This window comes from Halichoerus grypus, chromosome 6, assembly GCF_964656455.1.
Source record: "Halichoerus grypus chromosome 6, mHalGry1.hap1.1, whole genome shotgun sequence".
Lineage (NCBI taxonomy): Eukaryota > Metazoa > Chordata > Mammalia > Carnivora > Phocidae > Halichoerus > Halichoerus grypus.
Window position 1 is genome coordinate 90,643,417 of NC_135717.1, and position 109,562 is coordinate 90,752,978.

Genomic DNA, 109,562 nt, shown 5'->3' on the forward strand with positions numbered 1-109,562 from the left:
TACAGACCCAGCAGGCTTCTGCAAACAACACATCCCTTTAAGTTAATTGGTGTTATATAGAAGCTGAAATGCTCCGCTTATTTACAAAGCTACAGATTTATGTAAAGCAAAACCAATTACACTTAATGCCTAAACTATTCCAGGTGCTCAATGATAATGTTGCTAGGCTCTAGAGAAGAGACTGCGGTGTGAATGCATCCTGTTCCGAATGGAGGCATGTATAGTTATTGCAATTCAGCTAATCACAAGTGTCAAGCCCAATGTGAGAATTCTAAGCTCTTTTGGTGTTTGCTTTGGGTCAACTTTACAATTCTGTAGATCTCCTTTCATCTCTAAGGATGAGTGAAAGCATAATGAGCACTTTTTTTCTATTATGATGTAGAAATTAGGGAGATGAAGGCAAATAAAAAAAAAAAAAACTACACACACAACAAAATAAAACAGACCCTTATTCTAATGGTGAGAGAGACTGCCAGAGCTCCTCACTTGGACTAAGGTGACGTGTTTAAAGGTTTCTTGATATTTTGGATGTTCACAAAACCCAAACTGCAAACGTGGCGTTTGACCTTTTGCCGCAAAGAAAACCTCTAAGACATATCCAGAGGTTGGCCTCACTATTTCGCCAGAGAACAAATACAAAAAAAGAAAGATTTGGAAAAGTTACAGGGCAAGAATTCATGTGTGCACGAGCTAGTCATTTTATTTGTCTGCAAAACAAACAAGCAAACAAAAAATTGTTTGAGTAAGAGAAACACCTGGTGCTTTACAGCTGCTCTTTTGCAATTAAAAATGCATATCATATCTAATCAAGATGAATACATCTTTTATTCTACAGATCTAAAATATTTTAGGTATACACAAGGGAGGTGCTTAATTGCAGAACCATTTGCAATCAGCTGACAAACCCACCTATCCTATCCACTATGAACGGTCCTGGAAAGTAGCGGTGCTTATACTTTAGGGAGTACAAGAATGATTTGGCTGTGTTTGTTAAAACCACTGATTCCTGGAAAAAGAGTTGGTTAAAGCAGACTTTGGGAGGGGCCAGAAAATTTTCCTAAAGCAGGTGACTCTCAACCAAACGTTGACAAGCACTGCTGCAAAGGCATGGGGCATAAGTTTATTTTATATTAGTTTATTATTATTATTTATTTTTATTTTATTTTTTTAGAGAGGGAGAGACAGGGAGTTGGGGAGGGACCGAGGGAGAGAGAGAGAGAGAATCTTAAGCAGGCTCCACACCCAGTGTGGAGTCGGGCGTGGGGCTTGATCTCACGACCTTGAGACCATGACCTGAGCTGAGACCAAGAGTTGGACGCTTAACCGACTGAGCCACCCAGGCGCCCCAGTTCATTATATTTTATATGAGTTTCCACATTTCTTTGTTTATACAGAAAGAATTTCTTTTGGAAGATGATTTTGTGAATGGTTCTGAATTGGTAGCACTGAAGACCAAAAGATGTCAATTAGGTTAGGGAAATGCTTTAAGGGTCTCTATTTGATTTATCACTTACCCTTTCAACACTCATTTCCCCTTCTCCAATTTTCCTTTTTCCTTTAATCATTCCCTCATTTACCTTTATTTTATAACTTCTTCAGTGTGTGAATATTCTTTCTTTGTTAAGGACCTCTATTTTAGTTAACATTGCTTTTCAATTCAGAGAAAATTTCCTTAGTTCATATCCATAGTGTAACATCAAGATCAAATACAGTAAAATGACGTATAGACTTACTATTTAGTCAGACATAGACAGGATATGCTCACAAGGCCTGGCATGTAATAAGTGCTCAATAAATGTATAGAAAGGAAGAATGTTAACATATGATTATTTTGATTCTATTAGCACATTAGAACTAACAATTATAATTTATATTGCTCTTAGTGGCTGAACCAGTATTGTAAGAAGTTGTAAAATATTGTAAGGTATGCGAAATTGTCATTTTGTTGTCATGGAGTAATCACAGGCTTTGAAATTAACGGTAATGTATAATGTGTTAATGCAAAAGCATTAATAGGCACAATAGTTTACTAGAGGAGTCACAATTAGTCTTTATAAATAAAGTACACAGATAATACTTGTGAAGTCACTCCCATACATATTAGTTCTTAAACTAAAATGCGTAAGATGTTCAGCTGAAGAAAACAATGAATACTTTGCTCAGAAGACAGGTAGAGTCAAAGATAGTTTCATAGGGCTGTCTCCCAAAGATCAATACTTGAAGAAAATTCCTGCGTACTGCCATAAAATTTCAGAGACTTTTCATGGAGGAGAAGTGTTTCTTCAAGATTACTTCCACTGATGTTCTGGGCATTAAAATGATTTAGATTACAATACCTAAAAAAGAAAGAAAGAAAGCTTTTTTTAGGACCAGATGTAGATGACTTGATAAATCATTTGCTTTCTCCCTGTGCTTGTCTACCTTTTATTATGGGCCCATAGATACTCGCACAACAGTGATGATTATTTAAGAGCACTGCTCACCAGAACAGTCTTTATAAAACGACAAAAGGAGTTTTAGGACATGTTAAGGTGTCTCATAAGGACCTTTAGATGGCGCTCTTTTACAACCTGCAATGAGTGGGACAAAGAGACAGACTGGAAAGTCTGAAACCCTATCAACTTGACAGTGTTCATGGAGGCCGGGACTCATGAAATGCTTATCAGATGCACGAGGGATTTGTAAATTCAGTGTTGAACCTCTGTGGAAAACACCATGGTCAAAGAAGAAATCCATGAGTACGTTTCTAGAATGTGTACTCTTTACTCCTGACCTGAGGAGCACCTGGTTTTCCTGAGTGTCTTCTAAGGGCCAGCACCAGGCTGGGCACTAACCCCACCCTAACTTACTGAATTCTCACGCTAACCCTGGAAGGATGAAATTATCCCCATTTCATAGATAGGGAAACTAAAGTTCTAAGAGGTTAAATAACTCCCTTGGGGTTCATAAGAATAGTAGTCGGCAGAGCCTCGGTTTGGAATCAGAGCTCTTTATTCAGAATCCTGGCCTTTTGGCCCTAGGGAACATGACTCGAAAGAGGCATTATTGTCTTAAACACCTTTGAGTAAGCTCCTGGAGGATTTGAATTTCAGACTGCCTTATTCACTGCTGTGTTCCTAGTGCCTGGACCAGGGCCTCGTACGCAGCAGATGCTCAAAAATACTTGTTGAACAAATGAATATGGTCTACAAGTTCAATTTTATCAAATACATGTAAGCCTCTGGGGTCAGACATCTATTTCTGATGTGTAAAAGTTTCCAAAGTTCAGTTTACCTTCTTTTCCCTCTCAATATATTGCCTAAAGTATCTGTAAGAGAAGAACATGCTTGAATAACTGGTCTTTTGTCTCTGATTTATGTTGCTTTCAATAATTGTTACAGATTATGCACAAAAGATTACTGGTATCATTGACAAAATTAGTGCAATGATATCAACTTTAAGACGTGTTTTACAACATTGGGGGAACAGTGGTGTTGTTACAAAAACGAACACCCCTTTGCCTTCTCTCCCTAAAACATCTGTAATATCTTTTTATTTTAGCATCTAATGTGGGATACATATTTATATTCAGCACTATAGAGATGTTCATGTAATACTTTTCAGCTAGGGAAAGACATTTCATCTACCCACTTCCTTCACCCCCAACCTGGAAACCCTCAAGTATGACATGTTACCATTGCCCTATTTCAGATTTGATGGAGGAGGACTCTCATAAAGACAGAGGCAGAAGTCTGTTTCTTTGTTGTTGTTGTTATTGTTTGTTTGTTTTGTTTTGGGGTGTGTGTGTGTATGTGTACAAATGAAAAATAAGTCTGGCCTGACATTCATAGATAACTCCTAACCATACTCTGTTAGGTGATATCCCAGTGACCCTGACAAGATTTGTTTGGTTCTAGGACTCACACTAGGGTTGCATCACACTAATATAAAATTCACGGTGGAACTGCCCTCAGGTGCCAACACAGACCAAAGGCCGCCTGTATATTGGTGAGGATGCTGTTTCATAATTAATATGCTGTTCTCAAAATTTTAGGGACAAGAATGACTTGGGATTGTCCTGCTCTTGATAGATTTGCCACTGTTATGTGGCTCTGAACACCATTGGGTTTGGTCAAAATTGGATTGTGACTGGATGTTTATTGTAATCAAGTGCTATCTGACTCCTAAATATGTTTCAATAATACTGTCCCTAGAATACCTGTGTTTTCTCCTGTTTCTTTGACGACTTATTGTTTGTTAGTGTTTGACAATCACAATCAGAATAGAAATAAATCAGAGTCATTCACTCCTCACTACAGACACTGATGCCCTGCGACTGTAAGTTCCATATGATTTCTTGCCTGACTTCTGGCTTGGCCTGTCCCACCCCAATGACCAAGAGATACCCAAGGTAGTGTGTGTCTTTCTGTCAAATTTTTCAGACTCTCTTTTCTTCTGATATGTGACACCCGTTCTTTCCCTATAGAGTGGCTGATCAACAGGTGATGGTGGGTATGGTTACTTTAACTGAAGGGACTGGTTTCTTTCCTACCCACCAGAGTCAAGGGGTTGTCACAGAGCAGGTAGACGGCTCCTCTAAGGCACTTAGAAATAGCATGCTATACGAGAAAGTGTTTATAAACAAACACACATGGGTTTGAATCCTAGGTGTGTGAACCTAATCAACTTACTTACCTAGATTCTTACTTTGGTTTTCTTATTTATAAAGTAAAGTGATGAGATTTAGGTAGCAGGGAGGTGGTGGAGATTAAATGTCATTTGTGTGTCTTGCATGCTGCCCAAGATACAGAAGTGCTCAACACTTGGAAAATTAATTTTCTCCCTTCCTGCTTTGTTTTATCCTTTCTCTCTTTTTCCCCCCTTTCCTCAAAAAGTATACAGAAAAAGGGGGGAAGCATAGGGAACTAGAGAAGATATACTAAGAATCAGATTTATTTCTAAATAAATCTCCTATTATCACTTAGTGCCTTCTCATCTTTGGCTCCTCCAATATTTGGTGTTTTGTACAATTTTATTCTTGCCTCCTTCTCTGCACCCCACTCCACCATCTTTCACTTCTTTATAGTAATTCACATGTTTGACAATCACAGAGAAAGAATCACACTTAAATAATTTAACTTGAGCGCTAGATATTAGCTCCATGTAGACGGGTACTCTACCTTCTTTGGTTCTATTTTTTCAAGTGCCTAGAACAATGCTTAATATATTGGTTGAATGAATGAATGAATGAATGAGTAAATCCCTGAGCTCATAGATTCTGGGTCCAGTGCTAGTTCTTCCATGAATTCAGCCCATAATCCTGGGTCATCTTGGCCACACCTCTGCATGAATCTAGAAGAATTAAAAGGAGGAAGCAGGGGGGCATAAGGCAAAAAATGAGGCCATTGTTATTACTGCAGCTAAGATTTTTGAGCATTTTCTCATCCTCACAACAACTTTATGGCACAATTCCTATTCTTATTATTATTTCATTTTACAAATGAAGAAATGGGCTTAGCAAGGTTAAATACCTTGCTGACGTTTGTACAGCTAAATTGTAGAACTGGATTCACCTAGGCTAACTCGAAAGATTGCTTTTTAAACTACTTTGTGAAAAGACAAGGGTCCAATCTTACAGTGGGAGAAAAAGTAAAAGTTGAGAAACTGCAGGTTTATGAGAACTGGTAGATGGTCACCACTTATGTGTTTGGAGGCAATGGATGGAGGGGAAAGATGTTTTGCCTTTACCTTCAGTTTTCACTGATGACTCTATTTTGCTACAAAGCTGAGGACATTCCTGTTGGATTCTTCTGCAAGACTCTCTGATACTCTAATTTGGTTTTCAATCCAAGAATGAGATAGGTATTTTAGAGAAACTATACGTTGTGGGGAATTAATTCAATAACATACGCTTTGGAAGGTAAGAGATTTGAAAAGTCCAGGGAGCCATTAAGACTTTTGATTTTGGGGGCGCCTGGGTGGCTCAGTCGTTAAGCATCTGCCTTCGGCTCAGGTCATGATCCCAGCGTCCTGGGATCAAGCCCCGTATCGGGCTCCTTGCTCCGCGGGAAGCCTGCTTCTCCCTCTCCCACTCCCCCTGCTTGTGTTTCCTCTCTCGCTGTGTCTCTCTCTGTCAAATAAATAAATAATATCTTTAAAAAAAAACACTTTTGATTTTGTCATAATGGGATTTAAGTGCCTCTCTCCTACACTGGACCCAAAAGCTCCAAGAGAGCAAGAGCATAGTAGCACTAAACATTTACTGACTTACTGACTTCTGGTCCTTCTAGTTTACTGCAGTACCCATCACATGACTGGTGTTCCAGCAGAGATTTAGTCAATGAATAAAAGAATGATTTAGGCAAGGGAGAAGTGACAATGATGGGATAAAATGTGACTAAATAGATAAATGAATAGAGGAAAATGAGAAAAATAAAGATCTCTGTAGTTTCCACAATGTGGTAGACATCGTGCTCAGCCCTTTACCAAAATTCAGATCCCTAAAGCCCGCAGGATGTTGGTATTCTTGATTTTATTTTACAAGTATAAAAACAGAGGCTCAAAGAGGTTAGACAATTTGCTCAAAAGTACACAGCTATCCAAGAATATGTCAGTGAGAGAGAGAGGTGGGCTGGCGATGGATGGATGGTAGATGACACATATTAAGCCACGGAATGGTCTCAGGTGACTGACTAAATGATTTTGCAGTTTGTTATTGACCTTGAAATGGTCACTGCTAATTTAAAGGCCTGAATGGAATCCAAATCTTAAGCATCATTAGATTTCTAGCTATTTGTTTAATGGTATTTGCTTTTAATGATAATGACTCATTCATTCTTATTATCAATATGGTTATTTCTAATTCTAAAGTGGTACTATACAGTGGAGAAAAAATATCTTCCTTCAGAACATGTTTTAGAATCGAGTAAAGCACTATTTTATTATAAGGATCAATGGCAAAAGTGAAGTCTAAATTGAAATTTCTTGCTCTGAATAATCTGTTAAATTTCTCTAATATGCTAATTTGTCCAGTCATGGCATACAGGATTCCCGTTGGCTCAGTGATGGTTCCCAGATCAATATTTCATGGACTCAGAAATTGCTCATCTTACCACAACACTTACCTTTGTGAAACACTCCAGAATCCCAGGACGTTCAACAACGTTAATGACGCCAAAAAGAAGAAGAAGCTTTCTAAATTGCCTTTGTTTAATGTGTTTGGAAACCAATTGCCTGTTTGGAACAAATGTAATTGTTATTCAACTGCAGAGCTGTAAGTTTCTGTGAATGTTTTATCATTCCACTATTCATAGAGATTTATTCACTTCAATAATATCTACAAAGCAAAAAAGCTCATCTTAAACTCATTTTCAAAATTCGTTTAATTCTGTAATTAACAGTAAAATGACAAGCAAAGCACCCCAAATATTTTGAAGGTCACAAAACCTGAATTTGCATAACACAATATAGGTTCAGAGGAACTGAGCTATAAAAGTAACCCTGATTATGCTAATTTACCAGAACGATGTATATATATCTTATTCATCCTTATATATCTAGTATTTAGAACAGTGCCTGACATGTAGGAATTGCTCAGTAAATATACGTTGAATGAATGAATGAAAACTATTTACCACAGCCAGGTAGTCTGTTGCATATTCTAATTGTAAGGTTAGTGACATAATAAACGTAGATGCGAGATGTTACATTATTTTGACAACTTAGATAAATCCAGGATCACCTCATTATAATATCACAGACCCCACTGGTCAAATTACTCGCAATCTCTGGTTGACATGAACGTATTTTTTTGACCTGATAAGTAATGCCTTCAAATGAATACTTCTAAACAAGATACCCCCACTTTCTTATGATGTCAAACTGCTATATGCAAAACTATTACATGAGTATATATGAAACTATTTAGGATTCAAAGTAATTGCTTTTACTTTGCTGCTAAATTTTGACTTTTGCTTTGCATCTTTGCTATAATTCTCTCTTTCTTTCCATATCCAAATGCATATCTATATGTATCATCTCTATTTCTACACACACTCCATTTTCCTTCAGTGGGTTTGAGATATTATTATTTAATACATTATATGAGATAATATATTATATATGCAACACTTATTTTTATGCAGTACTTTTAAAACAACAATGGGATCTTAGTATTAACAAATACAGATATATAGTATCACAGAATGTTAAAAAGATTGTTCAAAAGGCAAAATCTATCTTAAAGTTCTCTTAAGAGAACTTAAATTCAATTGCAGTTCTGAGTGGGCAGAATATTTCCAAAAACAAGTTATGCATCATGAGAACAAGAATTAATCTTCTTTGAGTAGTCAGATGCCAAGGTTTTGGCATTTTCTTGCTTTTTGTAGGAGAAGATCCTACAGTGGGTTGTGAAGAGGGGTGTGAGACTACAGCAATCAGTCTACGTGCCAATAGACTTGATCTTCAGTGCTATCTTTGGTACAAGGGTTGTGAGTTGCTTCCTGAACTAGAAAATGGTTCTTGGCCTTTCCCTTGACAGTGCATACTTTTAAATGAGATTTGAATTAAATGCTCTGTTCAGGGTTGATCATCAGCAAGTACATAAGTATGACAGCTGTGATTCATTGTGCCACCTCCCATTTAAAGCTGCTTCTCTCCTGTCATTTAACAATGACTATTATTATGGACCAACCATGAAAATTAGCTTGTTTCTTGGACCTATAATTGAAATCTGGTATTGAGTTGAAAGCTATGTGGTAAGTTCTACTTCCCCATTTTATTAATATATGTTCCATTACAATAGAAATGTATGGTGTTATTGCTATATTGACATAATGCCCTCATTTGATAGGAGTAGTTTCACAGAATGTTTCCCTCTGTGTCTGTGTATTGGGTCTATGTAGGCTGCTGTGTGTGTGTGTGTGTAGAAACTACACATTTGATTGTACTTGAATGGGGGGAGTTGGGGGCACGTCAAGATAAGGTGAGATAACATCACACATATTTTAAGGAAGAACTAAACCACCTTGCTAAGCTTATTCAAACAGTCTTATTTCCTTATTTCTCTTGAATTAATATCACAATCATATTTCTGTCCTTTTCATTTCACGTCTGCACTTTGCATGTGATGCGATTAGACCATTTTATCACCATGTTTCTCTGGCTAGACTAAGAGGAGTTTTCACAGAGTATGCGAAGCCTCAGAATTAACATGACATTAATTTTTCTTGGAGCATGTATTTTGGTCCATAATAAGTAATTGAAAAGGCTATCTTTATATTATAACAAAGTCAGATGAGGGAGAAGAATATAAATTTTGTAAGATCTTTAAAGGTAAAACATAATATTTCTAAAAAAAAAAAGTGCAATTACAGCAAATAACAGCCTATCCGGATACGGCCCCCGCTCGCCCTGCACATGCCCGTGTGCTTGGAACTGTCACTGGGGGTATTGCGGCGGGCACAAATGAGAAGCGCCATGACTTGGAACTAGGGGCGTGTGGGGTGATGGGAGGATGTCATGCTGGAAAGGTTAAGGGAAGGCAGTGTGAATTTACAAGTAACACAAAACACTTTGCGAGTGGAGTTATTTAAAAAATAAAATGAAAGATTGCCATATCACCTATTCAAACTCCTGATAACATTTCTATAGTCTTTCTCATATATCATTTTTAGTGTTCATCTTCCTTCCTAATGCCAATCTTCATGCTAGCCCCATATTTTTGCCTTACTTAGCTATAATTTCACATTCCCTATGTAGCTAATGTACATGGTCAGTTCCAAGGTAAGGAGAACAATCACCTGAATTGAAAACATGGAATACACACTAGCATCAAGTTGGACAGAGAGATACTTCATGAAACCTAAAATTTGTTCTATTAATATAGAGATTATCAGTCTATGTAAAGAGATAGCTTTGGGTGTGAAGAGACATAGAAAGAGCATGGGCTTTGGAGACAGAGAGAATTTCAAAGTCAAATATTGTCTCTGTTATTTAACAGTTTTGTTTTTGGGCATTTGCCCAATCGGGCCACTTCAGCCTTGGTTTCTCCTCTCTAAAATGACAACACCACCTTTCTCACAGAGCTGTTATGAGAAGTAAAAGAGATAATAGATGTCAAGGGTTGGACACAGAGGAGGCACTCCATAAACTCTAGATTATCACCACCCCCATGCCTTAGAAGTGGCTCATGCAAAATCATGTAGCCTGAGCTTGATCTTGGAACCATTTCCTGTCAGATATTTCTTCATGTTCTTCATGTGCCATTTTTTTTTAATCATTATCCCGGGACTGGTTGTAAAATGTTCCATTTAACATTGTCAGTTGACTCAGCTCTTAGGTTCTATAACTTTATTTTAGTATCTTATAAACTTTTATTGTCATAATTCACATTTGTGCATTTTCATCTGACATTTCTAGTAGCTGATTGAAATCTGGGGCATCCTTGCAAAAGGAGACAAAGAGAAGACATTAGGTCTAGAATGGGATGAACTAAACTTCTCCAGATCTTAGCTTGGATGGGTAGGAAGGTTAACAACACAAGAGAAAGTGCACCACATAAACAGTGGGAGACAGTAAGTGCCATATGTTAATACTCACAGTGAACCCTAGTCAAGTACTTTAATTGTATAATCAGCCTAGTTAGTAATGAGTGTTGGACCACTGAGCAATAGAACATTCACAAAATATTTTGCATGGCTCAGAAGTTCTCCAAATATTTCTTGTTCAGTTAGATCTATTCATTTGAAAATCATTTGTTAAGAAGTTTTCATGTACCAGGAAATGGGCATTCCAAGTTGCTTAAGAAAAAGAGCTGATAGATTAGTAGGGGAGACATGCAAACAGATAATTTTGCTCTGGAGTATTAGACCTTCTAGATACTAAGTAAAACGTTTCTATTTATTTTAAATTATCACGGCCATCTTAGAGACAAAAGGACTATGGAATTATCTAGAGTAGTTCTTGTATTTTACAGATTAAAGAGAGAAGGCACAGAGAGGTAAATAGAGGCATTGCTCAGTAGAACCCTCATCTTCTTACAACTGTCTACTAAAGCCCCCACTGATGCTGATAGAACTATGTTACTATAAACAACACAATATTGCTAATATGAAAGAGGAATATACTTTATTCTTGTCCCATATTACGCCTTGCATTGTAAGGCCCCAAATTTCATGTGCTGCCCTCATGTCTTTGAGCTTCACAGGGCCCCAAAGTCCTAACCACATAGTTCTCTGCTCTTTCAGATACACTCCCCACCCAATGGGAAGTCCTCCCCACCTGGCTAGCTCCCCTCTTAGCCAGACCAGCTGCCTACTACTGGTCCTCACCCTAAATCTTTTGCCTCCCTATCAACCTTTAAGGTTATTCAAACAGGCAATCACATTCTCCTGCAGGACCCAGGAGTTGCCTCCCTGTTTTGCTCCTACCAAGCCTGCTCTCCACAGTCCCTTGTTTACTCTACTCCCAAGTGCAGCCCCCAGATGGCCCTGAATGGCATGTTCTTTTGCCCTGGGCTGTGAGTATATGTGACTAATAAACTGCTGTCAGTCCATCGTTTGTGTCGGGTGTCGTATTTTCAGCCATCTTTTCCTATTTAGGTTGAAGATCCCTTCCACATCAAACAGGTGAATAGGGGGTGATCAGAACATGCTCCCACACAGAAATCAAGGTCAGTTCTAAGCAGAATACTGGCAGCTGCTGTTCCTCTAATTCATAATTACTGCTTTGGGGAGGAGAAGTAGCAATTCCATATTCCATTCTAATCAGTACCCAACACCAAGTACCTCTGCTTCTAGTACCACCTTAAATCGTAAGACAGGAAGTAGGGGGAGCGTGACCATCAAGGCGCACTGCATTCAGGTAGCATAGCTCCCAAAGAAAAGCATCATGGGACACTACATTAAAAACTAATGATGTAATGTATGGTGATTAACATAACATAATAATTAAAAAAAAAGCATCATAGATGAATGTGATTTTTAGGGAGCACCCGATAGTCATGTATGCCTGAGATCAGGTTACAATCACATCATTTGATTAGATTGTTGGACAACCAGAAAATAGTGTAAAATTCTCACTCCAGCCCAGCAGTCTGCTCACCATAGTAACTTGGGGTTTTAATGGGTGCACTTTCACAGAAGACTTTATTAAAAGTAGGGAAAATGACAGAGGCTAAGGGAATCCACATACATTCTTCATTGGTAAATACTGCCTCTCAGTAAATCTCTTCTTTCAAAGACGACTAAATACAAAAACTACCCTGCAATTCAGTAATCACACTACTGGGTATTTACTCAAAAAATACAAAAGACACTAATTCAAAGGGATACATGTACCCCCATTTTATAGCAGCATTATTTGCAATAGCCAAACTATGGAAGCAGCCCAAGTGCCCACCAATAGATGAATGGATAGAGAAGATATTGTGTGTGTGTGTGTGTGTGTGTGTGTGTGTGTATGAACATTATTCAGCCTTAAAAAAGAATGAAATCTTGCCATTTGCAATGATATGGATGGAGTTAGAGAGTATAATGCTAAGTGAAATCAGTCAGTCAGAGAAAGACAAATACCATATGATTTCACTCATATGTGGAATTTAAGAAACAAAACAAATGAATAAGGAAAGAAACAAACTAAAAAACAGACTCTTAAAAAAAAAAACAAAAAAAACAAACAAAAAAACCAGACTCTTAACTCTAGAGAACAAACTGGTGGTTACCAGAGGGGAGCTGGGGGGATGGATGAGACAGGTAAAGGGGATTAAGAGTACACCGATAAAGAATATCCTTTGATATTATCTTTATAAACCTACAAATATGCTTAGTAAAAAATAAGAGAGATTCATATGAAGATTATGAACAAGATAAAATATGACTGTCTTCTGGTGTTAACATTGCTCTGAAGTTCTATGTCCTGGTAAGATGCAAAACATAGGAGTTCATATTGGAAAAAAGGATTTTAAAAAATTATATTTAAGATTAGATAATTTTGCTGTAAACTTAAAAAGATAAACTAAAATGCTCTCATAAATTTACTAAGAAAGTTTAAGAAGTTGAATACAAGGCACAGACATAAATATTAATAATCCCCCAATATAATAGTGATATGTCAATGAGTTGTAATGAGGGAAAAGGAGTCGGTTCATAACAGCAAAAAGAAAAAGAGCATAAAACACCTACAATAAGTCCAACAAGAAATGTTCAAGATATATACGAAGAAAAGAAAATCTTACTGAACCGAATTATTTAACATTGAATAAATAAAAAATTATGTTACATACTTGGGTGGAACACTAAAGATTATAAAAGTTTTATTTTTTAAATTAAGTAACAAGTTTTACTTATTTTATTAAAGTAAAAATGAGATTTGGGGAAAACTGATAAAATGATTCTAAAATTCATCTGGAAATATACACTCTAGGAAAGAAGATTTTTACAAATGAAGACTAACCATAAGGAGAAGTATGATTAGCAATAGTTGATATGTAATATATATCATAAAGTTGTAATAATTAAAAAGAGGGTGATGCCAAGCTAAAATCAAGAGGCAGCTGAAAGGTAGCCCTGAAACAGCCTGAGCATCTCCTAAGAACGAAGAATATATTAAAGTATATATTGCTGATTAGTTTCATTCCGCTTATCCTATGGCTGTGGAGTATTTATGGCTTAACTAACTTTTCACAACAAATATCAAGTTATGCTGTGAAATTTGGTTATTTGAAGGAAGTAAGTGTTTACCTAACACATAAATAAGTCCACATGGATGAGACTATTATATTCAAAATACGAAACTACTGAAATTTTCACAACCACAGATAAATGCAATGACATGAATCACAACGAAAAAGGTTGATAGATTTGATTACATGTATCAGCAAAACAAACTCATCTATGAAATTAAAATGCTAACTTAAAACCAGGAAAATATTAGCAATATATTTGACTAAATGATAATATCCCTAAAGTTAAAAAACCATTTAAAATCAAAAAGAAAAAAAGGCAAATAGACCAAAAGAAAAATGGGCAAAGAATATGATCAAGCATTTCATGAATGAGAAAAGATAAAAGTGTTCATAACTAGAGAAACTTCAATTTTCCATTTTGAAAAATACTAATTAAAGTAATAAGGCAATATAATTTTTGCCACTCATGTTAACAAAAATCAAAATATGATTATGCTCAGGGCTGCAAGTAACACCTTGAGACAAGTATTATTCTACTGCAGATTGATGCAGCCTTTTAGAAAACAATTTCTCTTTACTTCCCAATAGTCTTTAAAATGTTTATCCTTGTTGAACGAGTAATCCCATTTCCAGGATTCTAGAAAAAAAAAATCTCACTTTTCTTTTTTTTTTTTTAATTTGAAATGACATGGAAATATGCTCACAATACTTTTAAGGGGAAAAAAGTGGGAACTTGATATAATTTTTTTATTGAGCATTCAGCAGGGCTTATTCAGACCCCAATTTTGTTTACAATCTCTCTATAAATTTAATACCCATGCACACATGCACACAAATAAAAAAAATATTGGGAAAGAATTTATGCAAATAATAATTGCCATCATCTTGTTGGTCTTTTCCCCCCTTCCTTTAGAGTTTGGATTTATTTCATCATATATTACTGTTACAGCAAAAAATAATATTTTAAAAACATTTCATCAAGCACACTTTTGTAAAACTCTGACTTCTCCAAATCATTTCTGGTTTATGATAAAACAACGGAAAAGGGTGGTTTTCTATCACAACCTACTCTTCTTCAGCAATCGAAGTATTCAATAGCAGCCTCCATGCTGTAACTTGGAAGTTACGTGCTATTTATAAAACCGTCCGAAGATACTATTTTGGAAATCATAACATCCCAAGTAACAATAACCAGTCTATTCTGAAACCTAAGATTCACTCCCTTTAGTGATATGTCGCTATATTCCATACTGAAACCCTAGATTTACCAAATATCTCAAATATACATGCATTATTTTAAGTGCTACAGCATATTGCTTTCGATTAGAGGCAGGTTTCTGCTTTGTCTTTTCGGAGGAAGATTCAGTAGTTCCCCTTTTTACTAACACTGTTTTATTTTGAATGTAATGGAACTTCGAAAATATTAAAATGTGCCTTTTGGAATTTCTTCAAATGATAGTTGGGCACAGTGAGCCATTATTTCCCCTCGGACTTCGTTAGATCTATTTTTTTTTTAAAGTTATTTTTTGTACTGCTGGTGATCTCGCAAACGTCCAAAATTGTTGAGACAGAACTGAAATGGGTTTTATACCTTACTTTATCCCTCGCTTCACTATGTGCGAAGAAGTATGTAATTAAAAACGTGTAACAGCCATTGTCCAGGATGGACGTGCTTCTGTGCCACAGGAAATAAACTCTGGTGTAGCAAAAGGAGCTTGGGAATCAGGAATCCATCCCTTCTGTAAGATTTGGGCAACTACTATAACTTTCTCTGTTCATTTTCCTCTTACGAGTGACGGGGCTGCAAACATCTACCCCCGAAGAACTGTTGTGAAGATTTAATGAAATAATATCTTTGCGAAATACATATAGCAAGATCTGCATATAACTGACACTTAATAAATGTTAATTTCTTTCCTTCCTCCTTTCAGTAACCTGATTTAAATGCTTCATTTGAGATTCATAGCTCTCCTACCTGAGTTAATTTTTAAAACACATTAATTTTCATGATACCGGAAGGAAATAATATCTAACTATATGCTAACTTTGGCTTTTCTACCTCTTTTTCGTATTTGTCTAATAAGTACCAAATTACTATTACCCTCAATTTACAGACAAGGAAACAGAGGCACAGAGAGGCTGAACTGTTTGCCTAAAGTCATGCAAAGGAGACAGAATAATTATTTGTTGATTGAATGGGTGAACTGAGGTTGGGCCCCAAATCTGCACACGCTTGATACCTTGCTCTCACAACAATGTCTGCATCCAGACTTTAATTTGCATTTGTACTCCTGGGAATTGTGGACAAAGATGAAGTTAGGTTGCTGTTTCCAGGAAGGGACACTGTGTCTTTCAAAACTGTAGAGAAATCGCCATGCATTGTTCACCTGAACTGCAGAAGGAATGAGCATGGGTGATATTTGGGATAACAGGCTTTCTTGTAAGGGTGAGTTCATTCTCTTGAAGAGCTTTGGGAGGTAAAAACCCATCAAGATCGTGTGTTCTCATGATGATTTCAATGAATTATCATGGAAATGAGTTTTAGAAGAGAGGTAATGCTTTGTGATAATAGCCCGATAATGCCATTAGCTATGAACTGTAATTGTAATAGCATTAGTCAAATGAATATATCTGATATTAATTTGAGTGTCAAATATTTCTATAAGGTTCTTCTTGTTAATTAAACATCAGCCTTGGTATTATTAATTCACTATCTGGCCAGTGTTGGCACATAGTAGGAACCCAATACGTATTTGTGAACTGAATTTATAAATCAACCTCAAAGTGGAGCTATTTAAAATAGTAAAATACTGAGTTTAAATAATATCATGGATATAGCAGGAACTGATTTTGCCCAATATCTGCTTATTTGTACAGTCTGTTCTCTAATTTGTAACTTCAGCTAATGAGTAGACTTGTTTATTTCAGAATTTGAAAAGATATCCACCCCCCTCTCTCTCTTTTGCATATTTGGAGGGAAATCGCATATAAGATTTGCTTCATATTCTTTAATTCAAGAGCAGAGTTTATGCCTTTCTTCCTGTCTTGTGGTCTTTAAACCATTTAAAAATCTACCGGACAGCTTCATAACCTTATTGGACACCTGAATACCACTGGACAAAATCATGTTTTCAGTCATTTGGTGTCACTCTTCATGATTACTAATATCAGCTGGGCCTTAAACACTGCCAGCAATCTTTTATTTTTTTAAAAATTTTTTTATTAACATATAATGTATTATTTGTTTCAGGGGTACTGGTCTGTGATTCATCAGTCTTACACAATTCACAGTGCTTACCATAGCACATACCCTCCCCAGTGTCCATCGCCCAGCCACCCCATCCCTCCCACCCGCTCCACTCCAGCAACCCTCAGTTTGTTTCCTGAGATTAAGAGTCTCTTACGGTTTGTCTCCCTCTCTGGTTTCATCTTGTTTCATTTTTCCCTCCCTTCTCCTACGATCCTCTGTCTTGTTTCTCAAAATCCTCACATCAGTGAGATCATATGATACTTATCTTTCTCTGATTGACTTATTTCGCTTAGCATAATACCCTCTAGTTCCATCCATGAAATGAAATGGCAAGATTTCATTTTTTTGATGGCTGCATAATATTCCTGTGTGTGTGTGTGTGTGTGTGTGTGTGTGTGTGTGTGTGTGTGTGTGTGTATCACATCCTCTTTATCCATTCATCTGTTGATGGACATCTAAGCTCTTTCCATAGTTTGGCTATTGTGGACATTGCTAACACTGTCAGCAATCTTAATGACTTCTCTTCTAAATCATCTTTTCTTGCTCTTGCGATAACACTGCTCTTCCTATTCTTCATTTTCATCCGAACCCCCTTTTGCTCTCATGAATGGCTTGCTGCTTACTTCATAAAGAAAACTGAGTTTTGAAAGGTAGCTGCCAGCATCTTTCCAATACCAGAACCACACCTCTGTTTGCCTGGGTACCCATCCTTCCCATTCTCTCTTCTGTATGAGTGCAAGAAAGAAGCATCCACCCCCCAGTAAGAAGTCAATCTCCCTTCTTTCTCTTGCATTTTTACCTTCTCCATCTACACCAGATGTTTTCATCAGTTAAATATGCCCAAGTAGCTCTCAAAATAAAAATGTATCTCGAACTCACACCTAACCTCCCAGATAAAATATAGGACTCACCATTGAATTTGAATTTCAGAACAACAGTGAATTATTTTTTTAGGATAACCATGTCTTAAACATTGCACAAATCATTTTTTGGTGTAAAGTGTGTTCACAATATTGCCCGGGCTATGCTTGTACTAAAAAAAGTATTCATTGTTTACCTGAAATCCAAATGTAACTGGGTGTCCTGTACTTTTATTTGCTAAGTCTGTCAAATCGACCCAGATTCCCATCTAGCCCCCACTTTATCTCTTAAATCTTCTTCATTGCCAAGGTCCTTTAAAAAGCTGTTGGAATGTGATACCTTTATTTACTCACTTCCTAGATGTTCTTTACCTGGTTTTCATTCCCTTCTCACCACTGAAATGACTCTTGGTAAAGTTGTCAGTGATCATACTGTTGCTAAATCTACAGATATTTTCCATTCTTCATTTTACTTGCTCTCACAGTAGGATTTTACCTAGTTTATCGTTTCCTATTTGAAACAATCCTCTCTTTTATCTTTAGTAAATAGATGTATGCTTATCCTTGGCACAAAAATAGCATTGGAACCCATAGAAGTGAATTAAATTACCTAGTGTGAATATTGAGAATGAGGACAAAAAGGATCCCAGTACTTAGACTTGAAAAACCCCATGTTAGAGTTTAGATGGAGGAGGAACGTCCTGCCAAAGAAAGAAAGGTAGCAGCCAGACAAGTGGGGGAGACCACACACAGACACAGACACGCATGTGTGTGTGTCTGTGTGTATGCATATCTAATTCTATCTAGAATTGTATGTTTTCAATACAAAGGAAGCTCCACTAAAGACATGGGTCCATGAGGCCAAGAAGAATCTCAGAGTACTGCTTTATCTCATCTCATCCCAATCCAGACATGGAATTAAAGCTGAATAGAATATCTGATGTCCTCATTTATGGAACACATTCTTTTGTGAAGAATATTAAAGTGCTATACCAGATCATCATATCCATGATAATCCTAGCCCACTTGGAAAAAGTTGAGATCCCACTCAATTTACAGTAACAACACAAATCATTATTTCTGTGCACTTTAATTAACCTGATGCTTTATATCTATCTCCTCTAGTCCTTAGAGAAATCTTAGAAATTATTAGTGATACCATTTTAGAAAAGGAGAAATTGAGACTCAGAAAAGTTAAGTAATGTGCTCAAGATCTCACAGCTTGTTAAGGGCTGAGTTGAATTTGAATTCAGGTTTGTCTGACTCAAAAATCTGCTCTTTCTACATCTTGTGAGCCAACAGCAGTGGATAGCTGCTTTCCATAGTCTAAGGGGTATTTTGAATTCTGCTTTGCACTGTTATGAACCCTGAGGCCTCTGAGCAGCTCCAAGGGTCTGTGTGGGGCCAAAGTTGGGCCAAAGACATTTTGCTTTGGATCTTTCAATCACCTGTACATCCATAACTAAGATGTCACTTTCCACTGAATTCTGTTTTGTCATTTTCATCAAAAGGTAAGCTGTGGTAGAATAAATTATATCTGAGATTCATAACCTCATTGTACAAGGAAGATTCTGAATCTATTTCTGACTGAAGACCATGAGCAGGATTTGCCTTCGAGAGTTGGTGGGGGCCTATCAGGTAAACTCCAGAAACACTGGCATTAGACCAGTTGATAGGCAAATAGAGTATGGCCTGGCTAAAAGTAAATGATGGGGTAGCAGGCTACTTTCCCTGCTTAGGTCTAAAAAATCTCCTCTCAAAACCCAGATGAGGCTGAACCTGAGGCCCTGGTATGAATTTGAAGAAAATATCTCTGAGAAAATAGGCATGGACCCACGGAATCCGGTTAAATAGCTTTTCAGGTGCATAAATATTTTCTTCTAAGTTTACTGCAACTGTAAATTCCTCTTTCAAGAGCGACTCGGTGATTCATGCTGGCATGGTTGTCAGTGGTCTCAATAATCACAGATATTCAAATGAAGGATGTAAAAGATCACATTTTTAATTTAAAATGATCTTGATGGGAATCAAACAGCTAAATTCTTTGCTCCTTTCCTGAATTCTAGGAGGAAGGACTAACAGGGACAAGAAGATGTATTCCTTCAGTTCTTGATTCTGCCCAATTATCCTTTTTCCCTTAGACATTTTGCTTTGGATCTTTCAATCACCTGCACGTCCATTACTAAGATGTCACTTTCCACTGAATTCTGTTTTGTTATTTTTGTCAAAAGGTAAGCTGGAACCCATGAGTGTGAGAAAATTGATCTGGTTGCTAATGGGATATAGTGGAAATAAGCAGTTTGACTGACTTCTTCACTCCCTCATATTAGCATTGCTACTTTTAGAGAAACTGTTCCTGAAATGATTAGTGTAGGAGGATGGGTTTAGTCTTGTATCTTCTCCTTTAAAGCACTCGGAGTTAGAGATCCCAGAAGGATCAGTTTTCTCACTTGTACTGAAAATGTCACTCTAACAGTTATCTGTCTGCACAGTGAAGTTTTGAGAAATCTTTTGAATTTACCGCATTCACACCATTCTCCATCATGGTGCTAAAAATGACTAATGCGGCTTGGAGACTGGGAGACTGTGAGAGCCGATCGTCTATCCCAATCAGGCACCAACACTCACACACACTCACATACACACATGCTCAGCTGACATGAATCCTTAAAGTTTTAAAATATCTTATATGCTAAATGGAATGTGGAGGCGTGTGGGATGCTTAAGTACATAGTTACGGTATTGGTGTCACTCTGGTTGGTTCTGTCAAAAAAAAATTGGTCTGGTTGTTTGACTAAAAGACTGTTCTTGTTTTTAACCAAAGGGGCCACTATAATATGTGACTTAATTTTCTATTTAAAAGAATCTCTGGTATGAAAATGATCAAATGCATTACTTAATTTTATCCTCTCGTCATCTCTGAGAAAAGTGGATTCCCTTTTATTTTAAAAGATTTTTTATTTATTTACTTGACAGAGAGAGACACAGCGAGAGAGGGAACACAAGCAGGGGGAGTGGGAGAGGGAGAAGCAGATTCCCTGCTGAGCGGGGAGCCTGATGTGGGGCTCGATCCCAGGACCCTGGGATCATGACCTGAGCCGACGGCAGACGTTTACGACTGAGCCACCCAGGCACCCCTAGCATTCCCTTTTTCAAATAAGAGGAAACAGTCTTAGGGAAGATGGTGACCTACCGAATGTCATGTATACAAAGGATCACTCTTTCTTAGGGGCCCTAATTAGTCACATAAGCCAAGTTAGGGTCACAAGAACCAAATCCTCTAAATAAATGTCATTTCCTTTCTTGATGAATGCTATTCTGATGACTAAAGGGATTTTCACAAACGCAGATATATCCTTCTCCCAGAAAAACATATGACAAAGTGTCCTGTGACGTCATTCAGGGAGTGATGGAGAAGTGCATGGGCTGAATGATGGTAATTAGATGAAGTGGGAGCTGATTACATCCAAAAAGGGAAGATTAGTTGATAACTGGCAGTGAGTGAGTTCTCTAGGAACTTTCCACAAGGCTCTATTTTTGGTCCTGTCCAATTCACCAATTTTGTCAATTACCTGGAAGAAGTCTAGGAACTTGCTTACTAAGTTTGCAGATGACACAAAGCTAGTAAAGAAGTAAAGATTAGTAATTCACTGGGTGACAGAATCAAGTTTTAAAAATGTCTGTTATTTAAGATGATGAGTTGACATTTATCAAGGATAAAGATAAAGTCTTGCATTTAATTAGAAAAAAATTGTGATCGGATGAGTGAAACTGAACTGAGAGCAACTGTTAAAAATAAAATAATAAAAAAAAAGGTTCAGGTTTTAATTGACCATAAGCACAATGCAACTACTGAAAAAGTCAACACAATCTCTCAGAGAGAGAGAGAGAGAGAGAGACACCAGGTTGATAAAAGTAACATCTTGAGTATTGTGTTTAATCCTAGAAGCCATACTATTAGACCATAGCCATCTCTACTGAGCACTTACTGTGTGTCTTAATTACTTAATCCTGATAACAGCATGATGAACTATGTATTGTTGTTATTGGCATAGAAACTGAGAACACATACCTAGACTGTCTGGATTTGAACATTGTACTTCACTGTTTCTCTGAATATTTCTCACATGTTGGAAAGTTGGTATGTGGATAGAAAATTAGACTTATTCTATGGAACATAGTTATCAGCAGATGGGCAGACACAAGTTATGTTCAAAGCAGAGAATTTTTCTGGGTGTTAGGTGATGCTGGTACATCTAGTTTTGGGTACAGTGTTAGACTAGATGGCTTCTGTCATTAACATCCAATTGTAAGATTCTAATTTATTGGGTGTTTGCTTCGGCAGCACATATACTAAAATTGGAACGATCCAGAGAAGATTAGCATGGCCCCAGCTTAAGGATGACACGCAAATTTGTGAAGTGTTCCATATTTTTTGAGCACTGGGTGTTATAGGCAACTGATGAATTATTGAACTCTACATCTGAAACTAATGATGTACTACATGTTGGCTAATTGAATTTAAATTAAAAAAAAAGATTCTAATTTATTGGGAGAGGACTTAATGTAACACAGTATTATTATGAACAGCAGCAACAACAAAAACCTTTAAAAGAATAAGCGAATTGAAATAATTAGTGGTAATTTAAATGGTGTTCTCTTGAATACAAGGTTAGAGAGCACCCCACTCACATCCATGTGGCTAAGATGTCCTCGCCATTTGTCTTTGGTAAACTCTGCCAAAATCATATAGACTTTGGTTTATCCATCTTTTATTATATCTAGAATATTATCAATAATATCCAACATGCAGACCCCCATCTGAGGAGGTTGTTTTTCAGAACTAACAAGTGTCATTAAAAGGTCCTCACACTGGGTGACTCCTAATAGCTGTTTGGTGTATTAAAAGCAATGTTGATGTTGATTTCAAAACACCGCAAGGGTCAGATCTCTGTCAGATACTAGTTGTGATGACTCAACCACTTTGCTTTCTTTTTCCTGTTTTAATTATTACATTTCAAAAATAAGGATAACATTGCCTTTATATGATTGTTGCAATAAATGCAATAATGTAAGTAACAGTTCCTACCATATTATTCAGATTCTCAAGCAAAATGTAGGTTTTCAATGAAATGGATTGCAAGAATAATTGTGTGTAATAGAGAATTTTCCTGGCCTCTGTCCTGGGTCCTGTTTGGTAAACGCTAAACCCCTTGAGTTTCCTGAGTAATTGGAATGTCTTTGTTATTCATGTGGGCCTCTCCAGCCCCACCTGATGGTTTATACTAATGAGATGACTGCAGAAGGGGCTGGCCAGGCAGGAAGACCAAGCAAGTGATTAGAGGGTTGAGGCTTTGAGTCATATGATAGCCCAACCTCCGGAGGGAAGAGGCTGGAGACTGTGTTCAATCACATGGCCAAGGGTTCAATTAATCCTGCGTACATTATAAAATCTCATTGAAAATTCTGCACCCTGAAGTTCAAGTAAACTTCCCTAGTTGGCCATATTCTGCGTATTGTCACACATTGGTACGCCAGTTGGCCACTGCATCCCTGAGGATGAAAGAAGTTTACTTTTGGAACCCTCTTAGATCTTGTTCTGATTTGTAGTTTTTTGCTACCTTTAAGCTGTAATCATAAGTACTGCGCTTTCCTGAGTTCTGTGAGTCATTCTAGCAAATTGTCAAACCGAAGCGGGTCTGTGGGGACCTCCACATTTATAGCCAGCTTATCAAAGGTGACAGCAGTCCTGCGGAACCTCTGAACTTGTGGCTAATGACTAAAGTGAGCACAGTCTTGTGATGTTTGGCCTAACTGGATACGTTCCCCAAACATACATAGGGAAAATGTAGATTTATATAAAAGATAAACTGATAGTAATATTTGACTTCATAGTTCTTCTAGAATATGTCAAATGTGGTTTGATTATAGACATTTTTAAAAGCACATTTTCAGGACACCTGGGTGGCTCAGTCGGTTAAGCGTCTGCCTTCAGCTCAGGTCATGATCTCAGGGTTCTGGGATGGAGGCCCGGGAGGGAGGGAGTCTGCTTCTCCCTCTCCCTCCACTGCTCCCCCTGCTTGTGCTCTCTCTCTCTCTCTGACAAATAAATAAATAAAATCTTTCAAAAAAAAAAGCAGATTTTCAGAAACATCCTCATTGGGTAATGTTGAAGAAACTAAACATATGCTGAAAACATAAGATGTTTAAGTAGAGATATAGGTAAGACTTTTCCAGGTTACCTTATAAAACTCTAATACCAGTGCTTTGTTTCTTGTTTATACATAAAGAATCTAACCACCAGAGCAGTCAGCAACTTGCTGCCATTCACACGGTTGTTATGACGGTTTGAATTTTCGTCCTTTGAGAAATGGAACCATATCTCACAAATTCCATGTAGCACAGAGCCTGGCACACAGTAAGTATTCAATACACACTTATTTCGCTTTCTCAGTTAACTACGACAAGGGCAATAATTTATCTTATCAATCAAGGATTGTACATTTGTTCCCTAGAACTCTACTCCACCTATCATCAAATTTATCATTCTTAATTTTACTGCTTCCCTACACCCCTGGAAATTTTGTGAGGATTTGGGAGTGTTTATTTCCTTGTCATGGTATTCCCCAACGTCCAGTGTTGTGCCTGGAACAGAGTGGGTCATCCATAAATATTTTTTGAATGAAGATAGTGTTAAAAAGAGTTTCTCATTCATAGAAGTTAATTTTTCCATAGTTTGAAAGTAAGTAAATTAAATTTGTTACAGGAGAACACAAACCAACACTCTCTTTACATTATTTTAAGTGCACAACTGTAACTACCTTTGAAAGTAGAGAATAAGCTTGTAGTATTTTCATAAAATAAGCAAAAGTAAATTTAGAAAAAAAAAAGTTAAGCCCTGTTAACATCTTAGAACAAATAAAGGAAAAAGCCTGTAGATCTAAAGTACAGCCAAAGACATTTCACCATGACATCTAATCATTGTCATCTGCCAATTTTTCTGTCAGCACATGTATGAGTACTACTTTTTTGTTGCACGTGAATTTTTCAGATGGGGTGTTTCTCCTGATCAATTTCTATGGGAAAAATTTTCCAAGACGATTTGCTATTCAATTCACAGTCTCTTTTTGATTGCATAGACATGATTTCTGGAAAATCACAGGGAAAAAAGATCATCCAGATACCCCATTCTCCTACATTTCCACAGGACTTACCTTTTCTGAGGATTATCTATGCCAACTATGAGGCATTGTTGATATGACCTTACTGAAAGATCTAATAAGAATATAATGACCGATTTGTTTTAAAATACCCTAAAGAAAGACAGCAGACAGGGTCTCATGAGAAGTGACATTCTGTAATTACCTCCCCCTATCAAAAGAAAAACAATTCCCAGAAATTAATGAATACAGCAAGAGTCTATTTCCTATCTTAATTCTATCTTAATTGCAAAAGTGGATCAATTAAAAAAAGACTACACTGGCAAAGCCCTTCTTTTAAGATTTTGTCTCCCAATTCTCTAGTCATCAAATCAATATATATATACATATATATATACACACACATATATATATAAATATACCATGAACCTATTTTTACCTTCTGAGATGAGATATACCAACTCCACCAGCAATGCCCCCATGAAACAACCAAATCCATTGAACAGTGTCAAAAAATTCATAGAGGTTCCTCTGATGGTATTCGGAACAAATCTATGTATTCCAGAGACTGAAAGGAAAAGAGAAAGTCAAAATTTAGAACATTCCCTGTAAAATACATCCATAGATGTTATTCAAATTAGTGTTGATCATACCTCAAAGAAAGTTTACTGATAAAGGCAAAATTTGGGTTGGACTTCGTTAAAGTTACTATAATAAGACATACTATGATGTTACAATTTACATATGTCTAAAAGGAGTAAAATAGGGGCGCCTGGGTGGCTCAGTTGTTAAGCGTCTGCCTTCAGCTCAGGTCATGATCCCAGGGTCCTGGGATCAAGCCCCGCATCGGGCTCCCTGCTAACGGGAAGCCTGCTTCTCCCTCTCCCACTCCTCCTGCTTGTGTTCCCTCTCTCGCTGTGTCTCTCTCTGTCAAGTAAATAAATAAAATCTTTAAAAAAAATAAATAAAAGGAGTAAAATGTGGCAAAACATACTCTTGTATAGCTACAAGGAAAATTTAACCTACTTGGTGGTTTGTGTGTCCCAACATATTCATCCAAATTTCACCCCCATTTGAATATTTCTTATTAATTTTGGGTTAGGGTGAGGCTTGTAGTAGGTAATATGACAATCTAGTAATAAGGTCTATGATTCTGTGATTCTATGTAAATCATTAGTTTCCCCATAGAAAACTTGAATTTATCATATAAAATTAACATGGAGGTTAAGAGGATGGGTTCTGGAGTTAGACAAGATTTTGCTAAAATCTCAGGTCAACTATTTACTACCTCTGTAATTTTAAGTAAGTTACTTAAACTTTCCAAGCCTCAGTGTTCCTCTCTATAAAATGGGAACAATATCATCACTCACTTGCAGAGGTGCTGTGGCTCTTACTTGCTATAATGTATGTATAATACTATAATATATGTAAAATGCTGACTTGTAGGAACTGAATCAGGTTGGCTATTTTTTTTTTTTAAAGATTTTATTTATTTATTTGACAGTGAGAGACACAGTGAGAGCAGGAACACAAGCAGGGGAATTGGAGAGGGAGAAGCAGGCTTCCCATGGAGGAGGGAGCCCGATGTGGGGCTCGATCCTAGGACCCTGGGATCATGACCTGAGCTGAAGGCAGACGCTTAACGACTGACCCACCCAGGCGCCCCATGGTTGGCTATTTTTAACAGTATTAATCTTACCAAGTCAAACGGCTCCTACATGTGCAAAGTCCCTTACATGCATTTAAATTATCCTATTTATGGAGAGGTTACCTAAAGAGAGACTATAGTTTAAGCTTCGGGTCTCCAAAAGGGTTATCTTCCTTCCCCCAAGTCATTGTTGGGGTAATGGTGGCAAGAGGTTGAAAAAAAATCATGGAGGAAAAAGATTGTTTTTTAAAATTTCAATTACAAATAATTTTTTTGAACAGACTCTTGATTATAGAGAACAAACTGATGATTACCAGAGGGGAGGGGTTGGCGGGATGGGTGAAATAGGTGATGGGGATTAGGGGGCACACCTGTGATGAGCACCAGGTGATGTATGGACTTGCTGAACTGTACACCTGAAACTAATATAACACTGTGCGTTAACTAACTGAAATTCAAATAAAAACTTAAAAAGCGCCCCCCCCAAATTTTTCTGGTATCAGACATAGATGAAAATGAGTATATCTCATTTTGTACATATGATATTAACTATATTAAAATATGCATGGCAACCTTAGGAGTACATGCTAAAATATTTACAACATTTATCATGATATGATATCTGGGATTTGCTTCAAAATTATACAACGAGGAGAAAGAGAGTGTGCAAGTGAGGGTAGAGATGAGACAAGTTTGGCGGGCGTGAAAATTATTGAAGCTGGAATGTGAATACACTGGAGTTTATTGCACTAATCTCTTTTGTATTATGTGCGGTGAAAAATTGGAAGGAAATACATAAAATAACAGGAACAGTGTTAGCTTTGAGTGGTTGAATTATTGGATTTTTAAATTTCCTTCTCCTCTTTTGTACTTTGCAAATTTGTCTACAGTGAGAGATCATAAATAAACATTAAAGTTCATTTAAAAAAGAAAAGTGGTGATAGAAAACCAATATACCGGAGAGGCTAAACCTTTAGTTTCCTTTTCTTTTCTTTTTTTTAGATAAGGGGGGCCAGAGGGAGAGGGGGAGAGAGAGAGAATCTCAAGCAGGCTCCACACCCAGCACTGAGCCCAGCTCAGGGCTCGATCTCATGACCCTGAGATCATGAGGTGAGCCACAATCAAGAGTTGGATGCTTAAGTGACTGAGCCACCCACGTGTCCCTTAGTTTCCTTTTCTAGAAAGAAATCTTATTATCACCTCCCTTCTCTCTCAGGAAAACGTCACCCCTGGTTTACCTGCCCTTTACCCCAGAAAAACTCTGCATTTGTTCAGCCCTTTTAAATAAACTTACTAATACGTGCTGTAAATGTATTCATGTGCCTTCCTAGCGTTCATTTAACATTTCTATTTTGGTTTCTGCATGTCCTCCACGTGTTTTTATTTATCATCCAATAAACATTCAAAGGAGTCCCTATCTGTGCTCCAGGAAAGGGGCTGCGTGCTGAGGCTGAGGCTGAGGCCACCCTCCGCTCGGGTACTGGGGCATCTTTCCTAGATTTTCCACTCTGGGCAGGCGGAGAGCAGAGACATGCACGGAGCTAAGGGCAGTGCTAAACAGGCAGTTAATACCATTAATACCAGAAATACTTATTGGAGGTGAAGATAATGATGGAAATAAATAAAATACCATGGAGAAGGGCTTCAAATATCGGCGGCAAGGGGCCATGGGTACCACAGCTCTCTTGTGGAGTGCAAATCACCTGCAGGAGCCCGAGGCCAAGCTCACAAGTTTTTTTTTTTCAGGGAGATCTGGAGGACAATATGAGGGAAACGCTGACGATGTTTTGGGAAGAAATGATTCACTGTTATAAAAAGGATTTGGCTTATGAACTTTCCTTTCTATAAATATGAGGAGACAAACAATGGGCAGAAAGACTAAGTAGGCCGATTTCTTTCACTGAGAAAAAGCAGAACGTACAAGCCCATTATTACTCTGCTAGTTAATTATTAATCCTATGCTTTTCTCTTGCTAGAACTTCTGGTGCGGTATATAATTCATGAACACACTTTGCCAGCTCTCTGCCTGCTGGTTAATCTCTCTTTGGTGTCGTTTTAGTCGTTTTGAAAGCCTTTGGTTCCCTTTTAGAGGACTTAGCTTTTCAAGTCCTCGGATCTCCATTTTCAGGCACCGGCTTGCATGTTCTGATCTCTTTCAACTTTAGTGATCATCAACCTGATTTTTTAGGCTCTGTGGTACTTCTTTTTGCACATAATAGCATAGGTAATATCCACAAGTCTGCCACTATTCCAAAATTCTCATTTACCATGAAGACACAGTAAAAAATATTCAGTGTGTGTGAAAGCTGGTCTTGCCAAGGAGAGCTGAAATGTGCCTCCAGGTGGAGGCTGGTTAGTGCTTGCAAAGATGCCCCATCACAGCATCTGGGCAATCTACAGACCGTGGGGCTATAACCACCTTCCTGAGGCCCCTGGTACTGGGGACTCGTTGCTGAAATTTCTTTTTCTCCAACTGTTCTTAAACTGTTAGATGTGCTTATTATGTTTGGTGAGAAGTTATTTCAAACACGTGTAAGAGAAGTACCTCAGTCCCAGAAAATGGAACTTCATCCTATTAGCCATTTTCAGATCATCATTCCTTCCTCATCCCTAAAAAGCTTCGGCTTATTGTTTCTGATTATATCAATATTATTCGATGGTATCACCTAATACTTCTCTTTTGTGCAGGCATCTGTTAATCTCTAGGACATTTTCCTCTATTATTCAAAGTCATCAGCTCGTCTCTCCTCGTCACATTCTCCAGTTCTATTCCTGCCTCAGTTCCTGGCAATTTTATCATATATAGAGATCACCCTTTGAAACTTTCATTCTGCTAGATCTTGATTTCTCAGTTCCTTGAACTTCTTTCTAATGTCCTCATCCTCCACTCTACCTTAGACACTCATTACCATGCTCACACCCTGAACCTTGTCCCTCAGACCAGGAGTTGGTGAACTACCATCAGGTAAGTCTCGGCCTGTCACCTATTTATAAATAAAGTTTTATTGGAACACAGCCACACCCATTCATTAGATATGCCTATGACAGCTCATATACTACAATGACAGAGTTGAGTAGTTGTAACAGAGACTGGTGTGAAAAGCCTATTTACTATCTGACACTTTTCAGAAAAAGTTTGCCAACCCATGCCCTAGGCCAGTAATTGTAAGCACTCCATAATCTCAACTTTCATCCCCCTCTGACTACAACTTCCTGTCTTCCCAGTTTACTGCCTGCTACTCAACCACAAAAATGTTTTGACTCCTTCAGGACCTCCACTCTATCGCTCCTTTCATTATTCCTCTTTCATGAGGAACATAAAGGTATGCTCCTACTACTCTTTTTAGCCAAGTTAAGTCCCATAGTCAATTGTTATGATCATATTCTTTCACATACCCTCATTCCCTTGCCTTTCTCTTGCTTTCTGGAAATTGATTGGCCCAACAATTCCCTCTCTGCCATCTCTGCTCCTAGATCCATGCAGCCTAATGTTTCTGGAAGGAACACACATAACCATGTTGACCAACTCATTTTAAATTCCTGACCACACACCTCAAATGGTCTCCTAATGCACCCTGGCAATGTTCTATATCTCCCTAGTGCATTCACTCTCTCATTGTCTTAGACAACAATTTCATACCTCTCCCTCTCCTCAAACCCTCCAACTATACTCTCCCATCCTCACTCAGAGCTCATGGCCTGACATCCTACTTCACTGAAAAAAAATCAATCAGCCAGAAGAGAATTTCCACAGGAATCTTCTCGCCTATTTATGCACTCATGAGTTTCTGCATCTACACACTCGGCCCTCCAAACTGTTACCATTGATAAATCATCCTTGCTACTATCTAAAGCCACATTCTCAACTTGTAAATTAGATCTCAAACTCTCTTCTTGCAGTAATTTCCCCCTCCCTAATACCATCAACTGTCCTTCTCTCTTTTTGTTTAAATTTTCCCTCTCTTTTGAATCATTCCCACCAACATGCTGTATGATGCCATTATCTTTCCTTCCTCAAACACAAATAAAAACTTGTTCTTAACCCAATTCCTTTGTCGGCTACCGTCCCATTTCTTTGTTCTCTTTTGCAGCAAAATTCTTAAGATAAATTATCTGTAGTTCTTCTCTTTCCATTATCCCTTAAACTCATTCTAACAGGCTTTAGAGCATTCCGATATCCCACATAAGAAAGCTCTTTTCCAAACTGCCAATAACTGCCAAATTGCTCAATCTGATGGTCAATTCTCAGTCCTCATCTTGTTTGACGTATTAGGAACATTTGACGTGGATGAACACTCCTTCCTCCTTGATACCATTTCTTCATACGACTTCTAAGATATTGCTCTTTTGGTTTTGCTTTTTCTTGCTTGTCACTTCTTTTCTCTCGTCTTTGCAAATTTCTCGTCTTCTTTTAATGTCTTAATGATGACGTGCTTCTGGGTTGAGTTCCTGAATCCTCTTCTTTGTCTACACTGACTCCCAGTGTGCCCCAACTCCCTTGGTGATCTCAATTAGTCCTGTTGCTTTAAATACCATTGATATGGTTATGACTCTCAAATTTGCTATATTCCCTAGTTCAATATGAAAATACATACGTGGATATCCAATTCCCTATTTATCACTTCAATCTGACACATTATTTATGTCCAAAACTAAACGGGTGATTTTCTCTCCAAAGCTTGTTCCACCTGTAGCCTTTTGTCTCTCTGTAGGTGACGACTCCATCCTTACAGGTGCCCAGGTCGTAAACTTTGATGTCACCACTAATTCTCTTTTTCTCATATCCTGTTGTTCCTTCTTCAAAATATAACTAATCTTGGATTATTTCTCACTACCCACACTGCTACTATCCTGGTCTGAGGTACTCATTTCTTGCCTTAATTCATCAATCTTCTATCCTTTTCCTCACTGTAGTATATTCTTTTTTTTTTTTTTTTTAAAGATTTTATTTATTTATTTGAGAGAGAGAGAATGGGAGACAGAGAGCATGAGAGGGGGGAGGGTCAGAGGGAGAAGCAGACTCCCTGCTGAGCAGGGAGCCCGATGCGGGACTCGATCCCGGGACTCCAGGATCATGACCTGAGCTGAAGGCAGTCGCTTAACCAACTGAGCCACCCAGGCACCCCCTCACTGTAGTATATTCTTAATCTATCCTTTTCCTCAGGGTAGTATGTTCTCCACAGCAGAGAGATGGGTTCTTTAAAAGTGTAAGTAATATTGTGTCATTCCTTTTCGCACATCTCTCAGAGCCCAAGTCAGAGTCTTTACAATGGCCACTCTGACTCATCTCTTACTAGTTTCTCTCTTCCTCACTCTCCTCCAACTTCACGAGACCCCTTCCACTTCATTGCCAGATATACTCCCATCTTTGCATTTAAGGACTCCGTTGCTAACAGTAATGTGTGGCTGACTCCCTCAAGTGTTTCAAATCCTTGCATATTACCTCTCATTGAGGTCTATCCTGATCTATCTCTTAACGCTGCAACCTGCTACCTCCTATGCTTGGCACTCCTGAACCCCCTTATCCTGTTCTATCTTTTCTTTTTCTATGGTACTTATCACCCAACATGTTCTATAATTTAATTATTTATTACATTTGTTGTTTATTATCTTTCTCCCTTTGATAGAATGTGGGTTCTACAATGGCAGAAATTTTCATCTTTTTTTTTTTTAATTGATTTGCCTTAAGGTTCTAGAGTAGTGTTAAGCATATTGTAGATACCAACACAGTATTTTTTGAATAAATAAAACAAACACAAGTTATGAGATAGCTGGAGTATTACAATGCTATAATTAAGATATAATTTGAAAAGTTTTCTATGTGTGTGTTTTTTTTTTTTTTTCTTGTAGATCATCTCCAAAGTATAACATGACTTAGTATGGTCAACAATGTCCACTGAAATTTGGGGAGTAATCCACTGTGCTTCCTTGCTCAATGCCATCAATGTAGGACATTGCCATTAATTTGAGTGATATATTTTTATTGTATGCACATAGAAATAGCTATAGATTTTATTAATTTATTTGTTTATTCAGTATATTTATTAGTCATCTGCTCTGTACATGCACTTTTAAGGAAGGAAGTACATTAGAACATAAGGATGGACAATAAGGATAAGAATCTTGACTTAAAGATTGCACATTCTCACGGTAAGAAGCAGGCAGTAAATATACACATATAAATAAGATAATTGCAGGTCCTGACAAGTGCTATTAGAAAAAATGGAAGAGGGCAATGGAGTGAAAGTGATAGGATCACCTGGACAGCCTCTCTGAAGAGATAATCTTTGAGAAAATTTGATGCTGAGAAGAAGCCAGACACTTGAAATCAGAGGAAAGGGGATTCTAGGTAGAGAGAAGAGCAAACACAAAGGCCTTGGGATGAAAATAAGTTTGACACTTTAGAAACACAGAATGAAGATCATTAAATTTCTAGTGGAGTGGTCAGAGGGAATAATGTTATAAAATGTAGTTGGAGCAGTACGAGAGGCAAAACCATGTACAGTCTTATTCACCATTTAAGGAATTTATCTCCAAAATCCTATTGAGAAATCAGAAATTTCTTTTGGAAAGAGCATGATGGCTGCTTTGAAGAATGGACTCCTGGGGCAGGAGAATAAGCAGGGAGACAAGTTAGGAGGCTCTGATAGAATTGGTGTGATAATGGTGACCACGTAGACTGGCGGAGAGCAGAGAAGATAGTGAGACACGGCCAGATTAAGATTACATTTCAGAATAAAGTCTAAGTCTTGCTGTTGTATTGGAGGTGAGAAGTAAGGGGAACAAAGGGATTTAGGATGACTCATGTGAGAAAGACGCAATTTCCCTCACACTACCAGGTCCTTGGTGTTCAGCTTGTGGTAGGTGTGGTAGAAAGAGCTATGAGCGGGACATCTGTGCTTGAGTCCTGAGTCTTGCCCTATTCATTCAAGTGAAAGATTAGAATACTAATAGTAGCAGCACACATTATAGTTGCTAATTATTGAGTGATGTCTATATACTAGATACTCGGCTTTTTCCTCTACATAAAATATTTAACTTAGTCCTGACAACAAACATTCCCCATTTTATAGATGATGAGAAAGGCCCAGAAATGCAGAATAATTTATCTAGAGTCACACATTTAGTCAATGGCAGAACTGGGGTTAAAGCCCTGGGTTTAAACTCATATTTGTCTGATTTTAAGACCATAGATATTAACCACTATGCTGTACTGCCTCCCAGAAGAGTAATTCTTTTTTTTGTTTATTTGTTTGTTGGTTTAGTAATTCTTCAATTTACAGTTCAAAACACCCTTCACATATTGTCATTTAATTCTCAAAGAGTAGTCCCCATTCCGATTGATTCTTACACTGCTGCTGTGATATAAGGAAGAATTTTAATTATTTCCATTTTAAAAGATCAGAAAGGTGAAGCTTAGAGGTTACATGAATTCTCAAGGTCACAAATGTAGTAAGTGACAAAGCTGGGAATCAAAACAAAGTCTTCTGGTCCTTACCCTATGATAAATAGCAGATAAGACAATTGACTTAGTTGGATGTTGGTTTCCTGATGGGTAAATCAGGGAAGGGTAGACCAAATGGTTTATATTACATGATCTGCCTTTTTAATAGTCTATGGTTTTAAGTACCACCCTGGCTTTTGTATGTTGAACCACTATTGCTAAGCTGGCTGGGAATTTCCTGACTGCATTCATTCATCACCTGCATTCATTACCTTGCTTCACTTCTAGCCTACAGAATTTTGGCTACTTCCAACAATTTTCTGGAAACCACATCAGGGAAGTCACAAACATTTGTGTAGTGACATTCTTTGATAGTTCTTTTGTATTTCTTGTAGTGTCAAACATTGATAGCCACATCTTAGAATCTCATAAAACAATTTATTTATATAAAATGTATTGAGTAGAATGATTTAAAATTATAAAAAGAAGTCTAATACAGGGGCGCCTGGTTGGCTCAGACAGTTAAGCGTCCGACTCTTGATTTTGGCTCAGGTCATGATTGCAGGAGATCGAGCCCTGAGTCAGGCTCCTTGCTCAGTGGGAAGTCTGCTTGAGATTCTGTCTCTCTCCCTCTCCCTCTGTCCCTCAACCCCACTCTCTCTCTCTCTAAAAAAATAAATAAATTTTTTTAGTTTTTTTTTTTTTAAAGATTTTACTTATTTATTTCACAGAGAGAGAGAGAGAGAGAATACAAGCTGGGAGAGGAGCATATGGAGCAAGAGAAGCAGACTCCCCACCAAGCAGGGAGCCTGATGCGGGACTCCATCCCGGGACCGCAGGATCATGACCTGAGCCGAAGGCAGACGCTTAATCAACTGAGCCACCCAGGTGCCCCAAATAAATAAATCTTCTTAAAAAAGATGTCTAATAGACATATGATTATAGTTCCATAAACTTTCTTTTTCTTGTCTTTTTTTTTTTCATTTTTGAAAGGTGGACTGCCACATGCAGCACCTCATTTGGATGTGTCTGGAGTCTTGGAAACTTGGCTACCCTACATTCTCCTACAAATGGATGCTGAGAGCTTGTTTGGAGGTTCTAGCATGGGAATGCAGCTACTCATATACCCTTGACTGAAGAATGTTCCTCTTCTATGGGGTAAGTCATCTTTTTCCACCTAGTGTGCAGCTTTGGGAGGGATGCACGTTCGGTGGTGAGGGAAGAAGGGAACACCTGCCTAGCCAACCAGATCAGCCAAATCAACCCTGAAGATCAATGGGGTGACAGATGTCACAGTCAGATCGCCTTCACATCCTACACAGACTTTATTAATTGCTTTTATTTTTACCTTTTTCAATGAATTGCTTTGGTATCATATATGTATGTATATGTATGCATATATATGTATATCCTTATTAAATATGTATAGTTAAGGAATTTGGAAATAACTGAAGATAATAGAATAATTGAAGATTTTGGACAAGTGAAATTATCAGAACTGTCATTTAAGATGATTACTCTAAAGGTCATGTGCTGATAGATAGAGTGGGAGAGATAGCGGAGGTAGGAAGATAGGAAGTTAAAAAATAATCTTGGTAAAGTATAATGAGTTACAATCAGGGCTACCACTGCAGGGAAATATAAGGAAGGTAAAAAATAAGATGCAATAGATTACACTGATAAAAACACACACACGCGCTCACACACACACACACACACACACACTGCTGTATTGCAAGAAGTCACTAAACTATCTTGATGAATTTTACAGTGGCTAGTTTAATTAATATCAGCAATCTAGATAATCCAGAAAACGCTGGATATTTAATAAAGTTATTTTGAACCTGTCTTATGAAACACTAGTGATCACACTTAATTTAGTATAACTTAATTTAAAGACATCGAGTTATCTGGAAAATTGACTCAAATTTTCATTTCATTTGCATGTTTATACATTCTCAGAGTATATTATAAATGTCATTTTTGGAGGGTGTGTATATGTGAATTTATCTGTGAGTGAGAGGGTGGGAGGTGGGAAGAAGAAAGACAGAGAGGAGAGTTTTCATCTTAGTATATGGGACTTGTCTTCTAGGTTTTAGCAGTTTTTTCCTCCTGTTGTGTATTTGACCAAATAGTTACTGCCTTTAACTAAGTTTGTAAGTCTTTCCTTCCACCTACATTCAGGTAGAATTAATAATTGCTCTGTATCTGGCAGACGAATGAAGAGAAATTAAACATTTTTTTTTTAAAATGAGGTTGATAAATAGGCTTGTTTCGAAGCATTGTGGGAAATCTCCAGGGAGTGAATAGGTCACCAACGGCTTGAGGTGATGTGTTCTGTGTAAAGACTCAGTGTGTTCTTACATGCGGTGATGAAATCGTTTACTCACAGACTGGGTTGACCAGTGTTTCAGCCACTCCAAGTAAAACGTACTGAAGAACCAGGTGGAAACAGGGCATGGAAGAAACGGTGAGGACTTTGCCTGAAAGAGGCTGCTCCACTGGAGGGAAGTGTTTTCTGTGTATTTCAAAGAAGCCAGCTACCATCACAGACAATGCAGCAGAAAGATTTCCAGTGACTGCAGGAAAATAATGCAGACAAAAAAGAAAGAGAGAGAGAAAGAAAAAGCCTTAAATCAGTGTAATAGGCCATAGCATTTCTTACACATTGACACTCAGGGATGTTTCTTTGCCCTGGGAATATTCAGGTGCCAGCTAACTCTGTTATTTGACTATCCTGTGCTTTGACTCTGGTCTCTCAGAAACAGCTGTACTGATTCCCTATTTCCTGACTTACTGCATAGAGGGCCTCTGGAAAGTTAGTTAACCTCATGATCACTTTCCTCAGCTCGAAGATGGGGTTAATGATGCTTACCTTTGTAGGGTGACTATGAGACTTCAATAAGATACTCTCCTGGTATTATTATAATAGCTCCTGGTAGCAATAGGGAGCAATTATTGAAGATAAAGCAATAGTTTTGAATTTTTGTCCTCAGATAAGATATATTATTTTTGATAACTTTTTAAGATTTATATGACTCAAAAATAGTTTGGGGGAAATGTAAAGCAAAGTGATCTCTTCACAAGGTTTTAACCATTTTAAATGGTACCTCAATGAGATACCACCTCACACCAGTCAGAATGGCTAAAATTAACAAGTCAGGAAATGACAGATGTTGGCGGGGATGCGGAGAAAGGGGAACTCTCCTACACTGTTGGTGGGAATGCAAGCTGGTGCAACCACTCTGAAAAACAGTATGGAGGTTCCTCAAAAAGTTGAAAATAGAGCTACCATATGACCCAGCAATTGCACTGCTGGGTATTTACCCTGAAGATACAAATGTAGGGACCCGAAGGGGTAGGTGCAGCCCGATGTTTATAGCAGCAATGTCCACAATAGCCAAACTACGGAAAGGGCCAAGATGTCCATCAACAGATGAATGGATAAAGAAGATGTGGTATATATATATGCAATGGAATATTATGCAGCCATCAAAAGGAATGAAATCTTGCCATTTGCAATGACGTGGATGGAACCGGAGGGTATTATGCTGAACGAAATAAGTCAATCAGAGAAAGACATGTATCATATGACCTCACTGATATGAGGAATTCTTAATCTCAGGAAACAAACTGAGGGTTGCTGGAGTGGTGGGGGGTGGGAGGGATGGGGTGGCTGGGTGATAGATATTGGGGAGGGTATGTGCTATGGTGAGCGCTGTGAATTATGTAAGACTGGTGAATCACAGACCTGTACCTCTGAAACAAATAATACATTATATGTTAAAAAAAAAAAAAAAGAAGATAGCAGGAAGGGAAGAATGAAGGGGGGGAAACTGGAGGGGGAGACCAACCATGAGAGACTATGGACTCTGAGAAACAAACTGAGGGTTCTAGAGGGCAGGGGGGTGGGGGGATGGGTTAGCCTGGTGATGGGTATTAAAGAGGGCGCGTTCTGCATGGAGCACTGGGTGTTATATGTTATATGTTATATGCATATAACTGGGTGTTATATGCAAACAATGAATCATGGAACACCACATCAAAAACTAATGATGTAATGTATGGTGATTAACATAACATAACAATAAAAAAATGGTTTGAAATAATTCGTATTATCAGTCCTCAGTTTTCTGACATTTCTCTGATCTTTGCTGAGAAATATAAAGACTAGAAACTTCTGTTTAGAAAAAAAAATAGTAAAGGTGAATTAGTTGGATAAAGAATATAAATGGAAACAATTATTCAAAAAGTCGTCTCACTCTTCTTTTCTTTTTACTCTTGAGAAATTATCTAGAAAATTTTGGTTGAAAATGAGTAGGGATTTTGTTATGATTTTGTTACAGTTTATATCCACTGTAACATTCCATTTCTCAATTTATCATTCATATTATTGGACTTAATCCAATCGTTAGAGCAGAGGCCAACTTGAGCTTGATGGAATTTACTTGAAATTTAGAGATAGTCACATTTTGCTAACTTGCATAAAATTTCAGATAAGGCAAAGATTTCAATTGAAAAAATCAATCTAACGTTTAAACAGCTTACTGTTTGTTTTGGTTGATAGAGAAACTGGTAGGTAAATTTTTTGATTATATCTCAGTATTTAAATGTATCTGTAAAGTCTGCTCTTTACTGAGTCTCTAAGAAATAGAAGGTGTAAAGAAAAGAGTGGAAATCTGAATAACAGAAAATTTGAGGAATTATTTATTTATTTTTATTTGAAATTAGGTTCCATAAAGGCTCATTCAGAGTGGGGTTGAGATTTTGGTTCTTTAAACAGCTCATATAAAAAATTTGAGTTTCAATATTATCTACTTTTAAGATCATATTCATCACATAATTGCATTTATTTAGATTACTTGGCACATTATAGGCTCATCAGAAAAAGAGCTAATATGTCAATTCAATTTAGTATTTACTCTCTTCCTGCTCTATGCAAGGCAGTATGTTAGGCACAGTTGGAGATATAAGGTTAAAAAAATATCTGTTCTCAGTCATTGCAGACTCCTATTCTATTGGGGAATCTAAGAAGAAGAACTTTCTAGCTGGGAAAGGTGAGAGAAATAATTTTATGCTTTAGAGAAAGAAGGTTGTCCATATGAAGAGGTGAAGGCAACATCATTGGCATGAGCAAAAGCACAGACTTGTGAAAGATTCAGACAGATTTTCAGAATAGTGAGAAACAAGTTATTTGGGCATTGGGGGACAAGATAGATTGGGGTCAGATCATAAGAGCCATTTAATATATTTTTAAGGAATTTGGAAATTGCTCTGAAGATAATGGAATCACTGAAGATGTGAGACACAAGCGAAATGATTAGAACTGTCATTTGGGATGATTATTCTAAAGGCTATGTGCTGGTTGATAGAATGGGAGAGATAGTGGAGGTGGGAAGATAGTTAGGAAGTTAAAAAATAATCTTGAAAAAGTATAATGGGGGCCTAAGTTATAGTCATGGCTCCCAATTCCAGGAAACATAGAGAATAGAAACATAAGATGCAATAGATTCCACTGATAAAACCATAGCTAGAGCAAGGAGGAAGCAGATGTTAATGTTGAGTATAAGTCCAGGTGACTGGAAAGATGGTAGTGCCAATAATATAAATAAGACCCAATGAATCATGGAACACTACATCAAAAACTAATGATGTGATGTATGGTGATTAACATAACATTAAAAAAAAAGACCCATGATAGGGAGAAAATCAATTTGATTTTGAGTTGAGGTAGAGGCACAAAGAGATAATTTAAAGAGAAGTACTCAGAAAACAATTGAAAATGTGAATCATAGGTCAGAAGATGGGTTGAGTCAAGCGATAAAGGTTAATGAATCATCCATGGAATAGAAATTTAAGGTCAGGTGAAATTAAAAAATGATGGGGAGCAAGGGAAGAGAACATCTAAGCAACGCTTTTAAACATATTTGCATTTAGGGGCAAGAAAAAGAGCTAAAACCATGGAAAGAAAGGTCAGAAAGATAAGTAATCTCTAAGGGAGGTTTTCAAAGAGGTGGTTACACAAAACAGAACTTTTGATCCTTCCCCTACTTCTTCTTCACTCTTCCCCATCTCCTCCAGTACCTTCACATACTCAAGGCAGAAATCTGGGGTCCTCTGTCTTTCCCCCTATCTCCAAATATATTCTTAAGTTATCCAGATTCTATTTCAAAATATATTGTGAATTAACCTGCTTCACTTTATAGCCACTGCCATCATTCTAGTCCAAGTCATTATTATTTTTAACCCAGACAATGTGCAAGAACATATTTAATGGTCTTCTTGTTTTCACTCTTGCCCACCTATACCCTAGTAAGCACCTAACAGTCAGGGAGGTCTTGTATAAATGCAAATTCAATGTTACTCTTCTGCTTAAATTCCTTCTATAGGTTTGCATACAGTTAAGATGAAATCCCAAATCTTTACCATGACCTTTATGATCTAATCTGTGCTTATCATCTCACTCTAATTGCTTGCTACTTTCTCCTCTCTGACCATTTTTCAGCCACATTTTTTGTTTTTTCTTGACTATCTTAAATTCATTCCCACCTTAGAGCCTTTGCTTTGCTCTTCTGAAACCTTTTCCCCTACTCTTTATCCACCCACGCTTGCCATTGATATTCAACATATTACTGCAAGTCCTAGCCAGAACAATTAGGCAAGAAGAAGAAATAAAAGGTATCCAAACTCATCAAGTTGTGTACATTAAATATGTACTGCTTTTGTAGAATCATACCTCAATAGTGTTTTTTTCATTATTATTTTTTAAAGATTTTATTTATTTATTTGCCAGAGAGAAAGAGAGGGAGAGTACAAGCAAGGGGAGCGGCAGGCAGAGGGAGAAGCAGGCTCCCTGCTAGGCAAGGAGCCCGATGAGGGATTTGATCCCAGGACCCTGAGAATAGAATTTTTTTTTTAAAGAGACTTATTTTGGGGGCACCCGGGTGGCTTAGTTGGTTAAGTGACCAACTCTTGATTTCGGCTCAGGTCGTGATCTAAGGATCGTGGTATCGAACCCTGTGGCGGGCTCCATGCTGTGGGTGGAGCCTGCTTGGGATTCTGTTTCTCCCTCTCCCTCTGCCCCTCCACTCCAACTTGCTTGCATGCAAGTGTGCTCTCTCTCTGTCTCTCCCAAAAAAATTTTTTAAAAGAGACTTATTTGGATTATTTTAGGAAGGTCCAACCCCTATTGTAATCAATAGGAGTTGAAATACAGAGAAAATGGAGAGGAAGTTATATTTAAAAAATAAAGGAAAATTTCTCTGGTTGAGAGAACAGTGAGAATACCTGTGAATAGTGCAATGGTTGAAAAGATCCTTACCAGGGCACAATAAAATGGCGTCTTAGAATATCACTGATAGAGAGAATGCTCCAGTTGGGAAAAGACGTCATAAACAGGAAATAGCATCAGAAGGGCACTGGGCTTTTCAACAGTCTTTCAAGTCTGTGGATTTTATTTTATTTTTTTAAAGATTTTATTTATTTATTTGACAGAGAGGGACACAGCGAGAGAGGGAACATAAGCAGGGGGAGTAAGAGAGGGAGAAGCGGGCTTCCCACTGAGCAGGGAGCCCGATGCGGGGCTTGATCCCAGGACCCTGGGATCATGACCTGAGCTGAAGGCAGATGCTTAACGACTGAGCCACCCAGGCGCCCCAGTCTGTGGATTTTAATCAGAGCAATGGCTTCAAAATTATGAAGAAAAAATATTTTCAACCTAGAATTCTATGTACAATCAAATAATCACGTGTAAGGGTAAAAAGACTTTCAGTCATATAAATTCTTGGAAAATTTTACTTCCCATATACCCTTTCTTAGGAAGTTGCTAAAAAATAAATGATAATGAAAGAGGAAGTAAGTCAAGAAAGAAGAAGAGGTAATTAGAGATCTAACAAAAAAGAGCACCAGGCAGCCAATCTAGAGGACCATCATGAAGACAGAGATCAAGGGCATAGAAGTCTGCAAGAAGATCTCCAGAGGAAGAGGAGCTTCTAGTACATTACCTTATGTGTTTTAGCACTGGGACAAAACTAGGGATAGTATGGTGAGACTGGTAGAGCAGTTTGAAACTTAAAAAATAAACAATTTTTTTAATTAAATAATTGAGAAAAATCATATACTTTTTAAGTACAGAAAATAAATTTTTATATGAGAAAATTGAATCAAATTCTTTGGTTTTGCCATGAGTGTGTGTGTGTGTGTGTGAAACTGATTGCCAATTTAAATAAAAATATTTCTATAATCATATTATTATTATTTTTTTAAAGATTTTATTTATTTATTTGACAGAGAGAGACACAGTGAGAGAGGGAACACAAGCAGGGGGAGTGGGAGAGGGAGAAGCAGGCTTCCTGCTGAGCAGGGAGCCCGATGCGGGGCTGGGTCCCAGGACCCTGAGATCATGACCTGAGCCAAAGGCAGACGCTTAACAACTGAGCCACCCAGGTGCCCCTATAATCATATTATTTAACAGTATTAGACAAACAACACCTAAAATTCGAAAATGATTTGCCTCTGGGAACTATGACTGGATGGTGGAGAAAGCCAGAGCTGGACACCATTACTTACTATTGAAAGGCTTTCAGCATTATTTGTTTGCTAACCTGTTTCCTGAATCTAAGATGAATTCAACTATAAGAAGAAACATGTTTTTATGTATCACCGAGAAAGGAAAAAAGGGCTGCCAATCCATTATAACATGTAACCCAATTTCAGAGATGAATTTCTACATACATATAGGGTTGCTATGGACTGAGTTATGTTCCTTTAAAATAGTAGGTTGAAATCTTAACTCCCAATGTGACTATTTGAAGACAGGGGTTTTAGAGAGGTAATTAAGGTTAAATGAGGGCATAAGGGTGGGGCCCTAATCCAACTGGACTAATGTTCTTAGAAGAAGAGGAAAAGACACCATGTCTGTGCATGCACAGAGGAAAAGCCATGTGAGGACCTAGCAAGAAGATGGCCATCTGCAAGCCAAGAAGAAAAGCCTTAGGGAAAACCTAGTCTTCCTACACCTTGACCTTGGGCTTATACCATCCAGAACTGTGAGAAAACAATTTCTGTTGTTTAAGCCACCTAGTCTGTGGTATTTTGTTATGGCCGCCTGAGCAAACTGATGCAGGTATGTTCAGGCATTACATAAAAATTAAATTGTACAGGGGCACCTGGGTGGCTCAGTCAGTTGGGCGTCTGCCTTCGGTTCAGGTCGTGATCCCGGGGTCCTGGGATCAAGCCCCACGTCGGGCTCTCTGCTCGGTGGGAAGCCTGCTTCTCCCTCTCCCACTCCCCCTGCTTGTGTTCCCTCTCTCGCTGTCTCTCTCTCTGTCAAATAAATAAATTAAATCTTTAAAAAAAATTAAGTTGTACAAATCGCACAAACTATATTGTCCGTGATAATCATATGAAGTGTAAAGAAAGTGTTGAGGTAGGTAAGAATAAGTTTTCAAACTTTCTTGTTTTAGAATTTGAATTCTATGAGAGTGTTCTATGATGCCCTTCATCCTAACTAATTTAGGGTAATCTAGATAAAAAACATCAAGTCCACCCCCTCACTCCCCTTTTTTTGGTTATCACCTTGTACTATGTAAACAAGGTTATATTTTATTCAGAAAAGTTTATAGCATTAGAGGAAGTAGCTTAGACAAGATATCTGCAATTTCTTTTTCTGTAAAAGCCCAATAATAAACATTTTTGATTTTGTGGGACAAAAGGGCAAAATTTTGAAGATACGAAGATAATTCATGCAACAAGAGATAGAATATGTTTTTTATGGATGAAATTCAAAATAGTAATGCTTTTGGGGAGGTGATGGAATTTCACTTAACTGGTGTTTAAAGTTACTCCTTCTTATCATCAGATCAAGAGCAAATGTTCATCTGTGAAAATAATTCTTAGTTTGCCGGCCGTGTAAAAACAAATGGTGGGCCAGATTTGGCCCTGGCTTAGCCATCAGCTTTTATTGCCTACTCCTGAATTTTAGCTCTGAACAGATGAGAAATAGTGGCAGTTTTTCCTGGGCTCCTGCTACCTATACACCGCATGAAACATGACAGAGCAGTCTCAATGGCCTCTTTCTCTGTCCTTGATACTCAGACGGTAGTCCCTGACCAGCAGCATAGGTATCACCTGGGAGCTTGCTGGCCCTGCAGGATCTCAAGCTCCACCCTAGAGGCACTGACTCAGATCTGCATTTAAACAAGAAGCCTCGGAGATTCCTGTACACATTAAACTTTGAGAAGTACCACTCTGGCATAAAGCACTATGAGACCTAATCTAGCAAAGTCCAATGAAAGATGGTTCTCCAGACAAATTCAAGCGAAGCGCCAATATTTAACTCATTTACCCAGATCTTTTAGGGCAAAGCATATTTTTACCTGAAGGATCTAGATAACTACATTTGCTTTTTATTTGCTACTGCACTCTGATGCTAGTGAAAAATGACTTTCTTAAAATTCAAAACAAAGTTTGATTCCAACCTAAATTTAATCCGTTCCGTTTTTATTCTTAACTTCTACGAGATCATAACTCGTCCAAAGCAGAGTGCAGTTTATCAGAAGGTACACATTTTAAACTTCTAGCAGATCTGTATTTACAAGATAAAGCACATGGTTCCAAAGGAGATATTATATTCGGATAAATAATGTATGTTTTAATATTGGCTGTGCAGTTGTAGACAAGTCCATAAGAGTCTTGAAGCTCTTACAGTTTATTCTGTTACCCTGCCATGTAATAGTTTTCCAAATTAGACCACAATGAAATAAAGGAAAGTCAGAATTTATTCAAAAATTGCCATTTCATATTGAAGGAAAATCTAATACTAAAAAACAGGTATGTTAAGATTTTTCAGTTATTGGTTAAATTTACTGACTGAGAAAACTATGGGTTTTTTTATGGGTAGTCTGATGTATGAGTCTCTGGTATGTAACACAGCTGTGAGTATGAAATTCTGTTGAGCCATGATCCATGATTTTGGCCAATTCCCAGAAGAGGAAATTTGCTCATGTGAGAACATGCGGGTGTCCATAAACCACTTTCACAGAAACAGCTATGATTTTATTGTCATATGTATCTGCCGCCTTTGCAGACTATATTACTTACCCACTACTAGAATGGCATGTTTTTTACTTTTATTGTTCCTATTAGTGGTGTGTTCCTATATTTGAACTGAGCTATACATATTCTGTCTTTTGTTTCTCTTTAGACCATTGGAACTCATTTCAGGAGAGTCAACTTCAGTTGGTGTTTTAATTTCTAAATATGAAGCAGGTAACTCATTTACATAGAGATCAGATACACAAGTGTATCTATAAGATATCAATTATTGCTTCAGTTGGTGTACTAGCTGGTCTACTTTACCTCAAATTTAATCCATTGTTGATGTCCACTTTAAAAATAAGAACTTGAGAACACTAATGTGCTTTTATGAAACAAATGAACCATCAAATGAATGAATGGTTCAGTCTAGATATTTACACATTGCTTCTTTAATATTTACAGTTCCTTCGATCAGATATTTTCAATGGGTATGCACTGTGATTTTTTTTTGGAAAAAAATGTATCAGTTCTAAAACTGTAATAACCAAAGAAGCGGTTTTGCTAAAATAATCCTATTTTCTTTCTTTTTTAAAAATTTTATTTATTTATGTGACAGAGAGAGAGAGAGAGCACGAGCAGGGGAGGAGCAGAGGGAGAGGGAGAAGCAGACTCCCCACTGAGCAGGGAACCTGATGCAGGACTTGATCCCAGGACCCTGGGATCATGACCTGAGCTGAAGGCAGATGCTTAACCGACTGAGCCACCCAGGTGCCCTAAAATAATCCTATTTTCAATGAAGGTGATTGGACCCCTGACTCAATTTTTAATTTATCAAGCACTTTGGCTCCAATCAGAAAAGGAATCTTTTTTTTAAGATTTATTTATTTATTATATAGAGAGAGATAGAGAGAGAGCTTGTGCCAAAGGGGGGGTAGGGGCAGAGGGAGAGAATCTTCAAGCAGACTCCATGGTGAGGGGGAGCCCCAGGCGGGGCTCATTCTCATGTCCCATGATATCATGACCTGAGCCAAACCAAGAGTTGGCTGCTTAGCCGACTGAGCCACCCAGGCACCCTCAGAAAGGAAACTTTTATCACTGTCAGTTGTTAGAACAAGTATAGTTACTGGTTATGTAAAGTTACCAACACCTCGGTTGTCCCTTTATCATAAAGGACTTGGGGTTACAATTTGAATTTTCAAGTTTTTATTTTAAAGGGGAAGGCTTGGGAGATATTTGAATATACTTCATCCACGTTTCAATTTAAATGTTATTTAAAAACCAAGATAATTGCTACCTACTGTGTTATACACTTCTGCTTTATGCAAGACTTAATAACAATCTTAATTAGGCTAATTTTAGTCAGAATAATACTTGTGTATGTCAGCAGTAACTACTAAATACCACATACTGCAGGATTTTAATTAACATTAAGGAAAGGCAATACCCCTAGTATAAACATTTTTGAACTGAAAAAGGCTAAAATGAAGTATGTCCAATTATGACAGGATAAATCGCAATATCACTGATTTTACATTTTAGGTGAATTAAGGTTGACTTTTAAACAGATAAATCTGCTCACGTGTAATGTTAGGAAAATACAGTCTTGATACAACTCTGAGCATAGCAAGCCTTTGCCTTTCACAGTTCTAGAAGGTTTGGAGATTCTTTATAGGTGGTACGGTGTTATACTCTTTGATTTCTTTAGGCGATAAAGTCAAGACTGTCCTATCTTGAGTCAGAAACCCTTCTCTCGTTGCATTGTTTATGAGCTAGACAGAAAAAGTAAGTTTATTTTTTCCTTTATTAAATTTCTAGTTTGACCAACTGAGTGAGATTGCCCCATCCCTCACTCTTGGCCTGGGCTGTGATTATCCATGTCAACCACTGGGCATTGGCACTGTCTGCACCATCTGCCTCCTGAAACATGACAGTCCCTGGAAGGGGGATGGCGAATGTGGAAGAAAGTGGGGGGTCTAGGCAGTAACTGCCTGTTGTAGCAACGAAAGGATTTTTTTTTTTCATTCATTGCAGAGCCTTAATTAAAAATAGTAGTAAGGGGGCATCTGGGCAGCTTGGTCAGTTAAGCATCTGCCTTTGGCTCAGGTCATGATCCCAGGGTCCTGAGATCCAGCCCCACACTGAGCCCCAAATTGGGCTCTCTGCTCAGGGGGGAGTCCGCTGCTCCCTCTCCCTCTGTGCTCTTTCTCACTCTCTCTCAAGTAAATAAATACAATCTTAAAAAAAATAAAAGAAATAGCAGTAAGGATTCCAAATTATAATGATAATTTATTTACCTGCTATCATCTAACAATTACTTTTTGCTGGTAAGTGGAATAATAATAAGAATAAGAATAATAATGCAATGGCCTTAGAATGAGAAGACCTGAATTCAAATGGCATTTATTCTCTTTTAGACCCTTGACCTATTAAATGACAGTTTATTATGATGCTAAACGGGATATGTATAAGAAGGCGTCTAGGTTCAAGTTAGGAACTCATAAATATTTGTTCACAATTTATGTACTTATATACGTCACTCACATTTTCAAGGCACTTGGGTTCAAAGTGAAAGGAGATTTTAATATTGGACTAATTCAGTTACGTAAATTACTACCAAAAAATACCCTAAGTTTGTGCTTGTATGTCCTGATAAAACTTGTTAATCTTCCATAATCATAAACGGAATATGAAGAACTGAAGCAAACATCTAGTTTTAAAAGATGCATATCATCACACTTTTTTTATATTCCCATAGCAAAATATTATGCAAATAAATGAACAAGTATGTAAATGAACAAATGAATGGAGTCTGGCTTAGAAACAACTGAATTCAGTATTCTGTACTCAGAGGAACATAGCTAAGTTTTTTTTTTTTTTTAATGAGTCTAGATTTTCCTTTTTCCTGTCCAACAAGTCTGTTACCAATCTTGAAGGGGAATATTTAGTTCATATATATGAGATATGTTAGGTAACTCTGCCTAACTTTCCTCCATCCATAAAAAACATACCCCTTTTAAAGAATAGAAAGGATTTTAAATATGTAAGAGAGGAGAATTGTCCAAGAGAAAGTTACCTATATTTAAAATGAATTTAAGATATCTTATTCTCAGGAAAGACTTCTAATGGAGTTCTTTCAGCCATGCTGTAGAGCGTATTTTCCTAAAATGGCCCAATTTAAGAAAAAATAGTAATTAAGCATAATTTGGGAGCCCAGACTGGATTTCCATTATACTGTACAGACTGCTGAAGTTTTTGGCATTTTGCAATAAAAATTACCCCCATTTTGTCCTGCATTCATTCTGTTTTAATAGTGTACTTGCTGGGGGTGCCTGGGTGGCTCAATTGGCAGCCTCGACTCGTGGTTTCAGCTCAGGTCATGGTCTCAGGGTTGTGAAACTGAGCCCTGTGTCACGCTCCAGACTCAGCACAGAGCCTGCGTGAGATTCTCTCCCTCTCCCTCTGCCCCTCCCCATGTATGCGCTCTCTCTTTTTCAAATAAATAAATAAACAAAATCTTTAAAAAAATAGTGTGCTTGCTGAGGGCATGTACGATGTCTTGCTTTTTGTTTATATCTTGAAATACTGTTGGGCATTCACTAAATATTGGTTTTAGAATTTTTACATTGGCAGACCAAAAAGCACTTTTTAAGACTTAAGGATTGTCAAAACCTAGTAAGATTTATAGTTTGCCTAAACCAATTACGATAAATAATGCTGGGGTTAGAGGCTTAAGAACTCAATCAAAAAAGGTTATTTGCTAAAGGCCTCTGTAATTGGAGATAACAACATACACTGAGGTAAGTTCAGTCACTTTGAGTTCTTTCCAAAAACAAATCTACCCTGTGATGTGATCTGAGGTGATCTGGTTGATGGCTTTGGTAAATAACAAGAAGCATGCTCCCTAAAAATAACTTCTACAGAGAAACAGCCCCCCAAATGTAATAACGGGTTACTAAAAGGCTGTATGGTCTCCACTCATCTCTAAAAGAGAGGAATTAAGAATAAGAACAGGTTAAACAAGAGGAGAGAATCTTCTAGATGCCTGACCCTATTTCAACAGAGTTATTCCTCAAGAAGACCATAAGATATTAGGTTATCATAATATGATATTTCTAAAGTGTTTCAAATTCCCTTTGCTTTCTGTTTATGCCCACCAATTAGACCTGTTCCCTACACATGATGGCTCAATACTAGTTCACATTTATAGAGCTTTCACTGTGTGTCTGGATTATGCTCCGGTCACGGATGTCATGCGGAATGATTTTGAAAGTCTTCCAGAACAGAGGGACCCCAAATTGATCGAGGGTATGCCCCTAGTGAACAAAATAAGTGAACTGGAAGATGAGGAAGGTTAGACTGCTTTTCAGGATCATGTAGCAGGAGCTCAGCACCAGAGCAGAGGCTGACGCCCAGACCTCTGACTCAGGTTGAACGTGGTTTGGCTGTACCAGCACTTGTCCCCTGGTCCATGGCGGTGCCTGAGGGACCTCGGCCAGGCAGAGGCAGAGTGTGAGCAGAATGGACCTCAGCTCCTTCTCTCCCATTGCAATTGGAGACATTTAATTAAATTAATTAATTAATTAATTTATTTATTTATTTTTAAAGATTTTATTTATTTGTTTGACAGAGAGAGACACAGCGAGAGAGGGAACACAAGCAGGGGGAGTGGGAGAGGGAGAAGCAGGCTTCCCGCTGAGCAGGGAGCCCGATGTGGGGCTCGATCCCAGGACCTGGAATCATGACCTGAGCCAAAGGCAGACGCTTAATGACTGAGCCACCCAGGCGCCCCTGGAGAAATTTTATTTTATGGTCTATTGCTTGTATTCTGAGTAAGATGACCTAATTTCTTTCCCTTTCAAAAATGAGAGTAGAGCTTTATTGTTCCCACCATAACAAGAAAGCAGCAATTATGTGAGGTAGAGGATGTGTTGTCTAATCTTATTGTGGTAAACACTTTGCAATGTATACTTGTATCAAATCATCACACCGTACACCTCAGATTTCCACAATGTTAGATGTTAATTAAGCTGGAAAATCAATAAGGCTGGAAAAAAATGCTTGAAAATTATTGCTATATACCTTACTTTATGAATAAGTATTATATAGAAACTCTGAATCACAGTACTAATTTTTAGTAAATTTGCTACTGGTTCAGAAGTTAATTCCTCCCAAGTATAGTCAGGCATTATTTTCTGGGTTCATTAACCTGTGTTAATTTTTTTTTAAAGATTTAATTCATTTATTTCAGACAGAGAGAGAGAGAGCACGAGCACAAGTGGTGGGGGAGGGGCAGAGGGAGAGGCAGACTCCTGGCTGAGCAGGGAGCCTGACATGGGGCTCGATCCCAGGGCCCTGGGATCACGACCTGAGCCAAAGGCAGCCGCTTAACCCACTGAGCCACCCAGGCACCCCAACCTCTGTTAATTTTTAAGAGCACACTCAGCATTGTCTTAGGAGTAAGGACCGCCTCACTTGAGGAAAGATAGGCTGTTTGGTAGTACCGGAAATTTCACCGGGTCTTTCCATCAGCTGTGTCCTCTGAGGAAGCGTAAAAAGATGGGAAGAAAATGGGCTGCTGACGTCTGCATAGAGACTTGAGGAACTGGATGTTATTCTGCTCAAATTCATTTTCTTCCCAATTTGTCAAAATGGGTCTCTACTGCAGAACATATAGCTAGCTTAGATCTTAGCAGAGTGGTTTTTTTTTTATTTTAAAATGTTGCAAACAATTCACTTGAGATGCTAAGTTGTACTTACTAATGCATGCCAACAGAAATGATCCGTCTCTCTTCGAGGGAAAGAGGCAAGTGCTGAAATACTCTATACAAGGGGCCAGAATTAATAGTGGTAGGGTGCTGACGACGTTCATTACTGCAACTGGCAGAAGAAATCCATCCAAATTCCGGTTGGAATTCATGGTCTGCACGTAATATCCTGAAGGAATCTGTATTTGAGGGGGAAAGCAGCCAGGCATTAAGAGAGTGGCTTGACTCTGGAGAAAGCATCTTGCAGCAGACGCTTTGCCCCGTGCAAGTACTCTGTGACAGATGATCAGGATGCTCCCCAGATCTTCAACATCCCAATTATGAGCTGACAAAGGGAAGTATGAGCTCTGTTTAGTCTATTGACAATACTACTGATTCTTTAGGGAGGAATCTTTTGTCATCCCGTCTAACTTCTTAATTTTCCTATGGAAAGTAAAGGTAACCCTAATTTTGTGCTTAGGATGACACATAAAAAATCAAATAACTGACTAAAAAAATACAACTTTGCGTCTAAGCAAACAGACTTTTCCCTGAAACACGAAGTTAAAAACCAGTAGAAAGTATTAAAGATGTTTGTTTTTACCCTGATGAAAATAATTGGGGGCTGGAAAAAATCCTTTGTATAGCATCTAGTTTGGTGGCAAAACAGGTAGGAATGATCTTTACTAAGAAGAGGGGCCCAGTGTAGAGACACAGTACTTGTCATAGGCTGTCTTTGTTGGCTCCTTGGATCGGCTTCACTTCTAAAATGAGCCAAGTAACACGAAAGAAGAAAAGCAAAATATACTCGTGTTCACACTCTCGTTTTAAACTAAGTGTGTGACACTAGTGACCATAAAGGAAACTGTGTGAAAAACGTTTGCATAATAAACTAACAGATAAGAAATGAAAAACTAACAAACAAAATCCCCCCAAAGCCAAAACAAAGAAAACCTCTATCCCATCCCAAACCCTCAGTGTAGTGTCAGAATTTCTTCATTTTTAAAATAACCCTAATCCTAACTAAAAATGTAACCTGAACTTGAAGCCTCTTCAAGTGTTCCAAACCTCTTGTTAAAAAGCACAGTGTCACAGGAAAGAGGGCATCTCTTTGCTTTTCTAGTTTGTGAACTTGGTTGCAATCACTCATCATTATCACTCACAGTGCATAGTATTTCTTTAATTCCCAGTGGAGAACAAAACTGCTAAGTCACTTGGAAAGGAAGGCAACCTGAGTCTTGTCCTTAAGGAATGGATTCTCCAAACTGTTTTTTCTTGCTGTGCGTGCACTACGTTTGGATTTCTGCCTTATCGCCATATTGGGAGAGCTGCCCTGCTCAAATATCCAGATGATAACTTCCTGTTTGAGACTTTTCACCTATTCCTCTGTCATCCGTTGTACAATTTGAGAGGGTATAAGAAGAGTCAGAGTCGTAAGTACAGTTGTCAACGAGCCCACCACTTGTAAAATGAGCCCCTTGCTATGTTAACTACCTAAACCCAGGAATGGACTATATTTTCACATTCTATCTATATAAAATTCGTCCTGGTGTTAATTCATCTTCCAATCTTTAATGTGACCTTTAGGATTATAAACAAGGATTGCTTTGGTTGGGTGCAGATGGCAAGACTGAAGGGAACATTAGCTAGTTCTGCCCTACTTCTATAAAATTATTAAGCATGTATCCTCCAATCAGAGGAAAATGAATGATGTTTTTTAAAAAAAAAAGTGCTGGCAGCAGATCTGCTCAAAGACTAAAAGGCTCGCAGCATAACTTGGAAGTTTCTGTTACTGATTTCAAATGAGAATTATTGTTAATAAGAATAAAGTTATTATCGGCATGAATCACAGACACAGAAACCTGTTAACTTAATAATGTGGCGAATGTACTATTAATCTTTAGTGAAGCAATATTAATATATTGCCTAATCTAAGAAAAGGCTCCAGTGTCTTGAAAGCTTGAAATCATTTCTGCTTCTGCCTCAAGTTCTGAAATCATCCCCTTTTAAAATTTTAAACACTTTTATTTCATACAAGCCTCTGAGTATTCAGAAATAATTGCTGTCAATAGAGATTCATTTTCACCTTTCAGTGGCCAGTAATGTCAAATGGCAACATCATCCGCCTTAATATCAACATATTTTAAATGTATGTCTTGGAACTGAAGGTCAATAATGGCTACTAAATTTAAAATATGGAATTCAAGCATGTTTTATTCTTTGTACTTTGATCGCCTTTATGCTGGTGATTATTTCAGCTGAAGGTAAAAATCTTATTTCAGCCTTATCCCATTGGAAGTTTCTTCTGCCTCCCTCGAGAAGTACATTCTAAACTTTTTTTTTTTTGAAATTTTCTGGCATAACATTACTGTGTATAATTTTGGAACCTATATGTCTGTTATCAGGGATTTTTAACCCAGCTGCAAGAGAGGCATTGTGGGTAATAACAAACCGTGGGTGTTGATAACAGCACTGAGTTGGGATGCCATATATTAGTGGGGTGACTGCAAGCAAGTTACAGGTTACTTCATGTCTCTGAGCCACAGATTTAGGATCGTAATAACAGCCATGGTAAGCGTGCTGTGAGGATTAAGTTAGATACTATGAAGTCATCTTTTAGGAGCTATGACCCATATAGGTGATTAGTAGTTTTTGTTCTTTGCAATACCTGGGCATCTAGATTTGGTGAGATAGTTAAAATTCAGTTTATTGAAATTTATGGTAATTTACGTCAAATTAAAAAATTTATGACAGTTTGCAGAAAAGACTCAAATGTAGTCAAAAGAAATAGCAAGTGTCACTGCATTACGAAGATAAAGAATCAGTAATTTGTGCTATTTGCACAGAAGGTTCGAGGCTAGCTATGGACTACTTAGTAGTTTTGTACTTATTATTAATTTTGCCCTTTTAAGATGCTCTTTATGACTTTAAAGATTATATATATGGGTAATATTTTTGTGTTTTTGTGCTGACTCCTACTGTGGAGTCAGGAGAGAGGTTGAATCTGCTAAATTAACCTAGCTTTCGTGTGGTGTTTACAGCAAGGGTTCTTGGCAAACTTTTTTGCAAAGGGCCAGATAGAAAATATTTCCACATACTGATTCTATTGCAACCACTCAACCCTGCTGTTTTCATGCATCAGGAGACATAGTATGAGAAATAAACAAGAATGGCTGTGTTCCAATAAAACTTTATTTATTGGCCCTGAATTTTGAATTTGATTTTCATGTGTCATAAAATATTTTTCTTTTGATTTTTTTCAAGCATATAAAAATTTAAAAACCTTTTTATCTTGCAGGACATGCAAAAAAAAAAAAAAAAAAAAAAAAAAAAAAAAAGAAGCAGCAGCAAGCTGGATTTGGCCTGAAGGCAGTAATTTGCTGACCTCTGGTCAATTAGAGCAAACATTGTCTTAAGAGTCAGCAGGTAGATTTGTTTTTCCTCTCACTATTATTTACTGTGTGACTTAGCTATCCCTTCAGGAATCACTTAATTTTTCTGAGCCTCAGTTTCCTCTTCAACAAATGAAGTAGTTGAGTAAGTTAATCTCTAAGTTTCTTTTTAGCTCTATTGCTCTGAGGTTTATGAGTATAACTCACTCATTAGCCATCTAAATTTCAAGTTAGCAGCAAATATAGTCCTGAATTTCTTCAAAGACTTTATAGTCACTTATATTTCTTCATAAGTTTGTCTTTGACCATTATCATATTAAAATTGTTTTTTAATCACATATATTTATAAAAGGTACTTTGGACTTGCTGTTTTACCTCTAATTTCTCCACAACATAGGGACTGATTCACCAAGGAACTAAGGGGGGTGGGGAAATAATCACTTGCTCATTAGAACATATACTGAGTACAGGGGAGGTGGTACTTAAATCAGTCAAGTTAGCTACATGTTAGTACTAGATCTTAAAGGCTTAATGAAGGAGGAAGGCAAACCTCTGGCTGAAAAAAAGGTTGGGTAATTGCTCACAGATCTCATATTTTCGTGCATTGCTCTTATACCTTGTGACTATGCACTCTGAAATATCGTCCACATCTTCTGAAAGACATTTCCAGTTTTACAGGAGAAACAACATACTGGGTTCTCCTCAGGTATGTTCTGCCTGACCCCACTTGCCTCTTGAAATTAGAGCCTGTAATGATGAGAAGCATTTATAGGATAACTGCCTGACAAAGTGTATGAGAAGAGTTTGATGGGGTGAAAATAAATATTTATTTGTAATGTTCACATAAAATCATTTTATATTATTGGGGCAGTACTCATTACCCTTCCTTACCTGCATAATGCATATTCTGTAAAGGAGCTGAAAAATGAAGAGAGGGAGAAGGGTGAAGAAAAATTTTGTATCTTCTACGTGGAGCTCACTATAGCAACCGCCATTTTTTTTCTTGGCATGGTCTAACCAGCTTGTCACATCTCCAGCAAGACGGCAATAGCGCAGACAGCATATTTTCAGTGCATTAATAAACACCCCAAAGGTTGTCAGGAGGGAGCAACCTGCAAGTAATTCGAGATATTATGTATTAGTAAAGGAATTGTTCTTCAATTTTCCAAGATGTCCATCAGAAAGATGACATTTGCAAGGATGAAGAGCAGTAAAGTGACTGAAAAGGTTTTAGTACCCAAGAGGTTGAATTCAAAGGAACATGCTTCTGACAAGGGTTCTGGCATCCTGGTGACCAGCCCAAGGTGGTGCCTGACAGCTAATGTAAAAAATGAAAAAGGTAAGATCAATGGGAACATATTAAAAAGGAAAGAAAGGTGACAAAATAAAACACCAAAGTAAGAAATTCCACAATCTCTTAGAAGTCTAACTCATTAATGAATAAGACAACCAGAACTTTCTTTTACAGTCTTAACACAAGGGACTGGTACTATTTCTTAATATAAATGGTTAAATAAATAATCCTCACTTGTCAGGTGGAGGGTGGTTTCTTATTTTGACATAGAGATGAAGCGTGATATATTCTCTGCTTTGACGTTATCCTTGAATTTCAGACGTAAGGTTAAACTTTGAACTCTTCAAATGAGTTTATACGTGTTGATAGTGTCACTAAAAGTTGAGATTGGATTAGCTGGCTTTTGACTTTTCCAGTAGTTTCCTCTGGGTTTATATGGCTGTCACTTAAGCATCCGAAGCATTTTATTGCTTCAGATGTTAGCAGTCACTTACTGCTTGTGATTTGCAACCTCACTGTTGCTTCTTTTATGATTTTTCAGATTCCACCTTTTCTTTGACTCCATTAGGACTTCCTGATACAATGACAGATAAGGGACCCCCCCCCCAGCTTTGAGTTAGCAGTTCAGCTGTGCCACCATAATTGTTACAATTTTTCATAGTACTCCCTTGACCAAATAAATCCTTCCGCAAATTACATAGACACCAAACCATGGTTGTAGGATAAATGGTATAATAAATGTAAAAATGTTTGAGTTTCTCCAAGGAAGGCCACTGTAGAAATTCAAAGTATAGTTTGATGGTCATTTTGTTTATGTTCAAATTTCCCATAATAAAATTCTCCATGAAATACATTCTAACCAAATTCATATAAATGCGATCAAGTATTGGTTTTTATATTTAAATAAAGAATATTTATTAATATTTCTTTTTATGGTTATAGAGTGACTATATTGATTTGATCTCTTTTAAGAGTTGTAATAGACCTATTGTGTCAGCCTTTGATTAAATGAAGAAGTTGGGGGCCTGGTAATTGAATATGGAACCTTTCACCTCTAAGTCACTGAATCAAATCCAGCCCAAATTGGTAGTGACCAAGAGTGATTATAGCAGTGGCTCTTTGGTGGCCTCTGTGAAGTGTGTTGAGGTCAAGTGGAAGTATGTTAGAATAATTGCATCTCCTATGGGTTCATACCTGTGGTCACTATTGCCTCTCCTTAGTCACTACTGCCAGAAAAGCCCAGGGACTGAGAACGCCAAGGAAACAGAAGCCCCTGTGAGTGGTTGTGTCTCTTAGGAGAGAGGAGGGACATCTTTTTATTATTGCAGGAAGAACTGCTCTATTATGAGACTTTCCTAGCTATTTCAATTAGTTTACTTAAGACTTTAGTAAAATGAGAACTGAGAATGCCTTGATGAACAGTCTGGAGACTGAATTTGAACAGGTCTGGGCTAGGAGGCTTAACTTCCTGACATTTCCTTATGATCTTGTCTCTGTTGCTCATCAGTCTGTTCTCTGCTCAACTTTTGCAAAACAGTGCTGTGTAGATGGGAGGGTTATTACTGGCATTAATCCAACTTACTCTATGCTTTCGAAAAGGCTTTATGATGAAGTGATCACTATTCATAGGATGAAAGACTATTTCCAAAGGTATTCTCCCCAATTTCCCCTCTCTTTTTTTTAAATTCAGGTTCTTATATTGAATACATGTTTTGAACCCATCATTCTGTTTTTGTTTAAGCGAATCACTATTTGTTGCAAGATGAATTATTATCTGCTCTTAATGCATGGTAAATTGATACCTGCAATCTTATTAAATAGTTAAATATCTTTATCATATTATTTCTAAAGAGAAATAGTTTAGATTATTGCTTCTTAAACTAGCTGTGTTAAAAAAACATTTTTTTTTTTTAAAGTCTCAACCATTATGGTCAATACATTTTTAAAATAACCATAAAATGTAATACCTAAAGAATAAAACAAAACAAAGACATATAAAATATAAGTCCTACTATTTTTATTATTAGATTCAACAGACATAGAATCTAACTTTCTGTAAATATTTCTACATGTTTTCTCTCAGTGTCTGTATTTATTTTGTTGCATATCAGTAACAAACAGTTCATTGATCAGCACTGCTCCATGGATCAGGCTTTGAGTAGCATTGGCATCAACTGAATACACACTTTAAAAAATGAATTTTATTTAAACAAGTAAAGTTATATCTGATCGGGTGATATGAAACAACAATAACAAAATGGTTAAGAGCAAGAAATGATTAAGCATGAATGAGGTCTAAAATTTTAGCTAGGGTGCCTGGGTGGCTCAGATGGTTAAGCCTCTGCCTTCGGCTCAGGTCATGATCCCAGGGTCCTGGGATTGAGCCCCGCATCGGGCTCCCTGCTCCACGGGGTGTCTGCTTCTCCCCCTCCTTCCTGCTCGAGCTCTCTCTCACTATCTCTGTCTCTCTCAAATAAATAAATAAAATATTAAAAAAAAATTTTAGCTAGGACAGGGAGGGCACATAATTGATTGCAAACAAATGTGAATATGCAATCATTCATTCATTCAACATACTAAGTACCTACTATGTGCCAAAGGCTTTTAGGGCCCTGAGAATATAATAGTGAACAAGACCCACAAATCCCTGAGTTTTCTTTCTGGTGGAGGAGACACTAAACAAGCAGAAAAATATTAGGCAAGTTCAATGATGAAAGCAAAATGGACTGGTAAGACAGACACTCATTATGGGATAAGAGTATAGAGACAGCAGAAAGAGTTGAAATTTGAACTATGGATTGAATGACTGGAAGTAGGCAAAAGACATGGAGGAAGCATATGCCAGGCATGTCAATAGGGTAGAAATAAGCTGTGGGGCGCCTGGGTGGCTCAGTTGGTTAAGCATCTGACTTCAGCTCAGGTCATGATCTCAGGGTCCTGGGATCAAGCCCCTGGTCAGGCTCCCCATTCAGTGGGGAATCTGCCTGTCTCTCTTCCTCTGCCCCTTTCCCTGCTTATACTCCCTATCTTTGCCTCTGTCTCTCTCTCAAATAAAATAAAATAAAAATCTTAAAAAAAAAGAAGCTGAGAGGGGTTCAGGATCCATAAAGGCCAATGAGGCAGTACCTCAGTTAGTAAGAAGATTGGAAGGAGGTGAGGTCCAAGAGTTGGTCAGGGATCAGACTTTACAGGCTGAAGTAAGGAGCTTGGAGTTTGCCTTCAGTGTGTTATGGGAAAGCATTAAGAAATTTTATGCAGAGGAGAGATATTGTAGAATGTATACATTTAAAGAGCTACTCTTGAAGTCTGGTAGTGGTGTGGATAATAGGTTTTGGGAAACAAGAGGGGAAGTTGAGAGAGGGCAAGAGGTAGCGGTGACTTGCACATAGTGATAGCAATGACGAGAAGTGGACAGAATGGCATGTGTGTTTGAACAACCAGCAGTATTTTATGATGGCAGTGGGGGTGGAGTTTAAGAAATGAGAAAATTTGAGGATGACTACTTATTTTTCCCTTAAAAAACTGGGTGTTGGTGATATACACTGAGATGGAGAAGACAAGAAAGGGGCTGGGTTGCAGTTGGGTGAATCAGGAGTTGAGTTTTGGTCAGGTTAAGTTTGAGAGGACCATTAGATAACCAAGTTAAAACGTCAATGCCCGTCTTCAAGAAATGTATGAAAAGTTCTTGTCTTCTAGTGGCATGTTTTCTGTTCTTTTCATTTTTGAGAGCTTATACTTTTTGTCCTTGTATTTTTATTTTAATGAGGTTTTGAAAGGTAGTATTAAACATGTGTGGTCAATCCATGATTTGAAGTCTTATTCCTAAATTTATATATATATACTTCATACGTATATATATATATATGAAGGGAGAGGGGAGGTAAACTGTGTAGAAATGTTTTAAATTGAAAAATAAAAGTTTTCTACCATAAAAAAAAATGTTGACTAGAAGTTGGATATATGAGTTTAAAGGTGAGGTCGATATGAACTTGAGTGTTTGGTATATAGTTAACATTAAAAGTGGATTAGAGATTACTTAAGGAAAGAGGGAGTGAAGAGATGGGGTCCAGGGAATGAATCCTAGGGCTTCGCATCAGTTAGAAGACTATCAGAGGAGCAAAGAGAAGGACTACCAAGGAGATTGAGAAGGAGTGGACAGTGTGCTATATGGGTTTTAAGTCAGAGGGAAAAGAAGGCAGAGAAGTAGTAATCCTAAATTGATCAGCTGACCTGGGAGGGCGTCATAAGCTAGTTCGAGAGGGCAAGAAAAGGAAAGGTACAGTCAACTGTCTGCCCAAGGAGAGCAGAATTGACCCATCAAACCGGGGAGTTATCCCTGAATGTTAGGAGAGATACCCTGTTGAAAACATCTTCATCTAAACATCACACCACCTCTGTGGATTAATCCATAAGACTTAATAGAAAATTCATGCCTTCTGTACAAATAATTTGGGGTATCATGTAGACTTCACTTTTAAAAAAATCCATTGTCATTATAATTTTCAAATTGCTTTTCTGCACCAGGAGCAGAAATGGGAAGTTGAAAAAAAAAAAGGAATGAAAATGCAACCGAGACTTCAAGCTTCTAGTTTAAATGTGCATGGCAAACACACCAGGCGTGCACATTTTAAAATAAAACAGATGAGCTATTTTAAATGTTTTATTGCAAAACTTAAAGATTGTAGCTATTACTATTAAAAAAAAACTTTAGAAAGCAATTTTTCTATTCTTTGTACCTTTAAGTCCTTGGCTCTGATGTTCTGCTCCTCTGACCTTGATCTAATCATGAATATCTATGCTACTTAATTATAATAAAAAAAGCCTACATTGCACTCTAGATGGTAGATGCACATTTTTTCTTCTTTGGTCACCTGCCAGTTCTCAAAATTATAGCAGTGGGAAGAAATGCAAATGAAGGCCGTGCTTGACAGCTAAACATAATGGAATGCATGGTCCACATTTGAAAAGTTACCTTAAAATAAAAGGTAGCATATAAAAAATCATTTCTTTAAGGTCACCTATGGCTTTGAATTACAGCTTTGAGGAATTTCCAATTTAGTCATAAGAGAGGAAGAGCCAAAATAAGGATTATATACTTTGCTAGAGGGAAGACAGAGTTTACTTCATCGTAGTTGGGTGATCTTATAACTTGGAAATTGAAAACAAAACAAAACTGAAAACTACGAAGTATTCAGTTTATGGAGTATTGTGTAAAGGAAACGACTCGGGAACATTTTCTATTATACTTTTAATTACAACTAATAAAATTTTTTCTTGTGAACTTCCAAAGAAAGATTACTTCATCATATGTTAAAATATGTAACATACGGGCTACAATAGGTTGGCGGTGAACAGTTGATGATATATGTCTGTATTACTTTAAGAATTGTATTTCTTTATTCAGATAAATATATTCTTAAGTAGGAAATCGAGAAGTATTCACAAAATCCCAGAATTATTTGCTAATTACAGACTCCAGAAATGGCTAAAGTTGTCTTTCTATGAAATTTTATGCTTTACAGTTTTCTCTTTTTTGCTATGCGGGGCTGACGAAGACCATCCCTCAGACACCTTTCTGCATATTGAACCCATTCCACAGATTGCCAGGAGGATGTACACTGCTTAGCTGTGATCCACAGGCCATAGAGCTCTGAGAAATGGGAGCAGATGCTCCTATGGATGAAATTTTCCATGCTTTCGAATGTGCTGTAATAAAATGAGCTCTACACTGAGGGTTATGTGTAAGTGATGAAGCACTGAATTCTACTCCTGAAACCAATGTTGTACTGTATGTTAACTAACTTGAATTTAAATAAAAAAAAAATGAGCTCTAGCCTGAGAAAAATAAGGCCTGGTTTCTGGTTCCATGTCAGTCGTTTTTTGTGAGGTAAGTCACTTAGTTTAATTATGCCTTGGTTTCTGCCCTGAGTTTACCAATAACAAACACTGAGCATTTGCCATATTCCAAGCATTTGTAAGACACTGGAATACCTAATTTCATCCATAAGTAGATCATTTCAACATAATATGGTAGATCAAATGGCAAAGATATCCTGAAGTTGCCAGAGGAGCAGAACAAAGCATATGGAGTCTGAGCTATAAAAGGATTCACGGTACCCTTTGTCCATGATAAAATTTGCAAATATTATTCCCCATTTGTCATATATCATGGTACCCCTCCTACCTACTTCACAGATGGGAGGTGAAAGTGAAGTAACATTGGTGAAGGTGCTCAGTTGATAAAAATATAACTCATTGCATCACTCTTAGTGGTATTAGTTGTAGAGAGAAATAGTAGAGACAGTGGCAGTAGTAAAAAGAAAATATATGAGAAATTAAGGTCAGAGTTAGACAAGATAGATTAATAGACTGAGCAAAGGAACAGAGTAGAAACCCCAGAAATGCAAGTGTCTGTGTACAATGAAGTTGATATCTCAAATTATTGGGGAAAATACAGACTTTTAAATAAGTTAGTTTGCATAACTTGATAGTTACATGGAAAAAAGATAAAATTGAGTTCACTCTTTTTTTTTTTTAAGATTTTATTTATTTATTTGACAGAGACAGACACAGCGAGAGAGGGAACACAAGCAGGGGGAGTAGGAGAGGGAGAAGTAGGCTTCCTGCTGAGCAGGAAACCTGATGCAGGACTCGATCCCAGGATCCTGGGATCATGACCCGAGCCAAAGGCAGATGCTTAACGACTGAGCCATCCAGGCATCCAAAATTGAGTTCACTCTTAAAACCGATTTTACTTTTTAAAAAAGATTTTATTAATTCATTAATTTGAGAGAGAGCAGGTGGAGGAGCAGTGGGAGAGGGAGAGAGAGAATCTCAAGCAGACTCCATGCTGAGCATGGAGCCCGATGTGGGACTTGATCCCACAACCTGAGCCAAAATCAAGAGTCGGAGGCTTAACTGACTGAGCCAGCCAGGTGCCCCAAAACCTATTTTAAATACAACTTCCAAATACGTCAGAGATGTAAGGGTAAAAAAAAAAAATGAAAGAATATGAATACTGAAAGAAAATATGAGTGAATATCTTTATAATCTGGGAGTAAGGAAAACTACTCCAACATAATTAAAAATCTAGACGCAATTAGGGAGAAGATTAATAAATTTTATTATAAACATAACCCCCCACCAAAAGAGACACAACAAACAAACTTAAAAATCTTGTGTGTAGAAAAAAACACAAGAATCAAAGTTAAAAGATATATGATAAATGGGGAATAATATTTGCAAATTTTATCATAGATGAAGGGTTAACATCTACAATATAGAAAAATCTTCTAAAAATTGAAAGAAAAAGTCCACAATCCTATAGAAAAAAATGGACTAGTGTATGAACAGGTAGTTCACTGAAAGAAATACAAATTGTTCTAAGCAATGAAAAGACGTTCAACTTTTCTCATAATAAGAGAAATGCCAATTAAAACTTTTGCAAGGTACCATTTTCCACCCTCAAGTTGTCAAAAATCCGAAAGTTTGACAATATTACTTTGCTGGAAAGACTATGGGAAAACAGGCATTCTCATACACTTTTGGTGGAAACACAATGGTACAACCACTATGGAAGGGAATTTGCCAAAATATAGCAAAATTGTGTGTAGATTTACTTTTCGACTTAACAATCCTACTTCTAAGAATCTATCCTAAGCTAGGGGAAAAAATGCAAAGAGAGGATCACATCAGGCTATTCATTAGAATCAACTTAACACAGCAAAAGCAAAACAACTCAACCTGAATGTCCATCAATATGAGGCTGGTAAAATAAACAATGGCTCATTACCCAATAGAGAACCAGGCAGCTATAAAAAGGAATGGGGCATATTTTTATATACAATTATGAAGCAATCCCTAGGTTACATTAAATGAGAAAAGTAGGTGAGAAGAGTGAATAATATGCTATTGCTTATATAAGAAGGAGAGAAAATACATACATGGAGACATATACACACACACATAAACAATTTTAATATTTTCCCTTATTACATAAATTGGAAAGATAATTCTTTAAAATATGTAAATAGACGCCTAAGGGAATAGGAGAGGATATAGGAATATAAACAGACTTTGTTTTCTACATGAATTTTAGATACATGAAACTATTCCCATGACTTAAAATTAAATTTCAAAAATATGTCTAAGTATAAAGAAAAATGGAACAAATACTTTTAATTGTACATAAAGTTAGTGATATAACCAGACAGAGAGAAACTATAATAAGTAACTTTAGAACATAATAATTTTGGTGTACATTCCTAGGGATTATAACATAAAGAAAAAAAGAAAAAACCCTGCAAGGATTTTGAAACTGTTTTCAATAACCGTACTGGGGATGCTAGTGTCAAAGACTACTGAGTCTTCGAGAGAAAGCAAATGTGTGGATGTATTGCTGTCATTGAGAACTGGGATTCTTGGCCTGGGAAGTTGGAGGAGAAGATCTGAGTTTGATAGGATAAGGCAAGATCATTTGGCACTAGTTTTGATTAGGGTATTAGTATAGTCCAAAATGTATGTAATCCTAGAAAGAAAAAAAAAATAACATTTTCTAGCTTTGTGCACAGAAAAGCCCAGAAACTATGATAGACGAAGTAGCATCGAGCATCCCCATAGCCAAGATTATAGTCTCTAAATACCATTATCCGTGGGAAGGAAACACCCTTTTTTTTGGAGAAAGATGATTCTAAGTTCAGGGCAGAAATGATGACCACAGAATATGTTGTTATACCAGAAAGCAAGAAAGCCACTAAAGACAACAGAGGCTTGTCTGAAGGACTCGAGTCAGACACCAACACAAAGGGGACCTCACTGCCCAAATATAGAACAATTTGAGCATCGACAACTGCAGTGGATCGAAACTTATTGAAAATTTTAAGTCCATAAATTAATAATAATAGTTAAAAAAAATCATCCAACAGGTCACCTCTGGAAGATCCTGAATCTCAACTCATTAATTTGAAAGTCTAAAAAATAGAGGAAAAGAATTAAACATTTGTTTTCCTTTTCTTATATAAACTATACTTCTGTGTAACTGAGTAGTTAATGAGGAGTTATTTCTCTCTATAGATTTACTTCAGCTAATAATGGAGGAATAAATATAGACTATCACTGCCTTGCAATCCACAGTGGAGTATGGACTTAAGCAGAAATTATCAGTGGGTGCTGATACTGTAAAAACAGATAATCAGACGTCTCTCCTCTTCATTGAAGTACATAAACCATCTATGGAGGAATTATGTAAAAAAAAATCTTAATCTGATCAAGCATCTAGGTCTTTCAGATAATTAAAAGGAATTAAGAAGGAGAAACACCTGTTGCGTGACAACATGTGGATATAATCAGTGAAATCCAGACTATGAGAAATGCTCTGTGGAATGTTCAGATTTCTTTAAAAAAATGAAAAAAAAAATAGAAATGAAAGAGGAATATAGATGACGTAAGGGGCGTATCTGCCATTTGGAATGTATGGACCTTATTTGGATTTGATTCGAACAAAACAAAATACACAAATTTAAAAAATGGAAACAGATTTTAACAGTGAACAGATACTCAATGGTATTAAATTCTCTCTCTCTCTTTCATTGTGTGTGTGTGTATGTAATAATGACGTGCGAATATGTTTTTTAGAAAAGTATGTCATTTACACACTTGCACACAAATGAAATACTATAATATTTTTTATTTTTCAATTTTTTTAATTTAAATTTTAGTTAACACACAGTGCAATATTGGTTTCAGGAGTAGAATTCAGTGATTTATCACTTACATACAACACCCGGTGCTCATGCCAACAAGTGCACGTTTTAATACCCACCACCCGTCTAGCCCATCCCCCACCCATCTCCCTCCATCCACCCTTAGTTTCTTCTCTATCTTTGTCTAAATAGATGTTTTGTTTCCCTTCCTCCTTTTTTTCTTTTCCCCCTTCCCATAGGTTTATCTGTTTCCTTTCTTAAATTCCACATCTGAGTGGTATGGCTGTAGGGTATTTGTCTTTCTCTGACTGCCTTATTTCACTTAGAAATGCTATAATATTTTATTATTGCTTCAAAATTACCAGGTGGGTTGGGGAGAGAGTGAGTGGAGTTGATGATAGTTGAAGCTGAGCGTGCATAGATGATTTTTTTTACTTTTGTTTTTGTTTAAAGCATCCAATTATTAAACTGTTTTGAACAAGGGAAACCTAAAAGATGTTAGAGATCGTTGATATTCTTGCAGATTTTGTTGCTCTCAAGTGTAGTAGCTAGCAAAATCCACAAATTCTGTGAGTTGAAAGAGAAGTTACAGGGGATCAAAGATGAAGATGATCAAGTAGATCAAGAAAACCATAAAAATAAAAAAAATAATGTGAAGTATGATTTACTTACATTTTTCTGGCTGATAAATCAAGTTACAGTGCATCATATGAAGAGTTATCAAAGCCATAAGTGTAGACATAAAAGGAATGAGTAAAACCAGGGCCCAGGCCCCTGAGTGCTGGATGTAAGATATTCCCAGAAAGACAACAGTTGCTTTCAGGTTCATGATCCAACAAAACCTGTGATACATAGACAGACAGAAATAAAAAGACCATTCAGTTACTTCAGAGAACAATTGCTAATTTTAATGCTTTGATATAAATGTAAGCTATGAGGTGGTGGCCTGTTAGCTGAACTAGAATTTGTGAATATTGTTTATTAGACTTCTTTTTTTTAAAAAAGTGTTGTGGAACTAGAGAAGCCATAGACAATACTTAATCAAATATGTCTAATGAATAGTACCTATAGCAGTAGTCTGGTTTGTAATTTTGGGGACATAATCTATGTCTCTCAACCTTTCATTGGGTCTAAATCCCTGCTATTAGAATCCCATTGCAGAGGAGGGGTCTTAACACTAATTTTACAAATTTATTGAGGTTAAATTAGATACAATAAAATACCTGCTTGAATATATAGTTTTATGAGTTTTGATAAATTTTTCAGTTGGGCAAACACTAATAGATCCAAATTTTAGAACACTTAACATTATCACTAAGGTTTAAAGGGCCTACCTGGTTAGATCAGGCCCACCCAGGATTCCAGGATAATCTCTTCTTTGATTAATTTAAAATCAAATTATTAGAGACATTTTTAAAAAAAGATTTTATTTATTTTAGAGAAAGAGAGAGAGAGGTAGAGAGAGTGTGCGAGTGGCAGAAGGAGCAGAGGGAGAGGGAGAGAAAGCCTCAAGCAGACTCCCTGCTGAGCAAGGAGGCTGAGGGGTTCGATCCTATGACCCTGACATCATGACCTGAGCCAAAAGCAAGACTCGGATACTTAACTGACTGAGCCACCCAGGTGCCCCTAGAGACTTTAATTATATTGCAAAATCCCTTCACTTTTGCCATATAACAACATAATCAGGGGTTGATATCCTGTTGTCTCTGCCATATTCTATTGAGAGGAGTCAGGTCACAGGTTCTGCCCAGACTCTAGGGGATGGGTCTGTCAAGAGTGTGACCATTCAGGCTCATCCTATGGCATTTCCTCTACCTGTTCTAATTATTCCATTCTTCCTTCTTTCCTTCTTCCCTACCTTCCTCTCTGTCTCTCCTTCCCTCCTACCCTCTTTTCTTCCTTCATTCCTCACTCCCTCCTACCCTCCTTTCTTCCCTCCCCTCTTCTCCCCTCCCCTTCTGTTCCCTTCCCTCCCCTCCCCTTCCCTCCCTTTCCATCCCTTTGCTTTCCCTTCCCTCCTCTCCTCTCCCTTCCCCTCCCCTCCCTTCCCCTTTTCCTTCCCTTCCTTTTTCTTTCTTCCTCTAAGTGAAAGAAGAAACAGAGTCAACCGGTAAGAATGGCTATGGGGAGAGGATATTGAAGGTTTGAGGAGAAAAGAAAAGGTTAGAACTCATCTAAAGGAGGAGGAGGAGAAAGATTGGATACGGGTTACTTGCTAGGTAATGCTAAGGGACCACTTGAGGTTGGTCATGAACATGGTGCCTGGCTGGCTCAGTTGCCAGAGCCTGTGGTTCTTAATCTCAGGGTGGTGAGTTCAAGTCCATGTTGGGTGTGGAGTGTACTGAAGAAAAAAAAAAATACTCTTTTTATCTGGCTTCTTTCATTTAGCATAATTAGTTTGAAATTGATCCATGTTTTTTTTCTTTTATCAGTTCATTCCTTTATATTGCCAAATAGTATTCCATTACATAAATATACCACATTCATCTATCTCTTTATCTGTTGATGGACAGTTTTTTCAACTTATGGCTATTACAAATAATGCTCTTATGAACATTCGCATACCAGTCTTCATATAGATATAGACTTTCATTTTCTTTGGGGAAAAAAACCTAGGAGTGGAATGGCTAGATGGTATAGTAGATGAATATTTAACATTTTAAGAAATTTCCAAATGGTTTTCAAGTAATTGTAACATTTTGCATCAACTGCAACCTGTGTATGAGAGTTCTAATAACTCCTTCGAATATCTCTAATACATTTTGGCCAACACTTGGTATGATCAGTCTTTAATTTTAGCCGTTTTAATAGATGTGTGTTCGTATCCTATTGTGGTTTTATTTTGCATTTCCCTAATGACTATATATCTTCTTTGGTGAAATTGCTGTTCAAAACTTTTACCACTTTAAAGCAAAACAAGGTTGTTTATTTTCTTATTATGGAGTTTTAAGAGTTCTTTATATATTCTGGATGCAAGTCTTTCATCAAATATATGATTAGCAAATATTTTCTCTCAGTCTGTGTCTTGTCTTTTCATTTCTTAACAGTGTCTTTTGGAGAGCATAAATTTTTAATTTTGATGAAGCCCAATTATTAATATTTTTTTCCCCTCTTAAGGATTATGCTTTTACTGTTGTATCTAGGAAGTTTTCCCCTAACCCAAGGTCACAGAAATTTTCCATGTCTGTTTCAGAGAAGATATTTTAGCATTGGAGACCTGAACTGATTCAATTGAATTCTCACAGCTGTGTTATTGGAGAGCCATGAGTAGGAACCATCTGTCCTGGTGCAGCCTCTAAGAAGAGGTCAACTTGACTATGTGTTCTTTTTATACTTCTTTCCAGGTCTAAGTTCATGACACCACCATTTCCTCATTAATATAAGCTTTAACATTTGAAATTACCTTTCACTCATCCTTCTCACCACGTTTTATATATTATTAATTATAAATATTGTTTTTTCTCTTTGGAATGGTGCTCAAAAGACATGAATTTGGGGCATGTGGGTGGGTCAGTTGGTTAAGTGTCTGCCTTTGGCTCCGGTCATCATCCCAGAGTACACTGGGAAGCCATTTGAAGGCAATTGATCATGGGGCTGAAATGATCTTCTTTTACATGGAAAAAAGAAAGGATTATTGTGCCAGATCTATGCATAGGGCCTGGTAAGGAGACTGATTACGGCTACTGTAGTCTGGAGGAGAGCTAGGAGTGAACTGGAGTGGGGGTAGCAAAGTCAAGGGAGAGAGGGAAATAGGTGTGTGATGTATATTTGGAAATGAGACATGTGCTCAGCTAGCCTTGTCCCTTTGCTGTCTTATAAACATGGTTGCTCATTTTCATCCCTATAACTTTTTTTTGACTCTTATAAAAGTTTATTTAACAAAAAAGTTCAATATGAAAATGCACACGACCTGATTTTTACATTGTAGTAAAACAGGTACTATGGAGAGAAGACATGTGGAAGCAGTTGATTTCTTCTGATGAACACACCCATTGTTTATACTTGTTCCAAGGCTTCTAACATGATGATACTATTTCCTCCTATTACCACCATTCCAATATTGCTCTATGGCCCACTAGTTGCCATCTCCACACATTCATCTATCACAAGATTCACAAACAGATCAAACCCCCACAATATTCCTTGGACATGTCTGCCACCATTTAATTTCAATGATAATTTCTTGTCCATAAATTTTTTCAACTCGGGAGGGTGAGCTTTGCTCATGCTGTCTACTCAGCAAGCTCAAAGATGCCTCCTTATAACTTTTTTTTAAAGATTTTATTTATTTATTTATTTATTTATTTATTTATTTATTTATTGAGAGAGAGTGAGCACAAGTGGGGGGAGGGACAGAGGGAGAGTGAGAAGGAGACTCCCCGATGAGCAGGGAGCCCGCCACTTGGTGTGAAATCAAGCCCACCTGGCTTGATTCCAGGACCCTGAGATCATGACGGGAGCCTAAGGCAGATGCTTAACCGTCTGAGCCACTCAGGTGCCCCCATTCCTATACCTTTTCTCACTTAACTAATGTCAAGTCTCTTTTCCTTCATTCAATATTCTCTTGAATAGAAATTCTCTGAACTTCTAAAACAATCCATTCTGCAATGATTTCACTTTTGTCAGTTTTGTCTTCTCACAGATTGTAAGATCCCTGACAGCAACACCCTATTCTTTGTCTCCACAGCACATGACATGGTTCTAAGCCCACAATATAGGGATAGTAAATAAGTAATTGATGAATAACATGGCATCTCATAAAAACCAAGTGATCAAACAAGAACATATAAAAACAAATTTTCAAAAATTGACCTAGGAAAGTAATCAGACATCAAACAGGGCCATGCTGAGGAAACTGGTTTACTATAATCCACTACCAGAAACTTGTCACAGTGCAGGCGAGACACAAAGCTAGAGTTTTGTAGGACAACTGGATGGAGTTCCTAGGCTCAGTCTCGGGTCATCCTGTTATGCTGTTGCAAGCTGCACGCTTGAGTTGTGGCTGAAGCAACTGAGAGAAGCTGGAGCTGCCGCAGCGTTACAGTTCTTTCAATCTGTAGGAAACTCTTTTTTTAAATGTTCAATATGGCTGAGAAAATCCAAGAGGATGTTGTGTGGCTCCGCAGAACACCACATGGTGATGTAAACTAAATCGCTCTAAAGAGGGTCAAGGAAAATTACAATTATTCCAAGACTTAAATCTTGTGAAAGGTAGTTAGAAACAAAAGAATTATGGTGTTGAATAGCTAGGTATAGGAAGAGATTTCACACCAAGTACTAAATGTATTTTAACAAATGCCATCCAACCTATTTGATTGTGTAATTTTCTGGAAGAATTACCTAGTACAGGCATGTTTTCTATATGTCTTCATTGATCCCTGGACAGGATAAGCCATAGATAATTAAGGGTGAAATTGTATATGTTTCAACTGTAACAAAATAAAAGAAATAAAAAGCCACAGTCTTCAAACTCACCATTAAGGCTCCTTTCATCTCATAGCTCACTAGCAAATTGAGTATATAAAGCACCTCTCACACAGAAAGTCAGAGAGCAAAGCACTAAAGCAAAATAAATACCAGTGATTAAGGAAAATTGAAAGCAGCGGTAAAAATATGTTTCTTTAGTCTACTTTTAAATACAGATTGGGAACTGCAAATAACTGGGATTACATATAAGTCTAATTTTTTTGTTTGTTTGTTTTCGTGGTTTTATGGTATTGAATACAAATAAGGAAAAGAAACTTGTTGCTGCAAATCTCAGCAATCCTTTTGAGATTATTTCTTTTAAACATTCGCCTTAACTTATTTAGTAATCATGATTAAAGTCACTCAAATACTTTGTTATTTCTTAGGCTGCCCCATTTTGACATACGTGAGTTATTTTCAGTGATTTTAGGGAAAATGGTTTAAATTGATTTTTCTTAACCCGAGAAGATACCAAGAGGGAAGGCAAGCTCTCAGGTCTTCGTGGTAGTAGTGGACAATGTACAGAGTTCGGGGAGAATATTTTATTCTGCATTGAGCAATATTGAGATAATTCACCAGGGGATTTGTGGTTCTTCAATGGGATAAAATTGAACTGTTTAGAAAAGTCAAGGAAACACTTGGATGCTGATTTCCTGGTGGATGGTGGTTGTCAATGGTTGTTTCTTTTAGCATAACCATTGACCCATTGAAGTACTTCAAAGAATACTCTGGCGGCCATGAATTTAGAGAAAGAAGAAGCAAATGGAAATTTTGCAGTTCTAGATACTTTTTATATATAATTTTTTTTCAACACTGCAGTTAAAGAAAAGGCATTTAATAAAGGACGAGTGTTGGTTTTGGTGAATAGACAGCACGATTAAGGTAAAAAGTATATTTTTAATTAAGAAATTTAGGAAAATGTCTCACTCTTTCTCTCTTGCTTTCCTTGCCTCTGCTTCTTTTAACTTACTCTCATTCCTTTTCTCTCTTGGGTCCTCCCCCACCTTTTTTTTTGGCCAACATCCTAATCCTAACAGTTGTTCCTGTATATCATTTTCTTATTTCCTTTATTTAAGATTTTTAGACCACTGCATGTTTACTGATGAAAATAAGTCCTTAGTCATGTACCTACCAAGTTGAAAAGCGACCAAGCAGGGCTTAAGAAAAAGAAGGAACAGTAGGACATGTAAGAAATTTGCCTTTCTTTCTTTTTTTCCTCAATTTTCTTTGGTTTCCACAATTATATGTTGGAGAGGAATTCTGAGTGTATTTCCCCTAAGCTTACAACTTTGGCAAAAGTAAAGAAGGAGGTGTCTGTTGTTATTAGAGTGGGTAGGTAGCATTTGTTAAGCTTGGCTAGAACCCATGCAAATAGAATTTTGGAAGGTTTAGTGATTTTTTTTGTTAAAGCTATTTACAGGCTATTCCTCAGTATGCAACTCAGATGATATTTTGAGTATTAATACAATTATTCCATGAACTGCTTTGATTTTGTTGGCTGAAATGTACCTTATAAATTATGATTTTACTATTGCAGAATTAAGTAGATTCATATTTCGTTTCTCTTCTCAAGGATTAGGTAGAATTTCTCAATCAGATAGATTTCTAAGTATGGTGAAAAATAGCTATGAATCATCAAAACTTTTCAAAGTTGCCTAGCATCCAGTATATGCACTCAAACGATGTTCACTTCCATTTCTTTTCAAAGTTATCTCTAGACCACCTTAGTATCTCCTTTCCTTATATCTTGAATTGTTTTCAAAATTCTGAAGCACTTGATAAAAGTGGTATACATTTCCCAGCTATGCTTCCAGGAAATTCTGATCTTGGAAGTTGTGGGTGGGGTCTAGGAAACATTTTAAAATAAAACCCTTAAGTGATTCTCAAAATCAGACAACTGCTTGAGAGTAGTAGTACTTAAACCTGACTACTTAGGCAGCTAAAAAAAAAAATTCCTGGTCTCTGGATCTTCCCTCAAACCAATATATATGGAACCTTTGATGCCAAGGCCCAGGAATCAGTATTTTTAAGAGTCCTCAGGTAGCTTTTATGTCCATCTAAGATTGAGAATTGCTGCTTTCAAGCAACACTCAAGTGAATATTAAAACAGCTTCTGAAAAAACATTCCGTGGGATAATAAATTTTTACCTTTAGTGTTTCCTTAAGAAAAAGCTATTAAATTCAAGTAAGTATTAACATCAGAATATTTTAGTGTGAGACAAATATTATGTAGAGTCAATCTGAGTACCAGCTATTCAAAATTTCTGGGATAGAATAAGTTAGTCTCCAGATTTTTTTCAAGAACTCTACCAATATTCTATTTGGACTTTTAAATCATGTATAATTCACTCTGGTAACTAGTTAGGAACAGACTATGATATGCAGATTGGATGCAAATTACCAGGTGAAGTAAGTAGAGAAATGTGGAAGCAAGATTTGAAGTTAATTGCAGTAGAATTTAAAATTATGGTTATAGACAGACTTAATTATCCACCTTTCTTTTTGTTTCTAGAAAAGATACTGCACAGGTGTATTTACCTAGATGATCTCCAGTGTGGTGACTCTTAATTACACACCTCAGATTTTGGAAAATGCTGGAAGAGCCAGGTTCTAATCTAGATAACGGCACAAGGATGTTGGAAGATTATTATGCCTCTTGATTTTAGGGAGTTTAGCTTTATTCTTTCAATAAGGTGCATAGTTGAGGAAGATCCAGTACCAGATGGTAATGTTGGCTGGGAGTGGTTTTCTCACCTACATTTGGCAGCTCTACTCGGAAGTGGTGCTTTCAATGTTCGAGACTTCCAGTCTATACTATTTAACATAATCACTGGGAAGCTTTAGGTGGTATAGATGCAATGACACATCTCATTAAAGGTCCTGTAACTAGGAACATCTGACATCTGTGCTGAAAATAGAACTGGATGCAGCCTTCAAGTGGTACAGATTCAAGTGGTATGCTGTTTTTTAAAGACACTACTGAAATTCATTATATTAACCCAGCTTGTAATTTCTAGAGGCATTTTTGACATGGAGAAATAGATTTTAAATTAAGGCACTGCCCATTTAGAGATGGCCTCCTCTTAAATGTGTTCCCTCTTGCCCAGAATTTAGACAATGATTTTAGCTGATTTGTCATTTAATAACAATAGCTACCCTAATTTGAATACCTATGATGTGCTAGGATACTTTATATATAAGCTCTAAACCACCGTCCAGTGTATTCCCATTTTGTGGATGAGGGACCGGTGCCCAGAGAGGTTAAGGAACTTGCTGAAAAGTAGAAAACTCCTGTGACAGAGTCAGGATCCTTTCAGCCTTCTGGCGGCCCAGCAGGGTCTCTGTCCATCTTGCCACCCACCCTGCAGTATGTACAGCAATAGAGTTAATATTCTTTTCCATAAATTACAAAAAGCAGTTGCCCATAGAAGTTTCCCTGCAGCCTGGTACTATAAACTTAACCTCTCCCCCACCCCACCAAAAATGGAAACAACCAGATCAGCCTTCAAGAAGCTTACCATCCTTTAGCACATGAAAGAGTAAGATCTTGATTCCTCATGCACATTTCTAGGTGCTTTTTTTTTTTTTTTAAAGATTCCATTTATTTATTTGAGAGACAAAAAGCACAAGCAGAGGGAGGGGCAGAGGGAGAAGCAGACTCCCCACTGATCAGGGAACCCAATGTGGGGTTCCATGGGGCTCAATCCCAGGACCCTGGGATCATGGTCTGAGCTGAAAGCAGATGCTTAACCAACTGAGCCACTCAGGCGCCCTACATTTCTAGGTGCTTTAATGTTAGGTTTTAAAAATTCTACATGATTCTTTTCTTTTTTAAAAGATTTATTTATTTATTTTTAGGGAGAGAGAGAGAGAGAGGAGAAAGCACACAAGTGTGTTGGGGAGGGGCAGAGGGAGAGGGAGAGAGAGAATCTCAACAGACTCCCCACTGAGCAGGGAGCTGATGTGGGTTAGATCTCTTGACCCTGAGATCATGACCTGAGCTGAAAACCAAGAGTTAGATGTTCAACCAACTGAGCCATCCAGGCACCCCTGCATGATTCTTTTTATTAGAGATTTTAGTGAAATTAGGAAGTAATAAGACACATTGAAATGTGTTCATCCTAAATTTGGCCTGGCTCCTCACTGCTGCAGAAATTCATTTTCACCCCACTCCCCATCCCCCCTTTAAAGGCCTAAAGTACAAACCCATTGGGAGTCCCCCCCTTTCCCAAAGGAAATATTTCATTCATATAATGTCTCCTTTGTAATCAACACTGAGAAATGTCACTTTGATTAAACACAACTCTGAATGACTAAGACCACAGTACAATAAATTCTCCAGAGCTATCTTTCAGAACAACTGATTGCTCTCCAGTCTTAATCCTCCAGAGTCTTATTTAATCAAAATGATGTTGCTAATTAAGGATTAAAACCTCCGAATAGAATAAAAAAGAAGGATTTTTCTTTCTCCTTTGGGCAGGTCAAGGAGGCAGAATTTGCTATAAGGAAGTAAAGAGTCCCTTCCACCTTTGGTAAAACTGCATTATTTTCTGACATTTGGACTGAATTCAAAATAGGCCTGAGTGCTTTATAATATTAATATAATTGGAAGGGGGTGAGAAAGAAGAAAGAAAGAAAGAAAGAAAGAAAGAAAGAAAGAAAGAAAGAAAGAAAGAAAGAAAGAAGGAAAGAAAGAAAGAAAGAAAGAAAGAAAGAAAGAAAGAAAGAAAGAAGAGAGAAAGAAGAGAGAAAGAAAGAGGGAGAGAGAAAGAAAAGGAAAGAAAGAAACTGACTGCCTTGGGTGGTTATATATACAGAGATTATTTATGCTACATTTTTTTTAATTTAATGCTTTAAATATGAATTTTCTTTAAACATTTTGTTTGATTCTGTCTGTGCCTTGATTTTTTCCATTGCTAACATTGCTGGAAATACAGAATATTTAGAAAAATGTTGACAACTCATTTCACAGAAAAGAGGGAACAAAAGAATATTCTCAGATCTACTTGACATTCACTGATGAATAATAACAACAAAATACTCTACCTTAAGATCAAATTTTTTTTTGAATTCGTATTTGATAATAAAAATTGGTTCCTTAAAACCACATAAAACTGTGTAAGAACTCACTGAGAGAGAAAAAGATTCACAGAAAGGCAGTTTGATTTTCATGGAATATAAACTCTTTTAGGTGTTAAGGGTGAAGTGAATGCCAAACAGAAGTGCTGGCTGATGTTTCAACAAATTGTAAAATACTTTTTTGTTCTTTTTTATCTTCTCTGTGCACTGTCCTGTGAATTTATAATCTCTGCCAAATTCGCTTCTTACAGTGTAGACAGAACTAATAACAGCTACCATTTATGATCACCTGCTATGTGCCAGGTTCTCTGCCTGCAAGACACACATTATTGCCTCTAATAAAACCCAAGAAGAGGTATTATTGATAGCCCTTCACAAATGATTAAACTGAGACTAACAGAGAAGGTCGGATAGCTCGTGTTAAGTAGAGTCGAGACCTATTTGGCTCCAAAGCCACCTTCTATTCAGTATGACAAGCCAGTGTGTTTCCGGAAGGTGCTGGTAAGCTGCGTGGGTCTGTGCCTGACTCATAGGCCCCCCACACTTACTGGCTGAATCCTGTCCCAGGCACTGTCATGTCGTCACTTGACCCAGCCCAGTCAATGACAAACACCGAATTACTACAATCAAAATAGGACCAGAGAGCAAACAATGAGAAATCCCAGAAGGGAGAGGAATGTCATAAGGCTCATTTCACTCCTAGCCAGTACGACTTACCAGTTAAAAAAAGACATTTGTTTCTGGGACCCACGCTCCTGAAGGTTGTAGGCACCCGGCGGACAAATGATGGCTCTCATTCCTCCTGTACCAAGGCAGATGGCCAACAGGGCTGTGTAGAACAGCCTCTTCTGCTCCTCTTTCGGTATATGGTTAATCATATGGTGAGTGCCTATATAGAAATCTTCCAAGGGAAAAGCAACCACGGATAACAAAGCAGTGCCTGTAGAGAGAGAAAAAAGGAGAATGAATATGGCACAGACCAACCCAATCACCAAACCACATTATAAATAAGGTTTTTCCTCTGAAAGGAGCATCATTATGTGATTGTCTTCTTGAAATATTTGTTAGTCACTGCGATTCTGGAGACAGCATGATTTTTCTAAATGTGAAATTTTTCTTCTCTCTGTGTTTTAATTAATCCAGGGGCCTAGTTTTTCCCCCCTTCAACTTGACCTCTCTTCTCTCACAGAGTGTATGAGCAAGTCATGTCCATTTTAACAACATTTGGAAATAGATCATATACGAAACGAGAGATGCCTGTAATCTCACCCCCCAGAGAAAACCACTGTTAGTAAGGGTTATTTGTTCTCAGTCACTAGAGTGATAGAAAACTCAAAGATCTCAGACTTGTCAGGAGCCTGTTAAAGAAAATGTTTTATGGAGAACATTATCATAGCGGTAAGAAGAACGTAGATCTCTTTGCCTTTTCTACTTCTCTTTCTCCTTTTCATGCCCTTTGATTTCTTTCACTTCTTATGCCCCTGAGCAGAGCCATCTTGGCTCACACAGAGGTGAGAAGGTGAGGTGGGTGATTCGGTACCGGGCAGGAGGAGGGGGAGCAGGGAGGACAGGAAGGGAGAAGGGATGGGGGTCCAGCCTCTTCTCACTTTCATCTCAGAGGGACCACACTCGAACACTTTCCTTGTTTAATAGAAATTGCGATTCAATTCCATACTTTTGTGCAGCTCTTTAAATTCTGTAAAACATTTATATGTATTATATTGTTTCATCTTGGAAAAACTTGGTGATGTCAGAAGATAGATTTTCTTATTCCAATTTTTCAAAAAAAAAAAAAAAAAAACCCAGGTTCAGTGAGTTTAAGGGACTTGCCCAATGTTACAGAGTAACCCAGATATAATCTGGGCTTTATTAATTTAACATTCATATTTTTCGTATGATTTTTTATATGGTGGCTGTATGTGGTTAGTTTTCTCAATTGGACTATAAGTTCCTTAAAGGCAGAAATAGGGTCTAATGTTTTATCTCCCTTACAGTGGCTTTTATAATCTTAAGAATATATGCACTCAATATGTGGTAAGAAATTGATTTACCATGAGAATGGGTCCTTTAAATTACTGAGTTTGAAATGTTTCAATTTAAGTTGGGCCAGATATGATGCCAACTACTTCTCTCTGCCACTCAGTTCTCCTTGTCTCTGGAAGTGTGATGTGAGGCCTGGCGAGGCTAAGGGTTATCCAAAGGGAGTGGGCAGAGAGTGGCTTCTTGCAGACAAAGCACTCTTAGTGGTTCCTTTGTGTAAATTAGAAAGGCACCCTAGTTCCATCTTTTGCGGAAATGTCATAATATACTGATTTCATTAGATCAAAACTTTGTTTTTATCTGTTGTAAAATTGAAGTAATAAAGATACAAGTCTATGACATGTATGATAGGAAGGCTCCTCTTTGATGTGTGCTGTATTGTGCCCTCCATAATCAGCACACATACTTGGTAGCTCTGTATAAAACAGCAGGATGTGTCATATCCTCTGCTGGGTGGTTGGGGTCCCCTGGTGTGCTCTCCAGGAGCTAACGAGTCCATCAGAGAAGACAGACCTTCAGGTGGAAATTAGATTATGATGTGGTAAGTGAAATTATAGAGGTATGATTAGAATGTGGTTGAGCAACGTGGGTGTTGAAGGAAGGACAGGATTTTTCAAGTCTTGGCTATGGAGTAGAAAGATAAAGGAAGGTTGACAATTTCAGGCATAGAAAGAAAGCATAAGTAACAGTAGAGAAGTAGGGGATTAGAGGCAAGCAAAAGTTCAGCGTGGTTGGGGTCATATACTGAGACAAAAGTCTGGAAAGGTAAATTTGGGACAGATTGTAAAGGTTCTTATGTACTAAACTGGATTTTGTTTTTTAGATTATACAGCTGATATGATTTATTCTATAGATTTATATAGATATATATAGATTTATTCTTATTTATTCTTAGTCAATGTTGTTAGTAGAAAGGTATATGGATTGGAGTCACACTGACCTCTGATAGCCCAGTAAGTAGGCCATTGTAATGGTCAAGAAAAAGAAAGCTGCATTTTTGAGCTAAGGGCTAACATTTGAAACAGAAGACATATTTTTGATAGAACCTCTGATACTCAGTGACTGGTTGGAATTTGATGGCAGCCATGAGTGGGGGGGGCACAAGGAAATGGCTTTTCGTAAGAAAATGAATGGATATGGAGTTGATTTAGGTCTTTTATTTGTCAAATTCTAAAACTGGCACTCAGGCCTAGTCTGATGGCTTATGCAGGAATTTAGACTGATGGGAATTGCCATGTTAAATGAGAAGTTGCCAAGTGCCCTGGGTATGGCCTGTTACCAAGACAAGAAGAGTAAATCATTCAGACACTTGCTTAAATGTCTCCTTATCAGAAAACATTCTCTGATACAGAACAGCAACCATGTCACTGTCTAGTCTGCCCTGTCTCCCCCTTACCCACCTATATTTTTCATCGTAACGCTCCTGAGCACCTGACATAATATCATTTGCTTGTTTATTTTCTCTTTCCCACACTGGAAAGTCAACTTTGGCAGACAAGAGACTGCTTTCTTTTCTGTTGCATTCCCAGATCTTGGGATAAGGCCAGAGTGGTCACTGAAGAATATTTGTTGAATGTTGAGTGAATATTTGCCATGCAGTAACTTCGTTTTTACTTAACAAAGCTGAGGCAGTAAAGAGTTATACGTTTGAATCACACTCTAACTGATGAATGGTGAATGGTAATTTATCACCTGTCTGAAATTGGGGGATATGTTGAATATCCGATATCCAGCCCTTCCTCATTTATCTCTTCCCCTGTCCCCCCAAACTTGCATTTCTGCTACATTTCACAGTATCAGTGAGCCACATACTAGCTTCCTAAGTTCCTCAGCTCAGAAACTTGGAGTTAATTTTTGTTCCTCCATCATATTTGTGCTCTTGTTTAGTTGTCAAGTTTTTATGGTTTTTCACATGTTCTGTCCTAGATTGACACTTCTCCTAGACCGTCCTCCTGAGATGTTCTGGTCTCCCTCTATTTAACCTCTCACTGTGGTTTCCTATCCTGTTTATTGAAAAAAACATTTCTCAGATGTTTTTCATCATATCTTCAGTGACTCCTTGTTGTCCAGAAGAACAACTTGAACTTTTTAGCCCCAAATTCTAGACTGTTCATCAACTTACTTTCTATACTTTATCAAACAATCTTGATATTTCCCCAACATTTCCCAGGATCACTTCACTCCCAAAGTTTTGTAGATATATTTATTTTTCTCTATGTAAAGAAGCTTAGTGTAACGTTTGAATTCACTCATTTATTTATGAACTATGTAGCCATAGTTCATAACATAGAAATCATGCCTCCATATGCAATCTTACTCTATGACTAATTAAAAACCACCTTTTGATGAAAACATTCTTCAATTATTCTACCTGAACTTCAAAAACCTTTTTAGCACATTTCATCTTAGTTGTGAAGCAAATGAACTTCATGTTTCACATAGAATTTGTCACGAATTTGGGCTTGGGGTAGGAAGGGGGAAAAGCAGGGTGTTTGAAGGAGTACAGAAGACAGGTATGTAAAGAGATAATTATTATAAAATACAATCGGTACAACAATATAGGCATCAAAGCATCCACACATCCACACACACACATATGCACATATGTTTACTAGCATCCCTCAAATAATACAAAGAACAAAGTAAATTGAAACTACATTCTTACTTCATTTATCACATTTTACACTAAGAGCAAAATTAGGATAAGAGAGAGTAAAAACTCGAACAAAAATCTATTCAGTTAAGTTGCAAAATGATCCAGTCAGAAGAGGACACTCACCTAGAAAATGTAGACATAAGCAAGCATATACCAGTTTGTTTCTTCCTAGACAGACATCAGCAAGCCATCCCACAAACATAGGGCTAAGTATTGAAGTTCCAATAAAACACAAGTTCAAAATGGCTGCCTGGTAATTGGGATAGCCAAGCTTGACAGTGCAAAAGGGGATTATATTGCAGACGACTTCAAAGAAAGTGAACCTCTCACACATCTCCACCAGAAGCAAGCAGATTCCAACCCAAATTTTTTTCACGGTGTATGATGAAGCAAAATAACCAGTATGTCTTAGAGTTTTCTCCTTCTCAGGGCTGTGATGTAAGGATACTCTCTCATCCATTGTTTCAAAAGTCTGTAACAGGCATGACTACCCTCCTTGAATGCAACTTATGTCAGTGTTTTGAACTTGGTGATTTTTTTACTCCCACCCTTCTAATGAAAAAATAAGTAAGATCTTTGCTTTGAATTTCACAACTCCATGCTAAAGTTTCATAAGGTTTTTTGCACATTAACGTGGGGGAGCACAGGAGAGGAGACCCAAGTATTTAAATGTTCACGGTAGCCCAGTGTAGCCAAATTTGATTTGTCTAATTATTTAGAGGCTAATTAGGCTCTTCCTCCAAACTTATATTGTATTACATGAACCCTGTTGCATACGTGTGGAAACTCATCTGCCTCACACTGATAAAGGTTTAAATACTGAGGCAAAAGAAGCAGTTTTTCAGGAGAATTTGAGCACTAGATCAAGAAATAATTTGAGTCTAATAATTTCTGATACTTTAATTAAACAAGCCAGAACAGCACCGAGAGATAAAGCGCGAAAGGAAATCTGTTTTGAGGGGGCAGGATACCTTATCATTATTACATTTCTTGTTATTTTTGGTTGGAATTCTGATAAGAAAGCTAATTAGGTAACAAAAGTGCTAGTACATTTAGGTAACAAGCAGAGTTTGCAAGAAAGTAATTTAAGTGCACTAATGAAAGGAGAAAATATTAAACAAAAACCCTTTTCCTTTAAGTTGACCCCATGCTTGTAGAACAGCCTCTCGGAGGAAATCGGAATCAAAAGGTGCTTTTTGACTCCTTATTATTAGTCAGCAGCAGGGACACAGCAACCATCTTACACATGCTTTGGGGAATATTGGATCTGGTATCACCCTGACCCTCCTCCAGCTGGGTGAATGGATGTTAGCATTCTATTTTGGAAAGCAGGAGGGCACCAATTAAGCTAAAAAAAGCAGCAGCAAAAGAGGAACACTTGAACGTTTAGGGATTTAGCTGCAAGGACATAGGAAGACAAGCAGATGGAACTATTGGGTTAAAGTCATAATAACTCAACACACAGGGAGTGAGTAAAGGAATGTTAATTTTATGTTGGAGTCAGAAGCAAAAGACTGATAAGGGTTTTTGACTCTGATTCTTATCTTTTGACCTGAGAGATTGGGAGCAAACACTTTTCTTCAGTTCCTTCTAATAGTTTCCTTCTATTTTCGTCTGCTCAGCATCACTCTCCCCTCTTTGGTAACAATGCCCTATTTTTCCTTTGTGTAGAGTGATCATGCAATTTATTATCTAAACTTGGACACTTCCCTGAGTGAAAATGAAGATATTTAGAGGTATTCCTGAAAAACAGATATAAACTGGGACCATCTAGGGTAAGCCCCAACAAATGTCTTACCTTTGGGGAATAACTTCCTTCTACTCCATGATATCCTGGTGGGGTTTTCTTCTGGCCAAAGGAATCAACACATGGTCCAAGGCAATCCTCTTATAGTTTCTCCCTAAGAATTTTAATCATGAGTGTAATGACTCCAATTTGGACATGGAAGCTGAGTCATTCAGATGGCAGCTCTCAGAAAAGGGATTTTTCGTGAGGTTCTGATGGAAAATTCAGTGCCATCCTGGTTCTTATCCTTCAGGAGACATGATTAGTTTTTCCTCTGTAAAGGACTCCCTTTCCAATCAAGTTTAGTTTGACTAAGGTAGCCATGTTTGATTTCTGTGGTTGACAGAGAACCCAAAGTGATACTTTATGTTGTTGTTTGCCCCAGATTCAGGGAAAGTTTTTCTCCAGCCACTGGGTATGTATTTAACCGGCACCTGACAAAGGACTCGTGCAGGATTATATCATAAGTAGGGTAGTCCTAACACTTTCCAGAGCCTGATGATAAGCATGTTTGAATTCTTCGGCTACAGCGTGTATCCTTGTCCCCAAACAGGCCATAGGTAGTGGCAACCTGTGGTTTGGAGATGGTTGAGTCAGGCAGAGCAAGAGCATTTGCTGAGTAGAGTTAAAGCAATAGGAAAACACCTCTTTTTTATTGCCATTTCTCAATACCAAGCTCAGAGGGAGCGTAAAGGACAAATACCAATTCCACAAGAATAACATTTGGCAGGGAATATTGAATGCCATCATCTTTACCAACAACCTTGAGCTCTTGAGTGGGGGCTTATGCATCCTTTAGCTTCATGCAAAATTCCCCCCCCACCCCAAACCTCAGCTTGTTCTTTTTCTCTCTCCATCTCCCTTAATAAAATCATATTTTTCCTCCATTTTAAGAGCAATACATGTAGACTGGATCCAATGTAGAAAATATCTAGAAATAGAAAAAGTGAAAGTTTTTGCAGAATTTATTTTGATGTTTTCCCCCATGTGACTGTTTTTTATTAATAGACTTTAAATATTTAAATTATATAATTATATGCAACTTCTGTATAATGCATTTTCTTTCCTTTTTGTAGTTAATTTAACATTTCATTATGAAGTCTTTGTGAACATCAAGTTTTATGGTTGTATTAATAGATACATCATTCACTTAACTATTCCTCCATTTTTGGTTGGTTACATTTGTCTCAGATCAGTTATAAACCAGATGTTCTTCAAGTTTTGATTATACACCCACATCTAAAAGAAAAAATACCTTTATAAACAATGCTGGAATGAGTAAATTTGTTCATAAAACGTCCCCCATTCCCACATTATATTCTTAAAACATTTTTTTTTTAAATTCCAGTTAGTTAGCATACACTGTAATATTCATTTCGGGTGTACAGTTTAGTGATTCAGCACTTAACATACAATATCTGGTGCTCATCACAAGTGCCCTCTTAAATCCCCATCACCTATTTAACCTGTCGCCCCACCACCCATCTGGTAATCCTCAATTTGTTCTCTGTAGTTAAGAGTCTGTTTCTTGGTTTTCCTCTCTCTTGTTTCCCTCCTATGATCATTTGTTTTTTCCACAATAGCCAAATTACGTAAAGAGCCCAAATGTCCATCGACTGACAAATGGATAAAAAAGAGGCACACACACACACACACACACACACAGGCACACAAATGGAATATTACTCAGCCATCAAAAAGAATGAAATCTTGCCATTTGCAACAACATGGATGGAGCTAGAGAGTATTATGCTAAATGAAATAAGTCAGTCAGAGAAAAATAAATGCATATGATTATACTCATAGGTGGAATTTAAGAAACCCACATTATATTCATAGACTAGTATTTAACAGTATTACTGAGTTAAAATGTGGGAAAGTTTTCAGGCATGTTGATATAAGTCAAATTGCAATACAAACTTCAGGCATTTTTTTTTTTTTAAGTGAAAAGCCCATGTTGTTTTTGGAATGCAAAGACTATACTTAACACTAGAATTTTTTTTAGATTTTATTTACTTATTTTTACAGAGAGAAAGAGAGAGAGAGAGAGAGCAAGCACAAGCAAGAGGGAACAGCAGAGAGAGAGGGAGATGCAGGCTCCCTATCGAGCAGGGAGCCCGACGTGGGGCTCGATCCCAGGACCCTGGGATCATGACCTGAGCCAAAGGCAGACACTTAAGCAACTGAGCCACCCAGGTACCCCAACACTAGAATTCTTCACTGGCAAAACAAAAGTCATACGTCAATGTGTGGGGTAATAATGTTGACCATACTTACAGGTATTGGAAAATGTATCTTATTTAATATGGAAAATTAGTCAGAGGCTCATTTGAGGAACTAATGATCCTCCATGGTTTTTACTAAGCATCCAGAGCATGAATGCATCAGATCCCATGAGGGTTGCAGGAATGTACCAGAAATGGAAACCTTGCTTTTATGGAGGCCATTTTTAGTAATGTAGGATTATAAAGTATTTTTATAATCTCTAAGTTGATTATAAATTTTGAGAAAACTATAGTATTTTCTAAAATGGTTTTACAATGTGTTGCTGTAACACTTTCAAATTTTATGTACATTTGTGGAATGACTTTTCATAGGTCCTCTAAACACTTAATAAGCATTTTTTAAGGGAAGAGCTTTTCTAGCTCAATAATTCTCTGTATATGATAAGCACAAAGGTCATTTGAAGATATTTATTCTTTTAGGCCTATCAATTCCATTTTATTACATTGACTATGAAGTCTGGTAAAAAATCTGGTTCAAGCATTGTCAAGAACATGAAGGACTGGTCTTAACTATAATTTAATTATTAAAATTGTGCATCAAAGACTTGGAGTGAAATTTTTGCTGCATTGTTTAAGCTGTGAAGTGGAAATGCAAAGGTACATATCAGACTGTAGTTTTGTTTTAGGAAAGACATTCTCTGTGTTAACCCTTACTCTTCCATTATACAGAGGCTCTGGCAATTGTATGTATTTTTACCCCTATCCTCCTATCTAGTGCGAAGGAGAATTACTTCAGACTCCAGCAGATAATAGCTCATGCCGTCCCAAGTATGCAAAAAATGTTCTATTCTTTTTCTGAGGATAACTAAGAATGAAGGCCGTTGTACTCCTAAGGGGATTTCCTTCCATACCACTAATGACTATTATGAATTTTGCTATTGTACTGAAATCTACATAGAAGATATATTTGTATAAAGTAAGTAAGATGAGGGTGATTTATCACAGGTACACTATAATAATTTTATGTGTCAACTTGGCTGGGCCACAGTGCCCAGAAAATTTGGCCAAACAATATTCTGGATGTTTCTGTGAAGGCATTTTTGGATGAGATTTACATTTCAATCACTGTCTTTAAGCAAAGCATATTGCTTTATCCAGTCAATTGAAGGCCAGAATAGAACAAAAGGCTGACTCCCCTGAGCAAGAGGTGATCCTTAAGGAGATTGCCTTTGGACTTTCCTGCAATATTGGCTCTTCCTGGTTTTCCAGCAGACTGCGTTTGGTCCAGAACTGTAACTTTTTCCTGAGTCTCAAGCCTCCCATAGTCCTCAATCAGATTTTGGATTCATGAAGCCTTCACAATCATGTGAGCCAATTCCTTAAAATAAATCTCTTACTGCATAAATGTGTATCCTTTTGGTTCTGTTTCTCTGGAGAACCCTGCCAGATAGACACCATCCATACCATCCCTCTTTTTCTGTTTTTTCTTTCTGTTTTGATCATGAAGAAAAAAACAGAGACGTACTTAAGAATATGGAATTGATAGATCTCAAATCTATATGTGTAACCAAGACATTTGTCCTAAGTTTCTGAAAAACTGATGGACATCTCCATCTAGATTTCTACTAAAAAATCAAACTCATCACATCCTATGCTAACTCATCATCTTCTTTCCAGGTCCTCCTCTTCTTGCTTTACCTTCTTTAACATCACCACCTACCCAAATATTCAAACTGGAAAATTGTGAGATGTCTTAGACTTTTTCTTTATTGTTTCCTTACCTATTTTGTCTACCTTTTCACAGAAAATATTTACTGAGTTCTTACCACATGCCAGGCACTATCTAGACTTTGAGAGCAGGGAAATCCTGTCAATTCAACCTTCTAAACATTTCACAAATCCAACTTTTTCTTCTTCACCTTTTCTACTCTGATCTAAATTTGAACTTTTAACCTTTCTCCTTTTCTCACTGCCTCCAGTATGGCTTCCTTTGATCTCAACCCCAGTCATGTGTACATTATTTTCACCTATTTCCCATATCTGTGGACTCTCTTGCCCCTCTGCCTGTCCTGATTTTTTATCTTATATTGTTTCCTTAGTAGTATTATTTAGAATGATTTGTTCTTTAAAATCAAGTAAGTCTATTTAACAGGAAACTTTAAATTATTACTATAAATGGCATCACTTGCCATAATAACAGATAAAAATAAATATAACAATCCTAATTAAAAATAATAGCTAACATTTATTAAGTGCTTTTTTTGGTCAGGTTCCATTCTAAGAATTAATTCATTTATCTTTGAAACCATTTAATGATGTAAATGCTATTTTTATGAACCCCATTTTACAGTTATGGAAACTGAGGCACAAAATAAATTAACTTATTCAAGATAATTAATTATACAGCAGAGACTTCAACCTGGGTGCTCTGACTCCAGAGCCTACACTTAACAGATGTTTTTTCTTTCATATAATAAAAATATGGAAAGATATTATGTAAAAAACCACTTTTTTCTCCACAGAATTCTACATTATTTAATGTCCAAACTACGTATCACCTAAAATCATTTCTAATTCCAAGGTATTGGGAAACATTCTTCTATGTAATTCTCCCTAAACCCTCCAGAAACTTTTTTTTTTTTTTATTATTTTGTGATGAGAACCTTCCCTTGCCAGTCTGCCATGGAGCTGGATGACGTGCTCACGGTTTCATGACTAGGCTATGCTCTTTCATCTTTTTATCTTTTCACATGCCATTGCTTCCACTCAGGGAGCCTCTTTTCATTCCTTAAAACTCAGCATAAGTATCACATCCTCAGTAAAGGCTCCTCTGATTCTCAGATAGTCTTTTCTGTGCTCTTAAAACACTGTATCTCTTTCTCTCTTTTGATACATATACATATATTAATTAGTTTGCATGACTTTTCCTCACTGACTGTGAGATCTTGGAGAACAGGAGCAGTTTCCTACTTGTCTTTACACCCCCGCTGCCTAGCACACTGCCTGGAATGTACTAGTGGTTTCAGCATGTGCCTAGGGGCTGAGGGTCGCTGTGATGTTTGCCATATTCAGACACAAATAACCTTTATTCCATCAGAGTTCTGCAAGGAGTGCTATTCGTTTAGTTTTTCCCAGTCTGCTACCAGGATCTTGACTCTTAATAACTGGGTAAAATCCACTTGATGCCTATATATTAAAACATTTTAAATGGATAAATGCGTAGTTGACTTCCTGAGTGAATAAATGAAAGAATGGTTAAGGATTTGACGTCCTTGGGACGTTATGAAGGAAACAAAAGCGTTCCTATGCACCAGTGGACCTTATCTGACCACGACCAAATATTTATTAAGCACCTAGTAGAAGCCAGGCTCTGAGGATCCTGTAATGACGAAATACTAGCCTTGGCTTTCTGGGGCTACAGTGTAATAAGGAATATCAACAATCCAGCAAGAACTACGGTCCAGTGAGCTGGGTGCCATGATGGAGGAAAAAGAAAGGGCCACAAAGCATACAGCAGAGCTTCTGTCCCAACCTCAGCAAGTTCACAGAAGGGTTCCCATTGAAGCAATATCTCTGCTTGGGTTCTTTTGAGGGACAGAATTCAGCTTGGAGAAAATATGTAAGGTGAGAGGTGCTCCTAACAGAGAGCTTGTTCTCTGTAATGTAGAACGTTTACTCTTGAAGGACCTAAGAAGTTTTTTTTTTTTAATGGTTTGAGGCAGGAGCAGATTCAGAAGACCTGGATCAGGGAGCTACAAGGATTTGGGGAGACATGAATCCTGAAGCTGAAAAGATAAAAAAACAGATCATAAATGGCTTTATGAGACAGAATTTTGACTGGTTCTCAAAGTGATTTTTCTTCTATATGCCAGACTTATCTAAGTAGAATGAATTTCTACCAAAAGCAAAGTATAAAGGACTAAAGCTTTTCATACCAAATCATTTTTTTTTCTACTCAAGATCAGAAGTATGGGCATGAGTTAAGAGGTACTGGAAAGACCCAATAATTTCTAGATACTTCTTTTTCTCACCACCACCACTTAGAGCACTAATATAGTAATCTAGGGAAAATAAATGGAAAAAAGTACTAGGGTTTGATAGAAAAGCAGACACAGAAGCTTTAGGGCTCCTTGGATGTGTGGCACAAGGAAATAAGGGCATTAAGGATGATGTACAGCTTTCTAGTGTAGACATTTCAGTGGGTAGCGGTCTTATGCAGCACAAAGGAACAGATCTGGGGTAAAGGAAGATGACTACTATGTGACAGATGGAGTTTGAGGCCCCAACATCATATTCGATAGGCCATGAAAGAGGGGAATCAAATTCGCTTCCTTGGTGCATGTGGAAAAAGTTACTTCTTGCTTTGAGCCCAGGTGAAAGGTATTCTTCAACGAAACTTTGTATAACAATGTTAAACATTCCCAAAGCAAAGAAAGCTTAGAACATGGCTTTCTAGCTAATCACCTCTATTGAATACCATTCAAATTTCATGAGAATTTATGGGGCAGTATGCCACCCCCAAGGAAGGGGCCTACAGATGGCTGTAAGAGACTATAGCCAATGCTAAACATAAACTGTAGAACAACAATAATCTTTTTTTGAGAAAAAATTAAAGTTTTTATTAAAATAGGAAAATGGATATGCTTTAGTTGTTTTAAAATTAATTACAAAATACGAATCTAATTTAAATTTCTTTGAGTCACTTCCTCTTATTTCTTGGAGTAAACTAAACAATGTGGCTGTTATTTTAACACTAGATTATATTTTCATTAAAAGAAAAATGAAAGCAGTTGGATCATGTACTATGTTAATCAACGAGAAGGTGAAACTAAGTCCCTGTCATTCATCTCAGATTTGGGTTTTGCCTGCACCAATTTTGGGGAAAATATGTAGGAGGAAATAATTAACTTCTATAGCACTGGTCTTGAAAACTTAAAATAATGATGAATGTTAAAGCCCCTTCCACACCCCTCCCTCCCAGCTCTTAAACCAATCATTTGTTTAGAATATGAGCTTGGCCATAAGTTAACAGACGTGCTTTAAAGGAATGATGGCTCCCTAAGCAAGATGTCTTACCATTGGTGGGGGAGTATTGGAGATGGTGGATACACAGATAGGACCGGCGGTATCTCATTTTAGACACCCATAATTTTAGACCAACTATTCTCTAATTTCAAATTTGTATGATTTTAGATCTGGAAGAGGGCATTTTGGCCATGCTCCTTGTTTCACAGTGTTTTACAACTGAAGGTCTGAGAGGTGAAATGACTGGTCTAAGCTATTTTAACTAATTAATAGCCTGTCCTGCCATAAATTCATGTCCTTTTGCTGCCAGTCTAATTTTATTTTTATAACATTGCAGTTGGGTAAAAATAAGTCTTAGAGCTTTGAAATTTGAGTACTTTGAAAATTAGAAACTGACCTGGAACAATAGAGCTTATGCTTAATCAAATCTGCAATATTGTAGAAATGCTTTTAGACCCAGTTCTTCCACTGTCTACACAAATGTGTACAATAAAATTTTTAAGAACTCCGTTTTCTTAAACAGTGACTAAGGGCCTTGGAGTAGATGAGATTTAAGGCCCTTTCTGGTTCTCTGCTTCTAATTTCCCTTGCTAAAGACCTTGGAAATTTACAAGAAATATATCCCTTTCACAGTAGTAATGGAATTGTCTTCCTATAAATTTTTCCTTTTGTATATGTAAACTATGCAGAGGGCATAAGTAAGATTTAACTATTTTAAAAGATACAATTACCTTGGTTATGGCTAGATTTCTATCTTCATGGTACTGTCCCTGTGGATCCAATTTGAGAGGTGGGGAAGGTGGAAAGCAAAGGAAGAGCTACTACATTGCTCTCTTTCTCTGGACCCCAGAGTTAAAAATTATTATCCCTGGTCTTTCAAAATTTATACAAGAGAAAAAAACCAGAAAATTAAAAAATATATAGCTATAAATAGCACTTTGGTTCTGATTTTATTGTTTTTTCAAACTCTGCAAATTTTATTCTGGGGACTTTATTCGAACACATGTAATTACCTAAGCTAAGCAGTTTTTCATACTTTCAAAGCTCTTGCATTATTGCACCTGTACGACGGCTTTATAATTCAGTAGTAATTGAACAGCAATTATTTTTCATGATGCATGTACATTTTTATATCAGATTGTTGGCAGATATTCTTTATGATGATGTCGTTTTCACTAATGAGGAAATTAGAGCAAGTTATCTCATAGAGTGAGAGGTCTTTTTCTGACTCATTTCCTAGCTCTTGATATGGATTTTAGAAAAGTTTTTGTATTGTAAAACAGCATCCACAGATAGGAACAATGTTATCTGTGAATCCACGGAGGGTACGGGGAGTGTTGAACTATTTTATAGGAAGAGTAAGATCCTGTCTGTCTCGTCCATATGACAGACTCTGATATTAAACTCATATATTCAGCTATGTATGTATTTAGATTATAAAATTCCAAGAGAACAAAGACCAAACCTTTTAAGGTTTTCACAGTATTTGCTTAATATAGGTCCTCAAAGGACAGACTGACAGACTAACTTCCTCGATAGTTTGGCATAGCACAAGAAAGCAGAGGACTGGTATGGTTTTCCAGTGAACTCAGGCACCAAATCAACTCAATCTAGAGCATTTAGGACCAATAAAAATTTAACATTTATTGAATACTTGTATGTCAGGCATTCTGCTTGATGCTAAGGATTCAAGGGTGAATAAGATCTGATCATTAACCTTCAATTTCCTCCAATAAGTATATATTTTAGATATGCTATATAAACATGTAACTATGAAAAGATTACTTAATTCAACCAAGAAATATTTATTTAATATTTGTTTGTGCTAGAAAACTATAATAAGTAGAGAGGATTCAGAGAAAAAGACACAGATCTGGCCTTCAAGGAATTCATAGTCTGGTGGTAGAGATGGAAATAAAAATAAAATTAGAAAACAGTGACAACTGTTCTCATAGAAGTATGCACAGGGCACTATGGGATAATGGATAAAATACACCTTAATGTGACTGTATACAAAAGGCTTTCTGGAGGAGGTATGCTTGAATGAAATCTCAATGGAAGAGCAATGGGTTATCTAGGCCAAGAAAGAAAGGAAGTGCGTTCCGGGAAGAGGGAGGAGTGAGCCACAGGCGATGATATGTGAAACCAAAAAACTGCAGATATTTTGATAGTACTAGAGCACAGTGAAAAGAAGGTGTGGCGAGAGATAAGTTAGATGAGGTGAAATTGTGGAGTCTTTTGTCATGATAAAGAGTATAGATTTTATTCTGAATTTAGTAGAATGCCATCAAAAGTTTCCACCTACAGATTGATGGAGTCAGAACTATATTCTAAGGAGCAATGAGGAACATTTTTCTAGCAGCAATGTGAAGAATGAACAGGAGGCCATAGAAATTGATTAGTATAGAAACAATCTCGGTGATAAGTGATGAGAGTCTATTTAAGGGTATTTTTAAACGTTTATTTATACCAAGATGTTTTTTGTTTCAGTGTGTGGTATTCCTCATTTGATATTAAATATATATTAGTAGTAGTGGCTGGGTGTCGGGGGGGTTGCCCATCCATCTCCAGTGAACACAGATCATCCTGCACTGCCCTTGACAGACGGCAGAAGGTGCATGTCCACCAAAACACTGAATTCTGAGCGCTCTGTGCTGAGCCCCAAAGCCAACAGGGGGCAGGCAAACTCACCATTACTGAGCCGTATGGAGCACCTGCACATTCTTTTGGAGGACTACAGTGTAAGCTCAGTGAGGAAAGAGCTTCATTTCCTCCAGACCTACTACGGAGATACCACAGTGGCTACTGGACAATGTGAGGAGGCATTCAGTGTGGAAAATCTTCCCTGTCCCCATTCCAACTGATGAGGTGGCTGTGTGTTTTGGGATATCCAGGACTTTGTTTTTTGTACTGAAGTATAATTAACATACAGTGTTATATTAGTTTCAGGTGTACAATATAATGATTCCACATTTCTATACATTACTCAGTGCTCATCACTAGTGTACTCTTAATCTCCTTTATCTATTTCACGCATCCCCCCACTCACCTTCCCTTTGGTAACCACCAGTTTGTTCTCTGCATTTAAGAGGCTTTTTTTTTTTGTCTCTTTTTTGTTGTTGTTCATTTGTTTGTTTGTTTTTTTTAAACATGTGAGTGAAATCATCTGTCTTTTGTCTTTCTCTGTCTGACTCCTTTCACTTAGTATTATACCCTTCAGGTCCATCCATGTTGTTACAAATGGCAAGATCTCATTCTTTTTTTATGGCTGAGTAATATTCCATTATATATACAACATCTTCTTTATTCACTCATCTATGGATGGACAGTTAGATTACATCCATATCTTGGCTATTTCAAATAATGCTGCAGTAAACATAGGGGTACATGTAGCTTTTTAAATTAGTGTTTTTGTTTTCTTTGGATAAATACTCAGTAGAGGAATTACGGGATCATATGGTAATTCTATTCTTTATTTTTAATTTTTTAAGAAATCTTCACACTGTTTTCCACAGTGGTTGTACTAATTTGTGTTTCCACCAACAGTGCACAAAGTTTCCTTTTTCTCCACATCCTCGACAACACTTGTTATTTCTTGTCTTTTTGATTCTAGCCATTCTGACAGGTATAAGGTGATATCTCAGTTTTGATGTGCAGTTCCCTAACGAATGGTGATGGTGAACATCTTTTCATGTGTCTATTTAAGGGTGTTTTAATGGGGATAGAAAACCACATTAGTGCGTTATGAAAGAGGGAAAATTACAAATATTTCCGGCAGATTTAAATATCTGTGCTAGGGGAGGAGAAATCAATTTTGACTCCCAGGCTTCTGGTTGGAGAAATTTCACAATGATATTTCCTGAGACACAGGTTGGTGGAGGGTTGTGGTGGGAAACTTGATGGGCTTGAGGAAAATAATGAACTAAGTTTGTTATGAGGTTTTTGAGAAGCCATGGATCATACAGAAAGAGATATCCAGTATATTCATATCTGAAGTTGTAGAGGCAAACATGGACCAGAGATACAGACTGAGTCATCTATTTACTGATGCTAGATGGAAACATAAAAGTAGTTGATGCCATTCAAGAAGGGTGGGGAGAGAAAAACAAAGGCAATACAAAACATCTTGGAGAATTTTAAGACAGAAAAAGAGTGTAAGTGTAAGTGGAAACATAACAAGAAAATGGGTGTGGCAGCAAGGATGGGATTGCCCAGTAGATTTAAAAAGTACTGAATGTTAAATGTCAAGTTAGATAAGAAATAAAATGTACTTTATGTGACTTAATAATATCTTTGATGAGGAACCAATTTCATTCGTACATTAAGTGCTATACTGAAGGTGTTTTCAAAGTGCTCAAAGCATGTTACTTGACACCTATATAAGATGCCTATATAAGAGGTGAGGTGAGGAGACAATCCATTGACATTTGAGCTGGGCCTGAAGAGAGTAGGAACTTGCCTTATGGAAAAGGTGAAAAAGAGTTCTATCCAGAGTATGAGCAAAACCCTGAAGTCTGATAAACCTGGAATACTTGGGTCACTGTGTGGCTGGGAATAACCTGATCCTCCCCCTTCTCCAGGTCTCCAATTTCCACATGTGCCACTCAACCTGAACAAACTGAAGCAGAAGCCAATTGGTAAGGGAGCTTCAGGAACAGAATTTTCCGAGGGCACACCCCAGTGATACAGAACCAACTAGGAGGAAAGCATGGAATGAACAAGTAATAATAGAGATGGACAGAAATAGTATCTCAAAAGACATGTCTTAGGTACTGATGACCAAATATTCTGACTGGTTGGAATGGGCCAGGGATACAAAAAAGGTGACTTAATTCCCCCTTTCCTGGGTCCCCCTACACATGTGGGTGAATAATATTTGACTGGGATGGAAAATACAGAAGAAAGAGCAGGTTGGGACCAGATATTGAGCTTGAATAGAGGCATATGGTTGAAGTTACTAAGAAACATTCAGATATCAATAGAAGAAATATGAGCCTGGGGCACAAGAATATGAGCCATAATGATGTTGTTTTGAGAATCATCAATGTATAGATCATCATTAGAATGAAAAGAATAGATGAGGTCATCCAGGAAAGGTGTGTATAGATAGAAAAGAAGACCACCAAGGACACTTCCTTGTGGGGGGGCTTGAAAGTTCTGGATTAGATATTTATAATATCTGCTTTCATCAACCATCCTTCTAGATACTGATGTCTTTGTTGCCAAGGGTATCCATGGTAAGAAGGTTAGTGAAGTGAAAGACTGAGGTTATTCTGATATTGCTAAGTATTCTAATATTACTTTTTAAAAAGAACTTCCAGTACTGAGAGAAAGAAAAGTTTAGATTGCTTAATTCTTTATTTGCTTGTATTTTTAATGTTTTTAACAAAAATAGCCACACAGATGATTTCGGTTGACTCATTTCACTTCATCCTTTAATTTCCAATACTTCCTTTTTTTGGCTTGTGTACTTATAGTCATACCCAGTTAATCTGCTTTAAAGAATCTACTTTGGGTCTTACTTTGGCCACCTCTACTGAGAGAAATCAATGACTATTTCCTCAATCTCTTTGTGTTGTGCTGACAGTCTCCATTTAACACCCAGAGAGCACAGAACATTTAGTTGTTGCATTCCCTTACATTTGCAATTCATTTTCTGTGTCAATTCATGTGGCTGATATTATAAAAATCATTTTAAACCTAGTTTAACTTTTCTTTTTTAACGTTTGGCTTATTCATAATTTTATGAGCTATAAATTTTATTGCATTGTGAATTGTCTTTCCCATCTGCAGATAACTCTGAGGAAGCCCTTGGAGGAATTGCTTAGGATGTGGTAAAAAATGAAAAGAAAGAGACTTCTGTTGTGATTTGGTTCATGTTAGGCCAAAATGTATCCTTGAGTAGAAAATGACCAGGAAGGAAAGGTTTGGGCTCCATAAATCTGGTTTTATTTGAAGTATTCACTCTAGCTGAACAGGTAAATGCTGTCCACAACATGCAAAATGAATATGAAATTTAATACAATTGCATGGTTTACTGAAAACAATAGCTCTAACTAATTCGTATAAAGTCCTTCTCAGCGAAAGATTTTCTTCAGTGTGAATTATCCAGATAAACTATCAACAAGAACTAAAATGATGAGAATATGCAAGTTTCTAGGTGTGTGTGTGTGTGTGTGTGTGTGTGTGAAATATTGACTTAGTCTTGATACAGTTAAAGCTGGAATTATTATGATCATACCAAATATTTATTGAAGGTTTTGGGATTTCCACACTCATATTTTATTATTAAGGTAAAGGCAGAAATATGTAGAAGAAAAATTATACTGATTGGCTTCATGTAAGGTTTATTTATTTTGACAGAGTCTAAATGACTCAAAGCGTATTAAAAAACAGCTAAAATGAATTTTGAGTCCAAGTTCACTTGGTTTGTTGATTTAGCACAAATATAATTTTATCTGATCACTAACTATTTAAACTTACTGTTTTTATATTTCCAATAATGTATAATTATTCCTCTAGAGAGTTTGGAGAGGTCCAGTACCAGAGTATTAAGAAGTAGTAAATCCTAGATTTGAATATTGCTCTTCCGGCTCAAACCTCACTCTTTTAATTTTGCTGCCTTGTAGACACTGTCTGTCCATGATATATATTTTCACCATGTCCATAAACACCCAACATGTCACCAGTGTAAGGCCTTTTCCTCAGCTTTTTCTTCTGTCTAGAATGCTTTTCCCCTAGATATCCACATGTCTAACTTCTTCACTCCCAACAAGACTTTGCTCAGATACCATCTTCTCAATCATACATGCACTGAGCTTCCTCTTTAAAATTGCTTTCTGTTTCCCCACTCACACATTAGGGGGACCAACTTGTCCTGGTTTGCCTGGGATTTTTCTGGTTTTAACACTGCAAGTCCCACATCCTAAGAAACCCCCTCAGCCCAATATACCTTACTCTGCCTAAGTTTTTTTTTTCCATCCATCCATCCATCCATCCATCCATCCATTTATCTATCTATCCACACAGATACCACACAAACATGTGCACACACACACACACACACATTTAACTGAGTATTTCCCTATTGTAGAATTAAGTTCCATAATAGCAGGATGCTTTGCTATTCCCCAGCCCTCCACCCCCCATGGAAACATCCAATGGCTTCAAAGTAGTGCTCAAAGAATACTTGTTTAATGAATGAAAAAGTTTATATGTCAGGGCAGATTAGTAAAAATTAGAATAGAAAGGCCATGTTGATATTCCATCTGTTCAAATAGCTACCAGAATTATGTTCTGATTTTTATTATTTTCCTAGCTCGTACTTACAGGTAAACTCTGAATGAGTCAGAGTTTCCAAATGTAATGCCTTAAGTACTGGTAGTTTGAACTGAAAATTGAGATTTATATAATGAAAATGCTGATTCATATCAGAATTGTGCTACAGGATAGTCAGATTGGATAGAAACTTTCAGTGTGTCTCAGTCTGTTGGAGACACTGTTAGAAAAATAAAGAAAAAAGAAGGAAATAATGGGCCTAAAAGAGCATTATAGAACTTGCTTGGCATCTAACTTTAAAGAAGGCATGGAACAGTAAGTACTAGCAGATTTAGATTCAAATTCAATCAACCAAAATGTGCTTAGGCACTTTTATATGTAGCATACAGATATATGTTATCTAGTGAAACAAACAAAACAAAACACCAGAACACAAATATAATAAACCTGGGTATGTTTTAGATGGTGTTGGGGAGGAAAATTTTTCATTTACCATTCAAAGATTCTTCCAGCTTGTCTAAGCATTAAGTTGACATGAGACAGATGAACAGAAAAAAAAAATCAAATTTAATTTCACGTGTATGGGATTCCCACTTACATTAGGGGTTCAAAAGCAGAAAGACAAAATGAGGTCTCAAAATGCTAAAGAATGGGATAGGGGCCTGGGGCTTCAAGGGGGAAGGAGGGCAATTCACAGGGCAATAAGAAGAGCAGATGTTTGGTAATTAGATGTTCACTCTGCCATACAAATGGGTCATTCCGATAAAATTTACCTCTGGTAATAATTCTGATTCTGGAAAAGATCTCCAATTTATATTCCTCTAGGTACTAAAGGGAGCGGCAAGATCTCCATTTGAGCCTTCAGCTCAAAATTATCCACATTTTGGGGATTCTTGCTCAGAATACCTTCAATGGCATCAATGGAAGTACGACAAGTAAAAATGAAGTCATTAGCCCAGGGAAATGGCATGATTTACCAGGATTACTCAGAGCGTCTCTCTCTACACGTCTTTATTATGTTTTCTTTTTCGCTTACGTCCTGGCTCTGTGGCTAAGCATTGCTACCTTTCATTTTTCCCCTGCTCCTTTCTCAGTTAAACTTCTGTGGTTTGGGGTATTTCTCCTCTTTCACTATCTTTCACATCCAATCACTCATCGGGCTGTACCCTTTTTACCTTCAGATATTTTTCAGATTGTCTCCTCTTTTTTATCCTTAGTGTTCCTTAATCAGGCCTTTATTATCCTTTGCCATAATTATTGTAAGAGATTTCCTATTGATTACCCTGTCTCTACTTTGGTGACATTACAATCCTTTCTCTATTTAGCTGCCATCATCCTCTCTTTACCCTGTCACTCTCTAGGATGAAGCCCTTGCTCCCAAAGAAGACTCATATTGCTCACCATAATCTGGCCTCTCCTTCTCCCTTCAGGGCTCTCTCTGCTTCAACATCGAACTCCTCATAGTTCCCAACACAGCTATGGCCTTACTTTCCTTCCTTTGGCCCATGACGTTTCCTATTTTGTGGATACTATCCTCTCCAGGTGACTAAGTTCTCTTCACATTTCCAGATTTATTTCAGCTTTCCTGTCCTCTAGGAAGATGTCTCTATGCTTCCGTCCATAGCAGGTGACATGTTCTTTCTCTGTGCTTCTATTTCACTGTACTTCAAGATCTTACATCATTACTATTTATATCTCCTTTGCCCACTTTGTCCTTCTCTCTTGAAGACATGGATGGAGTCTTAGTCCTCTTTAAATTAACAGCATCTGGCAAAGTGCTTGCTGATAAGACAACTATTCATTGAATGATTGAATAAATGAATGAATGTTTATATGGCTTCACTCTTACCAGCATTACATCTACGGGCATGCTCGAGTCATTCATCGATCAGCAACAGACTTCCTTTTAACTCTCTTTTCAAAGGAATCTCTTTGGTTTTTCTCATGGAGAATCTTCTTTTACTTCGACACCTGACAAATGAGTCACTGAGTCACACCTCAGCTGTAATGAAATTTTCCTTCTACTGCCAATTCTCTGTTCCTCATGGAAGGATCCATGTTAAAACTTTTTACTTTATTCCCTTCAGACTATTGTAATAGTTTTTTGGCTGGTGTCCCAGCACGCATAATTAACAGACTTCAGCTGGTATGAAATGTTGCCGCTAAAATCCGATCCAACACTAGATCAAATAAGCACATAACTCTGGTTTTTGTGTCATCAAAATTAGAGATGGAAAATTATTATTAGTTCCGCATAGACCCATTCCTCTGGGGAATTAAGGCAAAATTATTCCCCTCTGGTGTTTTGTCCACTGAGTTTAAGTCAATCAAGCAACAGGTCCTCTACTATTTCCCTTGGGAGATTCTTTCACTGTCAAATAGAAATGATTAAAAAGAAGAAGGGAAAGACTAAAAAAAACACCCTTCAACTTATATTAGGTTTTCTTAACTTTTTTCTTTCTAGCCTCTGCTCGGTTGCATTCCGAAGCATCTGTACATGATGGAGTGTATCTTTTGGCCAAAAGGTTTATTTTCCTTTGTGATGCTCATTGAAGGCATTGCTTTTATAATGACCCATTTAGTCCCAGTCACTTGGAAATGAGTTAAATACTGCCGCCTTCACACAATCTAAATTGGCTTAACATCTTTCAATGCAAGTTATTTGTGTAATTCCCTGCACATGCTAATGTGTACACCTCAATCTGACTACATAGACATTAGGTCCAAACAAATGATTTCAGGGGCCCAGGAGTGAATTACTGTATTGATCTATTAAATAGACTTAAAATGCTTGTTTGGATTTGGAAGTCACTTGCAATCAGCCACATTTTAGCGAAAGGTTTAGTCTGGGAATGACTTAGTAGTAGGATGCAAAGCCATTGCCTAAGTACCTATAGGCATCAGTATTCCAAGAAGTTTCCCTGAAGGTTTTGGTGACTAGCAGGCTTTGCTATGAGACTTGATGTCAGTTTTCTCCATTAAAATAGTTCTTGAAATCAGATTATGGTCATGGGGGAGAATTTTCCCATGAAAATCTCTTCACAGTTACATTCTACATTCATTAGGGAGGAGATTAACACAGGGGAAAGGAAGCTTGCTGGAATCTGAAGCCAAATGGACTTCCATTCAAATACCAATTCTTCCACCGTCTAGTGAAACATTAAAAATGTTATTTGGCTTTCTAAACCTCTGATTTCTCATTTAAAAATTGGGAATGGTAAAATAATACTCAAATGATTGTTGTGGGGATTAAATGAAATAACATATGTAGTGTATCTTGGCACATGGTAGACACTCAATAAAATTTTTATTTCTTTCTTCCCTTCCCTAGTCTTGTTAAGAAGACTATTCTACTACATAAATCAATGAAGATGTGTTGGAAAATGTAGATGAACATCTGGGATAAATTTAATATGTATTTTAAAGAGATAGGAAATCAAGGTACAGTTTATGTTTAATTATTAATAAATTACCACAAATGTCATTAAATCGAGAGTTCCATATAAGTTTAAGATACTATGGCTACTGCTAATATAATCTACTTAGTGATTCATCACATCCCTTAATAGCTTCCTCTTCACCAATAAAACCCTTTAAACTTTTTTTCCAACGTATCTTTCTATATCCTCAAATATTATTTGGGGCACCTCAATCTTGCCTGTTTGTGGCAATAGTATGTAAATGTATCATTATAAAAAGTCATCTCATATGTTCTGGAGGCCTTTTTTCCCCCCTCTTATTTACAATCAATAGGTCAATAATATTAATTAAGTTCTTAGAGCAAGCAAAGTGTGTGTGTGTGTGTGTGTGTGTGTGTTGTTTTGTGGGTGCACGGGAGTGTTGATCAAAAAGTGGAAGAAGGAAGCATTATGCCATTTAATTGGATCCTGTCTCCAAAGCTTCCATCATCCTCCAGGCTGATTTTTGAGGTCCTTGAAGCTTTATTATTTGTTTTGTGTTGCTGTATATCTTTCTTTGTTGCTTAAGTAAAAGACAGTGGATTCTTTGGACTTACAATGTGGGTGTGGTATGGGGGGTGCAGTAGGAGGGTCCTAGCCTTACACTACCAGATGGATTTCTTGCTAGTCTGGGCCAAGACCGTAGGAAGCCAGTTTGATTAAGGTCCTATAGGAAACCAGGAGAGGATAAACTGCTGTGTGGATTGTGGTCTTTAGTACATGAGCTATAAAAAAGCTGGTGGTGTCAAGGATTTCTAGATTGTGTTTCAAGCTAAGTTATGATTCAGTAAAGAGAATCCATCCTTTTTTCACTCTCTGATTTGTTTTCCCACCCAAAAAAGTTTTTTTTGCTGCCTTAGCATTTAAGTTGCATGTTATATTTTAAGAGGTTTTCTAACTTTTTTTCCTTAAATAACTCTGTGAGACAGATCAAAATCAACCCTGGCTGAAGAAAAATAGTTCTTAGAGGCAGATGTTTACTTTAACTTGTTTCTATCTAGAAATAAGCTCTGATCCCATTAAAAGAAGTGTCACAGCAGTATTAATTTGGTTATTTTTACATAAATTTGCATTAATATCCAAGATCCTACTCCAGGTATGCAAAATAAAGTAGCATTAATTAATTAGTGCTACCTCTGTCAACTACATTCAAGCCCAAGATTCAAAGCGTGAAAGTGGCTGAAACACACAACAAGTATATAAACCAATTAGTGCTAATTCATGCTTAGAGGAGATGCATAAAGCAAGTTTTCATACACGCACACACAAAGGAGGATGTCACAAATAGATACCTTCATGTTTGTAGGTGGAAACATGACCACTCCCTTTCCACTCCTCCCTGCCCCCCCCATTCCAAAGAAACGTGCTGCAAATAACAGCAAACACACACAGGCTGGAGGGACAGAAAGCCTTTGTCAAGAACTTAATAAAGCTTAGATATACAGTTTTTCAAATTGTATTATTATTTTAGTTTTTAAATATGCCCCACTCTCAAAAACTCAGTGCAGAATTAAATGAGGTGGGGGTAGGGAGATGAATTGCTCTCCATTGGTATATTGTGGGGCTGTGGGGGGTGGTTTTGAGAGGGATGCAGAGGGAAGGGAAGGACAGGGAGGGAAAGAGGGAGTAGCGAGGAATTCTAAGCAGTAAGGAAGACAGAAATCCTCCAACGGCTGTCTATATACTTTGATTCACTAGAGCAGACAGTATTACATGGGGAGAGATTAGAGAACAAGAAGAGGACAAAACTTTGGGGAAAACTGTAATTTATGAAAACAAGGAAGAAAAAGTGCCCGTGAAGGAGATTAGAAGCAAGTTTTCCTTTTCCTGAATATCCTCCACCTTCTTAATTTTCATAGTAACGACACAGCACATAACTCAGAGTGTGGTTATCCCCATCCTGGACCATCGTTAACATCTTTTCTCTGAGCTCTGGACTTTGGAGAAAAATTGGAAGCAACCTAACTTTCACCAATGGGAGAATTAAGAAAGAGCTTGTATTAAATTCACATATGAACATTATACAGCAGGTAAATTGAGTGAACTAGACCTACATTTATTAACAAGGAAAAAACCTCAAAAACGTAAGGGTGAATGGGGGAAAATGTGCAAAATGATATATCCAGTATGACACCATGCATATAAAGTTTAAAAACTAAAAAAAAAATTAGTTATCGTCATGGAAACATACATAGGAATGGGAATGATAAGCAGGAATTTCGGAATAGAAGTTACGTTCAGAAAGAGAGTAGAGGGAATGGGATTGGGTAGAGTTGATACACGGCTACAGCTCTGTCTACAATATCATATTACTCCCTTTCTTTTCTGTAAGAATAGAACTTCCACCTGAGTTTAAAAGGGCAACTTGGCTGCCTAGCTAGAGATTATGTTTTCTGGTCTTTCTTGCACCCATTGTATGCTCATATGACTAAGTTCTTGGTAGCATGATTAGAAGTGATGTGTGTGACTTTCCAGTCATTCCCTTAGAGGAAATTGCTGTCTCTGCATCTTCTTCCCCTTTTGTAAGTGCTGGAATATGGGCATAATACTGGTAATCTAGTCTCAACCCTGAGAACATGGATGGTACACCAGGGCAGGGGTCCTTGGGCCAATGGCCTCATCTGATGCATATAATAGTAATTCATTAATGTTCATTCTTAGGTCTCATTTTGTTGTGTGAATACACCATGGTTTATCCTGTTGATGGACATTGAGATCATTTCCTATTTGGGGCTATTAAGAATATCCTTATGTAAGTCTCCTTCCTCAAAGATTAGAGTTTCTCTGTGGTATGTTCTGTCTTTAGTCTGTTTGGGCTACTATAACAAAAATACTGTAATCTGGGTGGCTAATAGACAAATATTTATTTCTCACAGCAGGCTGGGAAGTCCAAGATCAAGGTGACAGCAGAGTCAGTGTCCGATGAGGACCCAGCTTCAAGATGGCCACGTTTCCTTTGTGTCCTCACATGGCAGAAGGGGCAAGCGAGCTTTTGCTAGTTGCTTTTTAAGGGCATTAATCACTGAAGGATCCAGACTCATGACCCAAATCACCTCCCAAAGGCCCTGCCTCCTAATATCATCACCTTGGGAATTAGTTTTCAACATATGAATTTGGGGGAGACACAAACATTCAGACCATGGCATATATATTTAGGAATGGAACTGATGAATAATAGGATATGTCTATGTTCAATTTTCCTTAGTACCATCAGAATAAACTTTTTTCTAAGTGGCTGTAACAATTTAAATCATCACCAGCAGTGTGTTAGAGATTCTCACCGTGTTTTTGATTAAATTTTAATTTTTTAATTTATCATCATTTTAATTTTCACAATATCAATTATTCACTTTTTTACTGTGATCTTAATTTACATTTTTCTGATTACCAATGAGGATAGGGATTTTTTTTTTTTTTTAAGACTTTATTTACTTGACAGAGCACACGGGAGCAAGAGCAGGGGGAGGGGCAGAGAAAGAGGGAGAAGCAGACTCCCTGCTGAGCAGGAAACCCCAACAGGGGGCTCAATCCACCCTCCCCGCCCAGATCCTGACCAGGAGCCCCGAGCCCCAAAGGCAGACACTTAACCCACTTAACCAACTGAGCCACCCAGGCACCTCCCCAAGGATAAGCATCTTTGCATATGCTTGGGGCTATTTGCCTTTGCGGTGAAATGCCCATCCATATTTCTGCTAATTTTTCTATTGTGTTGTCTTTTGCTTATTGGTTCTACATATAAATCCTTTGTTAAAAATATGTGTAGCAAAAGTCTCCTGTTCTGTGATTTGTCTTTCTTTTTTTTAAAGATTTTATTTACTTATTTATTTGAGAGAGAGAGAGAGAGAGCATGTGGGGAAGAGCAGAGGCAGAGGGAGAGGAAGAGAGAAAGAATCTCCAGCAGACTCCATGCTGAGCACGGAGCCCAACTAGGAACTGGATCTCAGGACTCTGAGATCAAGACCTCACCGGGAACCAAGAGTCAGCCACTTAACCAACTGAGCCACCCAGGCACCCCTCTGTGATTTTTCCTTTTAACTCCTTATATCTTTTGATGAATTCAAGTTTTTAGATTCAATGTAGCAATATACCAATCTTTTACTATATGGTGTGCCACTTTTATTATCATTTAAGAAATCCCTGCACTCTGAGGTTGTAAAGATATTCTATATTTTATTCTATAATTTCCATAGTTTTACCTTTCATATTTGCCTTAAATCTACAATTAGTAACTGATTTTTGGATATGATATGGGTTAAGAATCAAATCTAATTAATTTCCGTGTAGATAACCAATTGTCCTAGACCCACTGATTTAATAACGATTATTTCCCGCCCCTCCCCCCCCACGCTTCCCCGGCCACTGATCTCTAATTCCTCCTCCAGGTTATTTGTGTGGGATTATTTCTGGAAGCTATCTTTTCCATTATTCTACTTATCTAACCCCATGCAAATGCCACATGTTCCTATTATAACTTTAATAGAAGTGTTGGTGTCAGGATATATCTCCTTCTCCTCTTCTTCTAATGGAAGATTATTTTGAAAAGTCTTGTTTCTTTGCTATTCTATCTTACCTTCAGAATCGGATTGTCATCTTGTTCCATTGTATTTGTAGATCCCATTGTTCTTATAGATTAATCTGGGGGATAATTTTGGTTCCTGTTCTTAATTTATTTTTAAGTTTAAGTAAACACGCTTCTTTTGTATAACTTTATCATAAGCCTGACTTTTATACGTTTTTGTTTTACAGAGGTTATAATCTCGATTCAAAATTAAACAGAGCAAGTAAAGAGGTAATAGGTAAAGAATGGTTTAAAAAAAGAAAGGAGAAGAGTTTTGGTTGTTGCTTAAAGGAGAAATGTACACATTCAGGAAAAAAAAAATACCTTAGATGGAAACAATGGAAGTGCAAGTCCTAAAGGAAAAACGTGAGGAGCAAAGCATGTGCTTGATCTTGAAGAGCGAGGTAAGGAAGTAGAGGCCATGCTGGCTACCAGCTGGCCCAGAGTGGTGTAAGATGGCTCAGCTGCATTCTGGAGCACTCCCTGAGGGAGAGAGCAGAGGATCCTGAGGTAAATACTGAGGGTGGGAAAGAATGAGTTCATTATGTAAATAATAGTTGCAAGCCAGATGTTCATAGCTTGGGCATACCTTACTTGCCTAAGGCAGTTGTACAATGCATTTTGAGCAAGTTTTCATATCCTCAGGGGCCTTGCTATCAAATTCCAAAATTACTCCCTCTCCTCAGACAGCTTTTCTCACAACTGCTGAAAAAAGAAACTGTTAGGAGGGCTTCACATTGAGGAAATGCTGGTAAAGTGTGTTGCATGCAAACAGGAACATAGTGGGAATTGAGCAATTCAGATAATTATTGTCATGAATGTTGGACTGTGTAAAAAAAAAAGAAAAGATCTTGCTTTTCCGTGTTTGTATACTGAAGTACATAAAATGAAAAAAAAGAATGCCATGAACCTAATTTTTTGAAAAACCAAATAGGCTTTTAGCTGCTCAGATCCCATAAAAATCAAAAGGACAAATGTGACTTAAACTCGCTTTACTGAAGCGAATTTTCACAACCTGGCATTTAAAGTGAGCTTTGGGGCTCTCAAATAATCCCACAGGCATGTAAAATCTGATACTATATCTGCATGTAAGTATTCTGCTCTGGGATTTGGAATCCCAATTGGCAACCTGGGAAAACCATATTACTTACACTTGCTCAAATAGTCTCTAATTAGTTCTTCTGACCCTCTTGTATACTAATCAATGGCCCATTACAGAACATTAAAGCTGAATTCTTTCCATTAAAAATGATTTCCTTGCTAGTGAACATGATCTAGGTTTAATGTACGATGTTGGTTAACATTAGATTGTTCTAATGTACAGTGAATGCTTTCCAGTATGAAGTGATTGTAACACTAATCAGGCTTTCTGGTTCAGTCAGTTAGCTGAGAGGGGGACGAGTCTTCCCACAGGGGTCTAAATATTGCTTATATTCTTAGTTTGTTTTTGGTCTATTACTTTTTGATCTAAAGAGCTGAAAGCTCTAATGTGAAATTGTATAATGAGCCTTGGAAAATTATGAGCCTAAAGAGACTTTTATATCACCTCATCAGGTCAATTTTTAAGTTTTATTTGGTTAGTGGTACAAACAGGCTGATGCCATAAGAACTTCTGGGATTCTGGCACGTTCCTCAGACCTTCCAAGGTCCCCTTGGCACCCAGTGCAGTGTCCCACATAGTAAGACTACATGGTAGATTAATATCATTAGATGATTCTGAGGGACTGGTCATTAATATTTCTGAAATGCTTATCTAATCAATCAATATACAAATATTTATTGGGCATCTATATGTGCCCAGAACTGTGCATGAAAAGCCCTAAGGAAAATTTAAAAAATGCATTAATAAGGCTCCGTGAAACAATACCATAGGGATTAAATTATATTTTATTATTTTAGATACTTATAATTATCTTAGATTAGGAGTATCCCCAAAAAACTGGGCCATAGGCTTACTAACTACATGTGAATCAGAATGTTCACTAGGAGGTCAGGGAAGATTTTAATACAACAAGCACATTTTTTTTTTCCTGAGTTGATATGGTTGATATGGGAATTGTACTCACTAAACTAATATTTATTGAGCACCTGGCATGTGCCTAGCACCCTGCTAGGTTCTAGGCACATAGACAGAAAGTTATGACTGCCTTTCAGAAGAGCATGGTCACATGGAAAAGAGGGAGACATATAAACAAATATTCTGGTTAAATGGACTAAGCATCACCATAGCTGTTTTAGACAGACTGACCCCATATCCCTGCTGAGCTGGGCTTTGCTCATCCAGATGGAGAGGAAAGAAGTCTATGACTGGACAGGGATAGCAGATGAAGCCAAAGGAATTGGTCAAGGATGTTGAATAAATAGGAAAGTACAGGGAATAGGAAGTAGATGCAGGAAAGAGGGGGTACTTGTTGAGTGGTATGAGGTCTGGTGGAGCCTTGGGGACTTAGCACTCAGCATTGCAAGGGCTTCCTACCTGCTCTTCTTATTTTCAGCCTGAGCTCATGATTATCAAGGGCATTTTTTCTCAGAATATTACCCATTTATACCCTCCTCTCCAAGGTTGCCCGATTTTTTAAGAAAATAAACCCAGCCTCCTCATTTTGGCTTTTGAGATCTTCTACAGTTTGACAGCAACATGCAATTTTGGCTCACAAAAATGGCATTTTTATATGTTTCAACCACTTAACTTTGTCTCTCTCTACTCCATAAATAGGCTCAACTTTAGTCAAGTTTGACTTCTTTATTGTATCTGTGTCTTTTTCAAAAATTCTGCTCATTACTAACAGCCCTTTATTGGACCTGACAGCCCTTTACTGGAGCTAACAGCTCCTCTATCATGTTCTTCCTGGTCCTCCTTCATCCCTGTCCACAGGGAGATTCTTCCTCACTTGAACCCACACTGTAACTTATTTCTCTCTATCGTGTCTTCTGTTTTATATTATTGTTATTTATGTACATGTATGCTTTTAATCTGTTTGATTATAAGAGAATCTTGTTGTACTCAACTTCTGGTCTTTTTTCTCCCTCTGCTTATGAAGCCAATGTCCATCTTGTCAGTTCAGATGAAAGAATGAATACTAGAGATCATATCACCCCAGGCACAGCTGGATCAATCAAGGAACCTATAGGAATGCAACTCCACTAGCTTACAAGGTGTTAATCAGCACCATCCTAAAGATAGAGTCACCAGATGTACCTAATGAAATCTCTAATGTAAAGAATAAACATATTTTTCAGATTCCAAGTCTCCTGAGATGGAAAAGACCTCCAGGGCACCAGAAGAAGTGGCACCAGAGCATCTACTAATATGACCTTATGGGCCCCCAATCAGTGGGTTCCACCTTCTCAGAAGATCTCTGCCCCAAATTTTGCCCTTAAAAACTCTCACTTCCAAGTCATCAGAGAGTTGGGGACTTTTGAGCATTAGCTCCCCATTCTCCTGGGTGGTGCCACACCAATAAATAGCCTATCTTCTTCACTGCAAAAGCTCAGTGTCAGTTTTTATTGGTTTGCTGAGCATTGAGTAGAGGAACTCTTGTTTGGAGCGGTTACATGTACAGCAATCTGCATAATGTAAGACCATAAATACCAGTTACAAAAGATAAAACTGAGTGCTGGATGGAGTTGATAGGGAGAGACTTGAAAATCCCAGACAGAAGATAGGAGAGATGGGGAGATGTTCAGTTGTCATCTTCTGGAAGACTGATGGAAGAATCCCTCTTGCTCTCACTTTCTTCGTCTCTCATTCTCTCTGTCAGGTGTGTCTCCGTGTGTGTGTGTGTGTGTGTGTGTGTGTGTGTGTGTTTGAGGGTCTTCTAAATATTTAAATTAAGATTAGGAAGTCTCTCCTAAAAGCATTAATAGTTGCAACTATGCAAAACCATTATAACCTTATTTATTGTGTAATGAGATTGACAGCCTCATTTAAACATTGTGAATAATGCAAAATGCCTTTGTTGGGGATTCTACTATACAGTTTTCCAACAGTTTCAATTAATGAATACAAATTATTTTCAATGCCAGTGATTTCTGAGAATGATTTGACCCTAAAGATTTTTTTTGTTCCCCACTTGCATAATAAAAATTTTGTAAAGAAACATTTTATATACATATATATCTTAAGGAAATTATTTAGGAGCGCAGCAGAATATTTATGGATACAGACAGAAAATCTGAATTCAGTTCTTGTGTGATGAAAGATATGTATGAAAAAAGTAAAAGGAAACATGAGGAGGAAATAGAACAGCACATACATTCAAATAAACAGTGCTAATCTGTATCTGCTAACACATTTCCAGAGATAGCTAGCTTACTACTCATGGTGCTCTTTTCATACCTGTAGGAGATAAGCATTTTTTCAGATGTGGAAACAGGCCTATAAAGATCACGTAACATGTTCTCATTTTCTTTCTTGCTTGCTCTAGCTTTTGCTCTCTCTTTCCTCATTTAAAGAAAAACTCCGTATGAATGAAGAACTCACTAATCCATACTCATCCTCTATACTCTTGCTCTATTCTATTTGCTGGCCAACCTTTTAACCCCAGGGTCTACTCTAAAGTAGCGAATTGTTCAGAGGCAGACACTTATTTAAGTTAGGCAAAATTTCTTTTGTTTTAATCCCTTCTCTTTCTCTGCTTATTCTACCTAGCAGCTCTAAAATATAGTTACTGATCTTCATTGAATCTAGGCTTTATATCTATATTATTATTCCTGTTTTACTGATAAGTAAAATGAGGCCCAGAAAATTTATGAGACTTCCCCAAAGTCACTGGGATTCTGGGATTACAGGTTGAAT

The 109,562-nt window shown here is 37.4% G+C and overlaps 1 protein-coding gene, 1 non-coding gene and 1 pseudogene across 2 annotated transcripts; 1 reads left to right on the forward strand and 2 right to left on the reverse strand.

Annotated features, from left to right (window-relative positions):
- Positions 1–674: 674 nt before the first annotated feature.
- SLC15A5 (solute carrier family 15 member 5) lies at positions 675–79,191 on the reverse strand. The gene is made up of 9 exons (XM_078074161.1): positions 79,179–79,191; positions 76,456–76,678; positions 65,866–66,035; positions 55,090–55,310; positions 50,820–51,006; positions 36,416–36,604; positions 25,373–25,501; positions 7,104–7,212; positions 675–2,336 (listed from the first exon to the last, which is right to left on the reverse strand). Exons 1-9 carry the CDS (start codon positions 79,189–79,191, stop codon positions 2,189–2,191), a joined length of 1,389 nt encoding a protein of 462 aa, XP_077930287.1. The 3' UTR covers positions 675–2,188.
- Positions 22,103–22,209, forward strand: LOC118528146 (U6 spliceosomal RNA). Its single transcript, XR_004913495.1, has one exon. It is a non-coding gene; the product is annotated as a U6 spliceosomal RNA (small nuclear RNA).
- LOC118528141 (small nuclear ribonucleoprotein G pseudogene) lies at positions 69,190–69,690 on the reverse strand (annotated as a pseudogene).
- Positions 79,192–109,562: the final 30,371 nt, after the last annotated feature.

What these genes read in the sequence shown, in the direction of transcription:
- SLC15A5 (XM_078074161.1), bottom strand. An exon ending in GATTTATCAGCCAGAAAAAT is followed by an intron (nt 55,311 to 65,865) that starts GTAAGTAAATCA and finishes AATTACTTGCAG; the next exon opens with GTTGCTCCCTCCTGACAACC. An exon ending in GGTATATCTCATCTCAGAAG is followed by an intron (nt 7,213 to 25,372) that starts GTAAAAATAGGT and finishes TGTTCCAAACAG; the next exon opens with GCAATTGGTTTCCAAACACA.